The sequence below is a fragment of the Narcine bancroftii genome, chromosome 1 (assembly GCF_036971445.1).
Source record: "Narcine bancroftii isolate sNarBan1 chromosome 1, sNarBan1.hap1, whole genome shotgun sequence".
In the NCBI taxonomy this organism is placed as follows: Eukaryota; Metazoa; Chordata; class Chondrichthyes; order Torpediniformes; family Narcinidae; genus Narcine; species Narcine bancroftii.
Window position 1 is genome coordinate 323,133,680 of NC_091469.1, and position 144,179 is coordinate 323,277,858.

A 144,179-nucleotide genomic window follows, 5' to 3' on the forward strand; every position below is an offset into this window, starting at 1 on the left:
TGTTTCTAAAAGTAAACAAATAAAATTGTAATGTGATTGATGGTACTCAGAAACTTGTGTGGAGCACAAACGTGCTTTTATTAGCTTACAATTAACAGTCGGTATCTACAATGGTCTTCAGGTAAATTGGAGGTAAGACAGGAGAACAGGGTTTATATTGGGACCTATGGGGGCGGAGCCAAGAGGAGGAGCCGGTCGTCTCATCTACCATAGACTGAGAATTCCAGTTTACTGCACCTTGATGCCTTCCACCAGCTATTCTCCACCTGTTTTTTTGTGTATGGCCCCCTGAGGACATTGCTCATACTTTATGAACCCCCCGCCCCCCCACTTCCCTTTGAAGCAATCAAGTCAAGGGCAGCACGGTTGATGTAGCAGTTAGTGCCATGCCTTTACACCGGGGTTCAAATCCCGCGCCGACTGCAAGGAGTTTGTACGTTCTCCCTGTGTCTGCGTGGGTTTTCCCCTGGGCTCTGGTTTCCTCCCGCCGTTCTTCCATACTTCTCTGTTAGCAACTAAATAAAAACAAATTGTGATTTCAGTCCGTGCCCCTCCCCCTTAAATGTAATCTGGCTCTCAGGGGTGGGGTGCTGTATGACCCCCCCACTGAGAATGGCTGTCTTAGCAAATTTATTTTTTAAAATTTTGAGCACAAGTACAAAATTTATGGAATAAAATAATGCTAGACCATTTCTCCTCTAGGTGGAGTCAACAGCCTACCTTTCAAGAAGCATGGCTTCCAAAGAAGGGTTTCCTGAATGAGAATTCTTAGAATGGTCAGCAATATTGCTGCACAAAAGGAGAAGAGGCCCACTCAAAACTGTTGTTCCAAACTAAATTAGGTAAAATCAGATGGTTCCAGCAAGTTGACCCAAAGCTATGATCCTATTCCCCTCTGCCACTTCTTTGCCGGGACTTGTTCTGCTCCCTTTCTATCCTCAAATGTGTGGTTTATTCAAGGTAACTGGTTAAAAACAACATTAAAAATTAATTGATAAAATGGTCTAAAAATTGTGTTCTGGCATGCCTTGAGGTAAACATCGGTGAATATGTTTTTCTGCAGGAAAGCATGAATAAGGAAATAATGCTTTTGACAAATATGGAAAAAAAGTTTGAAAAAAATATTTGTAAATAGCAGAACCGAGAAGAGAATCTTTTCCATATATAATGCTACATATTTAGTGGTGCCACCAAATGATTATGAAGTAAATTGGTGCATGACCATTTCTGCTTGGGTGGAACACATGCCACATCACCTCCACAATTTGGAACTGCTTCATCTGTTGTCTATGTCAGTCATTTGACCCATGATCAAGGCTAGTGCCTTCCCAGTTTTGTCATCCATCATCATGTTTGCTTTGTAACTTCTGACTGCTTTGTCAACTTGACCTTTGTTTCCTTTTTGCACTCTCCACTCAATGTTTAATATATTCAGGGGGCCTTTTTTGTAAACTCTGCTTTTCCAATTTTCAGGTCATCTTCCTTCTCTGATGGTCATTTCATACATTTCATAATGTGATTGACTTCAGACTGCTATGTAGGTTCCAAAAGTGTCTGCTGTCTATGTGTTCACTGTTACGTTTCCATTTTATGTAGGGAATATTGATAAAATAGATGCCAAAAGGCATCAATTTCTAATTCATAAGAGTGAAAAAAATTCTGATATTTCATTGTTCATTAGTTACCAGTAATTGAGACTCATACAATTGCCATGATATTCACTTCATAATGTGCCTAATAAAGTAATACAAGATTCAAGATTATTTTTATTTTCATGTAATAAAACAGATGTAATATTACACAAAATTGTATTTAGTCTGCCATAAGGCAGACAAAGATTTGCCAACAGCAGAAATCGGCCGTGCCCTTAGAGTATGAGAGAAAGAGAAGCAAAAGAGACTCCCTTCAGTGTCTTGAGAGTCCGTGGATTTGCCTCTAGTTCCCCCGTGGTCTTCTGCAGCCCAAAACATCAGCAATGAAATCCAAACTCCTGGCATGATCAGGAAGCCTTCAGGGCCCAAGGCCCCACAGGAACCACTTCCCTTCTCACACCTTGGTTCCGAAAGCTGGTACCCCTTCAGCCAGACTCCAGCAGTCCACAGCCTGATGCAACCTCTGACTGCAAGCCGCCAACCGCCTGCGTGGGGTCCTTGCCTCAAGTTGCCCAATAGCCCACCGCCTCTTGTGTTCTTCAGCCGCAGAGCCCCCTCCCTCACTGGTCCGCCGCAGTGGTCATCATCCTTAACTTCACCTCTTCTGCTTCTCCTTCTCAACAGGGGTGTTCTCCTCATTACTGGTGCCCTGCACCAGTCCTCTACTTACAAGAGTCTGTAACCGTCGAGGCCACTGTCAGAAAAGGCATAGCCATCTTGGGCCCAGACCCTATGATCTCAAGATTTTAAATACAACACTGTCAACTCCTTTAACTGGCAGTTTAAAAGCTGTATGGAGTCGTCAGTAGTAGGACTGGTGGTAGAACCCTGTAGAGGAGGGCTGTGTCTCCCCACTCTCCCTGAGTCTACATCAGCAGAAACTCCAGCAGCGCTGCCAGTGGGAAAGCAATGCTGATTATAGTTCCATGTAATAAACCAATTCATATCACCCAAGATCACTTAATTTTAACATCTATTGTTCTGATGAGTTCCCTCTTTTTCCAGGAACATGCAAAGATTGGGAATAAACTTCTGTTTTACAAGGTCTTCATAACTGGAATAATGATAATAATGATTTACTTTTTCAGACATAAAAGTGACTCCAATGGGCTGAAATCACTTGATACAGTTTTAGTAACAAATGAGACAACATTGGTAGAAAACTTTATGTGTACCATAGTAAAGTAATTTAGAATTTAAAATAATTTCTCCAGAGCATAAACTGAAACGCAGAGCTACAAATAGAGCTACAAATTGGAAAGACAACAGTACCAACCTGGGTAAGATGCTAGAATTACAACAAGACACTTCATTTCTCATTGGAACTGTTACCTGTGGATTGTGGAGGGACACGTGGCCTTCCTGGCTGATTGGAATATGTGTATTGTGGGTGGTCACGTGTCCTCCCTGTCTTAAACTTATGCGGAAGTCACATCACCTGTCAATCAAGGTTGGACTCTGGCCACCCATTAGTACACACATTGCTGTTGGCTTGTTTAAATTATTGGCTAGGCACATTATTGGCTAGGCACCCAGATTCGAACTGTTATATAGCATCAACACATAGCACATTCTTTCTCTGCCTTGTGGTCTAAGCCCCAACTGTGAACATTGCTGGAAGTGTCGTGGTTAAGGTGTACACTACACTGAAGCTGAGCCGTAGAACAGTGATAGATCAGTGCTTGCAGAGAGCTGCACCCCCATTGGTACAGGGAGCTGGGTGTGTGTGTGTGTGTGTGTGTGTGTGTGTGTGTGTGTGTGTGTGTGTGTGTGTGTGTGTGTGTGTGTGTGTGTGTGTGTGTGAAAGACCCTGTCTGTAGAGTGTGTACACGTGTGTGAGTGTGTAGTGTATAGAAAGCCACTGGTATCAGAGTCCAATCTGGGTCCGATGTGAATGTCTATATAGCTGTTTAGTAACATAGTAATTGAGTATCTTTTGACATTCTCTCCTGTGTGTTCATTAAAGTTACCTGTGATTGTAACACTTGTGTCCAGACTTGTCTCCCTGTGAACCCACTGAATCTGATACTCTTTCAAACACAACAGGAACTTAAAACAAAAATGTACTGTGCTTGTTTTTGTGTTGCTAAACTCAAAGATAATCCACAAATTATAGTTACTTACAATAATACTGTGAGAAAATACTGTAATTTATAGTTACATACTTGTTCATATAAATATTTTGCAGAGCTATAGTTATTTGTAATTCTATAGTAGTTCCAGATGAGATATATTTGCAGTTCTTCAGCAGGTCATAATTATCATTGTTGTTCACTTGCAGGTTCACTGCTACAGACAAGTAGTTGTACTGTTAGCTGCGGTCACTTGTATGATTACTGTTTACAATAATGAATTAGTTATTTATAATTCTGACCATTAACACAGTTTTTCATTGTTTTTTAGTTGTGTTGCATCCAAATTCAAAAGGGCCTGATAAATATTTCACAGGTATCATAAAATAGCCGAGTTTCTACACTTGATAATCACTGGTAATTATACTTTTAAGCCTGCATAATCAAAGAAATTTTTTTATTATTGTAGATATACAGTACGGTAACAGGCCCTTCTGGCTCTCAACTCCACACTGTTATGTCTCTTGAGTTACTTGGGAGACCTCTTAAATAACTTAGAGATGCAAGATTTCAGTAACAGAAAAGACTTTACTTACTGATGCCTTCCACCATCTCAGGAAACTGTTCACACACACTCTTATACATATACAGAGGTGCACTACAGTTACTAGAGTGAGAAGGGTGTATTCTTACGTGGTTACAAAATAGTTCATATTATCCCGACTATATAACACACATTGCCTAAATACATCCATGTGTCCAATTTACCTACTAACCCTGCATGTCTTTGGAACATGGGAGGAAACCACAGCACCTGGAGGAAACCCACATGGTCAAGAGGAGAATGTACACTCTTAACAGACAGCACTGGATTTGAGCAGAGGTCACTAGTGCTGTAATAGTGTTGCACTAACCGCTTTACTGCTCTGAATAGAAACAGTGAATGGAAAACATGCCAAGATTAAATAAAAAGAAAAACTAGCTCATAAATAGGATCTTTCTCAGCAACAGTAGACCAACAACAGCTTTAAATCCAATGAATTTCTGTTGAAATTCATCCACACTTTCTAATGGTTGAAAAGAGAGATCCAATTCACATGTAGACACCCTTCTGCCATTTTAATTTAAACTTAATTTAGAGATACAGCACAGTAACAGGCCCTTGTAGCCCACGAGCTGGTGTCACCCAAATCCACTCATGTGACCAATTAGCCTTTAACCCCATATATTGTTGGAATATGAAGGAAACTGAAGCACCAGACAGACACACGGATAATGTACAAACTCTTTACAGATGGCGCCAATTTGAACCGCTGCACTAATCATGTCACCGACAAATAACAAGGTTTCTCAGGGAATATTTAAAGGTTGCATGCCAGGGCAAACAAGTGGTCAGTGGTCATGGTAGGATAGAACAATTATATTGGAAATGAAATATTTTAAAAATAACTTACATGATTCAAACTTGCAGAAAAATCCAATTTTTGTGAACAAGTCTTTCTTCAGCATGTCTTTGTTTGAAGATGCTGAGGGAATTCACACCCCACATTCCTCTGCCTGAATTCTTAGCATAACCCATTCCAAACCTCACATTTATTGGTCAATGACAACACCAGTGCTGGTCAAGAAGCTCCAAACCCTGGGATTCTGCAACCCTCTCTGCAACTGGATCCTTGACTTCTTCATTGAAACAACACAGACAGTATGAATTGGAAGCAATGTCTCCTCACTGACTATCGACACAGGCACACCTCAAGGATGTGTGCTTAGCCCACTGCTCTACTCACTCTACACCCTACACTCTACACCTATGATTGTGTGGCCAATGCTATCCACAAATTTGTCAATGACACCAAGGTTGTCGACAGAATCACAAACGGCAATGAGGAAGCGTACAGGAGGGAGGTAGATCAGCTCATTGAGTGTTGTTGCACCAACAACCTTGTACTCAATGTTAGCAACACCAAGGAGATGATGATAGACTTCAGGAGGAAATCAGGAGAAGACAAACCAGTCCTTATCGAATGCTCAGTAGTGGAGAGGATCAAGTACTTCAAATTCGAGGGTGTAAACATCTCCTAGGATCTGTCCTGGAGCCTCTATGTTGATGCAATCACAAAGAAGGCTCACCAACTGCTATACTTTGTGAGGTGTATGAGGAGATTCGATACGTCACCGAAGACTCTCGAAAACTTAGACAGGTGTACCATGTAGCATATTCTGACTGGTTGCATCACTGACTTGTACAAAGGTGCCAATGCTCAGGATGAAAAAAAACTCCAGAGGGTTGTTTACTTGGCCTGTGACATTATGGGCACCAGACTTCACTTCCATCGAGGACATCTACAAGAGGAAGTGTCTTAAGAATGCAGCTTCTATCCTCAAGGACCCCCACCACCCAGGCCATGCCCCCTTCACTCTGTTACCATCGGGGGAAAAGGGTACAGGAGCCTAAAGACGAGCATTCAGCGGCACAAGGACAGCTTCTTCCCCGCTGCCATCAGATTCCTGAATAATCATGAACCAAAGATGCTGCCTGACTTTGACTTTTTATGCACTAATTTTATATTTTTTGGCATCGAGATTTATATGAATATTTGCACCGTGATGCTACTGCAAAACAACAAATTTTGTGACTTGTTCATAACAAATGATTCTGATTCTGGCATCCTGTTTGCAAATTACAAAATTTTCTCCTATGTAAAACCACTGAAAGTCATTTGTGCCTTTCCTGGTGCATGATTTGCAATATTATCCTTGTCCCAACACTCTTCCTGCCTCAAACACAATGCCACCACATTTTCAAAGGTCAAATAATTGAAGTCTCATAAACAGATTGATCGGGATGAAAACATTCGCAGTCTAATTTCATGGAGTCTGAGCTGTAAGAGTGCTGAAAGGTAAACTAACAAATGCTGTTTGGCAAGTGAAGGAGACATTAATAATTTACAGGACCTGTAGGTGTGAACCACTGATCCCCTGAATGATATGGCTTTTAGACTGAGCCTAGGGCAGCAAGCAAGAGAGGGAAAATCTATTTAGTTTCACTCCTTAGCAATCTATAGCAATTCTGGCAGATTGTTGCTCGACCATCTACAGAACAGCTCTTAGAGTTTCACCAAAAGCACAATTTCTTTGAAATCAATGCCAAGCAATGGGTTTCTTCAACAAAAGACCCTAATTACCTGAATCCATATCTAAACATTCTATAGCTGACCACAAATCAGATATTTAACTGAACTAATCACATCACAGGGGTCTCCCTTCTTTTAATCAACAATAACTACAGGGGGATATATATATAAAACAAACACACACTGTGGTGATACGACCACCAGCCTACTGCATGGGGCGATTTCTGTACCTGCAGGAAGACCACCTGTCAATCAACTGACCCAAATATAGACCTGAACCGGTCCCTCCTGAGCCAGTCACGTGGGAGCCACCGAAGCATTGACTGGTGTTCAGACGTTTGCCTGAATAAAGCCTGTTGTATAGTCTTTTGAGTTTTGTGCTTACTCGCTAAGGGTGTACTGTGTATCTGTGTGTGTTCTATGGTCTGGAGATACACAGCTTCATCAATACATATTTGTACAATTAGATGACAATAAACTTAAACAATAGGTATTACAGTTTGATGAGCAGGCCATAGGCTGTAAATTTTACAGTAAATGATTCACCAAAGGATTTCTACCATCTTTAAGTTAGTTGACTGGAAGAAGCAGAGCATCGGAGAGGTTAAGGAAGCTCAGATGATCGTCACCCTGCCTTAAGGATTCATTCCCCATTAATGGATATTTACTGGGAATCACCAGGAGATAATGAATCCTTTGGCATAAACACCTTACCAAGAGTCCCCTCGTTCTGTATGAGGAACTGGATGAGGTTTGCAAGATCAGCCCTAGCCACTTCAGGGTAGTGGAACGGTGGACAAGGAGACCAGGTTTCAGGAAGTTCCAGAGATCTTTGACTCAGGGAAAGAAGAATGCCAACAGGACTGTGTTGCCTCAAGATCACAGCAGCATGTTACACCTGTAAATAGCACAGAAAACAGGCCCTTCTACCATGTGCCTGTAGTGCGCATCGAAAGAGCCAAAGACTTGTTGCTCCAAACCAAGGCTTTTATTAACTAAAAGACTGGAGCATATCACAAGTAGGTCGACCAGTCCAGAATGACCTGGTCTGCCTAGGAGCAATCCTTTAAGACCTGCCAGTAGGTGTGGCTACACTCTCAGCCAATTACAGTCATCCTAAACGACCATCTGTACATATGTCTTCTTTGGCTTGGCTTCGTGGACGAAGATTTATGGAGGGGTAATGTCCACGTCAGCTGCAGGCTCGTTTGTGGCTGACAAGTCCAATGCAGGACAGGCAGACAGGGTTGCAGTGGTTGCAAGGGAAAATTGGTTTGTTGGGGTTGGGTGTTGGGTTTTTCCTCCTTTGTCTTTTGTCAGTGAGGTGGGCTCTGCGGTCTTCTTCAAAAGAGGTTGCTGCCCGCCAAACGGTGAGGTGCCAAGATGCACGGTTTGAGGCGATATCAGCCCACTGGCGGTGGTCAATGTGGCAGGCACCAAGAGATTTCTTTAGGCAGTCCTTGTACCTCTTCTTTGGTGCACCTCTGACACGATGGCCAGTGGAGAGCTCGCCATATAACACGATCTTGGGAAGGCAATGGTCCTCCATTCTGGAGATGTGACCTACCCAGAGCAGTTGGATCTTCAACAGCGTGGATTCGATGCTGTCGGCCTATGCCATCTCGAGTACTTTGATGTTAGGGATGAAGTCGCTCCAATGAATGTTGAGGATGGAGTGGAGACAACGCTGGTGGAAGCGTTCTAGGAGCCGTAGGTGATGCCGGTAGAGGACCCATGATTCGGAGCCGAAAAGGAGTGTGGGTATGACAACGGCTCTGTATACGCTTATCTTTGTGAGGTTTTTCAGTTGGTTGTTTTTCCAGACTCTTTTGTGTAGTCTTCCAAAGGCGCTATTTGCCTTGGCGAGTCTGTTGTCTATCTCATTGTCGATCCTTGCATCTGATGAAATGGTGCAGCCGAGATAGGTAAACTGGTTGACCATTTTGAGTTTTGTGTGCCCGATGGAGATGTGGGGGGGGCTGGTCATCATGGTGGGGAGCTGGCTGATGGTGGACCTCAGTTTTCTTCAGGCTGACTTCCAGGCCAAACATTTTGGCAGTTTCCGCAAAACAGGACGTCAAGCGCTGAAGTGCTGGCTCTGAATGGGCAACTAAAGTGGCATCGTCTGCGAAGAGTAGTTCACGGACAATTTGCTCTTGTGTCTTGGTGTGAGCTTGCAGGCGCCTCAGATTGAAGAGACTGCCATCCGTGCGGTACCGGATGTAAACTGCATCTTCATTGTTGAGGCTCTAAAGACTGTGTATGGCCCCTCACCCCAAGTCCAAAGCCCGCTGCGCAGCTCAGACGGCAAAGTCCTCCTCAGCGACAAGATCTCCATCCTCAACCGATGGTCAGAACACTTCCAATCTCTTTTCAGTGCCAACCGCTCAGTCCAAGATTCCGCCCTGCTCCAGCTCCCTCAACAGCCCCTAAGGCTAGAGCTGGATGAGGTCCTCACCGGGAAGAGACATATAAGGCAATTGAACAACTGAAAAGTGGCAAAGCAGCAGGTATGGATGGAATCCCCCCAGAGGTCTGGAAGGCTGGCAGCAAAACTCTGCATGCCAAACTGCATGAGTTTTTCAAGCTTTGTTGGGACCAAGGAAAACTGCCTCAGGACCTTCGTGATGCCATCATCATCACCCTGTACAAAAACAAAAGCGAGAAATCAGACTGCTCAAACTACAGGGGAATCACGCTGCTCTCCATTGCAGGCAAAATCTTCGCTAGGATTCTCCTAAATAGAATAATACCTAGTGTCGCCGAGAATGTTCTCCCAGAATCACAGTGCGGCTTTCGCGCAAACAGAGGAACTACTGATATGGTCTTTGCCCTCAGACAGCTCCAAGAAAAGTGCAGAGAACAAAACAAAGGACTCTACATCACCTTTCTTGACCTCACCAAAGCCTTCGACACCGTGAGCAGGAAAGGGCTTTGGCAAATACTAGAGCGCCTCGGATGCCCCCCAAAGTTCCTCAACGTGGTTATCCAACTGCACGAAAACCAACAAGGTCAGGTCAGATACAGCAATGAGCTCTCTGAACCCTTCTCCATTGACAATGGCGTGAAGCAAGGCTGCGTTCTCGCACCAACCCTCTTTTCAATCTTCTTCAGCATGATGCTGAACCAAGCCATGAAAGATATACACATATACATATGTACATATATACATTAATGATAGAATCTGTACTATCACAGTTGGTGAATCATTTTTCTACCTTGACCCACTGACTTGCATCTAGTCCATAACCCTCCATAGCCGTCCCATCCATGTACCTGTCAACATTTTTTTTAAATGTTAAAATTAAGCCCGCATTCACCACTTCAGCGGGCAGCACATTTCACACTCCCACCACTCTCTGTGTGAAGAAGTTCCCTTTCATATTCCCTCTAATCCTTTCCCCTTTCACCCATAGCCCACAACCTCTGGTTTGTATCTCATTTACTCTCAATGGATCCAAGTTGCATTTACTCTGATTCTACCCCACATAATTTTGTACACCTCCATCAAATCTCTCCTCATTATTCTACCCTCCAGGGAATAAAGTCCTAACCCATTTAATCTTTCCCTGTAACTCCATTCCTGAAGTCCTGGCATCATCTTAGTAAATATTCTCTGCACTCTTTCTATCTTATTGATATCTATCCTGTAATTAGGTGACCAAAACTGCACACAATACTCCAAATTTTGCCTCACTAATGTCTTATACAACTTTACCATAACATCCCAACTCCTTCACTCCATGACCCACCTGGAGTACAACGCCTCATATGCCAGGCTGCTGTTCATTGACTTCAGCTCGGCATTTAATACAGTCATTGGCTAGAGGGTGGTGGAGAAGCTGTCCTGGCTGGGACTCAACACCCCTCTCTGCAATTGGATCCTGGACTTCCAAACAGAAAGAGCACAGTCTGTCCGGGGCAACAGCAAATATCGAGCACTTTGACGCTGAGCACTGGCACATCACACAGCTCAGCCCACTCCTGTTCATGCTGCAAACCCCCGGATGCATCACCAGCTCCAGCTCCACCAGTGTCACCAAGTTTGTAGATGACGCAACAGGAGTTGGCTACATCAACCAGAATGATCAGTCACGCTACAGAGAAGAGGTGGAAAATCTGGTGGAATAGTGAGAGAGTAAAGACCTGAGTCCCAACGTGGACAAGATGAAGGAGATGACCATGGGCTTCAGGAGGACGCCTCATCGATGTTGCTGATGAGGCCAACTACTGTGCATTCTGAAGAAGGACAATATCTCATTCCCTAATGAAAAAGAAGATCGAGGAAGAGAAGATCAAGGCAGAGAAGTATGGTACATAGAGCAATTTACAGTGTACACATGCACTTGGAGCACTTCACTGAAGCTTCAAAATGTTCAGGGAAAAAATGACCTATTGTATGAATAAAATGCTTTCCTACATCTACTACAATAAGGAGGAATACAAAATCATAAAGGACATGAATAGGGAAAATGGTTATAGTCTTTTTCACAGGCTATGGAGCAGGGGTGGCAGCCTTTTAATTTTTAATATAGACATGCACCACAGTAACAGGCTTTTGGCCTACAAGTAGGTACCAGGGGTGGATGTTAATTGGGCGGCACGGACTCGTGGTCCAAAATGGCCTGTTTCGCTGCTGCATATGTGACAGATTATGTGGTGTTTGAATTATATATAGATATGTTTTTGGGTGATAAATTGGGGCAGCTTTTTTTAGTGTAGGTCGCATACAAACACTTCAAAACAGATATCATTTAAAATACTGGAGCTCTGCTAATGCTAGACATATTGGCTCAACAGCTTTTGCAAGAGCTTTGGAGAGTACCAAAGAGACTTCACTAATGGATTATTTTACAAAAAGGCAACAGATGAAAGAACTCCTCTGATCTAAAGACTGTGGAGTGGAGGTTGCTGTTCTAAGAGGATCATGTGGTTTTGCAAGCAGATAAAGTAAAACAGGCTTTCTCTCTGTTTTCCTATGTATATTTGTGAAAAAAAATAACATATATTTGTTAAAAGGGCATTCTGAAAGCTACACGGATAGGAAAGGTTTAGAGAGATACAGGGCAAAATAGGCAAATGAGACTCGCTTAGCTGGACAACTTGGCTGGCATGGACAAATTGGACTGTGGGGCCTGCTGTAAAACTCTATGCCTCTAAATGCCTGCCATCCAGAGCTCCATAGGAGAAAAGGCAGTGGAGGCAAGGAACAGAGTAGGCGAGAGGAACGGAATAGATGAGGAGTCAAGGTGGGAGTCTCAGCAAGTAGCGGCGGGGAGTCCAAGCCTGGTGAGGTCTGGTTGAAGCAGCAGTAGGGGCAGCGCAGAGCCAGGATTGACAAGGCCCAGTTGGAGCAACAGAGAAGGGAGTATCAATTAATTATAAATAATCAGGATAATTAAGTATATTAAGATAAGTAATTAATGAAGGTCTTATATAACAAGTTACAATTATCTCTTGAGATTTTTGATTGCTTTCAGTTAGTCAGGGAGGAATTTTCCAAGTTTTTCCTATATTGGCTAAAGGTTTTTCTTAATTTTTCGCCTCCCCAGGATATACACTACCAATATAACTAGGATGAAAGCATTGTGATATAAAAACATAAATAGATAAATATATAAATAGCTGGAAAGGGGTAGGGAGATTTCTTTAATTTTTTTTTAAGTTAATATAATGTTTTAAGGAGTGAAAGAAGGTTAGTGAGATTAAGAGGGTAAAAGAGAAGGTGACAGGTGAGTAAGAATGAGATTTAAAAAAAGAGAGAGAGGATGGGATTTTAAAAGATTTAGGGTAGGAAGTTGATTGAGTTAGGAAGAAAAGTTTAGTTACAGAGTCACGTTGTGAGAGAGTTGAGTTAGAGAAGAATTTAAGATTTTCCACTAATTAAAAAAGAAAAGAAATAGGATTAGAGTGAGCTGTTAGTGTTTGGGGAGTTACTGAAGTAGATAGAGTTGAGTGAGAGTGAGAAAAACAGCTAAAGTTAAGAGGGGCTAGTGGAATAATTAGTTAGGCAGTAAGAGAGTAGATTTAGGGAATGAGAGCAAATGGAAGCCAAGGCGAGGAAATACTCCTCTTGTATGATGTGGGAGATTGGGAAACTTGCAGTGACCCCACAGACTTCATAAGCTCCCGAATGCTCCTAAGCCCATCCAGCTTCAGCTCCTAAATGAATGGGCTGCGGAATCGGAGCTGGAGCTGGATGGGCTTAGGAGCATTCGGGAGCCCAAGAAGGTAATAAAAATAGGGATAATATCATACATAAGATTCGGGAGGAGGGTTGTTGGATTACACTTAGGAGGAAAGGTAATAGATGGGAAGAGGAGGATTCTACGGTGGGTGTCCCCCTGAAGAACAAGTATACCACTTTTGCTACTGTTGATGGGGTCGATATACCAGGGATTAGTTGTAGTGATCAGGTCTCTGGCACGGAGTCTGGTCCTATGACTAAAAAGGGAAGGGATAAGAGGAGGTATGGGATTGTGATAGGGGATTCTACAGTTAGGGCTACAGATAGAAGGTTCTGTGGAAGAGATCAGATATCTTGTGTGGTTTGTTGCCTCCTTGGTGCAAGGGTACGGGATATTACAGATCAAGCCCATGGTATACTGAGGGGGGAGGGAGAACAGCCAGATGTCATAGTCCATGTGGGGATCAATAATGTGGGGAGGAAGGTCATGCAGGATGAGTTTAGGGAGCTAAGAGCTAGGTTAAAGGACAGGACCTCCAAGATAGCAATCTTAGGTTTGCTACCAGTTCCACGTGTAGGTGAGGTAAGAAATAGAATGATAATGCCGTTAAACATGTGGCTGAAAACACGGTGCAGGAGGGAGGGCTTTAGATTTGTAGATAATTGGGCAGCATTCCAGGGAAGGTGAGAACTGTTCTGGCAGGATGGTTTACATCTTAACTGGAAAGGGACAAATATTCTTGCAGGTAGGTTTGCTCTGGTGGGTTTAAACTAGATGTGAAGGGGGAGGGGAACCAGATTGAAAGAATAGATGTAGGGGAGAAGGATGAAATTGAAGACAGAGAAGTTGTGTGCATCATTAGTCATCAACAGAGAGCAAGAGAAGGACATTTTCTTCAATGTATTTACTTCAATGCTAGGAGCATTGCGAGAAAAATAGATGAGCTTAGAGTATGGATAGATACTTGGAATTATGAAACATGGCTGCAGGAGGGGTGTGATTGGCAACTAAGCATACCAGGATTTCATTGCTTCAGTGTGATAGAATAGGGGGAACAAGAGGGGGAGAGATTGGATTGCTTGATGAGAAAGTATTACAGCGGTTGTCTGGAAGGATAGGGCTCATCTAAAGAAGCATTATGGGTGGAATTGAGGAGTGGGAAAGAAATGGTAGCACTTAAGGAGGTGTATTATAGACCACCTAATGTGAAGAGGGAAACTGAAGGAACAAATTTATAAGGAAATAGCAGATATTTATAGTAAGCACTGGGATTGTGATTGTGGAAAATTTTAACTTCCCACACATTGACTGGGATGCCTATACTGTAAATGGGCTGGATGGTTTGGAGTTTGTAAAATGTGTGGAGGATAGTTTTCTACATCGATATGTAGAGGTACCAACCAGAGAAGGGGCTGTATTGGATCTGCTATTAGGAAGTGAGGTGTGTGTCGGGGAGCACTTTGGATCCAGTGATCACAATACTATTGGTTTCAAAATAATTATGGAGAAAGATAGGTCTGGATCCAGGGTTGAGATTTTTGATTGGTGAAAGGCTAATTTTGAGGAGTTGAGAAGGGATTTGGAAGGTGTGGACTGGGATAATTTTTTTTAATGGGAAGGATGTAGAAGGAAAATGGAGGGCATTCAAACGTGAAATTTTAAGGGTACAGAGACAGTATGTTCCTGTTAGGATGAAAGGAAAGGTTAAAAGTTTTAGGGAGCCTTGGTTTTCAAGGGTTATTAAAAATATGGTTCAGAAAAAGAGAGAGGTGTACAAAAAGTTTAGATAGCATGAAGTAAATGAGGTGTTAGAGGAATATAAAGAATCAAGAAGGAAATTAGAAAGGCTGAGATATGAGGTTGCTTTGTCAAGTAAGGCGAAAATAAATCCGAAGGGTTTCTACAGATATATTAGGAGCAAAAGGATAGTGAGGGATAAAATTGGTCCCCTGTGTGGAGCCAAAGGAGATGGGGGAGATTTGGAACAGGGTTTTTTTCAGTATTTACTAAGGAGAAGGATATTGATCTGTGGAAAATAAGTAGGGAAATTATGGAAATGATGATGATTAAAGGAGAGGAAGTTCTGGCCCTTTAAGGAAAACAAAGATGGATGAGTCTCCAGGTCCTGACAAGATATTCCCTGTGGCCTTGAGGGAGGTTAGTGTAGAAATAGTAGGGGCTTAGATGGAAATATTTGAAATGTCTTTAGTAACGAGAATGGTGCCGGAGGATTGGAGGGTAGCTCATTTAGTTCCATTGTTTAAAAAAGGTTCTAGAAGTAAAACTAATAATTACAGGCCTGTAAGTTTGACATCAGTGGTAGGTAAGTTAATGGAAAGTGTTTTGTCCTCATTTGTACCATCGGAGGTTTTAATAAACACTCAGAGAAGCTTGTAAGTTTACAGCACAAACTTTACTCACATCTCAGCCTGCCGGTCATGTATGAATATCCTGTTGCACTGAGCATGCTCACCACTCAGTGTGATGTGGCTCTTACAATGTGTCTCACTGAGCATGCTCGCCACTCAAGTGTGATGTGGCTCTTGCAGTCTTGCAGTCCTCCTGCTCCAGCATAAAATAGTCCCAAGTTTCCACTGTATATAACAGAAAGTATTCTTAGAGATGGTATATATAAACATTTGGATAGGCAGGGTTTGATTAGGAACAGTCAGCATGGATTTGTGAGGGGAAGATCATGTTTGACAAACCTTATTGAATTTTTTGATTAGGTTACTAGGAAAGTTGATGAGGGTAAAACAGTGGATGCTATATATATGGACTTAAGTAAGGCCTTTGATAAGTTTCTTCAGGGATGGTTAGTTAGTTAGGTTCAATCATTAGGTATTAACAATGAAGTAGTAAAATGAATTCAACAATAGTTGAATGGGAGATGCTAGACAGTAGTGGTAGATAACTGTTTGTCAAATTGGAAGCCGTGACTAGTGTTGTGCCTCAGGATTCAGTACTGGGTCCATTACTGTTTGTCATATATATTACTGATCTGGATGATAGGGTGGTAAATTGGATTAGTAAGTATACAGATGATACTAAGATAGGCGGAGCTGTGGATAGTGAAGAAGGGTTTCAAAGCTTGCAGAGGGATTTCGGCCAGTTAGAAAAGTGGGCTGAAAGATGGCACATGGTGTTTAATGCAGATAAGTGTGAGATATTACATTTTGGTAGGGCTAATCAAAATAGGACAAACATAGTGAATGGTAGGGCATTGAAGAGTGCAGTGGAACAGTGGGATCTAGGAATAATGGTACATAGTCCCCTGAAGGTGAGTCACAGGAGGATAGGGTGGTGAAGAAATCTTATGGTATGTTGGCCTTTATAAATCAGAGTATAGGAGCAGGGATGTTGTGTTAAAATTGTACAAGTCATTGGTGAGGGCAAATTTGGAGTACTGTGTACAGTTTTGATCACCAAGGTGTAGGAAATATATCAACAATTTGGAGAGAGTGCAGAGAAGATTTACTAGAATGTTGCCGGGGTTACACAGTCTTAGTTATAGGGAAAGGTTAAATGTTAGGTCTTTATTCTTTGGAGCATAGAAGGTTGAAAGGGGATTTGATTGAAGTACTTAAAATTATTAAGGGTATAGATAGAGTTGACATGGAGAGACTTTTTCCTTTAAGAAAGGGGAGATACAAATGAGAGGACACGAGTTGAGAGTTAGGGGGCAAAGGTTTAGAGGAAACATGAGGGGGACTTCTTTACTCAGAGAGTGGTGGGTGTGTGGAATGAGCTTCCAGATGAGTGGCGGAGGCAGGCTTGATATTAGCATTTAAGGAGAAGTTGGATATGTATATGGAGGGGAAAGGAATGGAGGGTTATGGGTTGAGTGTAGGTCAATGGGGTTATGTGGGGCAAAGTGTTCGGCATGGACTAGAAGGGCCAAGTTAGCCTGTTTCTATGCTGTAATTGTTATATGATAATATGCTTATTTATAACGAGATGGTCAACTACTTCACAAATCTTTGAATGGCATCTTAAGGTGGGTGACAAAAGATATTTCATCTACCATGCCTCTTGGCACCCTTGGCATTTCACCAGGCTGACCAGAAATGCATTCTGTGACCAAGGCTCTGCACAGCCTTGTGAAGCTTCCATGCTTCAATTGAGTGCAATGAAGCTCGGTCACCAGGAATGTCATTCAGCAGGCAATTAGAATTCTCATGCTGGTGGTGGGATTAGATCGCTTAATCAGTCTGAAAGAACCCTATTGTTCTTGAAGATAGTACTAAGATGCATGAAGATCTGCTAAATGCTCCACAACCTGAGAACCACGAGAGACAAGTTGATACTATCAGTAATTGTGTCAGACACCAAACTAAAAGAGTATTTAAGGTTGAGAAAAGTGAAGAAAAGTAGCAGGAAGCTTTCAGATCAATGTCCCACAGCTGCAAAGAACATTTACCATCATCTAATTGAACAGTGTTTTGAAAGATCTCCATGATTTAGGAACCATCAAGTAATCCATCATGTGCACTCAATTTTTTTTAACCCCTTTTTGAAAAAAATGTTAGATAAAAAAGTCAAGCTATCATTATTGATATCAAATACAAACTTGAAAAATATAAGACAAATATTGGCTGGTACACCATTGGTCCTCTCTAGATGCTGAAGCTGGTATAAGGTTGAGTGGCAAAACATGAAGTATATCTGGGATTTCAGCTTAGTGGGAAACACTTTAGACTTTAGGGTGGCATGGTTGGCATAGCGGTTAGTGCAATGAATTTACAGCACCAGTGATCGGAACTGGGGCTCAAATCCCACGCTGCCTGTAAGGAGTTTGTACATTCTTCCTGTGTCTGTGGTGGTTTACCACGGAGGCTCTGGTTTCCTCCCGCCATTCGAAAGGTACCAGGAATTAGAGGCTAATCGGGGGGTGAATTGCTGTATGGCTATTTAAAAAAAAATGAAATCATGGCCAGTCCTCGGACAGAACACGAAGTCAAATTATGCAAACACCAGGTCCAATAAGCAACAAGGCCACAACGCATGGAAGATCATACTAAAAGCTGGAAAGTTCTTCAAACAGAACTGCTGGCCGACTGTCAACATAATCTTATCCAGTAATCTTCCATAGTATAGATTAGAAAAGTGAAATTTATCCAAGAAGACCAAGTGATAAAGGTCAGGAAATGGAAGATGAGCATTGTTGGGTAGATTGGGTAGATGCCGGTACTTACTGATGTTTAGAAGAATGAAAGATGGTTTTGAAACAATACTCTATCAGGACTTTAGAAAGTGGATGCTACCAGAATGTTTCCAATGAATGTCAAACTAGGATAAAGACCCATTTAAAACAGAGATAGAGAACATATTGTCTTTCTCTCTGAGAATTGTGAACTTTTAGAATTCTCCACCCCAGAAACATGAATGCGGAGTCATCCAGAATATTGAAGGCTGAGATTAATGTATTTTTATAACTTTAGGGGAATCAAGGATTATGTAAATCTGGCAGGGAAATGGGGTAGAAGCTAATGATCAGATCAACGATCTTATTGATTTGGGAAGAGGCTCAAAAGCTCCATATTGCTTTGAATTTGAATCATTAACCAGAGGAAAGCTGGAATAATCAATGAACCTGTTTAAAAAAATATTTTATTTAATGTTTTCAACCATGTAATTATACAATTTATATAAACAATGCTTAAACAAACTTAAGATGCAGTAATTACATGGTGTTTAAGCCCCTCCCCATCCCCCTCTCCTACTATATTAACTGAGAAAATACAAAAGGAAAACCAAAAATAGAAAAAGCAAAGTGTTATTCTAGATTGCACAGAGGGTTGGATTGCACATTGGAATCTTACAGCATTTATATGTATATGACTTTTAGGGAAGAAGATGAATACAGAACTTAGAGAGCTGGAAATACATTTTTTTACATAATTATTCCATTCCTATACAGGCTCCAAATCTGCGCAAAAAAATGAATATTTGTTTCTTAAATTGTAAGTAATTTTTTTCTAAGGGAATCCAAATGCCATCTTTCCATACCTAAATACACATTCGATTTCCAAGTCCCTGCGATATACTTTCTTTGCCACCGCTAAAGCCATTTTAACAAATTTAATTTGATAAATTAATAAATTTAGTTTAGGTATAGTTCCTTCAATTTTCCACAACAAAAAATAAATCTGGATTTTGTGGAAAAACAATACAAGTAATTTGTCCCAAAAAACCTCCCCAGATCCTCCCCAAAAATTCTAACCTTAGAGCATTACCAAGTAGAGAGCTAAAATAAAGTGCCTATTTCAACACCACATCTGATAGATCTGATTTAATTTTATGCCGTTTTTGAGGTGTTAAATATAATTGAGGTAAATAATTATATTGAATTAAGGTATATCTAACATTTATAATATTGGTCATACAGTTATGGGAAAGTTCTGCCCATCTTTTCTCACCTATCGCAATATTCAAATCAACCTTCCATTTCTGTCATGAGTTATGAGCTCCCTTTTTAATGGAGCCTGCTAGCTGTAAGTGGTACATTACAGAAGTAAATTTCTTAGTATAACCTTTCCTGATAAGAGCCTCCACTCATTACAAGCATAATTGAACCTAACTTTTCTCAGCTGTAAATAGCAGAAAAGTGTAATTTGCAAAATTCCATACTTCTTTCTTAAGTGTTGAAATGACATCAGCTGATCTTGCTCAAAACAATCCTCCACAATTTTAATTCCATTATGAAACCAAACATTCATAAGTTGAATGTCTTTAATAAAAGGTATACGATTATTTTGAAACAAAGGTGGTTTGGGTGAAATACTCCCTTTTGATCCAATTTCATTATTCAACTTGTTCAAAATATCAATTGAATGTTTAAGCAAGGTTGCGTCCCTCGCACCAGTTATTAATTTTGAATCCTATTTATAAATAAATTCTTCGGCTAGGTTTTCTCCAATTTTATCCAAGCCGGTTTTCTCAATCCCTCAAACAGGGAAGTAAGAAATCTCAATAGAGTCATCTGGTAATAATATTTGAAATCGGGAAGTTGCAAACCTCCCAGTTCATATTTCCATGTTATGGACTCAGTGTTCAACAGAAATAAGGGCAAACTAGAGAAAAGTCAAATGGAAGCAGTTGAATAAAAAAACAAGCAGTTGAGCACAGACAGTATGAAAATACAAGGACATTTTTAACTGTCCTTAGCAGGCTAACCGTAAATGTTCCAGACACTGTTGACTCATGGACCATTCAGCAATGCCATTCAACATATTGTTTTGAGCGAGGCTTCACTTTGAATGTCAGTTTTGGATCAAGATTAATGGATGAAACAAAATAAAAGCACTCACATTTCTTTAACATGAGCATCCTGAGTAGCACCCTGAGAGGCTGAGCTTTTATATAGATTACTGATGTCCATCATACTATGCAAATCTGATGAGCAGAGCAGCATGGAGCATGGAGATTGCTATCTTTTGATATACAGTATACACATGTAGTAGTTGAAACCATGGAAAAGTCAACCCACCCCCTTATTTTTGGCCCCGGCTGCCCACCCTCTGGAGCTCCCGACTCCTTAACCACAGACTCTTGCCTAAGCCCTGGCTACCCACCCATCGGAGCTCCCGTCATCCCAAACGTGGATTTACCACACATTCCCGGCCACCCATCCAAGCTCCTGACACCCTAAATGCAGACTTACCATCTGGTCCAGGCCACCCACCCATCCAAGCTCCCGACACCTCTAACAATGCAGGCCAAAAGTAGTATGCGTCTAATAGTCAACCCTTTAAATTTTACCCTATAATTTTGCCCACAAAGATTTCTCGAATGTAATTTCAAAGAGACTCTCATGTACAAGTTGACTTCATGGATAGGGGCTGTGGCACATTATTAGGGTACAACAAAGGGAGATTAATATTTTAACAGACCGAATATTGTTGGAACAAATTCTTATTAATATCTTGAAATAAAAAGATAACGCTCATCTATCTCAGAAAAACAGTCAGTATTAGCACTTTGAAATCAGAAAATTCTAACTTCACACAAATTAATATTTTATATCTAGACATACAGCACGGTAACAGGTTATTTCAACCCACAACTCCATGCTGCCCAATTACACCCAATTAACCTACAATCCCCGGTACATCTCGAATGGTGGGAGAAAACCGGAGCCCCTGGGAAAAACCCATGCAGACACAAGGAGAGCGTACAAACTCCTTACAGATGGCGCGGGATTCGGACCCTGGTCCTGATCGCTGGCACTGTAACAGCACGTTGGGCTAATAGAAGGAGCATTCATTTCCTGACATGTTCATCAACGTATTTTATATTTTTTTTGTAACAGATCTATCTCGTCTCCTTAGTGGGACTTTAACCTCCAAGTCAAAGAAAATTAAATGAGTTATATCCCACTCCAGAGCAGTGCACATAATCTATCTCGTCTTTCAGTTTTGATGGATTGCTGCAAGATCTCATTTTCCATACACACACACAAAAAGTGTTTCTCCTGGGCAAAGGCTGCAGATTGCTGCCCTGTAGTTGAATTGCATTATGCACTTGATTTCTTAAATTGTCAGCACTGCCTTTTGTGAGAAAGGACAGGCAGTGGAAGGATAAGTGTAGTCAGTTGGAGGGATTGAAATGTGTTTCTCTCAATGCAAGAAGTATTAGGAATAAGGGAGATAAACTAAAGAGCATGGATCAGTACGTGCAAGGACAGGATTGGCTGATCCAGGTACCAAGCTCTAGATCTTTTAAAAGGGAGAGGAAGGAAGGTAAATGAGGGAGAGAAGTAGCATTCCTTTGGCTTGGCTTCGCGGACAAAGATTTATGGAGGGGTAATGTTTGGAAGGCTGGCGGCAAAACTCTGCATGCCAAACTGCATGAGTTTTTCAAGCTCTGCTGGGACCAAGGAAAGCTCCCTCAGGACCTTCATGATGCCATCATCATCACCCTGTACAAAAACAAAGGCAAGAAATCAGACTGCTCAAAATACAGGGGAATCACGCTGCTCTCCATTGCAGGCAAAATCTTCGCTAGGATTCTCCTAAATAGAATAATACCTAGTGTCGCCGAAAATGTTCTCCCAGAATCACAGTGCGGCTTTCGCGCAAACAGAGGAACTACTGACATGGTCTTTGCCCTCAGACAGCTCCAAGAGTAGCATTACTAACCAGGAATAGTATCACAGCTGGAGAAAGGGAGGACATTGTGGAGGGATTGACCACTGAGCCAGTGTGGGTGGAAGTCAGAAGCAGGAAGGGAGTGAAAACTCTATTGGGAGTTGTCAACACGCCACCAAATAGCCGTTGCGGGACTGAGGAGCAGTTAAGTACGCAGGTTTTGGAATGGTGCAAAGATGACAGGATTGGTATTGTTGGAGTTGTAGCGGCAGCTACATTGCTACTGAAAGAACACACAACCAGATGGGTTGAGCTCAGTGAGCAGAAAACTGGTTTATTGCTGGCTGCTGGGCTGGACTTATACTCCCAGCCTGGACCTGGCTGAGAACCGTGCTGGGGGGTGCCGACGTCACTCGGGCATCACGTGGTCCCCCAGTGCATGCTTCTGAGCCCGGTGCTGATAAGAAAGGGAAACCTCCGACAGCACCATTTTGGCCGGCTGCCCCGCCGCGTAGATTACAAGCGGAGCCGGTTCGCCTACCTAGTGGCATTCCGCCATATAGCCCCCCCCCCACCAGAACCGGCATCCATGTTCTTTTTAGCTGGGTGGCCTCGCTTCTAGGGTTGGGCCACAATCACTGGTTCGGTGGGATCGAGGTGAGCTGGCTTCAGCCTGTCCACAGTAAACAGATCCAGCCCGCCACCGATGTCCAGCATAAACGTAGACCCTGAACGCTGGATAACCCTGTATGGGCCCCTTGTAAGGTCTCTGCAGAGGTGTCGCGGGCAGGCCCCGCCAAATAAAAGCGTACTCTGTGGAGTGCAGCTCGCTGGGGACGTAAGATGGCCGTGTGCCGTGTTTGGGTGGCTGTGGGGGTGTGAAGAAGTCCAAGTGGGCCCGGAGGTGGGGAAGTAACTCATTCAGCGACCGCTGGGGGTAGTGAGGTGCGTTGATGAACTCACCGGACAGAGCCAGCAGTGCGCCGTAGACCAGCTCAGCTGATGACGCCTGCAGATCCTCCTTGGGCGTGGAGCGGATGCCTAGAAGCACCCAAGGCAGTTCGTCCACCCAGTCAGGACCAGTGAGTCAGGCCATAAGTGCCGACGTAAGGTGGTGGTGCAGACACTCGACTAGCCCATTAGCCTGCCATGGTGCAGTGTAGCTCTATCCCCAACCTGTTGGCGAGCTGTGCCCAGAGCGCAGAGGTGATCACCCGATCACTGGTGAGGTGATTTGGAATGCCGAACCAGACAACCCAACCATGCAACAGCACTCGGGAGCAGGAGTCTGTGGAGGCGTCCGGCATCGGGATCGCCTCAGGCCAACGAGTGGTGCGGACTACCATTTGAACAGGTAATGGTTGCCCCAGGAAACTGGTAAGGGCCCGACTATGCCCACATGAATGTGGCTGAACCGTTCCCGGACATGCTCGAACTCTTGCACGGGTGCCCTGGTTTGCCTGTGCACTTTGGACATCTGAGAATGGGTGCATGTTCTGGCCCAGCCTGCGATCTGCATCTGCAGTCCATGCCAGACAAACCGCTCTCCCACCATACGGACCATGGACTTGATGGAGGGGTGCGAAAGGTCGTGGATGTGATGGAAGATTTTCCTGCGCCACTGCTGGGGAACCACTGGCCGTGGGGTGCCCATGGAGACATCACACAGGATGGTTGGTGCCTTTGCTGCTAGGAGTCGGGAGGTCTCAGAACCGCAGGTCCGTGATGGCAGTCCTGAAGGCTCGCGTCTCCTCGTCGGACTTCTGGTTCCAGGCAAGCTGGTCCAAGTCGATGCCAGGTGTCAGCGTGCAGATGGCTGGTCATGAGAGTGCATCGGCAACCACGTTGTCCTTCCCCGCCTTGTGTCGAATGTCGGTGGTAAACTCCGACACGAAGGAGAGGTGATGCTGTTGGCAGGCCAACCAGGGATCCTTTGCCATCAGTGAGGATTTTGTGCTTGGCTGTGATGAGGGCGAATTGCGGCTGCATGATGCGCGTGGCTCCTGGGATGAATCGGTAATAGAAGTTGACCATACCTGTAAACTCCTGCATCCCCTTGAGGTTGTCCAGGCATAGGAACTCCTTGATAGTGGCGACCTTCGTAGCGGCGGGAGTGGCTCCTTTGACATGATGGTATGGCCCAGGTACTTCATGGACTCTCCCGAACTGGCACTTGGCTGGATTGATGGTGAGGCCAAAGTCGGCCAGCCAGGAGAAGAGGGTGCGCAGGTGGGCCTTGTGTTGCGCCCGATCCCTGCTGGCAATGAGGATGTCATCCAAATAAATGAAGATGAAATCCAGGTCCCTGCCCACTGAGTCCATGAGCCACTGGAAGGTCTGAGTGGCGTTCTTTAGCCCGAACGGCAAGTGAAGGAATTCGAACAGGCCAAAGGGGGTGATGATGGCTCTCTTGGTTATGTCCTCAGGGTGCACCGGGATTTGGTGATATCCGCGCAACAGATCAACCTTCGAGAAATCCCTCGCACAATGCAGTTTGGCCATAAAGTCTTGGATGTGAGGGATGGGGTAATGGTCAGGAACTGTCGCCTCGTTGAGCTGTCGATAGTCTCCGCAGGGGCGGCAGGCACCAGAGGCTTTCGGGACCAGGTGGAACAGCGAGGCCCACGGGCTGTCAGAGTGCCGAATGATTCCCCAGCTCCAGCAGATGCATAAACTCTTCCTTCGCCACCTAGAGCTTGTCAGGCGTGAACCGGTGGACCCTGGGTGGGGATGTGGTGGAACACCCCATGGCGCGGTGATGCAGCGGAGAACTGTGGCCTGACGAGAGTTGGGAACTCGTCCAGGATTCGGTGGAACTCGTCTCTGGGCATGCTGATCGTGGCCATCTGCGACTTCTCTGTGCGTGAGGCATTGAGGTGAATGGCATGGAAAGTCCAGGCATCTACCAGGTGCCTACCTCGAATGTCCACCAGGAGGCTGTGAGTGAGGAGGAAGTCAGCACCCAGGATGGCGTTTGGAAGGGATGAGACGATGAACCTCCACGAGAACGTTTGCCAGCCAATCTGGAAGTAGACTGTCTTGTTCCCATACGTCCAGATCTCTGTTGCATTGGCCACACGGAGGGGAGGTTCTCGAGGTCAGTTCCTGGACTCAATGGCTGTGCCCGGGATGACGCTGATCTGGGCCCCAGTGTTTATGAGGAAGCGCCAGCCACTGACTGAGTTGCGCAGGTAGAGGAGCTGTGTCCTTGGCCAACCGCCATAGCCGTTAACAGCGGCTGGCCTGCTCGTTTCTCTGGAATGAGCAGGGCTGATGACACTTCCGAGCTTTGGCTCCCCAGCGCTGGTGGTAGAAGCAGAGGCCCGGAGTGGATGTCATGCCTCTGGTTATGCTCTTGGTGGCCCCTACAGGGGCCGGGTGTACTTCTGCAGTGCTAGGGGCAGGCTTGGCATCGTCATGCCCGTGCCTTGTGACCTGCTTGACTGCCAAGCCTCCGGGAATCACTCGAGCCATAGCACTTGGGCCTTCTGAGCAACCTTCCTCAGGTCAGTAAAGCTCTCTTGGGCCAGTAATGGCCGGATGTTGTCAGGCAGATGGTCGAAGAAAATTACCTCAAAGAGTGGGCAGTTGGTGTGATCACCCATGAGGATGAGCATCTCATCCATCAGCTCCACCGGGGGCCTGTCCCCCAAGGCGTCAAGGTGCAGCATCTGAGCGGCACACTGACGCCTGGATACTCCGAGGGATCCGGTGACCACTCGCTTGATGGTCCCATATTTGTTTTCGGTGGGCGGGTGCTAAACAAGGTGCAGCACATGTTTGGCAGTGGCCTGGTCCAGGGCGGCGACCACATGGTGGAATTTGGTCGTGTCGGACGAAATCTGGCAGAGGTGAAACTGGAGCTCCATGTGGCCAAACCTGGTCTCTGGCTCCTGAACGCAGAAGTCAGGCAGCTTGATGGCTATAGCACTGATCCCAGGTTCGCTCATGTTGGGTTCAAAGACGTTTCAACCACTTGGGGTCACCAATTGTAGCAGCAGCTACACTGCTACTGAAAGAACATGCAACCAGACAGGTTGAGCTCAGTGAGCAGAACACTGGTTTATTGCTGGATGCTGGGCTGGACTTATACTCTCAGCCCGGACCTGGCTGAGAACCACGCTGTGGGGTGCTGACGTCACTCGGGTGTCATGTGGTCCCCCAGCGCAGGCTTCAGGGCCCGGTGTTGAGAAGAAGGGGAAACCCTGACGGCGACATTTTGGCTGGCTGCCCCGTTGCGTGGATTACAAGCGGGGCCGGTTCGCCTGCTGAGTGGCATGCCGCCACAGAGTCATCAATTTGTATAATATTTCCTGGCAGAATTTGTCAGGTGTTTCCAAAAAGGATCCAGAAACAGTATGTGGACAAGCCAGCTGGAGGAGAGGCCACACTGGATCTAGTGCATCTGATCAGGAGACAGACCTCTTGGAGGGGGATCATTATGGTTACAGTAATCACAACTTCCTGAGCTTTAGCATAGCTATAGACAAGGACAGGGGTAGACAAAATGGTAAAGTGTTTAATTGGGGAAGGACTAATTACAATGGGGTTAGGTAGAAACTTGGGAGAGTAAATGGGAAACAGGTGTTCTCAGGGAAAAGTAATGTGGAGGGTGTTTGGGGACCACTTGCGTAGGATTCTGGATAGGTTTGTCCCACTGAGAGACAGAAAAAGTGGTAGTATAAGGGAACTGTGGTTGACAAAAGAGGTGAGGCAGCTGGTTAGAGGAAGAAGAAAACATTCATAAGATTTAGGAAGCAAAAGGACAACAAAGGCTCACAAGAATATTATGTAGTAGCCAGGAAGGAACTTAGGAGAAGTAGAAGGGGGCATGAGAAGGTATTGGCAAGTCAGGTTAAGGTAAAACAGAAGGCATACTATGCATACGTGAAGAACAGAGGGAATGACAAGAGTGCAGGTAAGGCTGCTAAAAGATAAAGAAGGCAACATGTGCCTGAAGGCAGAGGAGGTAAGAGAGGTCCTAAATGAATATTTTACTGCAGTGTACACCAGATAAAAGTACCTTGGTCAATATGAGGTCTGCATGCAACAAGCTGGAGCATATTGAGGCTAAGAGGAAGTGCTGATCTTCTTAAAATCAATAAGATTGATATGTCCCCGGGACTGGACGCAGTATACCCTAGGTTGCTAAAGGAGGGGAGGGAGGAGACTGCTGGGGTACAGGCAATGATCTTTGTATCCTCTCTGGCCATAGGGTGGGTACTGGAGAATTGGAGCATGGAAAATGCAGTTCTCTTGCTTTTAAAAGGTAATAAGGAGAATCCTGGGATTATAGACCTGTGAATCCAATGCCAGTGGTGGACAAACAAATGGAGTTCTGCAGAGATCTGTTCTGGGACCCCTGTTCTTTGTGAATTTTATTAATGTCCTGATGAAGAATAATCTGAAGGGATGGGTCAGTAAGTTTGCAGATGACACAAAGTTTGGAGGTGCTGTAGATAATGTAGTTTACCGCAGAATATAGACAATGCAGTATTTGGTGGAAAAGTTGCAGATGGAGTTCAGTCCAGATAAATGTGCAGTGATACCTTTTGGAAGGTCAAACTTAAAGACAGATATACTCAAAATGTCCTTAGCCAAAGGAGAGGTGCCGGAGGATTGGAGAGTAGTTCATATTATCCCGCTATTTAAAAAAGGCGCCAAAAGTAAACCAGGCAACTATATGCCAGCGAGCCTAACGTCAGTAGTAGGTAAGTAATTGGGAGGAGCACTGAGAGATAGTATATATAGGTATTTGGACAGCCATGGTCTGATTAAGGACAGTCAGCATGGCTTTGTTTGTGATAGGTCATGTTTAACAAACTTGTAGAGTTTTTCAAGGAAGTTACCAAGAAGGTAGAAGGGATCTGTGTTGGGACCATTGTTGCTTGTTGTCTATATCAATGATCTGGATGATAACGTGGTAAATTGGATCAGCAAGTTTACTGATGACACAAAGATAGGAGCCGTAGTGGACAATGAGGAAGATTTTCAAAGCTGGCAGAGGGATCTGGACCAACTGGGAGAATGGGCCAGTAAATGCAGACAAGTATGAGGTTCTGCTTTTTGAAAGGGCAAATCAAGGAAGGATGTACAATGTAAATGGTAGGGCACTGAGGAGTGCAGAGGATACAGGTACACTGTTCCCTGAAGATGGTGTCACAGGTGGACAGAGTTGTAAAGAAAGCTTTTGGCATCTTGGCCTTTATAAATAAAAGTATTGAGTATAGGAGTTGGGATGTTATTCTAGTTATTTAAGACAATGGTGAGGACAAATTTGGAATCTTGTTCTGGTCGCCTAACTACAGGAAAGATATTAATAAGATTGAAAGAGTGCTGAAAAGATTTACCAGGATGTTGCAGGGCCTTTAGGAGTTGAGTTAGAGAGAAAGATTAAACAGGTTAGGATTTTATTCCTTGGAATGAAGAAGAATAAAGGGAGATTTGATAGAGGTTCATAAAATTATGAGGGGTATAGACAGAGAAAATTCGAGTAGGCTCTTTCCACTGAGATTAGGAGAGATAAATATGAGAAGACACGGCTTTAGGGTGAAAGGGGATGGGGGAACATTAGGGAAAACATCTTCACTCAGAGAGTGGGGGGAGTGTGAAATAAGCTACCTTCCGATGTGGTGGGTGCAGACTCAATCTTGGGTTTTAAGAATAAATTGGATAGATTCATGGATGGGAGAGGTCTGGAGGATATTGGAATGGGAGAAGGTTATTGGGACTTGCTGAACAATGGTCAGCACAGACTAGAAGGGCCAAATGTCCTGTTTTCTGTGCTGTAGCATTCTGTGGTTCGATGGTTCTGTGATTAATGGAAAAGATTCTTAACAGTGTGGATGAACAGAGATCTCTTAAGGTTCCCACTGCTGGGCTTCATTAGTCGGGGGAATGAGTTCAAGAGTCATGAAGTAATGTTCCAGCTCTATAAAACTCTTGTTAGACCACACTTGGAATATTGTGTTCAGTCCTCATTACAGGAAGGATGTGGAAGCTATGTTGAGGGTGCAAAGGAGATTTATCAGGATGATGCCTGGATTGGAGAATGTGTCTTATGAGGCAAGGTTAACAGAGTTAGGGCTTTTCTTTTTGGAGTGAAGAAGGATGAGAGTTGACTTAATAGAGGTCTATAAGATTATGAGAGGCGTAGATAGGGTGAATAACCAGCACCTTCTTCCCAGTGTGACAGTAGCAAAAAGCAGGGGATATCTGTTATAAGGTGAGGGGAGGAAGATTTGGGGAGACTTCAGGGGTTGGTTTTTTTTATGCAGCAAGCAGTGGGTGTCTGGGATGCATTTCCTGGGGTGATGGTGGAGACTGGTACAATAGGGTCATTTAAAAGACCTGGACAGGCACATTGATTCCAGAAAAATAGAGAGTTACAGATGTGAGGTAGGGAACATTTAATTTGTTGAGTAGGTTTACATAGGTCAGCACAATATCGTGGGATGAAGGGCCTGAACTGTACTGTAATATTCTATGTTCACTGAATTTAATCAAAACAAAGTATGAACCTTCTGTCAAATAGTGCCAAAGCTCTACCACACAGCATTAGAATGTCAGAGCAAAAGGATGGGATCACTCACCATTTTCCAGTGCATCATGAATAATTCATTGAAGTTTAATCCAACACAATTGGGCATATTTAACATTTATTTTTAACTTTCTGCAACACCAACATACTTCCAATTAAATTATGTAAAACTATCGGTGGAGAAAGGAACATTATTTTTTAAAAAAGAACCTGATATTTGGCATTATATAAGACAATCCAGCCCAGCAGAACAGCAATGACTTGTCAGAGAAGATCTCTATTTATATTATAAGCAAAATTTATTTATTTATTTATTGTTATAGATAAAATCCTTATCCTGCTTATGGATTATTTGTTTGTATGTGTGTTATGTCTTGTTGTGTGTCTGCATACTTTTGCACAGAGGACCAGAGAACACTGTTATATTGGGTTGTACTTGTACAATCAGATGACAATAAACTTGACTTGACTCTCAAACAAAGGGTGCACCATTGTAAAGCTCATACATCACCCTCAATTCCATCTGTTAAAGTCAAATACACATCAGTAGTCCGTGAACTACTCTTGGCAGACGATGCCGCTTTAGTTGCCCATTCAGAGCCAGCTCTCCAGCGCATGACATCCTGTTTTGCGTAAACTGCCAAAATGTTTGGCCTGGAAGTCAGCCTGAAGAAAACTGAGGTCTTCCATCAGCCATTTCCCCACCATGACCACCAGCACCCCCATATCTCCATCGGGCACACAGAACTCAAAACGGTCAACCAGTTTACCTACCTCGGCTGCACCATTTCATCTGATGCAAGGATCGTCAAAGAGATAGACAACAGACTCGCCAAGGCAAATAGCGCCTTTGGAAGACTACACAAAAGAGTTTGGAAAACAACCACCTGAAGAAACACACAAAAATCAGCGTGTACAGAGCCATTGTCATACCCACGCTTCTGTTTGGCTCCGAATCATGGGTCCTCTACCGGCATCACCTACGGCTCCTAGAACGCTTCCATCAGCGCTGTCACCGCTCCATCCTCAACATTAATTGGAATGACTTCATCACCAACATCGAAGTACTCGAGCTGGCAGAGCCCGCAAGCATCGAATCCATGCTGCTGAAGACCCATCTGCGCTGGGTGGGTCACATCTCCAGAATGGAGGACCATCACCTTCCCAAGATCGTGTTCTATGGCGAGCTCTCCACTGGCCACTGAGACAGAGGTGCACCAAAGAAGAGGTACAAGGACTGCTTAAAGAAATCTCTTGGTGTCTGCCACATTGACCACCGCCAGTGGGCTGATATCGCCTCCAACCGTGCATCTTGGCGCCTCACAGTTCGGCGGGCAGCAACCTCCTTTGAAGAAGACCGCAGAGCCCACCTCACTGACAAAAGACAAAGGAGGATAAACCCAACACCCAACCCCAACCAACCAATTTTCCCTTGCAACCGCTGCAACCATGCCTGCCTGTCCCGCATCGGACTTGTCAGTCACCAACGAGCCTGCAGCAGACGTGGACATACCCCTCCTTAAATCTTCGTTCGTGAAGCCAAGCCAAAGAAGAAACACATCCATTAGTTCTTTTTATCTATTCTGGTTATCACATTCTCAAAAAATTCCAGTAGATAGTGGAACATTTAAGCAGTTTCATGTTAAAAACCCAGATTCAATCTGACCTCGAGTCTGTGTGCACATTCTTCTTGGTTTTTTTTTCACACCCCAAGGTTGTGTGGTTTGGTTGGTTAATTAGCCATTGTGTGTCTCCCTGGCATGTAGGTGAGTGGTAAAATCAGAATCAGATTTATTTTCATGAAGAAGTCACAAAATTTGATGTTTGATGTTTTGTGGAAGCATATCATAGTACAAACATTCATATAAACCATTTTTACAACAATAAATTTTTAAAAAATCAATAGTACACAAAAAGTAAAGCAGTGTCTTTGGTTCATTGATTATTCAGGAATCTGATGGCACTGAGTGCTCGCCTTTAGGCTCCTGTACCTTTTTCCTGATGGCAGCAGAGTGGAGAGGGCATGGCCTGGGTGGTGGGGGTCTTTAAGAATTGAGGCTGCTTTTGTAAGACACTGCCTCATGTAGGTCTCCTGTGATTTCACAGGTTGAGTTAACAATCCTCTGGAGTTTATTCTTGTCCTGAGAGTTGACGTCTCCACACCTGACAGTGATGCAACCATCCAGAATGCTCTCCATGGTACATCTGTAGAAATTTACGAGAGTCTTCGGTGACGTACCGAATCTCTTCAAGCATCTCACAAAGTATAGCCATTGGTGAGCCTTCTTTGTGTTTGCATCAACATGGAGGCTCCAGGACAGATCCTCAGAGATGTTCACACCCAGGAATTTGGAGTTCTTGACACTCTCCACTACTGAGCCCTCAATGAGGTCATGTTCCCCTGACTTCCTCCTGAAGTCCATAATCATTTCCTTCATTTTGCTAATGTTGAGCGCAAAATTATTGGCGTGACACCGACTCAATGAGCTGATCTATCTCCCTCCTGTTCACTTCCTCATTGCCATTTGTGATTCTGTCAACAACTGTGGTGTCAACACCAAATTTGTAGATAGCATTGGAATTGTACCTGGCCACACAGTCAATCATGAGTGTATAACGAGTAGAGTAGTGGGCTAAGCACATACCCTTGAGGTGCACCTGCGCTGATGATCAGTGAGGAGATGTTGTTACCAATTTGTAATGAGTGTGCACTTCAGATGAGGAAGTCAAGGATCCAGTTGTGGAGGGGGGGGGGTGGGTGCAGAGTGCAGAGACCCAGGGTTTCTTGACCAGCACTGAGGGAATAATGGTGTTGAAAGCTGAGCTGCAGTTGATGAAGATCAGCTGTATGTATGAGTTGCTGTTTTCGAGGTGATCCAGAACATGTGGGGAGAATGAAAATGAGTTGAATGTAGGATCAGATGGAACACCAGGGTCCGTGCCAAGGAGGGGCATCCACAGGCATTGCCCCCCAAAGTGAGTGGCTGTGCCCCCCTCTACAGTCGTGGCCATCACTTGCCATCACACCCATCCCCACCTCCTCCCGCATCACTAGCTTGCGTCACGCTGGTGACTCTCCACCTGGCTCTAGCCACATCACTAGCATGCGTCAAGCATCGTAGAGTCTGGTGATGCCTGACGCAATAAAAGCAGCACTTTCTCAACACCTACATCGGAGGGCTCAATGAGCCAAAGAGCCTGCTTCTTAGGCTTGTCTATGACTAAGATTCCATGCATTCTTGGAAGCCCACAATTCATTGGGTCTACAAGGCAGGTGTATGAACATTTCCATGGCAATCCACCCCATGCAGAGAGCAGAGCACCACAGTGCAAACCAGATGTACAAACATCAAATGTTTGTCCAAGAGACCTTTGAGCAAAAAGCTCTTAAAAAAGTCTAACAGTAAATCCAGAGACCAATTTTAAGTCAACCGCATTCATTGATTTTTTTTTCTCTCTGTCATTTCTTTAATCCCTTAATTGGCATGCTTTCAGTGATAATTCCAGGTTTGCCAGGGAACCTGTGAGCCCACAATTAAATTGCAAATATCACATAATAATACTGCAATTGAATTATTGAGATAGTGAAATTGTTTTCTTGCTCATTGGGTTAATATGCTTAGGGAGGTGGGGTGGGTGGAGGAGGAGAAAGTGAGGGTGAAGATTTTCAGAATCAGAACCCCTGTTCAGTGAAGTACAAAACCCCAGATTTGAAGGAGGTAGAAGAGGGATGAGATGAGATGTATTTTAAAAGTATTATCTGATCATACATAGATAGGTAGAAACATTCGATAGAAATGTGTACATTTGTGACAGGCAGCATTGGCCTTCTGCTTTATTTATACAGGTAACTTAAACTTTCAAAGTTGAAGTTTGACCTTCTCCCCTCTCTGAGACCCTGACAACATTCCCCGCACAATTATTTGTCCAAATGATTTAATTTTATTACTACCAATTGTACAGAAAAGAACCACTTTCAGTTCATCAATGAATGTTTCTCTCAACCATTTAAATGACTTTACACAGCCTTTGGCAATGGATGCAATTGCTTGTCCAGATTCTCCCACCTGTTCACATTCACACATAGCAAAGCAATTTCTCCAGATGAAAATTAAAGACCACAGTAATGCTCCAGAATTGTGATTGCACTGGACAATATATTTTTTTTCAAAAGGTTTGCTTCCTGGAAACAAATTCAGGATTATGATAGAGAACTTCAAGATGAACACAAAAATAATTTCAGATTTGCTGTATCATTAAGGAAGTTGGAGAATCATTAAATTAAGTTTTATTGAATTTAACATGTTTAATTGCATAATTACGCTGACACTTTGCATTAGTTCAACTGACCTAAAAATGCATCTCTGCTGATTTTCATTTGTACTCAGCATCTGATGCCTCTTGGTGTTGGTGTCCAAAAATAGGCAGCCAGTATTGATGGATTCCATTTGCCCTGATACCGCTTTTCCATTGTTACAATGTCATGTGAAACCTTGTTTGTCATTGACTGCATCAAGATCAGCAGGGAAGAAGTCCAAGTGCCAATGCAGAAAAGGAATTTTCCACAATGTTTCACTTCATGGTTTTGGATGATTGAATAGAATTAAAATATGACAGGAAATCACAAAAGTGGTTATATCTAAAAACAAAAGTGCATGATAGGAAAGTTTTAAGATAACTTTCATGATCAGCAGCCCAATATCAATAAAATACGCCCAAAGATGTTCAGGAATCAAAATCTCCGTTGTCCAGAGTAATTTCTGAAATGTAATCCAATTCACTAGAACTAAGGATGGTGCAATTGTGCAGCAAATGGTGTTGCTGCCTCACTGAATCAGCATTCTGGGATTGATCATGACCTCAGTTCCCTGTGGCGAGATGTGGTAACCATTTCAGTTTCCCTCTGTTGCTCCACTTTGTTCCCAGATCAGGGAAGGTTTATTTCCCACTATAACCTCGCCCTTACATTTAGGTTGAGACACAAGAGAGGGTGGATGCTGTAATCTGGAGCAGATAAAATACTGGGGGAGGTCACCGGGTCAAGCAGCATCCGTGGAGGCAAAGTGATAGTGGATGTTTCAGGTCGAGAGTCTGCATCAGGTCTGAACTGCTGTAAATCACTGAGATCGTTTTGTGTTTCTGATACTTGCTTTTATTGGAAAAAGTTGATGGGGGTCATTGTCATATTTTGTATTTCCTTCACTCTTTAAATAAAATTGGCTATATTTTCCATACAAGTGTAGAATTATGCCCCACTTTGCCTTGTCAATGCTCTTTAAATTACAGCCACATGAACACCAATATTTTTATCCCATCTTATTTTCCAGTACTTCTGCTAAACCTGACAACTTTTTCTCACATTGTGTCATGTTTATTCCTGGGCAAAGCCAAAGCAGATAGGATTGCCAGTCTCTTTTAGGAAACACATGTCTCCGTAAACCAACTGCAGTCAAAATTATTTCTGCTCAATTTTGAGTGCAGAATTCCTCATCCACTCTGCTATTAAGATAATGATGCTGCAGCTGGCCTGTAATTTACTTTTATTCTATTTGTTGAACTTGAATTTGAGAAACACAGAACACTCGTTAGTATTCAAGGATGTACAGGTGTAGTGAGGTCGCTACTGCTACATCTAGGTTATAGCTCTCTGATATAGCCCCGAGGCTGTAGCTCGAATCCACAGGAGAAGAAAGACACACACTAGTAGAGTGTATTTGACAATGAGTTTATTCAGTGGTAGCGCTGCCTTTTATAGTCAGCTCAGCCGCGTCACCACCGGGGCGTGGCTTGAGCGGGCCAGCTGCCGATCGGTTACCTCAGATGCCCGGGCCATGATTGGGCCCCTTGCAATCCACCGGCAGTGATTAGCCAGTTTCACTGCTCTGCCAGCGGCCTATGGAAACGGGCATTTCAGCCCACACGATGCTTTGCAGGTCTCTGCGTTCGACGACCATTTCCTGTGTCAGCCCGAGGCACGGGCCACGGGCCTTTACGCAGGAATAATTAATCTCAACATTCACATCTTTTAAATTGTAAGTCATAACTTAAACATTCATTTTGCTCAAATCCAAAGATCAAATCACCCTAATTGCAGTGTAGCTTTTTTTAGTATAAATCCTATCTTTTCAAAATCCTGTGGAATAAACTGGTAGTAAAAATGTAGTTGTATTTTAAAGAATTTCCAATTTCTTCTTGACTTGAGGTATAGCAATAAATGCCATTTCAGTGGGACACCTCCCATGCTTGTGAAAACAGTTTTATTGAAATAATACACAAATCCTCTAATACACACATCCTCAAGTTAATCCCGAACAGTTAGTCTTTCAGTTTCTCCCCATTACTCTAGTTGTTTATTTATTTATATACACCAAGATGGCGGCACACCTGTGGTCTCAGCGGCCACTCCGAACCCTGTGCCGTGCACAAACCTAGATTCGATGGTGGAATGCAGTGAGTCTGGAACTGCATCTGGGTCATCAAAAAAATAGGTGAGTCGGTGATATGAAGCTATATAAAGTTGGCAGATCGACGGTCGTGGAACTGGGTTTCTGTTGTGGCCTACCGGAGAGGTAGCATGGCGATGTGGCCTCGGGCTTCCAGAGGAAGTGTTTGCAGTACCTGTTTCGATGGCCGTGGAGATGGTACAGTGTGGCAGAAATGGAGGTGGTGTCCCGAGATGACCGGAACAGTGAAGCAGTATCTGACCCGAGTAATCTCAAAGGATATATTGGTCAGGGTCGACCTGAGGCACGAGGCCTTATGGCAGACAGATCATCCTGAATTGCGGGGGTGGGGGGGGGGCAAAGCTCTGGTGCCCCAATAACCTGTGACTTGGGTGGTAGTTTCCCCTCTGAAGCTGGCAGACTGTAACATCTAAATCTTGCCAATGTCGGTAAACCCGGCTGCGACCTCTTCAGATCCGGCAAATTGTTATCTCTACTGAGCCAGTGGACTTTTTGCAACATCCAAAATAGATTTGTGTAAACTGCTTATTCTTTGAAAAGTGTTGTTTGCTGCACAATTATTTATTTATTGTTGTGCAGTCATTTATCACTTGGGTCAAGAGGAATGGTATCTTATTTTTTATTTACTGCTGTCTAGACTTTTAAAAAAAAGTTAAGTCCCAATTAGAAATGCCTTTGTGGAGAGGCGGCCACACCGGTGTATTTTACTGACCATCGTCATTTAGGTAGTGACCAATTTCATCAGATGCAAGGATCGACAATGAGATAGACAACAGACTCGCCAAGGCAAATAGCGCCTTTGGAAGACTATACAAAAGAGTCTGGAAAAACAACCAACTGAAAAACCTCACAAAGATAAGCGTATACAGAGCCGTTGTCATACCCACACTCCTGTTCGACTCCGAATCATGGGTCCTCTACCGACATCACCTACGGCTCCTAGAATGCTTCCACCAGCATTGTCTCTGCTCCATCCTCAACATTCACTGGAGCGCTTTCATCCCTAACGTCGAAGTACTCGAGATGGCAGAGGTCGACAGCATCGAGTCCACGCTGCTGAAGATCCAGCTGCGCTGGATGGGTCACGTCTCCAGAATGGAGGACCATCGCCTTCCCAAGATCGTGTTATATGGCGAGCTCTCCACTGGCCACCAAGACAGAGGTGCACCAAAGAAGAGGTACAAGGACTGCCTAAAGAAATCTCTTGGTGCCTGCCCCATTGACCACCGCCAGTGGGCTGATATCGCCTCAAACCGTGCATCTTGGCGCCTCACAGTTCGGCGGGCAGCAACCTCCTTTGAAGAAGACCGCAGAGCCCACCTCACTGACAAAAGGCAAAGGAGGAAAAGCCCAACGCCCAACCCCAACCCACCAATTTTCCCCTGCAGCCGCTGCAACCGTGTCTGCCTGTCCCGGATCGGACTTGTCAGCCACAAACGAGCCTGCAGCTGACGTGGACTTTTACCCCCTCCATAAATCTTCGTCCGCGAAGCCAAGCCAAAGAAGACAATTAGTCCCTAGTGCAATCTGTACAGCAGTTTGTCAACGTGAGTTGTTTTAAATGTGCTATATAAATAAATAAAATAAAATAATTAATATTTTTTGATGTGCATCATTGGTCAAAGCACACAGCTTTGTCATAAGCAAAATTCACATAAGACCAGTTCACCAATTTCCTCAAATTCCTGAATTCCTAGAAGCTTCTGGAAGTAATTCATAAGCACTGCTTGCTTTACATTCTCATAATCAGCAGCTTGTTCGGTTGTAAGGGCAGAGTAAGTTAACTGGGCCTTCATTTAGTCACGCTTTGTAACATGAAGGACTAATGGTCTTGTGACCACTTTAAACTCTCAGTAACTTTCTCGAAATGCTGGAAGTATTTATCAATATCAGGCTTGTCAAAGGGAGGAACTAACTTTTACTGGTCACAAACCTCTCACTAGGACCAGAAGGTGAAATTCTATTTCTCATCTTCTCTCTCTCAAGCTGTCTTTGCTTCTCTTCTTCCTCTACCTTAAATCTACATTTTTGTAACTCTAACTCAAATACACATAGCTCAAACTGACTTTGTTCTCTTTCCGCCTCAAAACTATGTTTTTCTACCTCAATCCGTTCCCACAGTAACCACTGCTCAAGGGATTTACTCTCGGGAAACTGTTCTAACTCCAAACTTCCTCACTGTTACAAAAGTTTTTTTACTCTAATTCTCTGGAGCTCCTCCTTTTCATAGACACTTTTACTGCAACAAGTCGTCATTTTTGGGCAATAATGACCAACTCCACCTTTTTTGCCCTCTACAAACCCTCAGAGGATGGCAATTTCAAAAACTCATCAATATCCATTGTTGCTGTTTTCTTACACACCCACCACCCTTTTAATTGGCTTTCAAAAAGGAATTTAATTAATCAAATTGAAAATCAATCGATCAATAGATCCCAGACGACCCCCAATTTGTTACATCGCCAACAGCAATGGAAATTTATCAAGGTAGTGAAATATTTCAAACGTTTTTCTGTACTTTTTAAAGTTGACTTTAAGTCTAATTCTTTAACTGCCTTGTTTGGTATGGTTGGAGAGAGTGGCATAATTCTAACGGCACCTGATTTGCATGTATTAACTTTTACTTCTTTGACAGCGAGGCAGCAGTGTTGCTCAGATGGAAGGACATTGCTCCACCTACTCATGTTCAATGGCTATGTGATGTCATGTCATGTTTACATTTAGAGAAGATTAGGTGCCCAATTTCTGATTTGAATTTAAATGTTCAAACACTGTGGGGACCTTTTATCGATTATTTTCAGAATCTCTGATTTGATATGAATGCAGAAGCTTTGGCTAATAAGGTCATCTATTACTTTCATTAGGAATTCTATTTTCTTCTCCTTGCTCATTTTTGGTAATTGGTTTAGATCTTTTTATAATAAAATATTACTCTAATATAATTTTCAAGGTGGAACTTCAATTGCAATAAAAATATTGAAAAAAAGAAAACACTATTTTTTATTAGTAATTACTAATAATATAACACATTAGTCAAATCAAGAATAACTATGTACGTTAGTGTCTGTGTGTGATTGTGTGTGTGTTTGTGTGTGTGAGTGTGTGCATGAGTGTGTGTGTATGTGTGTGTGTGCATGTGTGTGTGTATGTGTGTGTGTGCATGTATGTGTGTGCATGTGTGTGTTTGTGTGTGTGTGCACGTGTGTGTGTGCATGTGTGTGTGTGAGTGTGTGTGTGCGTGTGTGAGTGTGTGTGTGCGTGTGTGTGTATGAGTGTGTGTGTGTGCGTGTGTGTGTGTGCATGTGTGTGTGCGTGTGTGTGTATGTGTATGTGTATGAGTGTGCGTGCGTGCGTGTGTGTGTGTGAGTGTGTGTGCGTGTGTGAGTGCGTGTGGGTGTGTGTATGAGTGTGTGTGTGTGTGTGTGCATGTGTGTGTGTGTGTGTGTGTGTGTCTGTGTGTGTGTGTGTGTGTGCGTGCGTGTGTGTGTGTGAGTGTGTGTGTGAGTGTGTGTGCATGTGTGAGTGCATGTGGGTGTGTGTATGAGTGTGTGTGTGTGTGTCTGTGTGTGTGTGTGTGTGTGTGTGTGTGTGTGTGTGTGTGTGTGTGTGTGTGTGTGTGTGTGTGTGTGTCTGTGCGTGTGCGCACACAATTGTGCGCAATATTTCAAGTAGTCTCTTCAACACCCTGTTCAGTTGTCATGTATGCTGTCCATGCTTCTGCCCCTCATTGTCCTGACTGATGAAAGGCAAGCATGCCAAATGCTTTCTTCACTACCCTATTTACCTGCATTGCCATTTTCATGGAACTATGTATCTGTACCCTTAAGCCACTCTGTTCTATGACACTCTCCAGGACCTATCAATTGTTGTCTAAATCCTGTCCTTGTTTAAACTACCAAAGCCTCACACTTGTCAGAGTTAAATTCCGTCTTCCATTCCTTGGCCGAGTTTTTCTAGATCATGTTGTTGATTATTATATTCCCGTGTATATCCTTGGACTTGCTTTATTTCTTTCTTCTTTTACTGTCTTAAATTATCTTAATTTTTTTTAAAATTTAAATCTATTTTAATTTAGACATACAGCATGGTAACAGGCCTCTTTGGCCCATGAGCCCGTGCCGCCCAATTGCACCCAACTAACCTACAACCCAGGGTACGTTTCAAACAGAGCCCCCGGACAAAACCCACGCAGACAAACTCCTTACAGACAGCGCATAATTTGAACCCCGGACCTGATTGCAGGAGCTGTCAAGGCTTTGCGCTAACCATTAAGCTCATAATGATATGAGCAAAAAGCACCTTGAAAAGTCTCCCCCTCTCTCTAGTTCTGCTGCACAAACCACTATTGTCAGCAGTTTCTATTTTTATTCCAAGTTTCTTTCACAACTGTATTCCCAGAGTCACATCATAACATTTTCCCTCACTGTGCAGCTCTACAGGTTTAGAGCTCAAGTTTAACACAGATCTGAGACAGCATTCTTAAATGAAAACTATTGATTTGACTTCAACATTACTTCAATTGTAAGACCTAAAAGGATTTTGGACTTTGCTCTAAGGCCAGGACACCTGATTATTTTAAAGCTTACTGATTAACTGGCAGGCTCTTTTTCAAACACTCTTGGCTTTATCAGTTGTGAACATTCTTCAATAAACACATTCCCAAGTTATCAAACCAAATGTATTTCTCTTGGTAGTGCACGCCTTTCTTTTTACATTTCAAACAAGATGCTCCCATGTGCTTTTATTTCCTTTTGCTACCAAATGTTAATTTGGCAGGACCCTTTTCCACTTCTCTTGGAGATACTATTACATTTGTTGAATTTGGTTTCAAAATGTTTCTCTGATTATGTTTAAATGAATGTCAATGGTGTAGAGTAGAAGTCTGAAAATCCAAGACCGCTTGGGGAATTGAGTCAGTCCAGATTTTCGGATTTTCTGGATTCCCAGGCTGTACTTTTAAAATTCAAATTTAAGGAGGAATAAAGTAGAGATGAACATGTACATTTTGACAGTTTGTTCATTAGCAAATGCACCATGCTTCATTTATCAAAACGAGCAATTTTAAAGAAAAATAAAGTGACCGCTTGTTGCCACAGTGCCTCTGTGGTACTAACGTATCATTGCACGCACATTAAAGCCCGCTAAATTTAAAAAGTTTGAGAGTTTTTGAAAGTTCATATTCTTGGGTGGTCTTAATTTCTGGCATCCGGATTTTGGACTTCTACCATACATTCATCATTTATTGATAGAGGTATTTAAAATTATGAGGGTTTCAGACAGAGGATTTTTCCAGGCAAATGAGGTACAAACCAAAGGACATAGGTTAAGAGTGAAAGGGAAGTCAGTTAGGGGGGATATGAAGGGGAATGTCTTCATACAGAGAGTGGCAGGGATGTGGAACAAGCTTTCCAGCTGAAGTGGTGAATGCGGGCTCAATTTTAACATTTCAGAGGAATTTGATGAGAGAGGTATGGAGAGCTATGGACTGGGTGCAGGTCAGTGGGACTAGGCAAAAAAAAGGTCCGGCATAGACTAGAAGGACTGAAGCGGTCTGTTTCTGTGCTGTAGTGTTCTGTGGTTCTATTGATCCAAAAGAAAGGAGGAGCCAAATAAATGTGATAGTAGCTTGTGTTCTGTATCCCTAAACTGAATTATGATATTCCCAATTAAAATAGTTTAAACATCTTCCAGCTGGAGAAAGGTTCACTAACATAAATTAGAGGATGACATTAAGCTCTTGCATAAATGCTACTTGGCCTGTTTGAGAAAAGGCTGAAATCTACATTAAAAATGAAATCAAATAATCGATATACTATTCAACCAAGATGGCAAAAATGATTTGGACATTCAGTCTTAGTCTCTATCCTTCAAATTGTAGCCAGTCTGGCTTGAACCTTACTCAGGATGGTCCAAACACTGCAGTATTACACAGAGTCCTAGTCAAGTTTATTATTATCATTCAATTGTAAAGTAAAACTGGACGAAACAATGCTATTCGGTCCTCGATGTAAAAACATGCAAATGCATACTGTATATTGTAATGTAAATATATTTGGGAGAAAAATTGGTAAAATTAGAGTATGTTACATATATACACACATTTTAAAACAGATCTTACTCGAAATACTAAAGAATGCATATTCATTGGATTTTACAGAAACTTGTTGTAACAAATATTTAAAATTTTGAATCATCTCTGACACATATTTACAAGCAATTTTTATATATATATATATATATATATATATATATATATAGATATTGTTACATAAATAGTGGATTCTCGGAGGGATTGCATGAGCAGTTCATCAGTCATTCAGCAGTCTTCCTGCCCATGGGAAGAAGCTGTTCCTCAGCTCTGGTTCTGGCTCTGCTACTCCAGTATCTCTTTCCCAATGGGAGTAGCTGGAAGATGCTGTGTGTGAGGTTGTAGGGGTCCTCAACAATTCTGTGAGCTTTCTTCAGACAATGATCCCAGTAGATCACTTCGATGGGAGGAGGGAGAACCCAGTGATCCACTCTTTGCTGCTCATGGTCCTGCGAATTGACCTCCGATCCAATGCTCTACAGTAAGCGTACCAACACTATGATGCAGCCAGCCAGAACTATCTCAATAGAGCTTGTATAGAAAGTTGACAGGATGGTGGCCAGTAGCCTTCCTGCCTCAGTCTTCTCAGGTCGTGCAGTCCCTGTTGCACCTTCTAGACAAATGAGGAAATGTTGTGTGTCCAAGATAGATCACTACTTCAGTGGACTCCAAGAAATTTGGTGTTCTCTACTCTCTCCACTGCAGAGTTGTTGATGTGTAGTGGAGGGTGATCATTCCTGGTTCTCTGAAGTCCACGATCATCTCCTTCATCTTGTCCACGTTGAAACTCAGGTGGTCACTCTCGCATCATTTCACAAGATTCTCCACCTTTTCTCTGCTATGTGATGAGGTCAAATACTGTTGTATCAGCTGCAAACTTGATGACCCTGTCGGAGCAGTATCTGGCGATGCAGTTGAGGGTCAATAGAGTGAATAGGAGCAGGCTGAGCACATAGCCCTGAGATGTGCCAGTGCTCAGTGTGACGGTGCTCGACATTTTGCTATTGAGACAGATAGAGTGTTGTCTTCCTGTTATGAAGTCCAAGAGATGTTCAGACTGTAAGATGTGTTTAGATGTTAAGTCTGGAATTCCAAATTAACAGCATCAGTTAAGAGCATTTGCTTAATCTATTCAGACACTATTTATTGTCAAATAATTTAACAGAACTGTAATATGACACAAAATTGCACTAAGTCTATCATAAAGCAAAAATTCACCATTAGCATTGCCTGGCTCTCCTTACAGTCAGAGAAAGAGAAGCAAAAGAGAGCTTCCACACCTCCCCCCCCCCCCCCCCCCCCCACCCCCGGCTCTGAATTACCAAGTGTTCATGGATTTGCCTCCAGTGTTCCCACAGCCTCTATAGCCGCACAAGACTTCAGATCAGTTAAAACCATCGGAAGCCTAACTTCCGACACAATGAGGAAGACTTCAGTGCCCAGGGTCCTTTAGGCAGGATCTTTCCCTTCTTTTAGCTAATCTATTAGGCTATTACTGATCATGTAATCATGCTGTTTATTTTAAAAATCTATCTGCAAAACAAGACATGCAGACTCTCAGTGTTATAATTAATTTTAAAAACCTGCAGTTTGTGCTCTTACCCCACACATTCACAAGTATTCTATGTCAAAGATTGACTTCAAATCCCTCCATGATTTTTGCCACAACCAAACTTAATAATATCCTCTGTTGATGTGTCTATGAGCGTAACTTCATTAGTATTAGAGTAATCCTTGTCCCAAGCATCAACATTTATCCATGAGAGAGAGAGAGAGAGAGAGAGAGAGAGAGAGAGAGAGAGAGACACGCAGTAGACTGCAAATGGTCGAATCTGGGGCAAAAAAAATCTGCTGGAGGAAGGTTGAGTAGCATGAGTGGGAGAAAAAAAAAAATATCGGAATCCTTCATCAAGACTTTTACCCATGATTTGTCCACTATCTTCAAAATCTTCCTGTTTTTCCCACATCCACCAATTTCTTTATAAAATATTCCTACAGGGCAAATTTGACAATTTACTTCTTCTTCTAGAGTTACTGTTTCCTTCTTTATTATTTTTAATCTGCTTACGGAATATGGATGTGTGATAGTACAGATCTATCACCAATGTACATAGTGTATATAGTTACTGTATCTAGACTGTGCTTACAGCGATTGGCTGAGAGCTAAGCCACACCTATTGTTTGGGCCTTAAAGGGTTGTGTCCCTAGCCAGGTCGGATCATTCCGGACTGGTCGGCCACCTGTGAAGAGCTCCGGTCTTTTGCTAATAAAAGCCTTGGTTTGGATCAACAAGTCTTTGGTTCTTTCGACGAGCTCTACAGGATGTCAATAGCTAGGCATGCCTTTATTGCCCATTCTTAATTGACTGAAATGAATGCCTTGCTGAACCTTTCAGAAAAAATCCACCATATCGGTGGGCTTGGAATTACACAAATAGCCTGGACACCAGTGATCCATTGAAGTTTTTAGAGCAATTTAACAGTTTTATAGATACCATTACCGAGACTAATTTTTATATTAGATCAAATTAATTATTTGAATTTAAATTCTGAACCGGCATTATGATGTTTAAACCTCTTTAAATTAAATGTCAGCATCGTCTAATAACCCTATCCACAATACTTGGGAGTGACGCAGCATCAAAATATCTTTCTGCTTTATATGACGTGTATGTTTGGAATAGCAAAAGAACACCGAGATTGGAAAGCCAATTCTGAGGTACTTTCCACCTCCCTCGCACCCCATCCCTGCTTTCAGAAGGAATGGCCTGTTTCAGTACATCATGGGAAAGATCGTAGTTTCGGTTTAGAATCACCATCTGTTGCCTACATTACCATGTTCTGATGCAGAGAGCCTATTTCAACTGCTCCTTTTCTTGCCAGGGTACAACTGCAGGGTCTGGCTAATGTTAGATTCTTGTCATGAGATGCCTCACCTAAATAACCCCTCCTAAAGTTGAGGTTTGGGTTTTAACTTGTTGTAGCAGAAATTTAAAATTTTGAATCATCTCTGACATTTAAAAAAATCATTTAATTTTAGTAGTTTTTAAATTTGATTTTAAATTTTAATTCCAAGAAAAATGTGTGCACACAATTAAAATTAAAGTAAGGAAAAACATTTAAAATAACATTTTCTTTGCTCTACAATCCCCTTTTTAATCAATGGGGTCTTTGAATCTAGATTAGCACTGGAGAAGTCTCAGCAGGACTGGGCTCTGCCATTGCAGTCCATGCCAGATCCATCACTTGAATAAAGTGGCAGATTCATCCTTGGTATTCTCATGTGATAGTGCACGGGTGGACATTTGGAAGTTACTTCTGAGAACCAATAGCTCCATTTGGAACCACCATCTTTGCCAGCATGATCTGCTCCACGACGTAAATCAGCATTCCACGATAAGGGCCAAAGATCCTCTACCTGTACAGTGTTGTAAAAATAGACTATCATTTGGGGCAGCAAGATTAAATTGGATATCCTTTATTGTTGTTTGGCTTTTCTTTTCTTACACAAGTGGGATTCCCTTTCAGCACCTTTTCTTGAAAGATAAATTAAAAGCTTATAGGAAAGCTACCGAATTATAAAAGTTAGAAAAAAGTTTTCATACGATCTTGAGACAATTATTTGACACATGGGGTCCAATGAAATATCACGGGGTCAATTAATAAGTCCCAGCACTTTTTAAGCAGTGAGAGTGATCAACCTGGCTACAATCAGCCTCAAAGAGCAGTTCATGGATCAATTCTTCATGGACTTAGTTCCTAATCTTCTAAGACTTAAAATCTTTTGCCATTCACAAAGCTATTAATTCTTTGAAGATTATAAATCAAGAATAAATTCCTTGAGAAAATGGTCAACGAACCGCCATTTTCAGCTGTTTTTAGCCTTCTAATCCATATGCAGGAAGACATAGATCACTTTACTAGAGCAACTTTTGATTAGGAACTCAATGCCACCTGAAGGAAAACAGAAATGATCTTCTAACCAGCTCCAACAGAACCGCATGACCTGTACTTTATATTCACTGGGGACTATTACACAGCACAGTATGGTTCTATGAACAGGGCAGCATGGTTGGTGCAACAGTTAGCGCAACGCCTTTACAGCACCAGCGGTCATGACTGGGGTTCGAATACCACACCGTCAGTTAGGAGTTTGTGTGCTCTCCCCTTGTCTGCATGGGTTTTCCCCGGGGACTCTGGTTTCCTCCCACCATTCAAAAATGTACCAAAAGTGTAAGTTAATTGGTTGGCACAGGGTGGTGGGCTGAAATGGCCTGTTACCGTGCTGAATGTCTAAATTTTACAACTTTTAAAAATACATAAATTCAGCACAGGATTTCCAAATCAAATTAAAAATCTGCAGCTTTCACCTCATATATATCCTATCATCCCCTTCACTTTCATGTACCTATACAAAAGCCTCTGAAATGCTACTATTGTATCTGCTTCCACCAGACAGCCCGTTCCAGACATCTACCACTCTCTGTGCAAAATATTTGCCCTGCTCATCTCCCTTAAATTTTTTCACCCCCTTATCTTAAACTCAATCAGGAACATACTTAAGGACTCTTATTTGTGCACTTTATTGATTTTTTAATTCTCTCTGTATTGTACAGTCAGTTTGTTTACATTCATTACCTGTTTACAGTTGTTGATTTGTTCACATGTGTACAGCTTCTTTGGGACTACTAATAATTCTGCCGCGCCCGCAGGAAAAAGAATCTCAGGGTTATATGTGATGTCATGTATGTACTCTGACAATAAATCTGAAATCTGAAAAACCTTCAAAAATAATTTTGTCAAGAATTCATGAAAGCCTTGAGGTCAAGAAGTGAAATGTACAAAAAGCATGAAGAAAACTGGGAACTGGTTGCTCAAGGTTTAGAATATTTGGTACAACCAACTGAGCGTTTATATGACCTCACAAAGAAATTCACCTGAGATGCCTCATAATGATCAGAAATCTGCATGATAAGTCCAACATTCACCTCCTTCAAATCCTGGGCTTAATGTGAAAGATTGCACACCTAAATTGAACCTGCTCATCATAAACAGGTCCACCAAAAAATTCATTTTGCTCTTTATTTGTAAAGTATATTTTTTAAAGACAAAAATATACATACATTACTAATAAAGAATGATGTGCATTTATATAGCACCGCTTATGACCTCAAGAACATTCCAATTTGGTATTTGTGGAGTGCAGACACTGCTGCAAAGCAGATAGAAAGATGATTTCCCAGAATGTTAGACCAATCCAATCACCATCTGCATGTGGCTGCCACAGTAAAGGTCTATTACAAAACTAAACAGCATTTTAAATAGGATGATTCAGATGAACATTAACCCCATCAGAAAATCCTGACCATGATCCACACATTCCCACAAGTTACCAGTTCCAGGATCGTTATGTCTGGGAGAAGTAGCTCAGTGAAAATCTACTCATAAATTAAGTAATGAATATTGTTTTGATCATTGGGGTGTTAATACAGGTTGAATACTCTTTAGCTGAATATCCAAAATGATCCAAAATCTGAAATTTTTTTTGTTCCTGGTCCCTTAAGGTAATACGTAATAGAGTTCAGAAATCCTGATTGGAGAATGGAACATAGCGGACGTAAGTAGTGCATTACTGGGTGTAGATATTTTAATATATGTCTATCTCAGTTAATTTGTGCATATGTAGATATTTGTATTGCAATGTGAATGCATGTATCTTTTTCTTTTTTTTTTTTTTTTTTTTAAATTTTTTATTTTTCACACCATAAATCACAATAGCCATGATATACACTTTTTCTTTTCCACACATTTACAGTGACTTTTTCTCCCTCCCCCCTCCCTCCTCCCAAGCCGCCCCCCCATCCCCCCCCCCTCTCATCCATTTTAGTTATACAATCTAGGTTGCATTAATTCAGTTAGACAATGTTGTCATTCAACAAAAATACACCAGAAATTCTACTGAGTCCATTCTTTTCTTCTCTTCTCCTTCCATCAACTTAGGTAATGTTTGTTCCCGGTAGGTTTTCGCTATTGTATTTAATGTAAGGCTCCCATACTTGTTCGAATATTTCAATATTATTTCTTAAACTATATGTTATTTTTTCTAATGGAATACATTTATTCATTTCTATATACCATTGTTGTATTTTCAAATTATCTTCCAATTTCCAGGTTGACATAATACATTTTTTTGCTACAGCTAGGGCTATCTTAACAAATCTTTTTTGTGCATCCTCCAAGTCAATTCCAAATTCTTTATTTTTTATGTTACTTAGGAGAAAGATCTCTGGATTCTTTGGTATATTGTTTTCTGTTATTTTATTTAATATCTGATTGAGATCATCCCAAAATTTTTCTACTCTCTCACATGTCCAGATTGCATGAATTGTTGTTCCCCTTTCTTTTTTACATCGAAAACATCTATCCGATACTGTTGGGTCCCATTTATTTAACTTTTGCGGTGTAATGTATAGTCTTTGTAACCAATTATATTGTATCATACGCAGCCTCGTATTTATTGTATTTCTCATCGTTCCAGAGCATAACTTCTCCCATGTTTCCTTTTTTATCTTTATATTTAAATCTTGTTCCCATTTTTGTTTAGTTTTACCATTTGTTTCCTCATTTTCCTTTTCTTGCAGTTTAATATACATATTTTTTATAAATCTTTTGATTAACATTGTATCTGTAATCACATATTCAAGGTTACTTCCCTCTGGTAAACTCAAGTTGCTTCCTAATTTATCTTTCAAGTAGGATCTCAGTTGGTAATATGCCAGCGCTGTATCTCCCGTTATATTGTACTTATCTCTCATTTGTTCAAAGGATAAGAATCTACTTCCTGAAAAACAATTTTCTATTCTTTTAATCCCTTTTTTTTCCCATTTTCTAAAGGCAAGGTTGTCTATTGTAAAAGGGAGTAGCTTATTTTGCGTCAATATTAGTTTTGGTATTTGGTAATTTATTTTATTTCTTTCTACATGAATCTTCTTCCATATATTGAGGAGATGGTGTAATACTGGAGAAGTTCTATGTTGTACCAATTTTTCGTCCCATTTATATAATATGTGTTCAGGTATCTTTTCCCCTATTTTATCTAATTCTAGTCTCGTCCAGTCTGGTTTTTCCCTTGTTTGATAAAAATCTGATAGGTACCTTAATTGTGCGGCTCTATAATAATTTTTGAAGTTTGGCAATTGTAAGCCTCCTTGTTTATACCATTCTGTTAATTTGTCTAGTGCTATCCTCGGTTTCCCCCCTCTCCATAAAAATCTCCTTATTATTTTCTTTAACTCTTTGAAGAATTTTTCTGTCAGTTGTATTGGCAATGCCTGAAATAAGTATAGTATCCTTGGAAAAATGTTCATTTTAATACAGTTTATCCTTCCTATCAGTGTTAGTGGTAGCTCTTTCCAATGCTCTAAATCGTCCTGTAATTTTTTCATTAGTGGATTGTAATTGAGTTTATATAATTGGCCTAGATTTTTGTTTATTTGCACACCTAGGTATCTTATTGCCTGCGTTTGCCATCTGAATGGGGATTCCTCCTTAAATTTTGAGAAATCCGCGTTGTTCATAGGCATTGCTTCACTTTTATTTACGTTTATCTTGTATCCCGACACTTCTCCATATTCCTTCAATTTCTTATATAGTTCTTTTATTGCTAGTTCTGGTTCTGTTAAGTACACTATCACATCGTCCGCAAACAGACTGATTTTATATTCCCTGTCTTTTATTTTTATTCCTTTTATATTATTATCTCTTCTTATCGATTCTGCTAGTGGTTCTATAGCTAGCGCAAACAATAATGGTGATAGTGGGCATCCCTGCCGCGTTGACCTGCTTAAGTTAAATTGCTTTGATACATGTCCATTTACTGTCACTTTCGCTAACGGTCCCTTATATAATGCTTTAATCCAATTAATATACTTCTCTGGTAAACTGAATTTTTGCAATACTTTGAACAAGTAATTCCATTCTACTCTGTCGAAGGCCTTCTCTGCGTCTAAAGCAACTGCTACTGCCGGTGCTTTATTTCCTTCTACTGCATGAATTAAGTTAATAAATTTACAAATATTGTCTGTTGTGCGTCTTTTTTTGATAAATCCAGTTTGGTCTAAATTTACCATTTTCGGTACCTGTTCTGCTAATCTGTTCGCTAATAGTTTAGCTATTATCTTATAATCTGTGTTTAGCAAAGATATTGGTCTATATGACGCTGGTGAGAGTGGATCTTTCCCTTGTTTTAGTATCACTGTAATTATTGCTGTTTTACATGAATCTGGTAAGTTTTGTGTCTCATCAATCTGGTTGATTACATCCAGGAGGGGCGGTATTATTAGGTCTTTAAATGTTTTGTAGAATTCTATTGGGAGTCCATCCTCTCCTGGTGTCTTATTATTTGGTAAATTTTTTATTATCTCTTGTATTTCTACTGTTCCAAATGGTTCTGTTAATTTATTTTGTTCCTCTATTTGTAGTTTTGGTAGTTCAATTTTAGTCAGAAATTCATCTATTTTCCCTTCTTTCCCTTCGTTTTCGGTTCGGTATAATTGTTCATAGAATTCTCTAAAGTTTTCCTTAATTTCTTTTGGATTATATGTAATTTGTTTGTCTTTTTTCCTTGTTGCCAAGACCATTTTCTTAGTTTGCTCTGTCTTAAGCTGCCATGCTAGGATTTTGTGTGTTTTTTCCCCTAGTTCATAATATTTCTGTTTTGTCTTCATTATATTCTTCTCCACCTTATATGTTTGTAATGTTTCATATTTTATTTTTTTATCCGCCAATTCTCTTCTTTTGGTTGTATCTTCCTTTATTGCTAATTTTTTTTCTATGTTTATTATTTCCCTTTCCAACTGCTCTGTTTCCTGATTATAGTCCTTCTTCATCTTGGTTGCATAACTTATTATTTGCCCTCTAATGAATGCTTTCATTGCGTCCCATAGTATAAACTTATCTTCCACTGATTCCGTATTTACTTCAAAGTACATTTTTAATTGTTTTTCAATAAATTCTCTAAAATCCTGTCTTTTAAGTAGCATGGGGTTTAATCTCCATCTATACATTCTTGGAGGGATGTCTTCTAGCTCTATTGCCAATAACAGGGGTGAGTGGTCCGATAATAGTCTAGCTTTATATTCCGTTTTCCTAACTCTCCCTTGTATGTGGGCTGATAACAGGAATAGGTCTATCCTTGAGTATGTTTTATGTCTAGTCGAGTAGTATGAGTATTCCTTTTCTTTTGGGTTTTGTTTCCTCCATATGTCCACAAGTTTCATTTCTTGCATTGATTTATTTATAAATTTGGTTACTTTGTTCTTCCTGTTAATTTTTTTCCCCGTTTTATCCATATTTGGATCCAAATTCAGATTGAAATCCCCTCCTATTAGTATGTTCCCTTGCGTATTAGCTACCTTCAAAAAGATATCTTGCATAAACTTTTGATCTTCTTCGTTAGGTGAATATATATTAAGTAGATTCCAAAGCTCTGAATATATCTGACATTTTATCATAACATATCTCCCTGCTGGATCTATTATTTCCTCTTCTATTTTAAATGGCACATTTTTGCTAATTAATATAGCCACTCCTCTTGCTTTTGAATTATACGATGCTGCTGTTACATGTCCTACCCAATCTCTCTTTAATTTCTTGTGCTCCAATTCAGTTAAATGTGTTTCTTGGACAAATGCTATATCTATTTTTTCCTTTTTCAGTAAATTTAGTAGTTTCTTCCTTTTAATTTGGTTATGTATTCCATTAATATTTAGAGTCATATAGTTCAGCGTAGCCATTTTATATTTTGTTTATCTTCTCTTTCCGTTTTTCCATCATTACCTTTCCTCCTTTTCCTTTTCTGTTTTCTTATTTTCAACTCTTTACCAGACAACATTCCTACAACATCCAACATTTTCCTTATTCTCCTATTTCTATCTTCTTTATCCCCAATCTCCCCTTCCCCTCCTGAGTTGCCCTTTATCCCTTGTCGGACAACCACATCTCCCCTCTCCATTTGGATTTGCGAATCCACTCGCAAGCGTCAACTGATTTTGCAGTGACCGCTCTTTTCCCCCCACCCAGCCCCCCCCAGAAAAGATTTCGTTTTTTATATGTCACAAAGGTCACTCTTTTAGTTCCCTCCTTATTCTCTCTATTCCATTACCTTCCCTTGTTAATTCTTGTCTATACTTTCTATGTTTTCCTCTAATTACAGATATTTTCACATATGCCCATTGTCTCTATTCACTCTTATACCTCTTTACCCGCATACATATCAATCGTGGTCATTTTTACCCTCCCTACCCGTCTTCATCCCTCAGTCTATTTTTGTCTTTACCCACATACATATCAATCGTGATAATTTTTGCTCTCATTACCCGTCTTCATCCCTCAGTCTATTTTTGTAATTGTTCTGCAAATTTTCGTGCTTCTTCTGGATCCGAGAATAGTCTGTTTTGTTGTCCTGGGATAAATATTTTCAATACCGCAGGATGCTTCAGTGTAAATTTATATCCTTTCTTCCATAAAATCGCTTTTGCTGCATTGAACTCTTTTCTCTTCTTTAGGAGTTCAAAGCTTATATCTGGATAAATGAAGATTTTTTGCCCTTTATACTCCAGTGGTTTGTTGCCCTCTCTTACTTTTTCCATTGTCTTCTCCAGTACCTTTTCTCTTGTAGTATATCTTAGGAATTTTACTACAATAGATCTTGGTTTTTGTTGTGGTTGTGGTTTAGGGGCCAATGCTCTATGTGCCCTTTCTATTTCCATTTCTTGCTGTAGTTCTGGACATCCTAGGGCCTTAGGGATCCATTCTTTTATAAACTCCCTCATATTCTTGCCTTCTACATCTTCCTTGAGGCCCACTATCTTTATGTTATTTCTTCTGTTATAATTTTCCATTATATCTATTTTTTGGGCTAGTAATTCTTGTGTCTCTTTAGTTTTTTTATTAGATTCCTCCAATTTCTTTTTTAAGTCTTCTACCTCCATTTCTGCTGCTATTGCCCGTTCTTCCATCTTGTCCATTTTTTTCCCCATTTCTGTTAAGGTCATATCCATTTTATTTATTTTCTTTTCTGTGTTGTTTATTCTTCTTCTTAAATCATTGAATTCCTGTGTTTGCCATTCTTTAAATGACTCCATGTATCCTCTAACAAGAGCAAGTACCTCCTTTACCTTGCCTATCTTTTCTTCTTCTATTTCTCTGTACTCTTCCTCTTCCTCTTCTTCTTCCTCTAGGTTGACCATCTGTTGTTTCTTTGCTGCCCTTTCCTCCTCTTCTTTCTTGTTTCTATTGTCTTCTGTGGTCTCTTCTTGCTGCAGGTGTTCTGCAGCTGTCGTTGCCGGCTGTGGAGATCGACTCCCCAGCTGGTCCCCCCTCCCGTCGGTGTGTTTTTTTGTATGCGCATCGCGCATGCGCGAGGAGTCGCGCATGCGCGGTTGCGCATTTTTACTCGGCTCTGTGAGCCATTGTTGTAGTTCTCTTTCTACCGACCTGAGGTAGTGGGGTCTTCTCTCCACAGCGGGCTTCTTCGGACAGGTAAGGCCTTCACCTTTTTCCTCCGTTGTCTTCTCTTCCTCTCTTCTTTCCGTTGATTTTGATTTTTCTCCTTTTGTCTCCATCTTCTTTCCACCTTTATACTCACTTTTCTTTAACTTGTATTTCTGTGCCTTTGTATTTTTTCTTGTTTTTCCCGACTTTTCTGGAGAGGGCTGGAGTTCACCGTCCGGCCACTACTCCATCACGTGACTCCTCCCTGAATGCATGTATCTTTAAGTCTAAGTGAATGTGTGCATTTTTAAATGGTGTTACAAAATCCAAAAAAAATCCAAAATCCGAAACAATCTGGTCCCAGGCATTTCGGATAAGTGGTACTCGGCCTGACAGACAATGATATTGATGAGTCTCTTTCCTTTCAATAATGTACCACTAGGGAAATATGCTTTAGAGCAGCCATCCTGAACAAGGGCTGCAGCACATTTAAGGGGGAGCCATGGACAGTAATCCTAAAATATTTTAAATTTTTTTTTTGCAGTCAGTAGGAGAGGTACAGAAAAAAACAACTAAACTTTGCTTCACAGGGAAGAGGGCTCATAAACTCTGACGAGGTCAGAGCCAAGAAAAAAGGTTGAGAATGACTGCTTTAGAAGCAAAGAAACATCAAAGAGAAATGCATAAAACTACTGCAATTTTCAGGTATTTAATGCCTCACCTTGTAGGATCAAAATCTGTTAAGCACAGTTCATTTGCATAAATTTTCAAAAATCTCTAGCAATACTCACATCCTGGGCTGATTGTTTTTTTTAGATTTAAAAAAATTGTGAAATCTGGATGAATTCAACCTGGCATTACTTTAGATTTTTAAAAAAACAACTAAAAATCACATTCATCAGAATGAAATGGCTGTGACTTGTTTTGCTTTTTCATATTTTGCAGGATCTTTGTTATATAATTCTGAACAACTCCATAAACTGACTTAAAGATGTTTTCCCTGCATACCAAATGATAGACGAAGGTGGCTGGCACCACACATATTCCCCACGGAATAATCTGGTGTCACGATATAAAAAGCAGCCATGGCCAGTTTGACCAAGTATGTTGCCATAACCAGCATCCTGCTGTGAATGCAAAGCAAGCAGTTAGAATGAAGAAAATAGGTCAGAGGAAATAATGATTCTCCTTAGAAAATTCCTTACAGGTAAAGTGTTCAACAATGGCAAAAATAAAATAGTGCTATTCAAAGCCAAATATTCCAGTAAAATTTCCAGGACATCAACTCTCAGAACCAAAATAGGATATCTTATATCTCCCTTCTACCCAATCAGCCTCTTGCAATCAGCAGACTTGTCTCTAATTTTCACCGCCATTTTGAATGTGCTGTTAACTCCAAATAATACTTTTCCATCTTCCCTGACATCCAGAGCACCGTTTACAATAATTGCAGATTTCACAACTCCCTTTCACCTCTTCCAATTGAAGTGGCAATTCACTTACTTTCACTTTAGTTGATGCATCCTTTGCTTATTGTGGCTTCTCTTACCTTGGGGAAGCTAGATGCAGACACAATGACAGATTGGTGAATATTAGTTCGCCAAACCATTCCCATTCAAGGGTGAATATAAGCTTGAGGAACAATATCTCATCTTTTAACCAGTGTTCAACAAATTAGAGGTAATCATGTTTCCAGAATCAGTTCCCAAACTGTACTTTTGTTACTCACTGACCTCTTTTCATCTTGAAGTCATCTTTTCCTTATTTAATCTCTTCTGCTTTCTATAGCAGCCATTCTCAACCTTTTTTCCCCCCTTTGGCTACGGCGCCCTTAAGACATTGCTCAAATTTTATAGCTCCCTTTCCCTGTGAAGCGGTCAAGTTTTGGTTTCTTCTGCTCTTCTCAACTACTGACTATATTTAAAAAAAAACATTTATGTTACACAAGGTGAAAAGAAATCAAGACTTTCACCTAAATGTGCCGTGGCCTCTGGGGAGGGTGGAATGACTGCTCAAGAAGGATGAGGTGGTGGAAGGAGACTCTCTACTTCCCAGAAGCACTAACTTCTACTGTGAGTAAATGGTTTAAGAGGCTGGCCATGGCCAGAATTAACACATACCTGTTGGGCACTATTAGTTGCCCCAATAATTACAAGGACAAAGACTGGGAGGAACAATAGGCTCTATTGTACATAAGACTTGAGCTGGCCCAGATCCAAGCAAGGGAAGTGCAGGGAAGGGAGAGGTGGCTCGACCTTTATGGCCTAGACCACAGGGGAGGAGTCCAGGGTCGAGTGTCATCAGGGGGTGGGCCAGCCCGTGCCTTTACCGGCCAATGACTATATACTAGGGGTGGCCAAAACTTGCTTAATGTAAGAGCCACAAACGATAAAGCTCAGATGCTTGAGAGCTGCAGGACAAGAACAAAATTCACACATACATTTTTATTGTACATACACATTTTGTAACAAAAAAATTATATAAATTTAAAGAAATGCATATTAAATGCAATAATATTTATTCATGCCTGCAGTTTTTAACTGATAATTTGTATTACTTTCAGTCATCACAAAGACACAAATATGTCAAAAAAAGTAAAGCAAAAAAAGAGATATCTTAATCGGATTTCCGACTTACTAACTGCGCACAATAAGGAAAAGGAAAACACCAACAGGAGGGGGGCCCAGCTGTGGAGTGAACTTACACAGCGCGACCAGCTGAGAGATGCCCGACAGCAGGGCTCTCAGCTGGAAGAAGAGGAAAGCAACGGGAAAGGGAGTAATAAGAAAGAAAAACAGCAACAGGAAGCCCAACAGATAACTAGCCCAGAAGAAAGAGGACCAACAACAAGAAGCCATGCAAAAAAACACCCAACAAACTGAGGCAAGGAGCTCAACAAGAAAGTCAGAAGAAACACAGATACAAGGAAAAGAAATAGAAGACACAAACCCAAGAGCAGACACAGAAGAAGAAGAAGACCAAGCTCTGCACAGGGGAATAGAAGGTAAAATAGATGGACAGTACATAGATTAAAATATTTCAAGAACAAAGGAAAGCATTAAAAGAATGGTTGACATTAGAATTTAGTGAAATGAAAAGAAAAATGAAAAGTACAGAAGAAAAAATGAGTAGAATAGAGCTGGTCATGACAGAAATAGGGAAAAGATTAGAAAATGTGGAAGAACAAGAAATGCCTGTAGAAATAGAAGTGAATGACAAGAAGAAAATTGGAAGAAAGTGACAAAAAAGTTAAAGAGTCACAGGAGTTGTTAGCTCAGAAGATGGATATAATGGAAAACTATAGTAGGCGAAACAATATTAAGATAGTGGGCTTAAAGGAAGATGACGAAGGCAAAAATATGAAAAAAATTATAAAAGAATGGATCCCAAAAGTCCTGGGAATGCCAGAAATACAGGAAGGAATGGAAATAGAAAGGGCACACAGAACACTAACCCCCGAAACCACAGTCACAATAAAAACCAAGATCCGTTTTAGTAGAATTTCTGAGATACTCGACAAGAGAAAATATATTGAAGGCAAGGGATAAAATTAGAGAGGACAAAAAACCATTGGAGTACAAGGGTCAAAAACTTTTTTTTACCCAGATATAAGTTTTGAACTCCTAAAGAAGAGGAAGAAGTTTAACACAGCAAAATCGATCTTATAGAAAAAAGGCTATAAATTTATGTTAAGATATCCAGCTGTGCTTAAAATAGTTATCCCGGGGGAGCAAAACAGACTGTTCTCGGATCCGGAGAAAGCACGAGAATTTACAGTATGCTTGCAGGACAGAAAGAGAGATGAAGAGATGTAACAAGAATGAAGAATGACGACAAACTACATATAAAGATGTAAAAATAATGTATAAGTAAGAACTAAAGAAGGGAAAGAAAAGGGAAGTAAGGGAGAGGGAAAAAAAGGAGGGGGAAAAAAGAGAAGAAAAGAGGATGAGCTTTGTTTTAATGTGAAGATAAAAGTCTTTTCTGGAGGGGGTTGGGTGGGAGAGAATAACGGTCACTGCAAAATTAGTTGACACTTGCGACTGGGTTCGCAATCCGAATGGAGAGGGGAGTTGTGGTTGCCCGGCAAGGGACAAGGGGTGACTCAGAGAGGGGGGGATACTTGGGATTAAGGTAATTATAGATGTGGGAGTGGTTGAATTATTTTATGTTTTAGAAGTGTTTTCATACATTGAGTTCAAAAAAGGAAAACTGAGAGATGAAAATGGAGAAAAGAGGAAAGGTGGTGGTGAGGAAGCGGAAATGAGGTGTAAACAGTATATGAGATGGCCATATTGAACTATATGACTATAAATATTAATGGAATACATAACCAAATCAAAAGGAAGAGGCTATAAAATTTACTGAAAAAAGAAAAAATAGATATAGCATTCGTGCAGGAAATGCATCTAACTGAAGTGGAACATAATAAATTGAGGAGAGAATGGGTAGGGCACATAATGGCAGCGTCATATAATTCAAAAGCGAGAGGTGTAGCTAAATTAATCAATAAAAATATACCAATCAAAATAGAGGAGGAAATAATAAATCCAGCAGGGAGGTATGTAATGATAAAGTGTCAGATATATTCAGAATTCTGGAATTTGGTCGTTATATATGCACCTAATGAAGAGGATCAAAAGTTTATGCAAGATTATAGATACGCAGGGGAATATATTGATAGGAGGGGACTTTAACCTTAATTTGGACCCAAAGGTGGATAAAACTGGACAAAAGACTCGCAAAAAGAACAAAGTAGCCAAATTTATGGTTAAATCAATGCAGGAAATGTAACGTTTGGATATATGGCGGAGGCAACACCCAAAGAAGAAGGAATGCACATATTATTCGAGTAGATATAAAACATCCTCAAGGATTGACCTGTTCCTGTTGTCAGCCCATATCCAAGGGAGAGTTAGGAAAATGGAATATAAAGCTAGATTGTTATCTGATCATTCACCCCTGTTATTAGCAATAGAACTGGAGGACATCCCACCAAGAACATATAGATGGAGATTAAACTCCATGCTACTTAAAAGACAAGAATTTAGAGAATTTATTGAACGCCAAATTAAAATGTACTTTGAAATAAATACGGTATCAGTGAAAGACAAATTTATATTATGGGATGCAATGAAAGCCTTCATTAGAGGGCAGATAATAAGTTATGTAACTAAGATGAAAAAGGACTACAATTGGAAAATAGAACAGTTGGAAAGGGAAATAGTAAGTACAGAAAAAGAACTAGCAACAAGGAAAGATACAACAAAAAGAAAAGAACTGGGGGACAAAAAAAAATATAAAACATTACAAACGTATAAGGTGGAGAAGAACATAATGAAAATAAAGCAGAAGTATTACGAGCTAGGAGAAAAAACACACAAAATACTAGCCTGGCAACTTAAAACAGAACAAGCTAAAAAGAACTGTATTGGCATCAAGGAAAAAGGACAAACAAATTACATATAACCCAACAGAGATCAATGAAAACTTTAAGGAATTCTACAAACAATTATACTGAACTGAGAATGAAGGGAAAGAAGACAAAATAGATGAGTTTTTAGCTAAAATTGAACTACCGAAATTGCAAGAAGAGGAACAAAACAAATTGATAAAACCATTTGAAATAGAGGAAATACAGGATATATTAAAAAAGCTACCGAACAATAAAACGCCTGGAGAGGACGGACTCCCAATAGAATTCTAGAAAACATTTAAAAGTTATTAATTCCTCCTCTCCTGGAAGTAATGAACCAGATAGAAGAAACACAAAACTTGCCAGATTCATGTAAAACAGCAATAATTACAGTAACACCAAAGATGTGGAAAGATCCACTAACACCAGCATCATATAGACCAATATCTCTACTTAATTCAGATTATAAGATAATAGCAAAACTATTAGCAAACAGATTGGCCGACTGTGTACCAAAAATAGTAAAACGAGATCAAACTGGATTTATTAAGAAAAGATGAACAACGGACAATGTCTGTAAATTCATTAACTTAATCCAAGCAGTACAAGAAAATAAGATACCAACAGTGGCTGTTGCTTTAGACGCAAAGAAAGCCTTTGACAGGGTAGAATGGAATTATTTATTCAAAGTATTACAGAGGTTCAACCTACCAGAAAAATATATTAATTGGATTAAAGCATTATATAAGGGACCATTAGCAAAGGTGACAGTAAATGGATACGTGTTCAACCAATTTAAATTAAGTAGGTCAACTAGGCATGGATTTCCACTATCTCCCTCACTGTTCGCTTTAGCAATAGAACCATTGGCAGAACTGATAAGAATAGAAAATAAAAGGGATAAAAATAAAGGAAAAGAAATATAAAATCAGTTTATTTGCAGATGATTAACAGAACCAGAAATATCATTAAAAGAACTACATAAGAAATTGAAGAAATACGGAGAAATATCGGGATACAAGATCAATGCAAATAAAAGTGAAACAATGCCAATGAATAATGCGGATTACACAGAGTTTAAAAAAGAATCACCATTTAAATGGCAAACACAGGCAATCCAATAACTAGGTATTAGATTAGATAATAATTTAGGCCACCTATACAAATTAAATTATCAGCCATTAATGAAGAAATTACAGGATGACAGGACATTGGAAAGAATTGCCACTAACACTGATAAGGAGGGTAAATTGCATTAAAATGAATGTCTTCCCAAGGATACAATACCTATTTCAATCGTTACCATTTCCCTTAACAGAGAAATTCTTCAATGAACTAAAGAGAATAATAAGGAAATTCTTATGGAAAGGGGGGGAACTGAGGATAGCACAGGATAAATTAACAGAATGGTACAAACAAGGTGGTTTGCAGCTACCAAACTTTAAAAATTATTATAGAGCAGCAAAATTAAGGTATCTATCAGATTTTTATCAAACAAGGGAAAAACCAGATTGGACCAGGTTAGAGCTAGATAAAATAGGGGAGAAGGTACCAGAACATATACTTTATAAGTGGGATGAAAAACTGGTGCAATTTTAGGTTCACCAGTACTGCACCATTTACTCAACATATGGAAGAAGATTCACGTAGAAAGGAAAAAAAACAAATTACCAACTACCAAAATTATTATTGACGCAAAATCAACTAATCCCTTTCACAATAGATAAGCTTTTCTTTAGAGAATGGGAGAGAAAAGGAATTAAAAGAATAGAAAATTGTTTTTTGGGAAATAATTTATTATCATTTGAACAAATTAAGTACAAATATGGAATAACTCATGGTACAATGTTTGCATACCACCAACTGAAAACCTACTTAAAGGACAAATTGGGAAGCAGACTGAGATTACCAGAAGGAAGCAGCTTTGAATATGTGATTACAGAAACAATGATAATAAAAAGATTTATAACAAACATGTACATCAAGCTGCAAGAGAAAGAAAATGATGAAATAAGCTGAAAACCCAAACAAAAGTGGGAACAAGATCTAAACATAAAGATAAAAAATGAAATATGGGAAAAGCTATGCTCCGGAACTATGAGAAATACAATAAACACGATGTTACACATAATATAATATAATTGGTTACACAGGCTATATATCACGCCCAAAAAGTTAAATACATGGATTCCAACATTATCAGATAGATGTTTTCGCTGTAAGAAGGAAACGGGAACAACAGTACATGCAATTTGGGCATGTGAGAAAGTGAAAAAGTTTTGGGAAGATCTAAATCAGGTATTAAATAAAATCACAAAAAGCAACATACCAAAAAACCCAGAGATCTTTCTTCTAAGTAATATAAGATGTAAAGAATTAGGCTTCAAACTGGATGAAGCGCAAAAAAGATTTATTAGCTGCAGCAAAAAAATGTATAATGTCAACCTGGAAATCAGAAGAGAGCCTGAGAGTACAGCAATGGTACATAGAAATGAATAAATGCATTCCATTGGAAAAAATAACATATCATTTAAAAAATAAAGTCACATTATTTGAACAAATTTGGGAACCGTACATGGAACACAACAGAGAGGGCTTGCCTCAGACCTCCACCCCCTAAAATGACAGAATGAGAAGAAGACAAAATGACCTGATCCAGTGTGTAAAAGTAGATGACACAATTTTCTTGTTTATTTTCATTTTGTGATGATATTGTTTAATGGGTTTATGGTATTGTATATGTTGAAAGTTTAATGGGTTTGGAGGGGGGTGGGAAGGAGGGAGGGAAGGGAGGAGGGAAAAAAGGGGAGAAAATGCCACTGTGTATATTCAAGAGGGATTAATATGATTAATATAGTTCATAGTGTGAAAAATTTAAAATTTTATAAAATGATTTCCACCTTACAAAATTAGTCTTATTATAATCATATTTTTTTAAACTAAAATACAATGCTACAAATATCAGGCTATGAAAGACGCGAGTTTGGCGGGCGAGGGGGAGAGACTGGCAGCGTGAGTCGGGTGGGGGAGAAGCTGGCAGCACAAGTCGGGCGGGCAAGGGGGGGACCCGCAGTGCGAGTCGGGCAGGCAAGGGGGGGTGACCGGCAGTGCAAGTCGGGCGGGCGAGGGGGAAACTAGCAGCGTGAGTCAGGCGGGTGAGGGGGGAGACCCGCAGCGAGCCTCATATTAAAGGTCAAAGAGCCGCATGTGGCTCGCAAGCCGTGGTTTGGCCACCTCTTCTATATACAATCCATATACAATCCATATAATTACAGTATCTAGGTAAAGATTTGGACCCACTGCAATTTACCTATTGTTGCAATCGCTCCACAGCAGATGCAATATCGCTGGCACTCCACTCTGCTCTGGATCACCTAGAAAACAGCAATTCATACATACAGCTGCTCTTCATCGACAATAGCTCGGTCTTCAATACCATTATTCCCTCAGTGCTAGTCAAGAAGTTACAAACTCTAGGCCTCTGTACCCACCTCTGCAACTGGATCCTTGACTTTGTCACCTGAAGACCACAGTCAGTACAAATTGGAAACAACATCTCCTCCCCAAGGATGTGTGCTTAGCCCACTGCTCTACTCATTATACCCCCATAACTGTGTGGCCAGGCACAATTCCAATGCCATCTACAAGTTTACCAATGACACCACAATTGTTGACAGAATCACAAACAGCAATGAGGAAGCTTCCAGAAGGGACATAGATCAGCTCGTTGAATGGTGTCATGACAACAACCTTGCGCTCAACGTCAGCAAAACCAAGGAGGAAGTCAGGGGAACACAACCCAGTCCGAATCAAGGGCTTAGTAGTGGAAGGGGTCAAGAACATCAAATTCCTGGGTGTCAACTTCTCCAAGGATCTGTCCTGAAGTCTCCACACTGAGGCAATCACAAAGAAGGCTCACCAGTGGCTATACTTGTGAGGTGTCTGAGGAGATTTGGTATGTCACCGAAGACTCTCATAAACTTCTACAGACGTACCGTGGTGAATACTTTGGCTGGTTGCATCACTGCCTTGTATGGAGGCACCAACGCTCAGGACAAGAATAAACTCGAGGGTTGTTAACTCAGCCTGCGACATCACTGGCACCAAACTTCACTCCATCGAGGAGATCTCCATGAGGTGGTGACTTAGAAAAGCAGCCTCTATCCTCAAAGACCCCCACCACCCAGGCCATGTCCTCTTCACTCCGCTACCATCGGGGAAAAGGGACAGGAGCCTAAAAATGAGCATTTAGTGGCACAGGGTCAACTTCTTCCCCGCTCTCATCAGATTCCTGATAATCAACAAACCAAAGACACAGCCTTACTTTTCGTTCGCTATTATTTAATTTTTTATAGTAATTGTCATAAGATGGTCATAATATGAATGTTCGCTCGATGACGCTGCTGATAAAATTCAAATTTCATGATAGGTTCATATTAATAAATTCTAATTCTTTTCTTACAGATATGTATCAAGACAAGCACTGCTCAGTTGTCTCAATATTCTAATAAAGTTTGGCACATTTGAGTAAATTGAAAACCTGACAATTAAAACAATGGTTTACAAGTACAATTGTCCCATATATTTTCTCTTTCCATGGCTATTAGTCCATTCCATTTAAATATGCACATAGTTAACCATATTAGAATTATAGCATAGAAACAGGCCAACTTGGCCCTTCTAGTCCATGCCGAACATTTACTCCCACATAAACCCACTGACCTACACTCAAGCTGCAATCCTCCATTCCTTTCCCCTCCACATACATATCCAGCTTCTCCTTAATGCTAATATTGAGCCTGGCTCTGCCACTTCATCTGGAAGCTTATTCCACACACCCACCACTCTCTAAGCCAAGAAGACCTCCCCTCATGTTTCTTCTAAACTTTTGCCCCCTAACTCTGACTCATGTCCTCTCATTTGTATCTCTCCCTTTCTTAAAGGAAAAAGCCTCTCCACATTAATTCTATCTATACGCCTAGTGATTTTAAATACCTTAATCAAATCCCCTCTCAACCTTCTACGCTCCAAAGAATAAAGACCTAACTTATTTAACCTTTCCCTATAACTAAGACTGTGTAACCCTGGCAACATTCTAGTAAATCTTCTCTGCACTCTCTCCAATTTGTTGATATCTTTCCTATACTTTGGTGACCAAAACTGTACACAATACTCCAAGTTTGGCCTCACCAATGCCTTGTACAATTTTAACATAACATCCCAGCTCCTATACTCTGATTTATAAAGGCCAACATACCATAAGCTTTCTTCACTACCCTATCCACATGTAATTCACCTTCAGGGGACTATGTACCATTATTCCTAGATCCCTCTGTTCTACTACACTCTTCAATGCCCCACCATTCACCACATATGTCCTATTTTGATTAGCCCTGCCAAAAAGTAACATCCCACACTTATCTGCATTAAACTCCACCTGCCAGCTTTGAAACCCTTCTTCACTATCCACAGCTCCACCTATCTTAGTATCATCCACATATTTACTAATCTGATTTACCACCCCATCATCCAGATCATTAATGTATATGACAAGTAGTAATGGACCCAATACTGAACCTTGACAAAACAGTTATCTACCACTACTTCTCTGGCATCTCCCATTCAACTATTTACTACTTCAATGTTAATACCTAATGATTGAACCTTCCTAAATAACCTTCCCTGAGGAACCTTATCAAAGGCCTTACTGAAGTCCATTACTACAACATCCACTGTTTTATCCTCATCAACTTTCTTAGTAACCTCCTCAAAAAATTCAATAAGGTTTGTCAAACATGATCTTCTCCTCACAAATCCATGTTGACTGTTACTAATCAAACATAGTTCATTATGTTCCAAGCACAGTCCACACTAACAAATTTGATTACGGCGACTTTCATACTGCTTCATAACTCTACATAACTCTCAAAAGTTGATAAGCATGTTCAGATATTCCATCTCAAAAGATTACAGCATGAAATAAATTCTGTTCATTTCAAAAAATATAATTGTTCTCATTATAAACCTTGGTATCAGTAAACCAGTTGATGGAAAGTTACCTTCTTCCATCTGGTCTCTGAAATGCACCCAAAACTATTAACGTTCAACAGCTGACTTCAGTGTCACAAATTATTCAACATTCATTTTGTTGCAGGAACAGACATTATTCTTTTGTCATCTGATGGTAGCATCTATACATAAGAGCATAGAACAAGCCCTTTGCCCGATTCACCCAAGTTGGCAACCCATTTGTTTAAAGAATAGTTTGAAGATGGCACAGTGGTGCAACTAGTAAAGCCACTGCCACAAGGCGCCAGACATACCGATTCAGTCCCAACTTGGGTGTGTGGAGTTGGCATATTCTCCCTGATATCACATGGGTTTCCTCTCACATCCTAAAGGCATGCCTGTTGGTGGGTTAGTTGGCCATTGTAAATTGCTCCTGGTATGTAGGTGTGTGGTAGAAGCTTAGGGGAGTTGATGAGAATGTGGAGAAAATTTAAAAATAGATTAATGTAGGATTAGTGAGAATGTGTGATTGATGGTCAACATAAACTCGCTGGGCTTTTTGGACTTCTTTTCATACTATCTCTCTCTGAATCTATGTCCTGCATCATCAGACTCTTCAACAACAAACTCAATCAGGGACTTATTTAAGGGGGGGGGGGGGGGAATGTGCCACGTGGTGACATGACTCTCCCTGAAAAAGTTTTTAAAAAGAGTTAAAAAAAGTATAGAAAAGTTCAAAAGGGAGTGAAATAAGCTGTTGGAAGAGCTGAAAAAAAGAACAGAATGCCACTAAAGAAGGAAAAACCTGTCACTACAGCATTGGAACTGGAAAAGGGACAAAGAGAGAGAGATAAGAACTTTGCCCAAGGTCTCCCCCGACAATGGCCACTGCTCACAGAGGAAGAATACTTACTGCACAGGCGCTTTAAAAAAAAATCCAGAAGCTGACAGCTCCGGGGGTGAACCTAGTGAAGAATTTAGAGGTCGAAACTGAATGAGACAAAAATCAAGGATACAGAGAAGTTGGTAAGGAAACTTTACTACTGGCTTCGGAGGTTAAAATCTATATGGGCGATTTGCAACAGACTTTGGAACAATCACAGCAACAGACTCTTAAAGCTATATCTGATAAAGTAACAGAAACTAGAGATGTAACTGGTCAAGTACAGAGTATTTTAAAGCAAATGGATAAGAAATTGTAAGTTATGGAAGAAAGAATAAAAGGAAATGAATTTGAAGTAGAGCAATCAAGTAAAAAATTTGCAAGTCAAAAGTATTGAAGGAACAATTTAGTCAGAAGGTGGATACTTAGGAAAATTACAGTAGAAGAAGCAACATTAAAATTATGGGGTTGAGAGAAGGTGATTGAAGTGCCAGTTGATGAAGTAAACAAAGACGATGTGGTCAAACATGGCTTTTATTAGTAAAAACTCATGGTACAATAATGAAAGACAATAGATGCATATACAGTTCTTTGGCTTGGCTTTGCGTACGAAGATTTATGGAGGGGTAATGTCCACGTCGGCTGCAGGCTTGTTTGTGGCTGACAATTCCGATGCGGGACAGGCAGGCATGGTTGCAGCGGTTGCAAGGGAAAATTGGTTGGTTGGGGTTGGGTGTTGGGTTTTTCCTCCTTTGTCTTTTGTCAGTGAGGTGGTCTCTGCGGTCTTCTTCAAAGGAGGTTGCTGCTGCCGAACTGTGAGGCGCCAAGATGCACGTTTGGAGGAGATATCAGCCCACTGGCAGTGGTCAATGTGGCAGGCACCAAGAGATTTCTTTAGGCAGTCCTTGTACCTCTTCTTTGGTGCACCTCTGTCTTGGTGGCCAGTGGAGAGCTCGCCATATAACGCGATCTTGGGAAGGCGATGATCCTCCATTCTGGAGACGTGACCTACCCAGCGCAGTTCAATCTTCAGCAGCGTGGATTCGATGCTGTCGGCCACTGCCATCTCGAGTACTTCGATGTTGGAGATGAAGTCGCTCCAATGAATGTTGAGGATGGAGCGGAGTCAGCGCTGAAGGAAGCGTTCTAGGAGCCGTAGGTGATGCCGGTTGAGGACCCATGATTCGGAGCCGAACAGGAGTGTGGGTATGACAACGGCTCTGTATACGCTAATCTTTGTGAGGTTTTTCAGTTGGTTGTTTTTCCAGACTCTTTTGTGTAGTCTTCCAAAGGCGCTATTTGCCTTGGCGAGTCTGTTGTCTATCTCGTTGTCGATCCTTGCATCTGATGAAATGGTGCAGCCGAGATAGGTAAACTGGTTGACTGTTTTGAGTTTTGTGTGCCCGATGGAGATGTGGGGAGGGGCTGGTAGTCATGGTGGGGAGCTGGCTGATGGAGGACCTCAGTTTTCTTCAGGCTGACTTCCAGGCCAAACATTTTGGCAGTTTCCGCAAAACAGGACGTCAAGCGCTGAAGAGCTGTCTCTGAATGGGCAACTAAAGCGGCATCGTCTGCAAAGAGTAGTTCACGGACAAGTTGCTCTTGTGTCTTGATGTGAGATTGCAGGCGCCTCAGATTGAAGAGACTGCCATCCGTGCGGTACCGGATGTAAACAGCGTCTTCATTGTTGAGGTCTTTCATGGCTTGGTCCAGCATCATGCTGAAGAAGATTGAAAAGAGGGTTGGTGTGAGAACGCAGCCTTGCTTCACGCCATTGTTAATGGAGAAGGGTTCAGAGAGCTCATTGCTGTATCTGACCCGACCTTGTTGGTATATACAGTTATACTCAAGGGGAGTGTCCTGAAGAGAAGAGATAATGCACAACCAATGTTAGTACAGCAAGGCTCACCAGAGGGGAGACAGGCAGCTTGACAGACATTCACCACAGTCTCCCCCCAGCAGAAGGGTTAAAATTAAAAGGACTGCTGCTAGGAAAGACTGAAGCAAGCGATACATGTTTGGCCTTGAGATACTCTAACAGCCAAAATACACCAGTATTATCTAGCAAGCAATCGAAATATAATGAGATGTTTTATGAATATGTCAGCCTATCAGGTTGTTTACGAATTCTGGTGCTTCTTCTCAAAACAGGTGGCTCCTTTGCAACCTTGGGAACTGGTACAGGCCCTGGGTCTGTCGTGTGGGAAGAACTGAGTTCTGGACCTGCTCCAGAATTGTCAGCGTGAGGCAGTGGAGCCTCAGAATGGCTATCTGAAAGCTTACTAGGGGTCACAGGCTGGGGGAGGGGGGGTGAGTCCAACTTCTCAGGCTCACTCTGAGTAAGGGTGCGAGAAAGGGGCGAACCAGGCAAGGCCAGATCTCTTAGGGGTACAGTGTCAGTTCTCCTGTCTGGAAATTTAACATGAGCGTAGTTGGGGTTAGTATGCAGTAGCTGAACTGGTTGGACTAGGGGGTCTGTTATACACGCCCGAGCGTGGCTCTTCAGCACTATGGTTCCAGGCTCAGATAAACAGGCTGGCCAGTCCATCAGAGTTCCTGATTTCCTAGGAAAGGCAAACATATGTTGATGAGGTGTTTGATTTGTTGCAGTACACAATAAAGATCTAATAGAATGTAGTGCCTCAGGCAGCACCTTCTGCCACTGGGTAACAGGGTAACCATGTGTTTTTAAAGCAAGATTAACAGTCTTCCAGGCTGTAGCATTAGCCCTTTCATCCTGCCCATTGCCCTGCGGGTTGTAGCTCATGGTACGGCTGGTGGCGATCCCCTTTCGTACCAGGGCTCGCCACAGTTCAGCGCTCATGAATGCTGAGCCTCTATCGGTATGAATGTAATTGGGAAAACCAAAAATACTGAAAATTCTGTCAAGCGACTTAATGTCAGACACTGACGAGACGTCAGGGCAGGGTATCGCAAAGGGAAACCTGAAATATTTGTCAATTACAGTAAGGAAATATACATTTTTGTTGTTGGAAGGTAACGGCCCTTTAAAATCTAAGCTAATCCTCTCAAAGGGTTGGGTTGCCTTGATGAGAGTGGCCTCCGGAGATTTGAAGTATTGCCGTTTGCATTCTGCGCAAACAGGACAGCTTTTAGTCAGTTTTCTGACTTTTTCCAGAGAGTAAGGAAGGTTGTTAGCCCTTATGTAGTGGAAGAATCTCGTGACTCCTGGGTGGCACAGTCTGCTATGGATCTCTTTTAGCCCCTCCAGCTGAGCACCAGCAGCAGATCATGACAATGTGTCAGAGGGATCATTTAACTTGCCCGGTCTGTACTGGATCTTATAACTATAAGTTGAGAGTTCTATTCGCCAGCGTGCCATCTTATCGTTCTTGATTTTACTTTTGTATTTAGTACTGAACATGTAGGCTACAGATTTCTGATCAGTGACAAGAGTAAATTTTCTGCCAGCTAGTAAGTGTCTTCAGTAGTGAACAGCTTCAAAAATAGCCTGGGCTTCTTTTGCAATGGCAGGATGTTTAAGTTCAGGTCCGCGTAACATGCGGGAGAAGAATGCCACAGGTCTGCCCTTTTGAGTAAGGGCTCCTGCCAAGGCACAATCTGAGGCATCAGTTTCCACTTGGAATGGGACATCCTCATCAATGGTCGAGAGTGCAGCTTTGGCAATATCAGCTTTAATTCTCTCGAAAGCTTTCAAGGCTATTGGAAAGAGAGTAAAAGATTTAGTGTCAAACAGAGGCCATGCCTTCGTGGTGTAGTCCTGAACCCATTTGCAGTAGTAGGAAAATAATCCCATACACCTTTTATGGGCTTTTGCTGAGTTTGGGGGTGGTAACTTCTTAAGGGGGGGCCATTCTTTCCGGGTCAGGGAGGATTTCCCCCTTGCGGACAATATAGCCCAGAATGGGTAGCTCCGTCGCGTTGAACACACATTTGCCCTTGTTAAATGTAAGGTTGAGTTCTTTAGCTGTTGCTAAAAATTTCTTTAAGTTGTTGTCATGCTCAGCCTGTGTTTTCCCACAGATAGTGACATTATCCAGATAGGGAAACGTACCCTGTAACTCATATGTCCTAACAATCTTATCCATTTCCCTCTGAAACACTGACACACCATTAGTGACTCCAAAGGTACCCTTTTAAACTGGTATAACCCCCCATTTGATGGTAAGCTGCTTTGAGGTCGATAGTGGAGTACACTTTGTATTGCGTTATCTGATTAATCATTTCATTGATGCGTCGCAAGGGGTAGGCATCCAGGTTAGTGTCATGGATGATTGTCTGGCTGTAGTCAAAAGCCAGTCATTTCTTAGTGTGATTTTTCACAACTACCACCTGGGCTCGCCACGGACTCTTACTGGGTTCAAATACTCCCTCTTTAAGCAATCTCTGGGTCTCAGCTTTGATAAACTCACGATCCTCTTTGCTGTAAGAACTGCTCTTAGTGGCAATCGGCCGACACTCAGGGGATAAATCACTGAAAAGGGAGTGTTAGGAATTAAAGTACCTTTAAAGAAATTGCTCGAGACAAAAATTGAGAACAAAGAACATTTATTACTACAACAATGCAAAGTTGGGTGCTTCCCCTTACCCTGGGAATACACACACATACTGGGGCTCACCCAACTTTTATACAGTCAATTTCAGTATCAGAATGCCCTCCCCCTTACATTCTTCTGCCCCCTGGATGGGTTTGGCATAGGTAATTCTTCCTACGTGCAGTTTCAGTACGTGCAGTTTCAGTACACTTGGAGGACCAGGGGGTATCCTGTGGGTGCCCCATCATGTCATTGTCCTTATTCACACCTTCCTGATTCTCTGGGCTACAGTCTCTTGATATGCAGAGTTGACTCATTCTATCTAGGGTTGGCTAATTTCATATGTATAAATCTGTGTATGGTTAGCTAATTAGAAATGTATGACTTGGTACTTCTGTCCAGGGCTAGGAGACCCTTATCTGATCCAGACTACCTCACTTCCTACATTCTATTGTACCTTACCATTCCTTATCTTAGTCCTATGGTCTTGTCACAAAGGCTAGAAGATTCTTATGTTAATCGTGCTGACTCTGCTTTCCTGCATCCTAAGCCCCAAACTTATCCTGTTTGAACTGGTTTCAGCCATTTTACTGACGAACTTTAGTTTCTTCCATGTTCATAATTTTAGATCAATTTTCCCATCTCTCACAATCCTCACTTTTCTTTTAGATCAGTAATACTGATCTTTCACCATGATCAGTGTTACTGATCTTTGGTTACTAGTGTCAGTGTGACTGATCCCCCCCCCCCCTCTCCTCACTTTTCTTTTAGATCAGTAACACTGATCTTTCAAGTGTAAGGTGTAGTTTTACCCAGCTGGTCAATAACCGAATTGTAATGTCTGTGTAAAGTCTTTAGGTAGGGGAGCACCATGAAGGTCAGGGTAGTGAGTCCAGCTGCTTATTAGGGTTTGGAGTATCAGGCTCCAGTTCTCAGTAAAGAGTCTAGTCCATCCCATACGTTGAAATATTGAAGCAGTGTCTTTGAAGCACACGACCTTTGTAAGTGTTGTCCCGACGCTGTGAGAGACGCTGCCTTCAGCAGCGAACGAGTAGCAGTCTATGAGAAGCGCTGCCTTCAGCAGCGAACGAGTAGCAGTAGTCAGGCGGTTCCGTTGAATTGTGGCTAGTATCTGATGTCCTCTTCAGCCCCGAACCCTAGGGCCAGCGATCTCTGAAGGTTGTCTGGAGCCTGATATTAAAGTGTCAAGCAGCTCACATTGTTGGTAACTGGTGCTCCCCTTCACGGGGTGATGAAAAGTGACCAAGCTGGGGGGGGATTGTTTCTTGTGATTTAACTGTGTGTTGCAGCTTGTCTGCTAACATTAGCATATGTATCATTGAACTTGTGAGTTGCTGCCTGTCTGTGTACATTAGCATATGTATTAACTCTCTCTCTCTGCTACATGTACAATCCTGACTGCCATTCTGTCTGTCTTTGTCCCACCATGTCTCTTGTGCTATCGCCTCAAAACTCTTGACTTTAATACCTGTGTAGGCTAAGATACAAATTAAATGTACTCCACTAAAGCTGTTCAGTTCCCCTGGTCCGTATTGGAATCCCTTGTTAACCCATATCCCACTATGACTATACATTAAATCTATGCCCTGTCTACATTCTAAAGGAGCACAATTGTAACCTCTGCTGCCCCTATTCCAGGGGGACTTAAAACATTAACGAACAATATTCCAAAAATTAAGTAAACAACAATGAACAATACATGTAAAGCTCATTAAAAAAAAACAGCAATAAAAGACAACAAGAACTGAATTAACCACAATAAATGTAAAGCTCATTCTTTGGCTTGGCTTCGCGGACGAAGATTTATGGAGGGGGTAAAAAGTCCACGAGAAGAAACAAGCCTTCCGTCGCGCATGCAGCCATCTTCAGCGCAAACTCCGGGAGATCCAAAATGAGTGGTGGACTAGCCTCGCCAAACGAACACAGCTCAGCGCGGACATTGGCGACTTCAGGGGTTTCTACGAGGCTCTAAAGGCTGTGTACGGCCCCTCACCCCAAGTCCAAAGCCCGCTGCGCAGCTCAGACGGCAAAGTCCTCCTCAGCGACAAGATCTCCATCCTCAACCGATGGTCAGAACACTTCCAATCTCTTTTCAGTACCAACCGCTCAGTCCAAGATTCCGCCCTGCTCCAGCTCCCTCAACAGCCCCTAAGGCTAGAGCTGGATGAGGTTCCCACCCTGGATGAGACATATAAGGCAATCGAACAACTGAAAAGTGGCAAAGCAGCAGGTATGGATGGAATCCCCCCAGAAGTCTGGAAGGCTGGCGGCAAAACTCTGCATGCCAAACTGCATGAGTTTTTCAAGCTTTGTTGGGACCAAGGTAAACTGCCTCAGGATCTTCGTGATGCCACCATCATCACCCTGTACAAAAACAAAGGCGAGAAATCAGACTGCTCAAACTACAGGGGAATCACGTTGCTCTCCATTGCAGGCAAAATCTTCGCTAGGATTCTACTAAATAGAATAATACCTAGTGTCACTGAGAATATTCTCCCAGAATCACAGTGCGGCTTTCGCGCTAACAGAGGAACCACTGACATGGTCTTTGCCCTCAGACAGCTCCAAGAAAAGTGTAGAGAACAAAACAAAGGACTCTACATCACCTTTGTTGACCTCACCAAAGCCTTCGACACCGTGAGCAGGAAAGGGCTTTGGCAAATACTAGAGCGCATCGGATGTCCCCCAAAGTTCCTCAACATGATTATCCAACTGCACGAAAACCAACAAGGTCGGGTCAGATACAGCAATGAGCTCTCTGAACCCTTCTCCATTAACAATGGCGTGAAGCAAGGCTGTGTTCTCGCACCAACCCTCTTTTCAATCTTCTTCAGCATGATGCTGAACCAAGCCATGAAAGACCCCAACAATGAAGACGCTGTTTACATCCGGTACCGCACGGATGGCAGTCTCTTCAATCTGAGGCGCCTGCAAGCTCACACCAAGACACAAGAGAAACTTGTCCGTGAACTACTCTTTGCAGATGATGCCGCTTTAGTTGCCCATTCAGAGCCAGCTCTTCAGCGCTTGACGTCCTGCTTTGCGGAAACTGCCAAAATGTTTGGCCTGGAAGTCAGCCTGAAGAAAACTGAGGTCCTCCATCAGCCAGCTCCCCACCATGACTACCAGCCCCCCCACATCTCCATCGGGCACACAAAACTCAAAACGGTCAACCAGTTTACCTATCTCGGCTGCACCATTTCATCAGATGCAAGGATCGACAATGAGATAGACAACAGACTCGCCAAGGCAAATAGCGCCTTTGGAAGACTACACAAAAGAGTCTGGAAAAACAACCAACTGAAAAACCTCACAAAGATAAGCGTATACAGAGCCGTTGTCATACCCACACTCCTGTTCGGCTCCGAATCATGGGTCCTCTACCGGCACCACCTACGGCTCCTAGAACGCTTCCACCAGCGTTGTCTCCGCTCCATCCTCAACATCCATTGGAGCGCTCACACCCCTAACGTCGAGGTACTCGAGATGGCAGAGGTCGACAGCATCGAGTCCACGCTGCTGAAGATCCAGCTGCGCTGGATGGGTCACGTCTCCAGAATGGAGGACCATCGCCTTCCCAAGATCGTATTATATGGCGAGCTCTCCACTGGCCACCGTGACAGAGGTGCACCAAAGAAAAGGTACAAGGACTGCCTAAAGAAATCTCTTGGTGCCTGCCACATTGACCACCGCCAGTGGGCTGATAACGCCTCAAACCGTGCATCTTGGCGCCTCACAGTTTGGCGGGCAGCAGCCTCCTTTGAAGAAGACCGCAGAGCCCACCTCACTGACAAAAGGCAAAGGAGGAAAAACCCAACACCCAACCCCAACCAACCAATTTTCCCTTGCAACCGCTGCAATCGTGTCTGCCTGTCCCGCATCGGACTGGTCAAAGCTCATTAAAAACAGCATTAAAATACAATAAGAACTGAATAAAGCACAATAAATGTAAAGCTCATTGAAAACAGCATTAAAATACAATAAGAACTGAATAAAACCACAATAAATGTCAAGCTCATTGAAAACTGCAATAAAATACAACAATAACTGAATAATCAAAAAACAAGTAAAATACAACAATAACTGAATAATCATAAAAAAACAAGTAACATTACGGCACTTTGTCACGGCGCAGTGTAAGTTTCAGGTCTGATGGATGAGGAACTGCACGCCAGGTTGGGGTTTGAATCTGTGTGTCGTGGTGTTGTGGTTCAGAAGCTGGTTTAACCCTTTGAATGTGGGTCCAGCCTTTTTCTCTTGTTCTTACTGCGGTGTCTGTAATTAAAAGTACACAGAAGGGACCATCCCAGGCAGGTTTTAGTTGATCTTCTTGCCATGCTTTTACATAAACCCAATCACCAGGTTTAATAGAATGTATAGGAAAGTCTAAGGGTGGTGTTTGGGCTAAGAGTCCTTTTTGCTTTAAATCTTGGATGGAAGTAGAAAGTCCTCGTAAAAATTTAGAAATGTATTGGTCATTAGCTTCAGGAATGGGAGAATCAGTGTGATATCCCATAAATGGGAGTCCAAACATCATCTCATACGGTGAGACTGCGAGGTCTTTACGAGGTGCTGTCCTAATTCTAATCAGCGCTAACGGCAATGATTTAATCCAGGACAGACCAGTTTCTTCATGAAGTCGAGTGAGTTGGAGTTTCAATGTTTGATTCATACGCTCGACTCGCCCCGAACTTTGGGGATGCCATGGGGTATGTAGTTGCCATTCTATTCCTAAGCTCTTGCAGACACCCTGTAGAATCTTAGAGGTGAAATGCGTACCTCTATCTGAATCAATGGTCTGCATCATACCGTATCGTGGAATGATACATTCAATAAGTATTCGGATGACAGTGTTGGCACGATCATTCGGGGTAGGAAAAGCTTCAACCCATCTTGTGAAATGATCAACCATGACAAGGAGAAATTTGTAAATGCCAATCTTAGGAAGTTCAGTAAAGTCTATTTGTATGCGCTGGAACGGGCGAACGGCAATGTCGCGACCGCCAGGTATTACTTGGCGCATCGATTTCTTATTAACCCTTTGACAAATGGGACAAGATCGAGTAGCAGATTTAGTAATATTGTATATGCCAAGGCAGTGAAGGGAACGTGTAAAAGCATCTATAAGGGACTGGGTTCCCCAATGTGTTTGTTGATGTAACTGATCTATGATTTGGCGGGCTATGGCTTTGTTAATAACTTGCCGTCCACCACAACCCGTCGGCAGTCTGGCAAAATCCCTGATCTCTCATTGCAACCTCTTCTTCCCGTGTAAAGATGGGATTCTTTTTAATCTCTATTGGCGTGGGTAGTAGCTGGTATAAATGAATCTTTTCTGCTAATGCCGCCTGTTTGGCAGCTGCATCAGCCTGCCTGTTTCCTCTAGCTTCAGGACTGTTACCAGTCTGATGTCCACGCACATGTACAATGGCAATATCGGACGGGAGTGCTAAAGCCTCCAGGGATTGGGTGATTAACTGTTCGTGAGCTAACTTTTGTCCTTTGCCAGTTATCATCCCTCTTTCCTTCCATATCTTACCGAAGGTGTGGACTACCCCAAAAGCATATTTAGAATCAGTGTAGATCGTTCCTACCTTGTTTTCTAGTTCGTGGAGTGCTCTACAGAGGGCATATAACTCACAGGATTGTGCTGACCAATGGCCGGGGAGGCGACCAGCTTCGATCACAAGTTCCTGTTTACCGTCCACTACGCTATACCCGCTATAGCGGGTACCTGCAATACAACGTGAAGAACCATCAATAAACAGTTTTTCCCCTTCAGTTAAAGGGACATCGGTTAGGTCTTCCCTAATTTTTGTTTGTAAGTCGATAACCTCTGAGCACGAATGTTCTAAACTGTCCAAAGGCTGGTCACTAGCTGGGGAGATGAGGAAGGCTGCTGGGTTGAGAGTTTTGGTTGTAATTAAGGTCAAATCATTGCTGTCCATTAATATCGTTTCGTATTTTAGGATTCTCGAATCCGTGAGCCACCTTCCAGCCCGCTGTAATAGAATATTGCGGACTGTATGAGGGGTATGCACTGTCATAGGGGCACCGAAAGTAATCTTTCGTCCTTCCTCTACCAAAATTGCAGTGGCTGCGACGGCTTGTATACATTCTGGCCAGCCGCGACAAACGGGGTCTAAAAGCTTTGACAGGAAAGCCACTGGTTGTCTATAGCCAGCCTTGCTCTGTGTGAGCACGCCGGTGGCTGTTCCAGCTTTGGTATTAGTGTACAAATCAAAGGTTTTGTTTAGATCTGGCAACGCTAAAACTGGGGCACTCGTTAGGCATCGTTTAACAAAGTTGAATTTTTCAATCTCTTCATCCGTCCAGTCAAGGGTTTGGGATGTTATACTGGAAATCTTATCATAAAGAAATTTGACCAGAATCGAATAATTCTCTATCCATATTCTACAGAATCCCACTAACCCAAGGAATTTCCTGAGTTCTTGAGTATTTTTGGGAGGGGGGATCTGTATAATACCAGTTATTCTTTCTGGGCTAATTTTCCTGGTTCCTTGACTAACTAGATGACCTAAGTATTTGACCTCAGTTTGCACAAATTGTAATTTAGACTCACTGACTCTCAGACCTTTCTTCTCCAGAAAGTTTAAAAGTGCCACTGTAAAATCTTTAGCTAATTCCTGTGTTCTTGCAGTAATTAGCAAGTCATCCACATACTGTATGAGTTGGCAATTTTCTATCTTAGGAGCTTCATCTAATACCCGCTCTAAGACTTGACCAAATAAATTGGGCGATTCGGTAAAGCCTTGGGGAAGGACTGTCCACCGGTATTGGTTTTTACGGCCAGTAAAGGGGTTCTCCCATTCAAAGGCGAACATGTCTCTGCTTTCTGTGGCCAATGGACAAGTCCAGAATGCATCCTTTAAATCAATGACACTAAACCATTGATTATGGGGGTCAATTTTACTCATGATGGTATACGGGTTGGGTACAACCGGGTGACGGGCAAGAATGAATTTGTTAAGCTCCCTCATGTCCTGTACTAGGCGGTAAGTGCCGTCTGGCTTTTGAACAGGTAAAATCGGGGTATTAAAGGGAGACATACAGGGTTCAAGTATACCGTCTTGAATCAACTGGTCAATTACGGGCTGTAAGCCTTTCCGGCCAGCCATCGGAATTGGGTACTGTTTCTGTCTAACAATTCGTTGAGGATCTTTTAGCGTGACTTGTAGCGGAGGAATATCAAGGATTCCTCTATTTCCCTTCCCTGCCCATACTCTTGGATTTATTAGTTTGCGATCTTCTTCGTTTAAAACATAGAATTGAACTCCAATGCCTGATTGTAGAGGTCGAGTACCGATAGCCAATTGGTCCTGTAGATCCCTCCCTAGCAAGCATACTCCGGCTTGGGGAAGTAATAGAAGATCCTCAGTTATGATCTTATCTCCCATTTGAATACTGACTTCTCGCAATACTGGGACTGGAAAGTCTCTACCTCCTACCCCAGAAACTGTGACTGTCCCTTCTATTTTCACCCCCTTCGGTTGGTATAGAACGCTAGATCGGGCAGCTCCAGAATCGACCAGAAATGTCATCTTATCCCTGTGAGGTCCTATGCATAAATTAACTAACGGTTCTCCTTGCAGCCCCACGGTATGTATTAATTGAGAACCGTGACCCCCCTATTCGTGATCAGCTTCCATCAAGGCATAGGAACGTGTGTCCATTGCTCGCAGTGGGCATTCCTTTTTAAAGTGCCCTTCCTTTTTACAATGAAAACAAATGAGGGGTCCCGTTTCCCAATCTTTCCCAAAATTTCTAGGGGGTATACGTCGTCCCCGGAATCCTCCTCTACTCCTCCATCTGCTGGGGTCTCCACCTCCCCACCCTTGGCTCCCCTCTTTTTGGTGGTGGTCAGCTACTATTCCTTTAACTGTCTGTAATAGAATTTTAGCTTTCCCTTTTTGTTTATCCTCTGCCCTCTGTACAAATGCTCTCTGAGCAATCTGTAGTAACTGAGTAATTCCTTGCTCATGCCAATTTTCTGTCTTTTGTAACTTTCTTCGGATGTCTGGGGCTGAGTTGGTAACGAAACCCGTTAGAACCAATTGTTCCCCTGCTGGGGATTCTATGTCGAGACCCCCGTATTGTTGAATTGCCGTGCGCAGTCGATTGAGAAATGCAGAGGGGGTCTCCTCAGGACCTTGGGGAACCTCAAAGGCTTTTTTAAAGTTTTGTCCTTTGGGGACAGAATCCTTGATTCCTCTGATCAAATTTATCCTATACTCCTCCATCAGTGTGCGGCCAGCACTGGTATTTTTGTCCCAATTAGGTTTTGTGAGAGGGAATTTGGCTTCTCCAGGGATCGCCTCGTGTCCCCCTTGGTGTTCCTTATCCCATGCTTTAATGCCTGCCTGTCGGATCATTCCCCGCTCATCTAAGGTAAACAAGGTTTTAAAAATGGCTGTTAATTCCTCCCAAGTATACAAATTTGGTCCCAAAAATTGGTCTAACTGTTCGGCACATCCCTGGGGATCTTCTATCAGGGAGATTAATTCTTTCTTAAAATTACGTACTTCAGTGCTGGTCAGGGGCACATTTACGAACCCAAGACCTTCTCCTACGGGAACCTCCCGTAGGGGTCGCATCCAGCTAATTTCTGGTTTCTTTGATTTGTTTTCCTGTTCCCTGAGGAATACATCACAAGGTTCTGCCACTTCTTCCTGAGGGGTCTCACGCTGTTCGGAGTAACAATGCTCTACCTCTACTGTTAACGGGGGTGGTAATCGAGCGCTTTGTGAGCGAGTCACCATACCACTCCGGTTCTCCTCTCTCTTCTCTAGTGGTATGGGAGGAGGAGGGGGAGGTGCAGAAGGGTAGGCAATAGGAGGGGAAGGAAAGATAGGAGCCGGCATAGGAGGAACATAAGGTGGAGGGAGGGAATGTAACACATCCCAACCCTGTGGTTCAGGGACAAGAGGTTCCTCCTCTCTCTTATTCCTGAATTCTTTCTCATTCAAAACCAGCTGTTCAATGGATCCCTTGAGCCAGCAGGCTGCATATTCCCTGCTCTCAACATTGTCTGGCTGGTTTTGATAGAGCCATAAGTTCAAAGCTTCACACATCCATTCATCCTCGGATCCGAATTTTGGCCAGTACACGGAGCTCCCTTTAACCGGGTATCTCACCCATTCATTACAACAATACCTGACCATCGTCAGTTTGTCTTTACCGCGGGTCTTTCCTGTGCCCCACTCAGATAACATCAACCCAAGCGGGCTGTACGTAGCTATCTGGTGGTCACGTCCTGTGTCAGGACTCTCATCTCTACTGCCCGCTATTCCCATGCTTAGGAACAAGTAAAATACTCTTACCGAGTTCTGGCAGTACTGCTCTAGCGCGCGTCCTTCCGCCGTTTGTTCTCAATGCCTCTTCTCGGATATCACTCGCTTCTTCCACTGACCAGCCACCCGTCGCCCGTGAGTCCAGCTGAATCAGCCGGGGTGCACCTACTCTCGTCGTCGGGGCACTCTGTCAGTGGAGGGAGTGTGATCCCGGACGAGCCCCCATTTGTTAGGAATTAAAGTACCTTTAAAGAAATTGCTCGAGACAAAAATTGAGAACAAAGAACATTTATTACTACAACAATGCAAAGTTGGGTGCTTCCCCTTACCCTGGGAATACACACACATACTGGGGCTCACCCAACTTTTATACAGTCAATTTCAGTATCAGAATGCCCTCCCCCTTACATTCTTCTGCCCCCTGGATGGGTTTGGCATAGGTAATTCTTCCTGCCTACGTGCAGTTTCAGTACACTTGGAGGACCAGGGGGTATCCTGTGGGTGCCCCATCATGTCATTGTCCTTATTCACACCTTCCTGATTCTCTGGGCTACAGTCTCTTGATATGCAGAGTTGACTCATTCTATCTAGGGTTGGCTAATTTCATATGTATAAATCTGTGTATGGTTAGCTAATTAGAAATGTATGACTTGGTACTTCTGTCCAGGGCTAGGAGACCCTTATCTGATCCAGACTACCTCACTTCCTACATTCTATTGTACCTTACCATTCCTTATCTTAGTCCTATGGTCTTGTCACAAAGGCTAGAAGATTCTTATGTTAATCGTGCTGACTCTGCTTTCCTGCATCCTAAGCCCCAAACTTATCCTGTTTGAACTGGTTTCAGCCATTTTACTGATGAACTTTAGTTTCTTCCATGTTCATAATTTTAGATCAATTTTCCCATCTCTCACAGGAGGGAGCTTTGATCTTTAATGTGGACAGACCGCAGTAACTAGCGCGGGGGATGGTAAGCCCATCGAAATTTAACACTACTCTGTTCATCTGAGATTGAATATCTAACCCCAGTAACACAGGAGCGCAGAGCTCAGGCATTCCAAAAAGCCAAACATCAGTAAGGCAATGTCCCTGCAAATTTAAAGTAACTTTACACTTGTCTGTACAGTTTTTGTAAGTTCACAACAAGCCATCAATACCTTTCGGTTCACTGGATATCTCTACAAATTTAAGGCTCTGGCAACTCTCTCGTGGATGTAGCTGTCAGTACTCCCCAAGTCTATTAGACAATCAAAAGTCTCACCATTCAACCCCTCCCCCCTTCATAGTCAACCGTTCCAGTCAGTCACATCCCCCAAGCTTTGGAGTCAATTGAGCTATCACAGGGGAACTCACCTCACCATCACTTGAAGTCAATTCAGCCTGCTCATCTGAAGATTCCCCCTTTTCACAGTTGTCTTCGATTCCTGCAGCTCCAGGATGCATTTTCTTGGTGCTTCTCTTCTTCTTCTTATCAGTGGGAGTACTTTTCGCCTTACACGCTGAGTTTCCCATAATAGCTGCAGGTAGCAAATCGAGCCAGGCACTTCTGTCTGGAAGTAGCATTTTTCAGGAGTTCGCCTTTTTCTTTCCTTCGGGGTTCCAGCACTCCTGGATGTTTCCTTTTCGGTTTCTAGCATTTCACTGGACCGCATGGCACTTCTCAGTGTTTTGGCTAGAGTGACTGCCCAGTCGTAGGTTAAGGGCTCCATCTCTAGCAGCCTCTGTCGGATGTAACTGGAGTCAATCCCGTTGACTAAAGCATCCAGCTTCAAGGCATTGCGGTGTTGTTGCACATTGACTGCCCTGACATTACATTCATTTGCCAGTGAGTCGAGAGCCAGTGCATAGGCAGCATCACTTTCCCCGGATTTCTGGCGTCTAGTCAGCAACTGGTGTCAAGCAAGCACCACATTTCGTGGTGCTGCACAGTAAGCAGTCAGACGTTCCCGGGCTATAGCCAGAGTGGTAGGTCCTTGCGTTACGGCGAAAGGGACCTCACCCAGCAGAGACTGGCAGTGTGAAAGGTGGCCTGAAAGAAAGAGGATCATCTGGAGAACCCTGAAGGGGGCAAGTTTCGTCAGCAAGACTGATTGAGAAAGAATCAGTTGTGGATGTCCTGGAAAAGGAATCTCTCTCTGAAAACCAGCAAGAACCCTCCTGAATGGTAACCATTTGCCTGTTAAACACTAAAGATTGGTGAACTTTGTTAATGCTAACTTCTGTAACTTGGTTGCCTGCAACCAGTGAGATTGGACTGTGATCCAAAGAACTTTTCTAATCTTAAATATACATTACTCACACCTGCACTTAGTATTAGAGGGGGGGGGGGGGAATTAAGTAGGTTAGGTAGGTTAAGTAAGTTAATAGTAATAAGTTAAAGTTTAATTCTGTTTTCTTGTTCAAATATAATTAAAAACTACTTTTGTTTAAGTCACCCTCTGTTGTGGTGAATATCTATTGCTGTTGGTTTTGGGGTCCTCTGAAAGAGAAGTAAGGGGTAAAGAGGTTTGCTGATTGATCCGATGGTAAGGCTGAAAGATAAATACAATGAAAGACAAAGATGGTCATATGGTATAATAATCGAAGAAATAAATGAACATTTTGGAAAGTTTTATGAGAAATTACATGTCTGAGTTAAAACAAGACTTTTCTTAAGACTATAAGGGTAGGGAGTTAAGACAAGACAATAATAGATAGTTGGGTAAATGACAAGATACATGTCAAGACTCGTGAGCACAAGTACCGGGGATGGGGTGGCAAAGGGAATGTTTGCTGGCTGCCACTTATTCATGTGTGTGGATGTAGGATTGGCTACCAATCCAACAAATAAGGGAGGTAAAAAGGGTACGTTAATAGTATGCACCTTTTTGGGTGAATCCTATCTTTTATTTTCTAACTTTTCTAATTTATTTGTATATTAGATCTAATTAACTATAATACCTTTGTTTTGTTAGAAGGGCATTTGGAAGATGAAGGCTGGATGAGTCGTGGTTAATTTTATTAAAAATGATTGGGAAGATTAACTTTATGAGCTTTAATGTCAATGGGATACAAAATAAAATAAAACATAAAAAATGGTATTTATGAAAAAAGAATATAGTTTAGCTTTTTTTACAGGAAACACATCTCTTTCTCTTTGGCTTGGCTTCGCGGACGAAGATTTATGGAGGGGGTAAAAAGTCCACGTCAGCTGCAGGCTCGTTTGTGGCTGACCAGTCCGATGCGGGACAGGCAGACACGATTGCAGCGGTTGCAAGGGAAAATTGGTTGGTTGGGGTTGGGTGTTGGGTTTTTCCTCCTTTGCCTTTTGTCAGTGAGGTGGGCTCTGCGGTCTTCTTCAAAGGAGGCTGCTGCCCGCCAAACTGTGAGGCGCCAAGATGCACGGTTTGAGGCGTTATCAGCCCACTGGCGGTGGTCAATGTGGCAGGCACCAAGAGATTTCTTTAGGCAGTCCTTGTACCTTTTCTTTGGTGCACCTCTGTCACGGTGGCCAGTGGAGAGCTCGCCATATAATACGATCTTGGGAAGGCGATGGTCCTCCATTCTGGAGACGTGACCCATCCAGCGCAGCTGGATCTTCAGCAGCGTGGACTCGATGCTGTCGACCTCTGCCATCTCGAGTACCTCGACGTTAGGGGTGTGAGCGCTCCAATGGATGTTGAGGATGGAGCGGAGACAACGCTGGTGGAAGCGTTCTAGGAGCCGTAGGTGGTGCCGGTAGAGGACCCATGATTCGGAGCCGAACAGGAGTGTGGGAAACACATCTAGTGAAGAAGGAATTGGATAAATTAAAAAGAAACTGGGTAGGTGAAGTAGTGGCATCTTCATTTAACTCAAAGGCTCGAGGAGCAGCAATATTGATAAATAAAAATCTAGAAATAAAAATGTTAAATGTAGAAAAAGACCCAGAAGGAAGGTAGGTTTTGGTAGAATGTCAAATTTATTCAGAAAATTAGACCTTTTTGAATCTATATGCCCCAAATGTAGAAGATAGTAAATTTATGCAAGATTTTTTAATGAAACTGTCAAATGCCAATTGTAAGATTTTGATGGGAGGAGATTTTATTTTGACATTAAATTTGAAAATGGACAGATCAGGAAGATATGCAGGAGATAGTAAAGTGTGTAAGGAAGTAAAAGAATTAATGATAGATATGGGAGTGATAGATATATGGAGAAAAATGCATATGAATTACTCCTTTCGCCATAAGACATATTCATGAATTGACATGTTTTTACTGGCAGCTCAAGTTCAACCTGGAGTTCAACAGGTGGAATATCTGGCACATACTATCTCAGACCATTCCCCTTTGTTATTGTCAATAGTATCTGAGGAAGATAAAAATTAGTGGATATAGATGGAGATTAAATAAGGTATTGTTGAAAAGGAAAGATTTTTGTGATTTTGTAAGAAAAATTAATTTTTTAATGGAAAATAATAGATTCAGTAAAGAATAAATTTGTTATATGGGACATTTTAAAGGCATATTTAAGAGGACAAATAATTAGTTATATGGTAAAAAAAATTTTTAATGACTATTTAAAAGTAGATCAATTAGATAAAGAAATAAGTGATTTAGAGGAAACAATGCAAATTAGTCCAAACAAGGAAAAGAGGAAATTAATGGAAACAAAAAAGGTCAAGCTTAATATGATACGAATATATAGAGTTGAGAAAGATATTATGTGAGCTAAACAAAGATACTATGAGAGGAGAAAGAATTCATAAGGTGTTGGCATGGCAGTTAAAGAATGAACAGGTATCAGGGACTATAATACAATGAAAGACAAAAATGGTCAGATGGTATAAAAATCGAAGAAATAAAAGAAAATTTTGGAGAGTTTTATGAGAAATTACATGTCTGAGTTAAAACAAGATGAAATTAAAATTTTGTCAAAATGAATATTTTTCCTAGAATACAATACTTTTTTCAAACATTACCAATTCAAGTGCCTGAAATGTTCTTTTAGACGATTAAATAAGAGTATTAGGGAGTTTTTAAGGGAGAATGAAATCAGCAAGGATAAGTATGGAAAAATTAACATGGAAAAAAGATCGAAGTTTGAGACTACCAAATTTTACAAATTACTATAATGCAGCTCAATTGGGATTTTGTCCTCCTGGTATCAAAGAGGGGAAAAAATACCTTGGGTATACATTGAGATGAATAATGTAGGTGAAGAAATTCCAGAGCAAATACTGTATAAATGGAATTATGAAATTTTTAAAGGCAAGAAAGAAATACCAATTTTAAAACATTTGTTTTGAATATATGTTGAAAGAGGTATAAGAAATTATCAGTTGGCTCAATCAACTTTAAGACAAAATCAATTTCTTCCACTTGCAATGAATAATTCTTTATTCGACATTTGGTATGAAAAAGTATACCGAAAAATCGAAATTGTTTTAGAGGTACAATTTTCATGACATTTGATCAATTAAAGGAGAAATATGGGATACCACAAAATACAATATTTGCATATTATCAATTAAGATCATATTTGAAGAGGAAAATAGGAACAGATTTGAGACTCCAGGAGCAGAGTCGATTTGAACATGTCATTACAGGTACCTTTATTATTAGAAGGTTTATAACTACCATGTCTAATAAACTACAAGACATATATACGATAAAGATATTAAGTTGGAGTTAGACAAATATGAAAAAAGATTTTTGACTGTAGCAAGAGCAGTAGCGGGAAAGTGTGTAGCTAAAATGTGGAAAATGGAAAGTAATGTAAAAATAGAAGGGTGGTTTAATGAAATAAAACATTGTCTCCTATTAGAAAAAAATACTTATAATATGAATATGACAGTTTATGAGGTTTATGGATATAGATTAATCCAGACTTTTTAATCCAACTCCCCCCCTTGAAAATATGGTATTTACATCAAGAAATATACATATGGTATTATTAATCTAATTACAAGTATTACTATGAATATTTCTTTTTCTTTTTCTATCTGTAAGGGTTAGGGAAGGTGGGGAGGGGGGAGGAAATTGAAAATTATTTAGTATCTATTGTGTAATGACAATGCAAACTAATTTGGAATGTATGTATGATATTAATAAATAAAATGTTCAAAAAAAGGGACTCAATTAAGGACACTTCTGCACTTTTTTGATTATTTTTATTCTCTCTGTATTGCACGGTCAAGTTTGTTTACATGTGTTTTCTGTTTACAGTTCTTTATTTGTTTACATGTATCTTTGCACGACCAATAAATGGTCATTGCACTGTGTCCGCAGAAAAAAAAGAATCTCAGGGTTAAATGTGATGTCCTGTATGTACTTTGAGAATAAATCTGAAATCTATGATTCCACCCCACACCAAAATTGGTGACAGATATGTCCAATGCAAGTTTTTTCAACACTGAATAATGTGCTTTTGTAAATGAAGCAATCAATATATTCATGCAAGGTGCTGTAGGAAATATTTTCTGTTTATAAATAAGCATTTCTGTGTTAAGATAAGCTTTCTGAGAGGTGGCAAGGAGCAGCAGGGCATTTTTTTTATCATTGTTGTCCTCATTGGGTCTTGCAGTTATCCGTATAGAGAGTTGCAATTGTAACAGCAGATGAGATCCAAGGTTATTGAAAATACAGACAATTTACAATTTGACAGCATGATTAAAGTAACAGGATATGGTAGAATTCAGGGCTATCAATTTAAACATAAAAAAGCAATGAGCGCACAGAGATGTTTGTTTTATTTCTTGCGCTTGATCAAACTAGGGAACATGGTTCATACATAAAACAAAAGGCAGTAAGAACAAACACTTCATTGCATCCAAACACACAATTTTTCTTAATTTTTCATCACCTACCTCACTGTGTGATTGGATCCTGGATTTCCTCACCTCCAGATCACGATCAGTGAGGATTGGTAAGAACATCTCCTCCCAAATCCCCATCAGTACTGGAGCATTACAGGGCTGTGTCCTTGGCCCTTTGCTCCACTCGTTTTACACTTATGAGTGTGTGGCTTGCTACATCAGAGCACCATCTACAAATTTGCTGACGATACCACGGTAGTGGTCTGCGTAAAAAGAAGCGATGAGACAGCCAACAGAAGGGAGTTTGAAAGCTTGGCTGAGTGGTCCACTAACAGCAACCTTGTATTCCAATGTCACCAAAACCAAGGAGCTGATTGTGGACTTTAGGAAGGAAAACCAGAGGTGTACGATCCAGTGATTATTTGGGAAATCAGATGTGGAGAGGGTGAGCAAATTTAAATTCCTGGGTGTTACTATCTCGGAGGACTTTTCCTGGATACTAATGTCATCATGAGGAAAGCATGTCAATGCCTCTACTATCTCAGGGGTTTGCAGAGGCTCAGTATGTCATTCGAAACCTTGGCAAACTTCTACAGAGGTTTGTGTAGTGGACATTGTGCTGCATCATGGTGTAATAGGGGGCCTCTGAGCAGAAATCCCTGCAAAAGGTAATGTCATAGCATTATCTTCTTTCTTTGGCTTGGCTTCGCGGACGAAGATTTATAGAGGGGGTAAAAAAGTCCACGTCAGCTGCAGGCTCGTTTGTGGCTGACAAGCATTATAGTGAATAGCATTATAGTGCATAGAAAAAGGCCCTTCAGTTCAATTTGTCCATGCTGAACAAAATATTCCATCCATGCTGGACACACCTTCCTACCCCTGGCCCATAACCTTCTAAACCCAACCATGTATCTATCCAAATTTTCTTTAAACATTGCAATTGAACCTGCCTCAACCACCTCTGCAGCCTGTTCCATACACCCACCTCCTCTGTGTGAAAAGAACATTTTCCAACAACTTCCCTACTACTAATGCAAGACCTGGGCTCAAGCACCATCTGTATATTTCTGCATGACTAACTTGAAGTCACTGTTTCCACAGTGTAGTGTGGATTGTGGAGGGTCATGGGGCCTCAACGTCTGGAACCTGACGGGAGTGTGAATTGAAGAGGGTAATGTGGCCTGTCTGGAATTTAGTGGGAAAGTGGATTGCGGACTCTCCGGCTGGAGCCGAGTCAGAAGTCACCTCACCTGCCAATCAAAGGTTAGATCTGCCCACCTGTGAGGCTGATGCATGATTGGTCCTGGCAGTTGACTCACGATTGGTCCTCGCAGGTCACATGGACAGGTCCTGCATTGAAAAAGCCAAGCATGTGCAGTGTCTGTTCCTCTCTCTCTCTTTGTTTGCTGCTGCCTTCAAATATAACCTGAAGTTTATGCTGCAGGCAACTCTGGAGGGCCAAATGCAGTGGGCCTGTCCCGGATCCTGAGCTGTGGTCAATGCTGGAAACAAGGTTTATATACACTGTATGTACTTGTGACCTATAATTAATTTACTGTTTCTTAATGGGCTGTGCCTTCTGGAGACAGAGCTAGGTGGAACGTACTGTTTGTTTAACCCTTGTATTCCCAATCGGGAGTTGAGAATGTTTAGCAGTGATTTATTCACACCCAATGTGTAGTTATTTGTTTATTATTGCTGTATATGTCTTTGTTAGTTGTAACCATTGCTGAACTCCAGTCTGTGAGCCACAGGAGTCCTGGAGGGTTGACTGCAATAGGCCCATTCCAGATCCAATACTGGAGATCAGTTTCATGTGTATACCGTGCCTGTGGGTGGTGGGTGCTGAAGAATTTAAACCCTTGTTTCTCAGTGTACTATACATGTGGGTGGTGAGTGCTGAACATGTTAAACCCTCGTATACCATACCTGTGTGAGGTGTACATTGTGTGCCCTCTTTAGTGAATTACCCCATGTATTAAAAAAAAACAGTTTGTTCATAGCACATGTCCAGCCTTCATTCTCTTTATACATATTGAACCTATTCTGAACACAATATTTGGGGCAGTGAGCAGGGTTCAAGGCGTTTCCATGAGACCTGTGTGGACACAATGTTTATACACAATACACAGAGAATGAGTTTCCTTCATTCACAGGTCAACTCATCTGCAGGCGCTGGAAGAGGTGATGGTGGCACTGAGAGGTGGTTGGACGCATGGGTGATGAATATGTCAACAGAGCTAACAGCTTGAATGCCATGGAAGGACTGCCGTAAGCACTGTTCCCTGCTGACACAAAAAACAGACTCTGGAATGGGAGGAAACTGTCCATCTCCATGGGTTTTGATATTCTTGTGTTGGGAAAATAATGATCGGCAACCAGATTTTCCCCACACCAGTAACAGCCACACATTCGGCAAACCTTGGTGGGGTGGGTAGCTCAAGGGCGGGTCCTTCCCCATGCACAATCTGGCCAATACAAAGTCTTGACTCTCAAACAGTGAGCAGGTCTTGTGAATGTTTGTGCAGACAGTACAACCAGCACAGATCCGAACAATCAGTGGGAGCGCATGCAGGAATAGTATCCGGGGACAAGAGGGTTTGCAGCTGACAGCCCACCAAAGGTGGGTGCTCCTTGGGGGATAAATGGAATGTCCTGGATGCGTGGCTGTCAGGTTTACCCCTGGTTACCCAAAGGATAGTTCGACAGTGGCTATCTTGGATGTGTGCCACCATGTGTCTCTTAAATCTGAAGGAGCATCTGGATGAATGGCCACCATAGTAGAGATGCTGGTCAATGAGGTGGCTGTAGCACTTTGGCATAAGGAGGAGTCAGGATGGTCTTGGACAACCTACACGCAGACAGATATGGTACCGCTACTGTGATCAGTAAGAAGCACTGCACTTGCATTCCGGACCAGTCAGGTAATACCACTTACTTGTCACACATCACAGTCAGTAAACAAATTAAACGAGCCAGGGACCAGTCCCTTGGACACAATTCCCCATAGGAAGCTGGTGGACCTGCGGGACTGGGGGGAAGTTGCTGGGGGATCAGTGGACATGGACTGTGTGTAATGAAGATATGTCCACGGGTTACTAGCCTGTAAATGGATTGGCATGGTGTGATAACTTCCAAGGGTGGGATGTAGTGTGGATTGTGGAGGGTAATGTGGCCTCTCTGAAATCTGGTGGGAGTGTGAGCTTGATGAGTGATTGGCCCTGGCAGGTGACACACGATTGGTCTCAGTAAGTCTCGCATGGTCGACGCAGGTTTATATGTATATACAGCCATACATCGACTTGCGCCCGGGTTACGTTCTGGAAGTGGGGACACAAATCGATTCGGGCATAAGTTGATCGTTATAGGTGAAGTATACTGTACAACATAAGATACCATGACACACATACATAAATCTCTACATTGTACATACATATCCAAATACCATAGTTAATAACATGTAATTACTGCACAGTATCTATAAATAGATACATAAACAGGTAATAATAATAATAAGACTCTATTGCACTTCACTTACCGTGACTGATGCTGAAGTGTTGTACGACTTGAAGGCAGCTGCAGAGTGTAGGGACTGTCCGGTACTCTTCCATCTACAGTACAGGGTGGAGAATTATCTTCACCAAAATCAATAAAAACAAAAGAATTCACTGTTTTGTTTACTTTCCAACAGCACCCTCACTGAATACCTGCATCATTTCAACTGAAGGACCTGGCTTGGACTCTTAGGTGGAAGATGTTTTTTTTCAAGATGATGTTTAGCGTGGTTTGCCTCTTTTTTCATCATAAATTTGCCTATAGCAAGCAATTGCTTCATTCATTTTCCTGTCTACTAAAAGGTAATGTTCTGCAATTTTTATTAAACCCTTATGGTGACCTCGAACGTATCTGCAATCAGACATTACTTGATTGGTCATAAGTCGAGGTAAGGCTGTACTTGTGAACTGTATTTAATTTACTGTTTCTTATGTGCTGTGCCTGTTTAACCCTTGCATTCCCAATTGGGAGTTGAGAATGTTTAGCAGTGATTTATTTACACCCGATGTGTAGTTATTTGTGTATTATAGCTGTGTATGCGTTCGTTAGTTGTGACTATTACTGAACTCCAGTCTGTGAGCCACAGGCAGCCCCAGAGGGTTGATTGCAATAGGCCTGTTCTGGACCCTGAGCAGGGATGATACTGGAGATCATTTTCATGTACACCATGCCTGTGGGTGGTGGATGCTGAAGAAGTTAAACCCTTGTTTCTTGATATAACATGCCTGTGAGTGGTCGGTGCTAAATAAGCTAAACCATCATTTTTTGATATACCGTGCCTGTTGGTGGTAGGTGCTGAGCAAGTTAAACTTTCATTTGTCAATACACCATGCCTGTGGGTTGAAGAGGATAAACCCTCGTTTCTCTGTATACCATGCTTGTTGGTGGTGGGTGCTGAACAGTTAAACCTGCATTTATCGGTATACTGTGCTTGTGGGTGGTGGGTGCTTAAGAAGTTAAACTTTTGTTTATCAGAATACCATGGCTGTGGGTGGTGGGTGCTAAAGAAGTTAAACCCTCGTTTATGGGTATACTATGCCTGTGTGATGTGTTTGTTAGTCCGTCAGTGTGTATCCTCCTTTGTGAATTCCCTTTGTGTAAAAGAAGACCACTATTTAGCATGTGTCCATCCCTCATTCTCTTTGAACCCATCGAACCTGTTCTGAACACAACATTTGGCGCAGTGAGCAGGGTTCAAGAAATTTCTACTAGACCCATGCAGTCACAATGTTTTTGCACAATACTAATCTGAAGAGAGTGAGTATCCTTCATTCACAGGGCAACTCGTCCACAGGCATTGAAAGTGGTGATGACTGCACTGAGCAGTGGTTGGACACATGGTTGATGAATATGCCAACAGGGCCAACAGCTTGAATGCTACCGAAGGACTACTGTGAACACTAATCCCTGCTGACACCAAAAACAGAGACTATGGAAATGGAGAAATTGTCTACTTCCACAGTTTTGAAATTTCTCTGTTGGGAAAGGAATGCTCATTAACCAGATTTTCCCCACACTAGTAACAGCCATGTGATGGGGTGGGTGGCACAAGGGCAAGTTTCTTCCCTGTGCGCAATCTGGCCAATACAAAGTCCTGACTCTCAGGCTGTGTCCCCAAATGGTGAGCCGGTCTTGTGAATGTTTTTGCAGACAGTACAACCAGCACAGGTGTGAGCAATCGGTGGGAGTGAGAGCAGGAACAGTATCCAGGTATGAGAGGGTCCACAGCTGACAGCCCAGCAAACCTGGATCCTCCCTGGGGGCTAAATGATATGCTCTGGATGCATGGCTGCCAGGGCAACCTCTGGTTACCCTTGGGACAATACGGAGGCTGTAATCTGGGACGTATGCCACCCTTGAATCTGAAGGAGCACCCAGATGAATGGCCACCATGGTGGAGACGTTGTCCAATGAGATGGCTGCAGCACTTCAACATAAGGAAGGGTCAGGATGGCCTTGGACTACCTGCTTGCGGATGGAGGTGGTACCGGTGCTCTTGTCAGTAAGACAACACTTGCATTCTGGGCCAGTCAGGGAATACCACTCACTTGCCACACATCAGAGTTGGTAAACAAATTAAACGAGACAGGGACCGGTCCCTTGGTCACAATTCCCCATAGGGAAGCTGATCGACCTATGGGGCTGGTGAGGGAAGTTGGTGGGCCACCAATAGGTATGGGCTGTGTGTAATGTGGATACGTCCATGGGTTACAAGCCTGTAAATAGATTGGCATGGTGTGATGATTTACGAGGGTTGGAATGCAGTGTGGATTGTGGAAGATCTTGTGTCCTCTCTGTCTGGAACCTAGCGGAGGTGTGGGGTTGTGGAAGGTCATGTGGCCTCTCTGTCTGGAATCTGGTGGGAGTATGGACTGCGGAGGGTCATGTAACATCTCTGGCCTAATTGGAAGTCACCTCACCTGCCAATCAAGGGTTAGATCTGCCCACCCGTGAGGCTGATGCGTGATTGGCCCTGGGAGCTGAAGCACGATTGGTCCTTGCAGGTCTCGCTGTGGTCGATGCTGTAAACCATATTTAAAAGTATATACTTGTGAGTTGTAATCAATTTACTGTTTCCTAGTGTGCTCTGCCTGGTCGAGATAGAGAGAGTTGGTGGGTAACATGTGTTTAACCCTCGTGTTTTCAATCAGGAGTTGAGATTGCTTACACACATTGCATCTGATGTGTGTAAGTTCTTTTGTGAATTCCCCTGCATGTAAATAAAGACCACTATTTGTTCATAATATGTGTCCAGCCTTCGTTCTCTATTAACCCGTTGAACCTATTCTGAACACTACACACAGCCCAGTACATCACAGGCAAAACTCTCACAACCACTGAGAAAATTGACATGGAATGCTGACATTGCAGAGCAGCAGTGATCATCAAGGATCCACACCATTCAGCACATGCTCTGTTCTTTCTGCTACCATCAGGAGAGAGGTATAGGTGCCACAAGACTTGCACCACCAGGTTCAGGAACAGTTATCACCCCTCCACCATCAGACTCACAAAGAACAAACTTAATCAGAAACTCATTTAAGGACTCTTGCACATTATTTATCACTGAATATTTATTTTATTCTGTATTGCACGGTTTGTTTACATTTCTATTTTTTTGTTTACATTTCTCTCATTTGCTTATGTATCTTTTTTCTTGATACAGTTTACAGTTACTGATAAGTAGAAATTCTGCCTAGCCCAAAGTAAAAAAAATCTGAGGGTTATATGTTATGTCCTATATGTACTTTGACAATAAATCTGAACTTTGATCTATCACAAATTTTTTAAAAAATCATGTGAAGCAGCAGGTGTATCCAGCAAGTACCAATGATGTGACAGAAGAAAGATCCCAGGATTAATCTAACCTAGCCAAAGTTAGTAAGGTCAACCATTGGGGGTACTACATTGATCTCAAAGCCCCTGGATATTAAAGATGGGAAAACAACCTGGGATTCATGACTACACATTATTGTATTGAGTTGTGATGAAGATGCAGATTTGCCTTTCACCCCTTCCAGTCAAATAACTGCCAAGAAGGATTGCACAGAAAGAATGGCTGTGGGAGAAAGTACTTGAGTGTTATTAATAGCAGTGGCATTGTACTTGGTATATTTTTCTTAATGACTAGCTTTTATATAGAATCTTTCATGACCCAAAATCATCTCAAAGCTCTTCAGCGACTTTGTAGTGACTATATTTAATGAAGGATCTGACAAAAGTGAGACTACGCAGAAAATCTATTTCAATAATGTTGATTAAGGGATCAATATTGGCCATGCTACCGGGGAGAGTTCCCCTTCTTGACTATGGATAGAGTCATGGAATCTTATTACGATTTCCAGGCCACGGTTAATTGTCATATGAGAAGGAACAGTGTAGCATTCCCTTGATACTGTTAATCTGTGATTAAGTCTGATCCCACAACATTTGACACAAGAATCTCTGCAATAAGTCATGGCTGACAACTTTGGTGCTCAATCTTTAATGCAGATGAGTGTTGAAAATCAAAAAGCAATAATACACAAGGATTGCTGAATAAATGGATACATGTGAACATTTGGAAACCTTGCATTTAGACCAGATTTTAACATCACAATAAAAAGCCATTCTGTTCACTAATTTCTTCCTACCATGAACCATGACATTAAACTTTTAAGATTTTGGGCTCAACTGAAATACCTTTTAAGATTAGGAACATCACCATGAGGGCTTCCTATTCAATTCCATCATAACCTTAACTTCACTTCCAACACCTATTCCTTAACCAACTAAATTAGATCATCTGGTCATTATGACATTGTTATTCTAGGAATTGTAACGGATCTGTGTTAATATTAATCCTTAGTTTAATGTTAAAACTATGTTTTGTCTAGATATGGGTTAATAAGTTAGTTTGGGAGGACAGGGCTCATTTACATTCTACAGAGACGGTTCTTTGCAGATGTTAGCTCTCATCAGCACAAAGACAACCTATTAGCATTTTAAACACACCTGGTTCTTTGAGATAGAAGGCAGAAGCCAGTTTGAGATGAAAATGGCTACTGATTGAAGTTGGAGCCAGAAGATGAAATGATTTATGATGGTTTTTGAGATATTGAAAACAATAGGTGTTATTTCAGAAGCACCTGTATAAATGAAAAGCTATTTTAGCCCTGAGGTGAGCAGACTTCACGGAGGCATATGTGGACTTAAATGCTTTGTGGTGAATAAATTTGTATATATGTAAATGTCATGACCTTTTCTGGTTGATCCTGCTCTCACTGGCTGGTTTGTGACTCCTCCCCCTTCCCCATGCCACAAGCATATCCCCCAGTTCAAGTCCGGGTCAGTGTGAGCAACCAACACCGGGAGACCGTCCATCTCTTGTAAACAAAAGCCTTCAGTCTTGGCAACTTCAGTCCTTGTTAATTTGTCATGTATCATGCTTTTAGCACATCAGTGCTTACTTCAAAGACTGAAATTATGTTGCATACAATGCGACATGAGAATTTTGGCAACAATATTATTGAAATGGGAGACAAGGAGGTCAGTTTAAGGAAACTCATCGTTCTGTTAAGATTAAGAACTGAGCAGCAGCACTATTTCATGAAAAAAGGAAAAGGTGCCTATGTGTTATTCATAACAAAAGGGAAACACAGAATAAGTAGATTTCAAAAGAGAAGCCTACTTCTGACTGTCTCTTTAAGATAAAGAGGACAGTTTCATCATTTGGAAACACAGATTCCAAAGTCTTCATTCAAGAGAAGAAAAAAATAAACAGCCTGGAAAGACAGGACTTGTATTCTCTTTTTCTCAGGAGATATATATGTGGCCAGAAGATGGTCACCTGCCTGAAGAATATCTCTCAAGACATCCTGGAAAGACAGGATTTATATTCTCCTTTTCACAGGAGAGATATTTGTGGCTTAGAAGATGGTCACTTTGGTTGAAGAATATATCTCAAGAACAATTAATTGAAAGAATTGTGAGTTTAAAGAGACCTGAAAAGATGTGATGTTTAAAAGTGATTTATAATTATTTCTGAACTGAAAATTTAAGACCTTCAAGCAAGTCTAAAATGATGCTCAAGTTTTAAAATTTGACTTTTCAGAGTGAGACTTTATTACACACACACATTTACATTTGCACATAGTGGGGTTAAATTTAGAGTTAAGTTTAGAGATAAGTAAGAAATGTTATTTTATCAATAGTTTAATAAAAAACTATTATTTTGAATTTACCAATGCCTAGTGAATGTTCCTTTGTTAGTGCTAACGAAGTCCCTTTAGTCCAAAACAAAATCAAAAGGGTTGTTAGTTCTTAACAGAATCGAGAGGTGAGAAAATTAGCTGCTGGATATCCTACAATAAGATTTTGTAACTTTTAATACCTTTACCTAAGATTAAAAAAAAAATAGAGACACAAGAAACTGCAGGTGCTGGGATACGAAGCAAAAAAATCAAACTGTTGGAGGAATTCAGCAGGCCAGGCAACATCCATGGAAGAAAATAGACAGTTGAGATTTCCGGTCGAAGCCCTGCTTCAATGATAAATCTGAGTTTCCAAATTGATGTTGTCCCAACATCTTTGTGGGTGGTTCCAAATTTTCACTACTGTTTGGAGCAGCATTTCCTGACCATACTTGTAAAAGCCTAGCTTCAATGTTAACATCATGCCTCCTTTTGGTCTCCCCACAGATAAAATTAATCTTTCCACGTGCAAACAATAATTTAAATTTAAAAGAAAATATGTTTTTTACATTTAGATATACAACACATAACAGGCCATTTTAACCCACAAGCCCTTGCCACCCAATTACACACAATTAACCTATAATCCCCGGTCCATTTCCAACGGTGGAAGGAAACCATAGCCCTGGGGGAAGACCACACAGACATGGGGAGAACAGACCAACTCCTTACAGACAGCACGGGATTCGAGCCACAGTCCCAATCACTGGCACTGTAAAGGTGTTGTGCTAACTGTTATGCCAACCGAGCCACCCCACATTTCACTTATTTCAGGTATTAAACTTCAATTTCCACTGAAAGCTAATTTATTTAACCTTCCCTTATCAAAATAGAAAGATAGAGAGCAACTTTGGTCAGTTCAGAAGGTCCCAAGTGATATAAGGATTTATATCCAGATTCCAAAATATGATGATTTGATAACTATATAACAAGAGTGCTATCAATGAAGACACAATGACACTATTACACCATTTAACTCGCTGACCATTCTGGTGAACCTGTGACCCATCAAGTCTTCCAAGTGAATGAGCTGTCCCGAGCACTGCAAACACTATTATCCATCAGCATTGAAACAGAGAGCCTGTTATAGCATTCAAGGCAGAAGCAGAATTTCAACAGACTTTAGTTGACTTTGGCATTTGAAAATACAAATATGAAATATCAATGGAGCATAATTTACTTTTTCAATCTTTTTATTGAACTTTATAAACAAACACACATTGTGTAGAGAACACAAGGTTATCAAATACGAAGAATATAAGTACATTTCCAAAAATAAAACAATAGTGATATACCCTTCCCCAGACAAGATTGTTTGTCAGTTATGACAAAAAATGGAAAAAAAGAACTCTCACTGAAATAAAATTCATAGAAATATTAACAAATCTCCAGTGAAATTAACTAAATATTTGAATACTTGAGAACTAAAATATTTAAGTGTGTTTATATATGAAATGCCTTTCATATATATCATTCAAGACAGATTTTGTCAAGCTTCTTCTGACTCCAATAAAATGAATTCCACCAAACTCGAGAATACTAGACTACCAAGCAAATACTGAGATTGCTTTCACAATCCACCTTTAAGTGAAAAAATTGCCCAATTCTCAGCCCACGCCTTGGTTAACATTTCAGTGAGTCCTGAGGGAACTACGCATTGTTAGATCTAAATCTGTCTTTTGACTAAATTATTAATCAGACACCCATTCTGCTAAATGAGAGTAAAGGATCCTGTGACATCATTCAACATTGAGCAGACATGGAGTGGGGCACGGAATTGAAATGAGTGGTCATTGGGAGGTCCCTATTAGTGCAGCGGACAAGAGTGAAGGTACTCAACAAAATAATCTCCCAAACTGCGACCAGCCTCTCCAATGCAGAGGAGACGGCCACAACAGGTGTGTACCTGTTGCATATGAGGCCTGCAAATTCACAAGTGAAATGTTTTCTTGAATTGGAAGGATTCCCCACTCCCACACTGACATAGCCTCTTGCACTGCCGAAACAAAGCCACCCACAACTTGGAGGAACAACAACCAATGTTCCATCTGGGCACTCTCTGACCAGATGGCATTAACACTGACTTCCCTGGTTTCGGTGAGACCCCTCTCTCTCTCTTCCTATCCCTTTGTCTCCTTTCCTCCAGCTTCCCACCCCCTTCCCTCTCCATGCAGAGAGTTATCTCCACCCATTACTTCCCAGCTTTTTTCTCTTCTGCCTCCCACCCATATCCACCAATGACTTCTTTCCTACGGACCAGTGTTCCTCCTCCTGCCCCTCCCCACACCATTTTATTAAGGCACCTAGCTGCTTTTTGTTTATACCTTGACGAAGGCCTCAGGCCCAAAACGTTGGGTTACACAAGGAATGCTGCGTGACCTGCCAAGTTTCTCCAGTACTTTTGTGTAATGAACTACAATCACAGCGTCTGCAGACTTTCTTGTTTAACTCCTTTAATTCATGTACTTTGCAGTATTTACATGTCTCTAATTTTGAACTTTAAAAGATTTTCATACTTCAACAGCATGTACTGTTTGTCCTGGTACTTTCTGCATATTAATTCACCTACCATTTTTATAACTCCCTTTTCCTGTATCGTAAATTTCCTCCCTGAATCTCTCAGGTCCTAAAAAAACATTACCAAACTAATTCAAACTATCCCTTCCCCCTCCCCCATCCAAAATGATATGTTATTAGACCCGAGTCTGCTGAAGAGTAATCCTTTTGATTTATAAACATCCCATCTGCCCCAAAAATGGACCCAACGTCACAGAACCATCAAGTTCTCCAGCCACATATAAATTTGCTGTCTTTCAATTTCCTTTAATATTTTAACATGCAGGAAATTGCAGATTGCAGTAAGCTCCAAAACATTAACATAATATGTAATAACCTGCAGTCAATCCTGGTGACTATCTGTAAAACTGCTGACTCTTGTACAAGTGTCACAGCAGTACAGACTCTACCTTTTACTGACATTCGTATGTGACCTCGGGATGATTACCAGGATAAGAATTTATTGTCATGAACATGTCAGAAAATTCATTGTGTTGCACCAGCATCACAGTGCAAACATTTTTATAAATCAATTCCAAAATAAATAAAATAAAGCAAGAAAAAGAAAAAGTCTACTTGAAGATGGTTCTTTGTTCATTTCGGAATCTGATGCCAGAGGGGAAGAAGCTATCCTTGTGCCACTGAGTGATTATCTTCAGGCTCCTGTTCCTTTTTCCCTGATGGTGGCAGAGTGAAATGGCCTGGGTGGTGGGGGTCCTTTAGGATATAGGCTGCTTTCTTAAAGACTTTGCCTCTTGCGGAGGTCCTCGATGGAGTGAAGATTGGTGCCATTGGTTTCACTGGCTGAGTCAACAACCCTCAGTAATGCAACCAATAAGAATGCTCTCCACAGTACACCTATAGACACCTATAAATTCCTCACAAAGCATAGCCATTGGTGAGCTTTCTTCGTGATTGCATCAACATGGAGGACAGATCCTCAGAGATGTTGATACCCATGAATTTGAAGTCCTTGACCCTCTCCACAATCTATGTTGCAAGATCCACTCATCTCTTAGCAGTATTACAAGCTTCCGTTTCATTTAGTGTAAGGATCACTTTAAGGGCTAGTACAGGCTGCAACCATACACAGCTTTGGTGAGACTGGGAGGAATCAACTAGTATAGGTTGCACCAAATTTGCTACTTTAGAGGAGAAAGGACATTGGGTGGTTTTTTTTTTCAGAGACATGGGTGGTGAGAGAGTCCTGTGTATGCAACACTGAAGAAACACCACTTTATGACCAATGGCCATTTCATCCAACACTGAGTGGGAATTACTCTGTGTGATAATGGACAATTTGGCTGACTCTCCCTATCAGGGGAATTATTGAATCCCCACTGTGACTAAAGGAAAAGGAGAATTGCTGTATCGGATCGTAACCAAAGTAATGGTCATTTGGCAGGAAGCAGCTAAATTAGCAGATGAGCATGCTTTAACCCACAAGGTTAATGACCCATACTTGGGTTTTGGAAGCATCATGGAAGTCACTTGTTTCATTTCCCCCATGCAAGGAAAAGGGGAGTTGTTACAACCATTCGTATGAAAGGATATAAATGGTTAAATGGTTATATGATATTTCTATGGAAGCAACTTGGTAAGGATTCATGAGTTTCGACAGTCTATTCACTCAGTTTCTCCCATCTTCATGATTACTTCTGTGCATCAGTTAAAAGTCTGCATTTCAACAATGGATTTCTCAGACTGAATTTTGGAATGACTTTCCAGAATTGTGCCTAAGCTGTAATGGTTTGGGTATCACACACACCCACACATGAGAAAATTTGCACATAGTTGGGTTTGATTTGACTAATGTTTTACCCTGCTAGAAATTATTAAGTTAGGATTTTAAAAGAAAATAACAACACTGCCTTGATGGATTTCCATTGTTTCTGGTCTGCAATGTAACAAATTGGGGGTTGGTCTGGGATCTGACCAAAATTGGAGCTTATTGATCAATTGATTTTCAATTTGATTGATTAAATTCCTTTTTGAAAGCCAATTAAAAGGCTTCTGGGTGTGTGGGAAAACAGCAGCAATGGATATTGATGAGTTTTTGAAATCGCCATCCTCTGTGAGTTTGCAGTGAGTGAAAAAGGATGAGTTGGTGGTTACTGTCCAAAAGTTTGGATTTGTTGCAATAGAACCATCTACAAAAAAGGTGGAGATGTGGAGAATTATAGTTGAAAACTTCATAACAGTGGGGAAGTTTGGAGAGGAGGAGTTAGAACAGTTTCCTGGGAGCAGAGGTTACCGTTGGAAGAGTTTGAATTAGAAAAACATAGATTTGAGTGGAGGAAGCAGAGAAGCAAAGGCAGCTTGAGAGAGATGAAAAATGGAGTTCCACCTTCTGTTCCTAGTAAGAGTTTGTTACCAGTAGGGAGATTAACTTAGTTCCTCCATTTGATGAGGCTGATATTGATAAATACTTCCAGCATTTCGAGAAAGTTATTGAGAGTTTGAAGTGGCCACAGGACCATTTGACCCTCATATTGCAATGTGGGATTAAAATGAAGGTCCAGCAGGCTTACTCTGCCCTTACAACTGAACAAGTTGCTGATTAGGAGACTGTAAGGCAAGCCATTCTTAAAGCTTATAAATTAATTCCAGAATCTTATCGGCAAAAATTCAGGAATTTGAGGAAATTAGTGAACCAGACTTATAAGGATTTTGTGTATAACAAAGCTATGTGCTTTGACCGACGGTGCAAATAAAAACAATATATAAATGATAATTATAACAGACTGAGAGAGCTTGTATCAGTTAAGGAAATTAAAAGGTGCATTCCTAATGACATAAAAGCATATTTAGATGAAAAGGGAGAGGAAATTTGGCAGGAAGCAGCTAAATTAACAGATGAGCTTGATTTAACCCACAAGGTTAAGTTTGTACCAAGTAGAACCTTCCAAAATGGTAAAATGGACTATCCAAGTAAGTTAGAAAATAAATAGGAAAGTGAAGATGAAGGGAAGCAAGTAAAGGAAAAACCTTCAGGTCCCTTTTGCCACCATAGAAACCTGGTCACATGATAACAAATTGTTCTGAACTAGATGCATGTATTCAAAGAGATGAAAAACATAGAAATAAAAAATGTTCCAAACCTGCTGATAACATTGGGGATGAATTCAAAAACTTTGTGTCAGAAGGTTTGGTTTCAGTAAAGGAAAGGTCACCACAAGTACCAGTGAAAATCCTTCACGATATGGGATCACCCAGTCATTCAGTTAGACAGTGTTTTGGAGTTTAGCAATGAGACTACCATGGGTGAAATAAATTTGATTTGAGGTCTGGGGGGGGGGGGGGGGGGGTGATCCAGAATCGATACCTCTGCACAAGACAGTGTCGAAATCAGCATTAGTTTAAAAAATATATATTATTTTAAAATGTTTCCGTACATGTAATCAATAAATCATTATATGTGTTTAAATTGAATAAATTTTCATTCGTTACATGATGGTTATAACTCCTCCCCTTCCCTTGTTCTGCCAACCCCTCACCCCCCCCCCCAAAGAGTATATGTAAATGAAGAATTATATATAGTATAAAAATAAGGAAAAGAGAAATAAATAATGTAGTATTGTGGATTGACTGGAGCAACACACTGGAACTCAAAAGATTTTATATGATCACTTTCATTTTAAAGAAAGTTAACATAGGTCTTTAGAGACTGGAAGAACATTTTACAGATTTATACCTAAAAACTGTATATTCGGACTCCAAATTTGCAAAAAATATAGGATATTTATTTCCCAAATTATATGTAATTTTCTCTAAAGGAATACAGCTTTGAATTTCTGCATTTCATCTTCCCATATCTAAGTATGAGTCTGATTTCCAAGTCACTGAAATATATTTCCTTGCTTCTGCCAATGCTATTTTAACAAATTTAATTTGATATATTGAAGATTTTAATTTGGGTCTTGTTCCTTCTATATTCTCCAGTAGAAATAAATCTGGGTTTAATAGAAATACTGTACCAGTAACTTGTTCTAAGAAGCTTCACAGATTCATCCCAAAAGGTTTTACCTTAGAACATGACCAAGTTGAATGTAAGAGCCTATCTCTTCATTGCACCTAAAACATTGATCTCATATATCTGATTTAATTTTATTCAATTTTTGTGATGTTAAATATAGCTGATATAAAAAAATTATACTGAACTAATCTATATCATACATTAATAGTATCTTCACTCATCAATTGTAATATTCAGATCCAACTCCCATTTCTGTCTAGATTTTTGCACTCCTTGTTTAGTAGTTCATTTTTACAAGATATATTGCAAAAGTGATATTTTTATATATTTTCTCTCCTAATGAGTTTCCAGCTCACTACATAGAGTTAACTGCATTTCTAAACCTAATTTTCCCCTTAAATTTGCTCTGAATTGGAAATAACAGAACAAAGTGTTACACGGTATTCCATATTTATTCGTCAATTGTTCAAATGACATCAATTGACTTTGCTCATAACAATCGTCAGTATACCAAACCAAATAATTTGAAATCAGTTCTTCTTTGATAAAGGTAAAAGCTGATTTTGAATCGAGGGCATCTTAGACGATATATTCCAATTCCAAACAGTAATCAAGTATTTCAACAATGGTGTCTCTTTAACCCCAATTAATAATTTTGAATCCCATTTGTATATAAATTCCTCTGCTAATCTCTCTCCTACTTTATCTAACTCTATTTTGACCTATGCCGGTTTTTCTACTACTTCAAAGAGAGAGGTAAGGAATCTCATTTGAGCCACTTAGCAAGTTGTAGGCCACCCAATTCATATTTTCACATTATCTTTCTATAGAAGCTCTTGACATTTTACATTTCCAAATAAATTTCCTTATTTATTTAATTACTAAAAAAAAACTTGTGTAACACTAATATAGGTGAGGTTTGAAAAAGATACTGAATTCTGAAATATATTCATATTTATACAATTAACCCATCCTATTAATGTTATAGGTAGAGTCATCAATTTTTTAAAAACTTTCAACTTTTTTTAAAAATCACAAATAATTCAATTTGTATAGATTTTTTAAAATTATTGTCTACGCGAATCCCTAAATATTTAATTCCAATTTTTGGCCATTTAAATTGAGTATTTCTTTGACAATGACTATAATCTACTTCTGTAAGTGGCATAGTTTCACTTTTATCTCAATTTATTTTGTACCCAGAAATCTTACCATATTCCTCCATATGGTATAATTTTTACAGGGAAGTCTCAGGTTCGGTCAAGCATATTAAAACCTCATCTGCAAAAATTTTGTGCTCTTCTTGACCAACCTTAATTTCCAAATCGCTCCTAATTACTTTTGCTAGTGGGTCTATAACTAATATAAACATATCCTTGTCTGCTTGATCTTGTCAATTGGAATGAAGTAGATAATTGTCCATGAATTACTACTTTAGCTTTGGGATCATTATATAAGGCTTTAATCCAATTTATAAAAGTATGACCAAATCCAAATTTGTCCAAAATCCTGTCAGGGGAATTATTGAATACCCACTGTGACTAAAGGAAAAGGAGAAGTGCTGCATCAGATAATGATCAAAGCAATGGACATTCCGATTGACCCATACCTGGGTTTTGAAAGCATCGTGGAAGTTACATGTTTCATTTTCCCTAAACAAGGAAAAGGGGATTTGTGACAACAGTTCATATGAAGTATATTTCTCTGAAAGCAACTCGATGGGGATTTATGAGTTTTCAGCAGTCCGGTCACTCAGTCTTTCCCATCTCTTTGTTATTACTTCTGTGCATCAGTTAAAAGTCTGTGTTTCAACAATGGATTTCTAACACGGTATTTTGGAATGACTTTTCAGAATTACACACACACAAAATGTTGGATTTCATTTGACTAATGTGTTATGTTATTAGTAGTTGTTAATAAATATAGTGTTTAAAAAAACAATAACTGTCTTGGTGAATTTCTTTTGCTACTGCTCTGCAATGTAACAACAGTTTCTATCATTAGATGTGGAAGCGATCGAGCCATTGAGGAACTGAAACTCTCTTTCAGATTTTATTTTTTTAAAAACAAAAAAAAAGCTTAAAGGCAGCCCATCCAACCTCCCTTACGTAAGGGAGACATACTGGAATCAGATGCTGGAATTTGAAGCAAATGTCATGATGCAGGGTTTCAACTTGAAAGGTGGACAATTCCTTGCCCCTACCTGCCTACCGGACACTACTTTTTATTTATTTTTTTTATTTTTCACACCATAAACCACATTAACGATGATACATACTTTTTCCTTTTCAAATATATACAGTGCCATTTTCTTCCCCCCCCCCCCCTCCCATCCCACCCTCCCTACCTCCCCCCTCCCGTCCATTTAAAGTACAAAATCTAGGATACATTAAACCAGTCAAATAATGTTGTCATTCAATAAAAATAAACAAGAAATTCCACTGAGTCAATTCTTTTCATTTCCTTCTCCTTTCGTTAATTTAGTTAGTGAATGTCCCCGGTAGGTTTTCACTATTGTGTTTCATGTAAGGCTCCCATATTTGTTCAAATATTTCAATATTATTTCTTAAACTATATGTTATTTTTTCTAATGGAATACATTTATTCATTTCTATATACCATTGTTGTATTTTCAAATTATCTTCTGATTTCCAGGTTGACATAATACATTTTTTTGCTACGGCTAGAGCTATCTTAACAAATCTTTTTTGTGCATCCTCCAAATCAATTCCAAATTCTTTGTTTTTTATGTTACTTAGGAGGAAGATCTCTGGATTCTTTGGTATATTGTTTTCTGTAATTTTATTTAATATTTGGTTTAGATCTTCCCAAAATTTTTCTACTTTCTCACATGTCCAGATTGCATGAATTGTTGTTCCCATTTCTTTTTTACATCAAAAACATCTATCAGATACTGTTGGGTCCCATTTATTTAACTTTTGAGGTGTAATGTATAGCCTGTGTATCCAGTTATATTGTATCATACGTAACCTCGTATTTATTGTATTTCTCATCGTTCCAGAACATAACTTCTCCCATGTTTCCTTTTTTATCTTTATATTTAAATCTTGTTCCCATTTTTGTTTAGTTTTACCATTTGTTTCCTCATTCTCCTTTTCTTGCAGTTTAATATACATATTTGTTATAAATCTTTTGATTATCATTGTATCTGTAATCACATATTCAAAGTTACTTCCCTCTGGTAAACTCAGACTGCTTCCTAATTTGTCCTTCAAGTAGGATCTCAATTGGTAATATGCCAGCACTGTATCTTGAGTTATATTGTATTTATCTTTCATTTGTTCAAAGGATAATAATCTATTTCCTGAAAAAACAATTTTCTATTCTTTTGATCCCTTTTTTCTCCCATTCTCTAAAGGAAAGGTTATCTATTGTAAAAGGGAGTATCTTGTTTTGCGTCAATATTAGTTTTGGTAATTGATAATTTGTTTTATTTCTTTCTACATGAATCTTCTTCCAAATATTGAGTAGATGATGTAATACTGGAGAACTTCTATGTTGTACCAATTTTTCATCCCATTTATATAATATGTGTTCAGGTATCTTTTCCCCTATTTTACCTAATTCTAATCTAGTCCAATCTGGCTTTTCCCTTGTTTGATAAAAATCTGATAGGTATCTTAATTGTGCGGCTCTATAATAATTTTTAAAGTTTGGCAGTTGTAAGCCTCCTTGTTTATACCATTCTGTTAATTTATCTCGTGCTATCCTCGGTTTCCCCCCTTTCCATAAAAATTTCCTTATTATTTTCTTTAACTCCTTGAAGAATTTCTCTGTCAGGTGTATTGGCAATGCCTGAAATAGGTATAATATCCTTGGAACAATGTTCATTTTAATACAGTTTATCCTTCCTATTAGTGTTAGTGGTAAATCTTTCCAATGCTCTAAATCGTCCTGTAATTTTTTTCATTAGTGAATAATAATTGAGTTTATATAGTTGGCCGAGATTTTTATTTATTTGTATACCTAAGTATCTTATTGCTTGCATTTGCCATCTGAATGGTGATTCCTTCTTAAATTTTGAGAAATCCGCATTATTCATAGGCATTGCTTCACTTTTATTTACGTTAATCTTGTAACCCGACACTTCTCCATATTCCTTCAATTTCTTATATAATTCTTTTATTGATAGTTCTGGTTCTGTTAAGTATACTATAACATCATCCGCAAATAAACTGATTTTATATTCCTTGTCTTTTATTTTTATCCCTTTTATATTATTTTCTGTTCTTATCAATTCTGCTAGTGGTTCTATAGCTAACGCGAACAATAAAGGTGATAGTGGGCATCCCTGCCGTGTTGACCTGCTTAAGTTAAATTGCTTCGATACATATCCATTTACTGTCACTTTCGCCAATGGCCCCTTATATAATGCTTTAATCCAATTAATATACTTCTCTGGTAAACTGAATTTTTGCAATACTTTGAATAAATAATTCCATTCTACTCTGTCAAAGGCCTTCTCTGTGTCTAAAGCAACTGCTACAGTTGGCGCTTTACTCCCTTCTACTGCATGAATTAAGTTAATAAATTTACAAATATTGTGTGTTGTGCGTCTTTTTTTAATAAATCCAGTTTGGTCTAGATTTACCATTTTCGGTACATACTCTGCTAATCTGTTTGCTAATAGTTTAGCTATTATCTTATAATCTGTGTTAAGTAAAGATATTGGTCTATATGACGCTGGTGCGAGTGGATCTTTCCCTTGCTTTAGTATTACTGTAATTATTGCTGTTTTACATGAATCTGGTAAGCTTTGTGTTTTATCAATCTGGTTGATTACTTCCAGGAGGGGAGGAATTAATAAATCTTTAAATGTTTTATAGAATTCTATTGGGAATCCATCCTCTCCTGGTGTCTTATTATTTGGTAATTTTTTTATTATCTCTTGTATTTCTACTATTCCAAATGGTTCTGTTAATTTATTTTGTTCCTCTATTTGTAGTTTTGGTAGTTCAATTTTAGTTAGAAATTCATCTATTTTCCCTTCTTTCCCTTCGTTTTCAGTTTGGTATAATTGTTCATAGAATTCTCTAGTTTTCCTTGATCTCCTTTGGATTATATGTGATTTGTTTGTCTTTTTTCCTTGATACCAATACCATTTTCTTAGCTTGTTCTGTCTTAAGCTGCCATGCTAGAATTTTGTGCGTTTTTTCCCCTAGTTCATAATATTTCTGTTTTGTCTTCATTATATTCTTCTCCACCTTATGTTTGTAGTGTTTCATATTTTATTTTTTTATCTGCCAATTCTCTTCTTTTAGTTGTATCTTCCTTCATTGCTAATTCTTTTTCTATATTTACTATTTCCCTTTCCAACTGCTCTGTTTCCGGATTATAGTCCTTCTTCATCTTGGTTACATAACTTATTATTTGCCCTCTAATGAACGCTTTCATTGCATCCCATAGTATAAACTTATCTTTCACTGATTCCGTGTTTATTTCAAAATACATTTTAATTTGTCTTTCAATGAATTCTCTAAAATCCTGCCTTTTGAGTAACATGGAGTTTAATCTCCACCTATACATTCTTGGAGGGATGTCCTCTAACTTTACCGTCAATATTAAGGGTGAATGGTCCGATAATATTCTAGCTTTATATTCTGTTTTTCTTACTCTATCTTGCATACGAGCTGATAACAAAAATAGGTCTATCCTTGAGTATGTTTTATGTCTAGCTGAGTAATATGAATATTCCTTTTCCTTTGGGTGTTGTTTCCTCCATATATCCAAAAGTTGCATTTCTTCCATCGATTTAATTATAAATTTGGTTACTTTGTTCTTTCTGTTAATTTTTTTCCCAGTTTTGTCCATATTTGAATTCAAATTCAGGTTGAAATCCCTCCTATTAATATGTTCCCTTGCGTATCTGCTATCATCAGAAAAATATCTTGTATAAACTTTTGATCTTCTTCGTTAGGTGAATATACATTGAGTAGATTCCAAAACTCCGAATATATCTGACATTTTATCATTACATATCTCCCTGCTGGATCTATTATTTCCTCTTCTATTTTAATTGGCACATTTTTACTAATTAATATAGCTACTCCTCTTGCTTTTGAATTATACGACGCTGCTGTTATGTGTCCTACCCAATCTCTCTTTAATTTCTTGTGCTCCAATTCAGTTAAATATGTTTCTTGCACAAATGCTATATCAATTTTTTCTTTTTTCAGTAAATTTAGCAGTTTCTTCCTTTTAATTTGGTTATGTATTCCGTTAATATTTAAAGTCATATAGTTCAGCGTAGCCATTTTATACTTTGTTTATCTTCCCTTTCTATTTCTCCATCATTACCTTTCCTTCTTATCCATTTCTGCTTTCTTGTTTTGAATACTTTATAAGACAACATTTCTAAAACATCAAACATTTTCCCTATTCTCCTATTTAAAACTTCTTTAACCCCAATCTCCCCTCCCCCTCCTGAGTTGTCCTTTATCCCTTGTCGGACAACCACATCTCCCCTCTCCATTTGGATTTGCGAATTCACTCGCAAACGTCAGCTGATTTTGCAGTGACCGTAACTTAGGCAATTCCTGGTGGCGAATCTGCCTGCCTTGCAGCAGGCAAAAATAAATTTCATGTAATATGACACTGTTTTATTACTATGATAATAAATTTGAATCTTGAATCTTTTGAATGTTGAAATATTTGTTTTAATGTCTTAAATTACAACCAATTAACCCACAATCCCTGAAGGTTTGTGAATGATGGGAGGAAACGGAGCACCCACAGGAAACCCACACAGGCACCAGAGCACGTACAAACTTCTTACACACAGCGGAGGATTTGAGTCTAGGTTGAGGCGCTGTAACAGCATTGAGGTAACTGCTACGCTAACCATTACTTGACTCCTTCCTCACTGGGCATTGACGGGAGTCTGAGGTCTGCTGCACTTCTGCTTGGAGATAGCAGTGAGACTGATGGGCCCCAATCCGAGCTCCTGAACGTGGAAATCATTCAAAAATGCATTATAAAAATGAAAAAATGTGAAGAAACGTGGAAAATTCACATGCTGGTAGGTGCTGATCGGCTACATCAGCTTCTGGTATAGAGACATCAATTCTTCTTCCTTTGGCTTGGCTTTGCGGATGAAGATTTATGGAGGGGGTAAATGTCCACGTCAGCTTCAGGCTCGTTTGTGGCTGGCAAGTCCGATGCGGGACAGGCAGACACGGTTGCAGCGGTTCCAAGGGAAAATTGGTTGGTTGGGGTTGAGTGTTTCCTCCTTTGTCTTTTGTCAGTGAGGTGGGCTCTGCGGTCTTCTTCAAAGGTGGTTGCTACCCGCCGAACTGTGAGGCGCCAAGATGCAATACCCCTGAGTGAAAAGCCCTGCAACAGGTGGTGGACACAGTCCAGGACATCACAGGCATACTCCTTCCCATCTCTGAGAACATCTACAGGGAACATTGCAGTTGGAGAGCAGCAGCAATCATCAAAGAGAGATCCATACCACCCAGTACACACTCTGTTCTTGCTGCTACCGTCACGAAAGAAGTATTGGGGTGGCACAATTGACATAGCGGTTAGCGCAACACCATTACAGCACCAGCGATCGGGACCAGGGTCCTAATCCCACGCTGTTGGTACATTCTCTCCGTGTCTGCATGTTTTCCCCGGGAGACTCTGGCTTCCTCCCTCTGTTCGAAAAGTAGGTTAATTGGGTGGCCCGGACTTGTGTTCCAAAATGGCTTGTTACCATGCTGTATGTCTAAATTTTAAGACTCAGACCACCACCTCTATCTTATTCGGGATCAGGCCCGAAACCACGGCAATATTATCTTTGCCTCCTATGGGCCAGCTGAGTTCCTCCAGCATTTCGCTGTGTTTTTACTGCAACCGCACCATCTGCAGATTTTCGTGGAACAGCTGCTACACCTCCTCCCCCGATCAGACTTCTCAACAGCAAACTCAACCAGGTTCTGGCCTCAGAAGGTGGGGGTGGAAAATGCTTTGAAAGGTCAAATCTAAAGTCAACAACTGATCAGCGAAGAGGGGCTAACGAAGTGAAAAATGGAAGGATTACACCCACCAGCAAAACTTCAGCTGTCTGGCAACGTGGCTGAAAATTGGAGCAGATTTCAACAGCGTTTTAGTGGCTGTCGGAGCTGAGGAGAAAAGCGATGAAGTGAACGCATCAGTTTTCTTCATGTCGTTAGTGGTGAGGGAGATAATGCGGCTTTACACTGGGGTGTTCAGACCACCTGAAAGGGCCTGGGGGCTCTTTGTAGTTCCTCTGCATTGTTTCCATGTGCACAGGGGTTTTTTCTGGCATTGCCAGTAGGTGGGAACTTTGCCTGGGCTGCAGGGTAAAAGAATCTCAGGGTTGTATGGGATGCCATACACAGACCCTGACCACAGATCTGCTCTCACTGGCTCACACGTGCTCGCCCCTTCCACAGGCTCTTCCCCCGCCGAATTGCGGCTCCAATGATGAGGCACCACGCCGTCTTCCCAACGCCGCCTCCCATTGGATGCGCCGGGAGACACCCCAACGCCGCCTCCCATTGGATGCGCCGGGAGATACCCCAACGCCGCCTCCCATTGGATGCGCCGGGAGATACCCCAACGCCGCCTCCCATTGGATGCGCCGGGAGATACCCCAACACCGCCTCCCATTGGATACGCCGGGAGACACCCCACGCCCCCCTCCGCAGCCGGCGGCGGCCGAGTAAACCTCCTGCCGATTGGTCGACAGGCCGACCACCCTTCGTACCTCGAGCCCCCCCCTCCACGAAACGGCGGGTTGTGCACTTTAAAGGCTGCATTTGAGCTTCCGAGTTTCTCCGGCGTCGCCTTTCTTTTCCGAGGAGGGGGAAAGGGAAGGCGGTCGAACCGGCCCCGCTTCGGCGTGTCACCGACGCGTTCCGGCCCCATCCCGCTCCCCCCTTCTCTTAGTTCCACCACCGAAGGTTCCCCGCCGCGAGGAGGGAAGGGGTTTGGCGCGGGACCCGCGGCCTCCCCCTCCTGGACTCGGCGTCAGCGATGTCCGCGCGGGGCTGAGGCGTCCCACCCCTTCCCGCTGTCACCCCCCCACCCCCTTCCCACCCCCGCCACCTGAGGTACAACTGAGCGATCGCAGACGCTGCAGCCTCTTCCCTCCCTCCCTCGTCTCTTCCGCTGGCCGTGGTAAGATGGCGGAGCGATCTGCGCTGGAGGCGAGGAGCCTGGTTTCCCACCCGGCCGGCTGGCAGTCCCTCCTGTCCTTCACCGTCCTCTTCCTGGCCTGGCTGGCTGGCTTCAGCTCCCGCCTCTTCGCTGTCATCCGTTTCGAGAGCATCATCCACGAGTTCGACCCGTGGTGAGTGGGCAAGGGGGGGGGGGGCGGCGAGGCAGCCAGGACGGTGGTGTGGGGAGGGGGGAAGGGAGGTTTGGTGGGGAGGGGGGGGAAAGGGAGGTTTGGAGGGGAGGGGGGGAAAGGGAGGTTTGGAGGGGAGGGGGGGGAAAGGGAGGTTTGGAGGGGAGGGGGGGGAAAGGGAGGTTTGGAGGGGAGGGGGGAAAAGGGAGGTTTGGAGGGGAGGGGGGAAAAGGGAGGTTTGGAGGGGAGGGGGGAAAAGGGAGGTTTGGAGGGGAGGGGGGAAAAGGGAGGTTTGGAGGGGAGGGGGGAAAAGGGAGGTTTGGAGGGGAGGGGGGAAAAGGGAGGTTTGGAGGGGAGGGGGGAAAAGGGAGGTTTGGAGGGGAGGGGGGAAAAGGGAGGTTTGGAGGGGAGGGGGGAAAAGGGAGGTTTGGAGGGGAGGGGGGAAAAGGGAGGTTTGGAGGGGAGGGGGGAAAAGGGAGGTTTGGAGGGGGGGAAGGGAGGTTTGGTGGGGGGAAGGGAGGTTTGGTGGGGGGGAAGGGAGGTTTGGTGGGGGGGAAGGGAGGTTTGGTGGGGGGGAAGGGAGGTTTGGTGGGGGGGAAGGGAGGTTTGGAGGGGGGGAAGGGAGGTTTGGAGGGGGGGAAGGGAGGTTTGGAGGGGGGAAAGGAGGTTTGGAGGGGGGAAGGGAGGTTTGGAGGGGGGGAAGGGAGGTTTGGAGGGGGGAAGGGAGGTTTGGAGGGGGGGAAGGGAGGTTTGGAGGGGGGGAAGGGAGGTTTGGAGGGGGGAAGGGAGGTTTGGAGGGGGGAAGGGAGGTTTGGAGGGGGGGAAGGGAGGTTTGGAGGGGGGAAGGGAGGTTTGGAGGGGGGAAGGGAGGTTTGGAGGGGGGGAAGGGAGGTTTGGAGGGGGGGGAGGGAGGTTTGGAGGGGGGGAAGGGAGGTTTGGAGGGGGGAAGGGAGGTTTGGAGGGGGGGAAGGGAGGTTTGGAGGGGGGGAAGGGAGGTTTGGAGGGGGGGAAGGGAGGTTTGGAGGGGGGAAGGGAGGTTTGGAGGGGGGAAGGGAGGTTTGGAGGGGGGAAGGGAGGTTTGGAGGGGGGGAAGGGAGGTTTGGAGGGGGAAGGGAGGTTTGGAGGGGGGGAAGGGAGGTTTGGAGGGGGGGAAGGGAGGTTTGGAGGGGGGAAGGGAGGTTTGGAGGGGGGGAAGGGAGGTTTGGAGGGGGGGAAGGGAGGTTTGGAGGGGGGGAGGGAGGTTTGGAGGGGGGGGAGGGAGGTTTGGAGGGGGGGGAGGGAGGTTTGGAGGGGGGGGAGGGAGGTTTGGAGGGGGGGGAGGGAGGTTTGGAGGGGGGGGAGGGAGGTTTGGAGGGGGGGGAGGGAGGTTTGGAGGGGGGGGAGGGAGGTTTGGAGGGGGGGGAGGGAGGTTTGGAGGGGGGGGAGGGAGGTTTGGAGGGGGGGAGGGAGGTTTGGAGGGGGGGGAGGGAGGTTTGGAGGGGGGGAGGGAGGTTTGGAGGGGGGGAGGGAGGTTTGGAGGGGGGGAGGGAGGTTTGGAGGGGGGGAAGGGAGGTTTGGAGGGGAGGGGAATCGTGTCGAGGAAGTGGGGGTGGGGGGGGTTGACTGGAATCTCTTATTAGAGAACTAGAGGTGAACATTTTGGGTCCAGTGACCATAATGCCATTAGTTGCAAGTTAATTATTGAGAAGGATATGCCTGGGCTTTGGGCTGAGATTCTAAATTGGAGAAAGACTAATTTTGAGCAAATGAGAAAGGATCTAGAATGAGTGGATTGGGATAGGTTGTCATCCGGCAAGGGTGTGGGAGGTAAGTGTAGGACCTTCAAAAGTGAATTTTTGGGAGTACGGTGTCTTTATGCTCCTGTTAGGATCAAAGACAAGGTTAGAAGGTATAGGGAACCTTGGTTTGCGAGGGATATTGGGGGTGTGATTCAGAAGAAGAAAGAGGCATAAAACAGGTATAGGCAACATGGAGCAAATAAGGTACTTGAGGGGAATTTTTAAAAAAAACAAAAAATATCGGGAAGGTTAAAGGAAGGCATGAGGTTGCTTTGGCAGACAATGTGAAGGAAAATCCTAAGGGTTTCTACAGGTACACTATATTAAGAGCAAAAGGATACTAAGGGACAAAATTGGTCCACTTGGAGATCAGAGTGGTCGGCTTTGTAAGGAGCCAAAATAAATGGGGGAGATTTGCATTTTCTTTTAAATCAGTATTCACTCAGGAAACTGGCATAGAGTTGTGGGAAGTAAAGAAAACAAGCAATGAGGTCTTACAGATTAAAAAGGAGGAAATGCTTGCTGTTTCAAAGCATATAAGGGTGGATAAATCCCCAGGGCCCAACAAGATATTCCCTTGGACCTTGAGGGAGGCTAGTGCAGAAATGAGTGTTCCTGGCAGAAATATTTAAAACTTCCTTAGCCACGGGGATGTGGTGCCAGACGATTGGAGGGTAGCTCACGTTGTTCTGCCTTTTTAAAAAAAGGCTCCAAAAGTAACCTTGGAAATTATAGGCCGATGAGTCTGATATCAGTAGTAGGTAAATGATTGGAAGGTGTTCTCAGAGATCAGATATACAATTATTTGGATGGTTAGGGACCTATTAAGGCTAATCAATATGGCTTTGTGCGTGCCAGACCGTGTTTAACCAATCTTAGAGTTTTTCAAGGAGGTTACTAGGAAAGTTGACAAAGGAAAGGCTGTAGATTTTGTTTACATGGACTTCAGTAAGGCCTTTGACAAGGTCCCCACATGGGAGGCTAGTCAGGTAGGTTTAGGTACTAGTTATTCATGGTGAAGTAGTGAACTGGATTCGACAATGGCTGGACGGGAAAAGCCAGAGCATAGTGGTGAAGATTGCTTCTCAGGTTGGAGGCCTGTGACTAGTATTGGGACCATTGTTTGTCAGCTGTATGATCTGGATGATAATGTGAGAAATTGGTTCATCAAGTTTGGAGGTGACACTAGGATTGGAGATGTGGTTAGCGAAGAAAGTTTTCAAAGCTTGCAGAGTGATCTGAAGCAGCTGAGAATGGCGGATGGAGTTTAATGCAGACAAGTGTGAGGTGTTGTAGTTTGGAAGGACAAACTAAGAAAGGATCTACACTGTAAATGGTAGGGCACTGAGAAACACAGTAAAACAGATTGATCTGGGAATGCAGATAGATAATTCCCTGAAAGTTGCATCACAGATGGTTAGGGTTGAAAAGAGAGCTTTTGGCATATTGGCCTTCATAAATCAAAGTATTGAGTATATGAGTTGGGATTTTTATATTAAAGTTGTATAAGACATTGATGAGGCCAATTTTGGAGTATTTTATGTGCAATTTTGTTCACCTAACTACAGTAAAGATATCAATAAGATGGAAAGCGTGCAGAGAAGATTTACTAGGATTTTGCCCTGACTTCAGGAACTGAGATACAGGGAAAGGTTAAACAGGTTAGGACTTTATTCCCTGGTGCTCAGAAGAATGAGAGAAGATTTGAGGGAGATAGACAGAGAAAATGTTTGTTGGCTTTTTCCACTGAGGGTAGGTGAGATACAAACCATAGAACATGCGTTAAGAGTGAGGGGAAAAACTTTAGGGGGAACTTCTTCGCACATAGTGGTAGGAGTGTGGAACGTGTTTCCAGCTGAAGTGGTAAATGTGGACTCAATTTTAACATTTAAGAAGAATTTGGAGAGTAACATGGATGGGAGATGAATGGAGGGCTATGGACAGGGTGTAGGTCAGTGCAGGTTAGGCAAAAAAAAGGTTTCGGCACAGACTAGCGGGGCTGAGGTGGCCTGTTTCTGTGCTGCCATTGTTCTATGGTTCTTTGATACTATGGAAAGGTCGGGGAGTTTTGGAAAGTTTGGGAATTGGGCAGGGGATGGAGGAGAGACTGGAATGGGGTTATGGTGGGGTGGAGGGCCTGGGATGAAGCTGGGAATGTTGGATGGTCTGGGGCTGTGGGGAGGGGGGCAGGTAAGAGGGTCTGGATGGAACTGTGGTGGGGGGGGTGAAGCATCTGGTACAGGACTCTGGTGGGGTAGAGGGTATGGATAGGGCTGTGGGGGGGTAGGTGGAGCATATGGAAGGGGATGTGGAGGGTCTGGACAAGGCTGTGGGCATGGGGGGGTAGGACAAGGAAGAAGTGTGGGAGGGAGAAGAGGATAATGTAGGTTAGAGTATGTGTTGAGGAGGGAGGATCTGGAAGAGGCTTTGGTGACGGAGAAATGTCTTGAAGTGGTTGTGAGTGGAGGAAGGAGGATCTGGAAGGGGCTGTGGGGGGATGGAATTTGGAGGGTGCTGTGGGTGGTGAGGAAGGAGATTTTGGGGGAGGAAGAGCAGGATCTGGCAGGAGGAAGAAGGAAGGGTAATGGAAAATCCAGAAGGGGCTGGTTTGGGGGAAGCAAAGATGCCAAGCAGGAGTTGGGGAAAAGAACGGAATAGTGGCTGTCACGGGGGTGTCGGAAGTAGATGAGTTTGAAATAGGAAGCACGAGTGGTCCTGGGAATGAATGGATTGGGAAGAGCATGATTAGGCAGCTGGGGCAGCTGGGAATGGATCCTATGCAGTGGTGAAAAGATGATAAGCAGAAGAGGAGGCCAAAAGTTAGTTGAGAGCTTGTGGGCTTAGAAGTTAAATATTATGGATTTTATAGGGAATAAAGTTAATGAAAAATGAATGTAAATACAGGAAGTTGGGAAAGGAGTAACTGAAGAGATGGGCAGTTTTAGCATGAATAGGTCATGGAGAAAAGAAATATTGGAGGTGAGAGGCATGCAGAATGCTTTGTGAACCCAGGAGCATTTTCCTTTACCTCCTGTGCCCAATGAAGCCACCTGCTGTGAATCTGCATAATATCATTGTTCCTGCATGAGTGGACTTAAGGTTTTTTTTACTCAAAATTCTTTTGGGATTCTTGTGAACGAGAACATTGCTTCAAAGAAGCATGGAAGAGCTTTAACTGTTGCAGTCGTGTTGATTTTCAAGTCTTCTTGTATAACAGTTTGGTGGAATAAAAGTTTAGTTGGCAAGTTTGAAAAAAGTTCATGGTCTGTTGTCTATATATAACATTGGAACATTGATTTGCAAATGAAGCATATTAATAATCAAAGGAGCTTAAAAATTGAGGAAAAAGTTGGGATAAGAATGCCTATATTTAGTAGTGATAAGCTCAATGACTTCTTAAGGGTCAGACTGACAGCTTCGAGAAGATCCAAGATATCTCATGTGAATGATCTGTGAAAGATAAGTGGATAAATCACTAAAACGTAATTAAATCAAATGCATAAACAGTGACGATCATTGTCAGATGTTAAGAAAACATGATAGTTGGACCAGCAGTGTTTCACCAATTTTTCCCCACCAATGTTTGAAAATTGAAGACAAGATTCTAAAATGATAATGCTTTAAGTGCAATGCCTGAAAAAAAATACTGCACAAGTATGGCTGCTGTCATATAGATAAGTACAGTGTAGAAATGCACTCAATTCTTACTTGCTGCCACCACATAGGTATGCAAAATACACCAACAGTATACATTAAATTATCACACTATGCATGAACAGTGAAGGAGATAATAAAATATAAAAGGATAGATAAACATTCATTGTTACATTTTGCAAAATATGTTATTCAATAGGGCAGACAGATTTTTCTGTGGTCCTGGTGTAGTTTATGGATAGGGTAGAAGAGGGAGGTTCAAGCACCTGACAGATGTTGGAAAACAATCTTGTTGAACCAAGAGGTGCTAGACTTTAGGCTCCTGTACCTTCTTCCTGAAGGTAGCAGCATAAAGAGATTATGACCAGTGGTAGGAATTCTTTATGATGTTGTTCCCTTCTTGAGACAGCATCACACATATGTCTTGAATGTATGTAAGGTCAGCATCTCTGATGAACTTGACTAGGCTTGGCACTTCCTGCAGCATCAGAGCACTTGAGTTTCCAAACTAGGCCATGATGCCATCAGTACACCTGTGTAAGTTTGATGGAGTATTTGATGACATGGCCAAATCTCCTCAGACCTCTTTTAAAAAGTAGAGCCATGACTTGCAGTGGTTCTTTGAAATTCATAGAAAAATTTCAATGTATTGTAACCAAAATAGTAACAGGTTATTAATCCACTTTTTGAGTTTTCTGAAGTTTTGATAATTTAATAAAAATGGTGGAATGGTATGATTGCAGCTCTAATAATTTTTTAAATGTGAGAATTAATTATAGAACATGATATGATGAGAGGCATATCTATTTTCAGATATTGCCCATTTTACATTACCATTAAAAGTATAAGTATACTATTACACAATCAGATGTTCATGCTTATTTGTTTTGCATCTCAATATGAATCCTTCCTCTACCTCTAGCAGAGCAATATATGGGAAACCTACAGGTTTAAGTTCCAATATTTTGTTTTTTGATTTGAATAGATGCAATCACTGAAGAGAATGTTTAGAGACGTATCAGATTCAGCCTCCAACTTCTCTGTTGGTGTTGTAAACCTCTAGTTTTCTTGTGGTTTGTGATATTTCAACCATTTCACTGAATTATACTTTGGGATTTTTTTAATAGCATTCCCCTTCGCACAGGGACATAATTCTCACTCATTTCAGAAATGCCTGCATTTAAAGTTATTGGTTGTGGATCTATTTATCTGGAGGCCCATTTCAGTTGTTAGGTATAAAATGTTCTTTATTCCAAGTTGCATTTTGTTCAAATCTCTTTATTTCTTTTTGTGTATTAAGAGTTTCTTATTTTAAGATGGCTGTATTTCATTCAGTTATTTTTATGATTTATTGCTTCGTTTTCCTATACAAACTTGACCAACTTGCATTCACTCCATCATTCCTGTGTTTAAAACTTGAATTATTTCATTAGGAAGGCACTGTGGAATAATCATATTATTGCCTCATGGTTGCGGGTGCCAAATTAGTTATCTCTGTGTGATGTGTTGTAAATAACTAGCTGTCTTTGCTTACCATTTTTAATGTAACTAGATTGCTAGGCAAGTTGCAAATTTCAAAATCGGGTAGCAGGAGCTTTTGAAGTTATCTATCTCTTGGTCTGTGGATGCTTTCCACATATCAGGATATGACTTAGCCAGGAAGCATTCTGTGTAAAACAATGTTTGTGTTACCCAAATACCATTTTGGTGTAGAAAAAATAATCAATTTTGTCAGATGTGTGTGTGTGTGTGTGTGTGTGGTACTGATGTTTAAAATGAATTATCAATAGCACTTCATTGCTTATATTTAATAGAGAACAACTACTGGGTATGCAATTATGCAAGGTACAGGTTAGTTCTGTTAGCCATTTTAAATAGTTGCTTGCAATTGTGTAACTGTTATCAGTGTGAAACTGGTCAAGATTGTTTAGTCAATCCCAAGATGATCACTGAAAACACAAAAAGCAGCTATTTATGGTAGTGGTAGTGTTTTATTAGGCGGTTTTATTTATGGTAGTGGTAGTGTTTTATTAGGCGGTTTTATTTATGGTAGTGTTTTATTAGGCGGTTTTATTTATGGTAGTGTTTTATTAGGCGGTTTTATTTATGGTAGTGTTTTATTAGGCGGTTTTATTTATGGTAGTGTTTTATTAGGCGGTTTTATTTATGGTAGTGTTTTATTAGGCGGTTTTATTTATGGTTCTGGTAGTGTTTTATTAGGCGGTTTTATTTATGGTTCTGGTAGTGTTTTATTAGGCGGTTTTATTTACGGTAGTGTTTTATTAGGCGGTTTTATTTACGGTTGTGTTTTGTTAGGCGGTTTTATTTACGGTAGTGTTTTGTTAGGCGGTTTTATTTACGGTAGTGTTTTATTAGGCGGTTTTATTTACGGTAGTGTTTTATTAGGCGGTTTTATTTACGGTAGTGTTTTATTAGGCGGTTTCATTTACGGTAGTGTTTTATTAGGCGGTTTTATTTACGGTTGTGTTTTATTAGGCGGTTTTATTTACGGTTGTGTTTTATTAGGCGGTTTTATTTACGGTTGTGTTTTATTAGGCGGTTTTATTTACGGTTGTGTTTTATTAGGCGGTTTTATTTACGGTTGTGTTTTATTAGGCGGTTTTATTTACGGTTGTGTTTTATTAGGCGGTTTTATTTACGGTTGTGTTTTATTAGGCGGTTTTATTTACGGTTGTGTTTTATTAGGCGGTTTTATTTACGGTTGTGTTTTATTAGGCGGTTTTATTTACGGTTGTGTTTTATTAGGCGGTTTTATTTACGGTTGTGTTTTATTAGGCGGTTTTATTTACGGTTGTGTTTTATTAGGCGGTTTTATTTATGGTAGTGGTAGTGTTTTATTAGGCGGTTTTATTTATGGTAGTGGTAGTGTTTTATTAGGCGGTTTTATTTATGGTAGTGGTAGTGTTTTATTAGGCGGTTTTATTTATGGTATTGGTAGTGTTTTATTAGGCGGTTTTACTTATGGTTGTGGTAGTGTTTTATTAGGCGGTTTTATTTATGGTTGTGGTAGTGTTTTATTAGGCGGTTTTATTTATGGTTGTGGTAGTGTTTTATTAGGCGATTTACTTATGGTTGTGGTAGTGTTTTATTAGGCGGTTTTACTTATGGTTGTGGTAGTGTTTTATTAGGCGGTTTTACTTATGGTTGTGGTAGTGTTTTATTAGGTGGTTTTATTTATGGTAGTGGTAGTGTTTTATTAGGCGGTTTTACTTATGGTTGTGGTAGTGTTTTATTAGGCGGTTTTATTTATGGTAGTGGTAGTGTTTTATTAGGCGGTTTTATTTATGGTAGTGGTAGTGTTTTATTAGGCGGTTTTATTTATGGTAGTGGTAGTCTTTTATTAGGCGGTTTTATTTATGGTAGTGGTAGTGTTTTATTAGGCGGTTTTACTTATGGTTGTGGTAGTGTTTTATTAGGCGGTTTTACTTATGGTTGTGGTAGTGTTTTATTAGGCGGTTTTACTTATGGTAGTGGTAGTGTTTTATTAGGCGGTTTTATTTATGGTAGTGGTAGTGTTTTATTAGGCGGTTTTACTTATGGTTGTGGTAGTGTTTTATTAGGCGGTTTTACTTATGGTAGTGGTAGTGTTTTATTAGGCGGTTTTACTTATGGTTGTGGTAGTGTTTTATTAGGCGGTTTTACTTATGGTTGTGGTAGTGTTTTATTAGGCGGTTTTACTTATGGTTGTGGTAGTGTTTTATTAGGCGGTTTTACTTATGGTTGTGGTAGTGTTTTATTAGGCGGTTTTACTTATGGTTGTGGTAGTGTTTTATTAGGCGGTTTTACTTATGGTTGTGGTAGTGTTTTATTAGGCGGTTTTACTTATGGTTGTGGTAGTGTTTTATTAGGCGGTTTTACTTATGGTTGTGGTAGTGTTTTATTAGGCGGTTTTACTTATGGTAGTGGTAGTGTTTTATTAGGCGGTTTTATTTATGGTTGTGTTTTATTAGGCGGCTTTATTTGTGGTTGTGGTAGTGTTTTATTAGGCGGTTTTACTTGTGGTTGTGGTAGTGTTTTATTAGGCGGTTTTATTTATGGTAATGTTGTATTATGCGGTTTTATTTATGGTTGTGGTAGTGTTTTATTAGGCGGTTTTATTTATGGTAGTGGTAGTGTTTTATTAGGCGGTTTTATTTATGGTAGTGGTAGTGTTTTATTAGGCGGTTTTATTTATGGTAATGTTGTATTACGCGGTTTTATTTATGGTTGTGGTAGTGTTTTATTAGGCGGTTTTATTTATGGTAGTGGTAATGTTTTATTAGGCGGTTTTATTTATGGTAGTGGTAGTGTTTTATTAGGCGGTTTTATTTATGGTAGTGGTAGTGTTTTATTACGCGGTTTTATTTAAGGTAATGTTGCATTACGCGGTTTTATTTAAGGTAATGTTTTATTAGGCGGTTTTATTTATGGTAGTGGTAGTGTTTTATTAGGCGGTTTTACTTATGGTTGTGGTAGTGTTTTATTAGGCGGTTTTATTTATGGTAGTGGTAGTGTTTTATTAGGCGGTTTTATTTATGGTAGTGGTAGTGTTTTATTAGGCGGTTTTATTTATGGTAGTGGTAGTGTTTTATTAGGCGGTTTTATTTATGGTTGTGGTAGTGTTTTATTAGGCGGTTTTATTTATGGTAGTGGTAGTGTTTTATTAGGCGGTTTTATTTATGGTAGTGGTAGTGTTTTATTAGGCGGTTTTACTTATGGTAGTGGTAGTGTTTTATTAGGCGGTTTTATTTATGGTAGTGGTAGTGTTTTATTAGGCGGTTTTATTTATGGTAGTGGTAGTGTTTTATTAGGAGGTTTTACTTATGGTTGTGGTAGTGTTTTATTAGGCGGTTTCACTTATGGTTGTGGTAGTGTTTTATTAGGCGGTTTTACTTATGGTAGTGGTAGTGTTTTATTAGGCGTTTTTATTTATGGTAGTGGTAGTGTTTTATTAGGCGGTTTTATTTATGGTTGTGTTTTATTAGGCGGCTTTATTTGTGGTTGTGGTAGTGTTTTATTAGGCGGTTTTATTTATGGTAATGTTGTATTACGCGGTTTTATTTATGGTTGTGGTAGTGTTTTATTAGGCGGTTTTATTTATGGTAGTGGTAGTGTTTTATTAGGCAGTTTTATTTATGGTAATGTTGTATTACGCGGTTTTATTTATGGTTGTGGTAGTGTTTTATTAGGCGGTTTTATTTATGGTAGTGGTAGTGTTTTATTAGGCAGTTTTATTTATGGTAATGTTGTATTACGCGGTTTTATTTATGGTTGTGGTAGTGTTTTATTAGGCGGTTTTATTTATGGTAATGTTGTATTACGCGGTTTTATTTATGGTTGTGGTAGTGTTTTATTAGGCGGTTTTATTTATGGTAGTGGTAGTGTTTTATTAGGCAGTTTTATTTATGGTTGTGGTAGTGTTTTATTAGGAGGTTTTATTTATGGTGGTGCTTTATTAGGAGGTTTTATTTATGGTGGTGCTTTATTAGGAGGTTTTATTTATGGTGGTGCTTTATTAGGAGGTTTTATTTATGGTGGTGCTTTATTAGGAGGTTTTATTGATGGTGGTGCTTTATTAGGTGGTTTTATTTATGGTTGTGTTTTATTAGGCAGTTTTATTTATGGTTGTAGTAATGTTTTATTAGGCGGTTTTATTTATGGTTGTGGTAGTGTTTTATTAGGCGGTTTTATTTATGGTGGTGCTTTATTAGGAGATTTTATTTATGGTGGTGCTTTATTAGGCGGTTTTATTTATGGTGGTGTTTTATTAGGCGGTTTTATTTATGGTGGTGCTTTATTAGGAGGTTTTATTTATGGTGGTGCTTTATTAGGAGGTTTTATTTATGGTGGTGCTTTATTAGGAGGTTTTATTTATGGTGGTGCTTTATTAGGAGGTTTTATTTATGGTGGTGCTTTATTAGGTGGTTTTATTTATGGTTGTGTTTTATTAGGCAGTTTTATTTATGGTTGTAGTAATGTTTTATTAGGCGGTTTTATTTATGGTTGTGGTAGTGTTTTATTAGGCGGTTTTATTTATGGTTGTGGTAGTGTTTTTATTAGGCGGTTTTAATTTTCTTTAAAAATACAGACATGCTGGAGGAATTCTGCTGATCTTGCAGTGTCCACAGGAGGTAGAGATCTATTATCGAAGTTTTGGGCCAAGTTATAAGCAAAGATCAGGAAGGCATCAAAATAAAGACTGAAGACTGGCAGGGGGATGAATTCAGACCAACAAAAGGTCTTAATTGCATCTGATAAGAGGAGAGGTGAAAAGTGATTTTGTCTCTGTGAAAGGAGACAGGGAAAAGGGAAGAGCCAGAGCCGGGGGGGGGGGGGGGGGAGGAGAGGGGGAAGGAGAAGAATGGGATGGCTTTAATGGAATCCAGAGAAATCGATGTGAATGCAATCCAGTTGGAAGGTGCTCAGACAGAAGATGAGGTGTTGTTCCTCCAATTTGTGGGGGTGGTCTCCATCTGGCAGTGCATGAGATCATGGACAGACATATCAGCAAGGGAATGGAATGGGGAATTGAAATGGGTGATCACTTGGAAATGCACACTATTGCAGCAGACTCAGCTGAGGTGCTCAATGAAACAAGCTCCCAGTCTCTCCACTGTAGAAGAGACCACAACGGGAGCACCAGATCCAGTAGATGACCCTTACAGATTCACAAGTGAAATGTTACTTTTGGAAGTAAAATGTTAAATTTTGGAAGGACTGTTTGAGGTTCTGAATGGTGGTGAGGAAGAATTCCCCCACCCTTCTACTCCCTGACCTCTCCTTTTCCCTCTGTCTCCTTCACAGAACCAAAATCAATTTTCACCTCTCATTTTATCATATCCAATTAACACCTATTGTGGGACTGGACTCCTCCCTTGGACAGTATTCTTTCTTTATTCTGACGCCTTTCTGTTCTTTGCTCATACTGTACTTGAAAAAGGGCTCAGGCCTGAAACATCTGTAATATATCGTTACCTCTTATGGACGCTGTGAGACCGGCTGAGTTCCTCCAGCATTTCTGTGTTTTTACTACAATCACAGCATCTGCAGACTTTTGTGTTTCACTCTCCTTAATGTTCTTTACCCTGGTGTGATGTGGAATTATTGTATAGGACTTTTTTTGTTATTCATCCTCTTCTGTTATCCTACCTCTGCAATTAGATAATAATTTACTGTTGTTTTTACCCTACTTTCTGGATTGCTCCTCATGAACAATCGCCTTTATCTTCGATTGGAGTATATTATTGATAAAATGCTGCTTTTATATACTCATGAATGCTGGAGAAACTCATGGTATTCAATTTAAGACATTTAAAATCTGATTATGCTGTTGAGATCCATGCTGTCTGGATGACTTTCAGTGAAAGATTTATTTCTGTTCATTGTAGTGGTGTCGCATGTAAAATTAGGATTATAATCATTGCATTCAAACAGTCATATTTTGTTATGTACCATACTTTAAGTATAAACCAATTTGTACAGAAAGCTTAAATGCAATTGAGGCTGGTAATATTTTGCAACAAAGACAGGGAAAAGAAAATTATGGTAATGTACAGCAAAAATTCAGGGAGGGACTGATGAGGGAGAAAATCAAATTAAACCCTTTTCAGAAACATTAACAACGACATGCATTTGGATAAAGCGTTTAAGAAGTAACATTTGCATTCTCTATAAGGAGCAGAAGGAGGGAATTCCAGTAGTTGTGGCTTTCTCAAGGCATAGCCTCAATATAGGACAATGGGAATCAGTGAGTTCCTTCAAGAGCATATAAGAGCAACATGAACTTGTAATATATTCAAATCATTGACAAAGGTTATTAATGAGTGTTTTTAGAAGAACTTGCATTTTGTTTTTTCATATTGTATGGTAAAGTTTGAGTTTTTCTGAATTGTCTGGCTTTCAATTGGATGCATCCAAATTTTATTGAAGATTCTTTTTCTCAGGAGTATTGATGATCCAAATAAATGCACTGGGGAATAAAGCTCCATTCATGCGTATTCATGGTTATTTCAGGAACCACACAGTTTGCATCTGCTGTGCCTTTTTGCTTCAAGTCCTTGTGTGACAATGTGGCACGGTTTGCATCATGGTTAGTGCAACACTCTACTAGACTGGGTTTGAATCCCGCACTGTCTGTAAAGAGTTTGTATGTGCGTGGGTTTTCCGGTTTCCTTCCACTCTCCAAAATATACAGGGTTATAGGTTAATTTGGGTGTAATCAGATGGCATTTGAAAGACTGGAATTGGCTTCTACTGTGCTATTAATAAAATTTAAATACTAGATATTACTATCACTCCTCTCTGTGAGAGCTTTGAATTGTATTTTCATGCAGCATTAAGTGGTAATATGTAAAAATAGATAACAATCAAAATGTATCTCCTAATGAAAAAAATAATGTACTGATGCTTTCCCTGAATAACTTGAAAGTAGCCCCAGTAATTTTAATATAAGCCCCTGTAGTTCCTAGGTATTCTGAACATTTATGACAGCCCACATTTTCTATTGTCAGTTCAAAAATTACATTGATATTTTTCATGCACTTTGGTCAACTTTTCACCTATTGCTAATGGATTGGAGACTTTCATCTGTAGTTCTTCGGAGAGAATATGTCAACACCTTCAAGAACTATTTATGAGCTGTGTTATTGAGGAAATTTGGAGCAATGGTTTTCAAACTTGGTTCTGGGGTTTCCAATGAAAATAATATACTGTATATTTCAGTGGATAAGGGGACTTTCAGATAAGACAGGACCCCAATTTCAGTCTGAATTTCATGGTTTTAGCTCATATCGGTGGTATCAGATGACCCTCCCACCCCATTCCCCCCCCCCCCAAACATACCGATGCCATACGTGTGTTGACTGAGTTGGTGGGCATGGCCGGTAGGTTGGTGAAGCACCGTCACAAAGTGATTCACAGTTTAGTCTGTTGCTAGCTTCTGTCTTTCAAAAAGTGCAGTATCAATGGATGGTACAGAGGATGATTTATTGTGAGACACTGACACCAAAACCGACTCACCAGATTCAGACTGGAACCCATATGATGACAATGTAAACAGTAGGCTCTTTCATGCAAAGAGAAAGCCCAACTGTAAAGGCATAGCTGCCCTTGTGTTGAGAGACTTACCTCTATGAATGCACTGTGGCTGGCTCCAAGGCGCCGACTGCAATCCCTCTCAGGGAAGGATAATTGGCAGAGCACAGCACTCCGCCACCTCACATGAATGTACAGCGGTTGGTTAGGAGCAGGTTGATGACTCCGTCAGCCTGTAACCCGTCTCCCCACTCACCCCTCTCCCTCCATAACCCCTTCAAGGTAGGGCAGCTGGCAGGGGCCGTCGGGGCAGGAGTGGCTGGTGGGGTCCTCGGGGCAGAGGGTGGCCAGTACAGGCTGTGATGCTACGGGACCAGTCTTCGGAGGGCGCTATGATGCGCTCCTCGACGTGAATGCTGCGCAGGAGCAGCCTTTTAGGGCTTCTCCATGAAAGGTGAGTTTTATGTTTCCTTCTGTGCTTGTAGCCAATCTCCAGGTGGAGGCCTGGCATGAAAGGGTCTGGTGAGACTATGGATGTGCTTGTCGAGTTCTTTTCCTTAGATGAAGCTAGTGATTTTTCAAGGATTTTAAATGTGTGAATTTTTTTTTTTGGTATTTCACAATTCTTTTATTGGTTTAACACCACATTGGTAATGGATTTTAGTGCAAAATAAAAATTGCGTACACTACAGCAGCTTTTTTTGTAAAATATAGCATAAAATTGTGTTGTAGGGTGAGGTCTGGGTAGCTTATGGAGCCAATGATGTGGTATTTTGAGTAGAATTTAAGGACACATTTTTTGTATCTGGCCTATAGGACAACCTTTTTTTGGGGAGGGTGGGTTTTTTTTAGGTACTTCAAGTATCGTCTTATTTGTGGAAATATATGGTATTAGTAGGTTGAATGTGAATTATTTCCATTTTTAGCTGAGTTGGACTGAAATTTGATTCACTTAGCAGTCTTGTTTTTATGAAGTGGTGCTTAAATGAGCTTCTTAAAATTGAAGTTTTAAAAATCCCCTTTAAATAGCCCTCTCCTTGTTGAATGTTGCCAGCTGGGTTTTCCTTTTCATTCTGTATCTTTAAAAAAACAGTAATGTTGATTACTTTATTGGGGGATTTGCATGAGCAGTCGTAGGAGGGACTGACAACTTGAATCAAACTCCAGAAGTCAAAAGTGTATTTCTATTCCAGAATCAAGTTCACAGAGGGAGGGAGTTCATTAGGGAAGTATAATAGTTTCTTGAAAGGTCACAGTTTCAGGATGTTTAATTCAGCTGTTTAGAACTGAATAGTGGATTTTTTAAAAAAAAATCATTGAGGGTTGTCATTCTTCAGAGTTTTCTGACCTAAATTGCTGAATGCTTAGTTGGTAAGGATAATGAATGATTTCAAAACTTGATAGATTTTTGTGTGGAAAGGAATATAGGATAAGCAGCAAAAAGGAGCTGAGGTAGGAAGTCAGCCTTGATACTATTGAATGATGTGTTTATTCACAGACCAACGAGAAGACATGATGACTTGTAGTGAGAATATTTTTAAATTGAATAAAGTGTTTCCTGAGAGAAGAGTAATGAAGTGGTGAAGGGTGTGAATTGAGGGGGGAGGGGTGGGTGGGTGGGTGTGTGTGTGTGTGTAAACATACATACATACAAACATACAGATATACACACAGCTTATGGAAGCATCATCTTGGTGATGACAGAAATTATAAAGTGGAGGCTGATGAGTGAGATGCAAAGCAAAAATTTGTGTATAACATGGAATGGACAGCACTGCAGACCCCATTGATAAGTGAAGAGGGGAGTCTAGTTTCGAACTGGATCAGGTGCAATTGGAATTTCATTTCTGGAAGTAGGGTGGAAGGGATTTTGGTCAAGTGGCTATTAGACCAGAAGATAAATAAAGTCAACATTTTCAAGCCTATTCATAATGTTTATTGTCATATTCATAGTACAGTGTGCACATGCATTGACATTCCTTTTGCAACCAAACAGGTACTTTAAAAAAAAAACTTCAATGCATTAAATTAAAAACCAATATGTTCAAGGTTTCTTTATTACCATGTAACTATACAAAAAATGTAATATACACGATATATGTCAACTTCTCCCTAAAGAGTTACTATTAGCTTTGCCTGGTGCCCTAACAATAAGAGAAACTTCAGCGAGATTAGGCCCTTTTATGAAGCAAAAAAATCAGAATGTAAAGGGAGAGATCCTCCATCCTTGCATGGCAAACCATATATGGCCCATGAGTGGCTCCAAGGTGCCAGCTCCGATCCTTTTGTAGGCTTGTGTCAGAAGTGGAGTGGAGTGCTCCACCTCGCTCCATAAATGTCCAGCCACTGCAAGCGGCTGGCTAGGGTCAGGCTGATGACATAGTGATGGCACCATCAACCCGCGACCCAGGACTGTTCAGGGAACATGTTATGCCATAGCACCGCAGAAATAGTCATTATCAGTGTGACCGCCACCACTACCTGTCGCCAAACCTTTGGGGCCAAGGATTGCACAAAAAAGTGCCGTGGTATAGCTAGGTCTTTTTTTGTGTGGTATCTGAGTACTTTATGATTAATGTATTAAGAGAGATTCAAGAGCCTGATAGCCATTGGCAGGGGAAAAAAACTTCCTGAACCTAGAGGTCCTGATCTTCAGGCTTCTGTACCTTCTTTCCAAAACAGCAGTGAGAAGAGGTATGACAAGGTGATGGCGCTCCTTTATGGGGGCCCTGGCTGCCTTCTTGAGGAGGCTCCTCACATAGATGTGATGGACCCCAGGCTATGTTTACTGCCTTCTGCAGCCTTTTGAGTTCAGGGCACTTGAATACTAAACCAGGCTGTGCTGCAACCAGTCAGTTTTTTTTTCCAAAGAACACACGTAAAGTTTCGATAAAGTATTTGACTCAGACTTATAAAGTAGAGGCATGGTGTTTCTTTTTCACATCTGTTCAGTGCTGGTTCAAGGGGATCCCAAGAACTTGAAGATAATAGCCCTCTCTACCTCCATCCCATCAATGCAGACAGGTGTGTGGTCTCCCCTTCCTAAAATCAATAATAAGCTCCTTGGTCTTGGTGATGTTGAGAGCAAAATTATTCTGATAGATTGAAAAGAATTTGCGTTCATGCTTGATTTAAGATCATGCTGAGTGCTCTTGGTGTACAAGTTAATAAAAATATTATCTGAAAGCAAGGCAATGTAATTCAACTCTGATACATTTGATCTTGATCGTGATTTAAGGTCGCGATTTAAGGTCGCGATTTAAGGTCGCGATTTAAGGTCGCGATTTAAGGTCGCGATTTAAGGTCGCGATTTAAGGTCGCGATTTAAGGTCGCGATTTAAGGTCGCGATTTAAGGTCGCGATTTAAGGTCGCGATTTAAGGTCGCGATTTAAGGTCGCGATTTAAGGTCGCGATTTAAGGTCGCGATTTAAGGTCGCGATTTAAGGTCGCGATTTAAGGTCGCGATTTAAGGTCGCGATTTAAGGTCGCGATTTAAGGTCGCGATTTAAGGTCGCGATTTAAGGTCGCGATTTAAGGTCGCGATTTAAGGTCGCGATTTAAGGTCGCGATTTAAGGTCGCGATTTAAGGTCGCGATTTAAGGTCGCGATTTAAGGTCGCGATTTAAGGTCGCGATTTAAGGTCGCGATTTAAGGTCGCGATTTAAGGTCGCGATTTAAGGTCGCGATTTAAGGTCGCGATTTAAGGTCGCGATTTAAGGTCGCGATTTAAGGTCGCGATTTAAGGTCGCGATTTAAGGTCGCGATTTAAGGTCGCGATTTAAGGTCGCGATTTAAGGTCGCGCTGAGTGCTCTTGGTGTACAAGTTAATAAAAATATCTGAAAGCAAGGCGATGTAATTCAACTCTGGTGCATTTGATCACGGTTTAAGATCACGGTTTAAGATCACGGTTTAAGATCACGGTTTAAGATCACGGTTTAAGATCACGGTTTAAGATCACGGTTTAAGATCACGGTTTAAGATCACGGTTTAAGATCACGGTTTAAGATCACGGTTTAAGATCACGGTTTAAGATCACGGTTTAAGATCACGGTTTAAGATCACGGTTTAAGATCACGGTTTAAGATCACGGTTTAAGATCACGGTTTAAGATCACGGTTTAAGATCACGGTTTAAGATCACGGTTTAAGATCACGGTTTAAGATCACGGTTTAAGATCACGGTTTAAGATCACGGTTTAAGATCACGGTTTAAGATCACGGTTTAAGATCACGGTTTAAGATCACGGTTTAAGATCACGGTTTAAGATCACGGTTTAAGATCACGGTTTAAGATCACGGTTTAAGATCACGGTTTAAGATCACGGTTTAAGATCACGGTTTAAGATCACGGTTTAAGATCACGGTTTAAGATCACGGTTTAAGATCACGGTTTAAGATCACGGTTTAAGATCACGGTTTAAGATCACGGTTTAAGATCACGGTTTAAGATCACGGTTTAAGATCACGGTTTAAGATCACGGTTTAAGATCACGGTTTAAGATCACGGTTTAAGATCACGGTTTAAGATCACGGTTTAAGATCACGGTTTAAGATCACGGTTTAAGATCACGGTTTAAGATCACGGTTTAAGATCACGGTTTAAGATCACGGTTTAAGATCACGGTTTAAGATCACGGTTTAAGATCACGGTTTAAGATCACGGTTTAAGATCACGGTTTAAGATCACGGTTTAAGATCACGGTTTAAGATCACGGTTTAAGATCACGGTTTAAGATCACGCTGAGTGCTCTTGGTGTACAAGTTAATAAAAATATCTGAAAGCAAGGCAATGTAATTCAACTCTGATGCATTTGATAGAATTGGTCAAAGATCTTTGAGAAGTTGGGTTGAGTTTTTTTATGGTATTCATATTCTGTCGATGGCTTGGTTATTTTGGCAACCTAAGGACCATTTGTTTTATCTGGAAAGATGACAACGTAAATTTCTATCATGCACAATAAATAATTGAAATGTTTGATTTGTATGAAACCAGTTTTTGTTTTAATTATTTGAATCAGTTAATGAATACACTCCCTGGAAGATTTTTGCTCAGTGCATGTCCAGAATGTTGCCTTGAATGGATACAAGGAGAGATTGAACAGCTAAATTTATTCTCACTGGACTCCAAGGCTAATAGATGCTCTTATGAAGGTTTAGAAAATTACATGGTTAGCTAAGAGCCCTTTTTCTAGAGCAGGATCGTCTAGAACTGGAAGGCATAGTTTAAGATGAAAGGGGAGAAATTTAAAGGAGGTCTAATGGTAAGTTTTTCCATTCAGAGTGCTGAATATTTGGAACAAGCTGCAGGGCAACTACATTAAGATATTTGAATAGGAAATGAGTAGAAGGATACAGGCCTAATGCATGCAAATAGGATTAGCATTGATAGGCATCAGGGTCAGCATGGATGAAGTGGGCATAAAGGGCCCTTCACTATGATGTATGTTCTGTGATTCCACGTTGACTTGATTGTAGAGTTTGGTCGTGTTCTCAGCCAGTGTTGCGGTTTTTAAAAAAACTTGTCACTGAAGTTTAGTTTTAAAATTCTTGGATTGGATGATTACTTTATAATGAGTTCCTGTTTTCATAGTGCTTTTATTTTGTAGCCCACGTTATTATTCTTCCACTGTGTTCAAAGAAGATATCAATAGTTCCATTGTGCCAGTACCACAACAGTGCAATTCACATCATTCTTATTTGTTTTACCAGGAAGTTCTCTGCAGTCATTGTCTCAGTTGATCAGTAAATATTTTTGAAAAGGTGTTCTTTACACAATAGTTTTGTTATATTTACTGCTGTTAATAGAAGGCTATGAGTGCTTCTCAGTACTTCATCTAATGGCCTAGTAGAAAGCAGTGAAACTCACTTGGGAAAAGTGAGGGATTTGAATGCAGCCAAACCTTTGAATTTTTTTTCATTCGGTCCTCTCTGGACTGTGAGTCTATGGCTGTAATATGAGGCTCACTCTTGTTCACTTTTAAACACACTCGACTATGCAGAAAGAAGGCAGTGAAACAGAATTCTGTTAGTAGATTTTAAATTCCATAATTAACCAATCCTCCATCAACAAACAACATTAATTTTGAGCTATCCAACTAATTATGTGAATCTGAAGTAACACTAGTGATCTTTAAATGTTTGCTGTTCCACCAGACCAGGAAATATCTTTAATTGAGTTGGCAGAATGAACCTTTAGCCAAAACAGCAATTTGACGGTGTTGCAGCTATAGCTCGAGCAGTTCTAGCAAAGATCCAGCTGTACTGGTAAACAGGTTTCATGGATTTGGATGGTTTTCTTTGTCACGCTATTATTGTTAACGGTTATGGTACAGAATTTACAAATCACTAAAAAATTAGATGCAGAATAAAATAGAATTTATGAGGAAAAATAATCAATGTTGTTTTTCAGGTCTCAATTTGTGTAACATAAAACAGAGTGCAAATGCCCACCCCCTCCTCAGCATAATTTGGGGTTTGCTGCTATGCCTGGACATGCCCACGCTCAGGCATTGGGGCTTGTAATAGAAATAATGGAAAATAACATCTTGTGGAGTGGTTGAGAGAGATCAGCTGAATTTGTGTTCTCTGTCAGCACTTCACTCTGCAAAGAAATCATCATATGGTGCACAAGTTGAGTTCACACAGAAAGGACAAGTGGTGAATTGAAGCTTTTGCAGTAGACTAGACAGGGAAAAAAAAACACTTTTTTTCTGACGGCTGCAGATTTTTTTAAAATTCTGGAATTAAAGCTCTGAAATCAGCCAGGTAAATTGTTAATCAGCTTTGAATTTTCTTAAAGATGCTTTTTTGCCAGTGTAATTGGTAGAGTTTATCAAAGAGAACTTGTTATCTGCCATTGACTAATTCCTGCAACTAATTTAGATTCTTAAAAAATAGTGACTTATAAGGCTACGCAGAATCGGTTCAATAGATAAAACTGATACCCATACCACCACCATCTCATGTCATTTTCATTAACTCTCTGCCCATCAGCTTCATGGAATCTTTTGATGGAGATCTAGATTACAAGGTAGAAAACTATGCTTGAAAAGAAAATACAAAGTTAGTGTACTTGAGTGAAGCACATCATGTGATGTGAAATATTTTAATGGGTATCTCCAAAATAGCTGTTCGAATGTTCTCTCTTTTTCCCCTTACAGTTTAATTATCCCCAAGTGTAAATTATATCTTCAAGCTTAATAGGGATCAACTTTGGTTCTCCAGTAGCATTTTTATTATAATACTCTGTCTTACAGAAAATTAATTGTCAGAAATGATCCTGCACATGGCATCTAATCATTTTCGCAATCCATGGAAACATTCTGTCATATTTTTAACCTATGGGTTAGCAGTCCAGTTATCTTTCCCCTTTTTTTGAGAAAACACAGCAAGGCATTGTTTCACAATTGAAAATGGTGCCTGTGTTTGGTTGGTACAGTATTACAATTATTGATAATGTTGTTTTACACACAATTTTGGGGTTCTTTGGGTATGTTTGATGTTTTTGTGTTACATGTTTGTATCATTTGGTAAATATGCCCTGGTTCCTTGTGTCATAAATATTGAGCACAGTGTTAGATCTTAAACAGGTTGCAGTTAGGTGAGATGCCATCATTTTTAAAGCTTCAAGCCATTTTAGTCTCGTCGACTTCCAACTCTAATAGAAGTCAAGTGATCCCAGAAAGAAGGCTTACAATTTAAATAAAAGCTTGGGTTCTTCAGGAGTGTTGCATCTCTGTCCACCATCATATTCTATCCATGTCCAGTCCTGTTCTAAAATTAGCACAGTTATGGGGTTTTTGTTTGCTGCCAGAGCTGAATTGTCTGAAGAATTCTCTACTCACTGGAGTTGAGCCTATTGTTTGCTGCTGTCAGAGGTTCCCCCCTGCTTCAAAAGGACATCAATCACATAGGCACCCAAGAAGAGCAGAGTGAGCTCCCTTCATGCCTATCATCCAGTAGCACTCACATCTACTGTGATGAAATATTTTGAGAGGTAGGTCATGGCCTGAATTAACACATACCTAAGTAAAGATCTGGACTCACTGCAATTCACCTACCATTGTAATCACTCCACAGCAGATGCAATATCACAGGCACCCCACTCAGCTCTGGATCACCGAGACCACAGCAACACTTAGATTAGGCTGCCCTTCATCGACTACAGCTCAGCTTTCAATCCCGTCATACCCTCCGTGCTGGTCATCTAGCTCCAAAAGCTGTAACAGGATCCTTGATTTCCTCATTAGAAGACCATGGTCTGTATGAATTGGAAGCAGCATCTCCTCCTCATCGTCATTCAACACAGCTGCGCCTCAAGGATGTGAGCTGAACCCACTGCTCTACTTGATATGTACCCATGACCATGTGGCTTGGCACAATTCAAATTTTAATTTAAAAAAAAATGTCATTAATAAATTTGACAATTACCCCACGGTCACTGACAGAATCACAGACGGCAATGAGGAAGCGCACAGGAGGGAGATAGATAAGCTAATTGAGTGCAACAACCTTGCATTCCATATTATGAACAAGACCAAGGAGCTGATTGTGGAATTCAGGAAGGGGAAATCAGGAGAACATGAGCCTCATTAAGGGGTCAACAGTGGAAAGGGTTAAGAGCTTCAGGTTCCTGGGACCTCCATGCAGAAGCAATCACGAAGAAGGGTTGCCAGCAACTATGCTTCTTGAGGAGATTTTGTATATCACCAAACACTCTTGCAAATTTCTATGGTGTATCGCTGTCTGGTATGGAGGTGCCATTGCACAGGACAAGAAAATACTACAGAGAGTGTAGCGCCATAACAGGCATCAGTCTCCATTCAATTGAGGATATCTCCAAGAGGCGGTGTCTTCAGGAAGCAGTCTTGATCCACAAAGACCCTCACCATCATGCCTTCTTCACATTGTGAACGAGATAGAGGAACCTGAAGACAAACACCCAGCAGCACAAGTACAGCTTCTTCCCCTCTGCCATCAGATTTCTGAATGGGCAGTGAAACACAGATACTACCTCACTTTCTCTTATTTTTGGATTAATTTATTTATTATTAAATTAATTTTATAACAATATTTGCACTGTGAGGCAGCTGCAAAACAACAATTTTACGACCTGTTCTTGACGATAAATTTTGATTCTGATGTTTGTAGAAAACTTAAACTTCTGTCGTCCTGCCTGGTTTAAAAAAAAAAGCAGAACTCTTGTCACCAATCCTTTGGCTTGGCTTCGCGGACGAAGATTTATGGAGGGGGTAAATGTCCACGTCAGCTGCAGGCTCGTTTGTGGCTGACAAGTCCGATGCGGGACAGGCAGACACGATTGCAGTGATTGCAGGGGAAAATTGGTTGGTTGGGGTTGGGTGTTGGGTTTTTCCTCCTTTGTCTTTTGACAGTGAGGTGGGCTCTGTGGTCTTCTTCAAAGGAGGTTGCTGCCTGCCAAACTGTGAGGCGCCAAGATGCACGGTTTGAGGCGATATCAGCCCACTGGCGGTGGTCAATGTGGCAGGCACCAAGAGATTTCTTTAGGCAGTCCTTGTACCTTTTCTTTGGTGCACCTCTGTCACGGTGGCCAGTGGAGAGCTCGCCATATAACACAATCTTGGGAAGGCGATGGTCCTCCATTCTGGAAATGTGACCCACCCAGCGCAGCTGGATCTTCAGCAGCGTGGACTCGATGCTGTCGACCTCTGCCATCTCGAGTACTTCGACGTTAGGGATGAAAGCGCTCCAATGAATGTTGAGGATGGAGCGGAGACAACGCTGGTGGAAGTGTTATAGGAGCCGTAGGTGATGCCGGTAGAGGACCCATGATTCGGAGCCGAACAGGAGTGTGGGTATGACAATGGCTCTGTATACGCTTATCTTTGTGAGGTTTTTCAGTTGGTTGTTTTTCCAGACTCTTTTGTGTAGTCTTCCAAAGGCGCTATTTGCCTTGGCGAGTCTGTTGTCTATCTCGTTGTCGATCCTTGCATCTGATGAAATGGTGCAACCGAGATAGGTAAACTGGTTGACCGTTTTGAGTTTTGTGTGCCCGATGGACAGCTCCAAGAAAAGTGCAGAGAACAAAACAAAGGACTCTACATCACCTTTGTTGACCTCACCAAAGCCTTCGACACCGTGAGCAGGAAAGGGCTTTGGCAAATACTAGAGCGCATCAGATGCCCCCCAAAGTTCCTCAACATGGTTATCCAACTGCACGAAAACCAACAAGGTCGGGTCAGATACAGCAATGAGCTCTCTGAACCCTTCTCCATTAACAATGGCGTGAAGCAATGCTGTGTTCTCGCACCAACCCTCTTTTCAATCTTCTTCAGCATGATGCTGAACCAAGCCATGAAAGACCTCAACAATGAAGACGCTGTTTACATCCGGTACCGCACGGATGGCAGTGTCTTCAATCTGAGGCGCCTGCAAGCTCACTCCAAGACACAAGAGAAACTTGTCCGTGAACTACTCTTTGCAGACGATGCCGCTTTAGTTGCCCATTCAGAGCCAGCTCTTCAGCGCTTGACGTCCTGTTTTGCGGAAACTGCCAAAATGTTTGGCCTGGAAGTCAGCCTGAAGAAAACTGAGGTCCTCCATCAGCCAGCTTCCCACCATGACTACCAGCCCCCCCACATCTCCATCGAGCACACAAAACTCAAAACAGTCATCCAGTTGTCACCAATACAGCGATGATAAAAGTATTGTAGCATTGAGCTTCGAAATTTAAATAAAACTGCTTACTTTTTAGAACGACTAGTTAAATTTGTCTCATGAAACTTGTTCCAGTTTGATGAGCAAAGGTTATCATGACGTTGGACTCTGATTTAGTTTTATCTGCCAAGCAAATATTTTATTTAATGAGGAAAGTAGTTGCAGTAATTATTGTGCATTTTTAAGATTAAGTGGAGCTGCAGACTCTGGTGTTCTTTACTTAAATCATTTGCCTTGAGCTAACTTTTAACTTTTAACAAATTCCTTAGTCCTTGATTTTAGCAAGGTTGAGTTCATCTTGGCTTTTCTTTGTCATTGTACTATTGGGGATCTTGCTAAAATAGTTTCCATCCCCAATTTTTAGTTTCCCCCACACACTTGCCCACCCACCAAGATTTCTTCTCCCTTTGATCACTTCTCCTATGGTCTCTCTCCCAGTTGGATCTATCTGCCCATCATCCCGTCAATCTAGTTTTACCTATCACTTTCCAGCCTGAATCCCCTTTTAAGATCTCTATTCCTGCCAAAAAGTTGTCCAGTGACTGAAACATTTAACTTTATTTTTTTTTTCTCTCTCTCCAAAGGTTCGATAATCTTTTATATTTTGAAAATATTCAATGCTCATTTTTCATTAAAGCCCTTGCCAATATACTTCTTGTGATCCTTCTATGACCCCCATCTCTGATTTGTCCATTATATTTGTCCATTATATTATACCTTTTCCAAAAAACAAGTTGTATGGTTATCTTGATCCATGCAACCAGATTGGAAATTAAATGGCTGCTTCATTTCAGCCTGCAAATTATGATGGATAGACAAAGTAGATTATTAGATAAAATTACAGTCAGTAGAAGTATGCTTCCCTTGCTCTGTCCTAACTCATTTCTCTCACCGAGTCTGCACTGTTTTTATTGCTGAACTATGCAAGGGTTGACTAGCTGGATTGCATGCAAAACTGAACCTCAATAGATGTGACAACAAACTTGAATTTATGAGAAGTGTTTGCTGTTGGCAGAATGTTGAAGAACTGGAGGATGTGGAACAAAGGTAATTGACGAGTCAGAAGTACCATGGGTATTTTTTTGAATGTAACCAGTAGTTAGTGCCCTGAAAGCTGTGCCAAGTATATTAATGGAGACCAATTATAGCATTCCAAAAAGATGTGGACAGGTATATGAGAGGAAGGAACTTCCAGAATGCTGATTTTGATGGGAAGGGTTCTGGATGAAATGGGTTGTTTTTGCTCGAGTCAGTGCAGACTCTAGGCCAAATGGCTTCCTTCCATGCTGTTACCAGTCGATGACTCTAGTTTTATGGAAATGTTAATAACTACGCAGTTCCTTGAAACCTTAAATTTTTTAATTAAACTATTTCAAAGTAGTGCCTAGGAATTTTCTAATGCTGAAAATAGTTTGAAAACATTTGTTAGTGTTGCATTTTATTTTATAATTTGTTATTTTCAAATGCTGGAAGTGCTCAGCAAAAAGCATTAAAGCTCTAAATTGATTACTGCATTTGTATTATTTATTTTCCAAATGGGTATTTTTAGGTTGATTATAATTCCTGTTTTTTTTAAATATGGGTGATATACTTTTTAAAGCACAAGCTGCACAATTGCTGTATCATGACATAGGAGAAGGAAAGTCTAAAAGTTTTTAATAAAATCAAAAGGAAATGAATAAACATTAAAGCAGAAGGACAGGCTTGCATGAGGAGATTGAAAATCTAGTGTATCATTGTGAATCCTTGGTTAGATCAAACCTTATTTAGTGTGAGGTTCTCTTGGCCTGACAATTTTGGAAGGATTAACCGACTAGTGGACAACCCTATTGTGAAGTACCCCAGGGACTGGTACAGATACATAAATCTTGTCCGAAATTCTGAAAACTGAAACCTCCGAAAACCAAAAGTTTTTTCCATGGATGTTGTCTACATGCCAAAGCTCGGGTTTGGTGTCAAACATGACCCGATGCAACGCACCCCCATCCAACACCATGTCTCAGTGCTCTTACTAGTAAGATGTGCCGGGAGTCCAAGGCAACTTCTCTGATGCGGACGGCTGCTGGTCCTGACACCTCCTCACTGCTGCCATTGGTCCCCAATAATTGCCCCCGCTCCTGTCCGGGAGCCTGAGGAAAATTCTTCAATACAGATGGCCGCTGGTCCCCGACACCTCCCATCTGTCGTTGCTGGTTTATGTTTGAAGTTTTACTGTATGCTTTACTTTAAAAAAATTTTAAAGTACACTAGTGGTTTTATGGTCCATATTTATCTCAATTCATTTTCCCCTCTCACCCCCGTCCAGTGTTGCCGCCACTTCTCCCCCTGTCCAGAAACCCTTCTAGTAGGAGTGTGTCTTTGTTTTGCGCAAATCAGAAATCCGTGCAATTGCTTAACATACCGCTGTTACTATTGTAATGGAATATATATTTGGGAGATAATTAGTAAAATTAGAGTAGGTTACATATATACACACATTTTAAAACAGATCTTATTCAAAATAGTGAAGAATGCATATTCAGTGGACTTTACAGAAACTATGGAGAATGCTATGCACATTCCACAAGTAGGTGCTAATTGAAATGACATAAAATGAATAGATGTTTTGGACTGGAGACACTCTGGCTGTTTGCAAGTATCTTTAGTGCTCACAGAAAGGTCATTCCTGGGTTTTGTTTACCCAAAGCAACAGATGGAAGTTGAAGGATAACTCTTGTGGTTTGCTGAAGAAGGTGGGGGTTTTGTGGCAAGTGAGAGTCATATGGCCTTTCTAGCAGTCTCAGTTTGGGGGGGGGAAGAGAGAGAGAGAGAGAGAGAGAGAGAGAGAGAGAGAGAGATGATGTTTCTCTTGGAATAAGTGGAACAGAAAGGAACTCTGTGCTAGCCTGAAAGGAAGAGATTATCATCTGAAGAACCCTAATGGGCCAAGTTTCATCAGTGAGACATTGAGGTGACTAATGGTGATTCCTCAGTTGTGGAAATTCTGGAACAACAAATCTCTCTCTGCAAACCTTACGAGAACCTTCCTGAGTGGTGAACATTTACCTTTCGAGCACCAAAACCTTGTAAACTTTATACATGTTAAATTCTGTGCACAGTATAAGAATTGCCTACAACCAGAGAACTAGGAAGAATGAGAAGTGAGATTGTACTGTGAATCAAAAAACTTTTCATACATTTACGTACACATTACATACACGTGCACTTAGAATTAGAAGGGGGTTAAGGTTAGTTAAGTTAATAGAGATAAGTTAAAGTTTGATTCTATTTTCATGTTTAAAGATAATTAAAAGCAACTTTTGTTTAAGTAACCATTTGTCGTGGTGAATGTCTATTGCTGCTGGGTTTTGGGGTCCTCTGGGCTCAACACTATTATCTGAAAAATTCTGAAAAGTTTTTGGTTCCAAGGGTTTTGGTAAAAGATTCTGTATCCGTACCAGAATTACTACTTCACATAAAATATAATGACAACCTGAACATGTAGATAACACAAAATATGGAAGCATAATATGATGCAAGCTGGATGCTAACAGCATTCAGAAAAAAGTGGACAACTTGGTGGCACTGGCTGATGAAATTTAATGCATAAAAATAGAAGTTGCGTTTTAGTTGGAAGAATGAGAGGCAACATCAACTTATTTTATAATGGGTATGTGAACAGATCTGGATATATATGTGCATAGTTCATTAAAAGGCTTAGAAAGTGGTTTTTAAAAAATCACGTGATCCTTGATTTTATAAATTGAGGTGTGGACAAGGCGGTCGCAATGAATGTTTACAAAACACCGGTTCTGCCACAATTTCCAATTTTGGACACCATGAACAGGAAAGATGTGACAGGCTTTCAGAGGATGCAAAAGAAGTTTGTGGAAATGATTCCAGGGAGGAGGAATAAGAAGTTTTTTTTCCTTTGTTACAAGCCCAGAGGACCCCAAAACCCAGCAGCAATAGAAATTCACTAAGACAAATGGTTACTTGAATAAAAGTTGCTTTTAATTTTCTTTTAACATTAAAAAAAAAGATCAAACTTTTACATTATTATCTTCCTTCTAATTCTAAGCACATGTGTATGTAATGTGTACATGTTCAGGAAAGTTCTTTGATTCACAGTCCAATCTCACTTCTCACTCCTCCAAGTTTGCTGGTATCAAGTGATTCTTAAACTATGCACAGAATTTAACATTTATGAATTTTCACCAGGCTCTGGTGCTTAAAGATAAATGGTTACTGCTCAGGAAGGTTCTTGTTGATTTCAGAGAGATATTTGTGCTCATTGGATACACACAAACTGATTCCTTCCGATCAATTACTTCAGTGTCTTACCGAAGAAACATGCCCCATCATGGGTTTTCCAAATGATAACCTCTTCTTCCAGGTCACCACCGAGTTCCCCTTGTTTCCCTTATTTCAGGAGAAACATTCCAGCTAGCTATTTTGTCATGTAAGGACTACAATCGTTTTGAACAAGCTGAACTCAGAACTCACAACCTGTCTTCAAAATGGGGTTTTCAACAAGACTGCCAGCTTGCCATGTTGCAGCCTTAAAAGCTACTGTAGAACTTCTCTCTCTCTCTCTTCTCTCTCTCTCTCTCTCTCTCTCTCTCTCTCTCTCTCTCTCTCTCTCTCTCTCTCTCTCTCTCTCTCAGAAGAATCCTGTTTGTTTTTTATTGTAAAAAGCAGAATCCCTCCCAAGGCTCCAAACCCAATCCTTGAAAGATCTTCATTAGTTCTTGAGCCTGGACTTTTCCATTTGCTCCTGCTTTTGAAATACTTTCCAAAGCACTTACATTTTAAATGAGATGTGAGTGTAAGTATCTGTTTGTGAAGTGACCTACACTAAACCCCCACAATCTATCTCTTTTTAAAAACATATTTATATATAATTATAATATAACACTAACACCTATCTTTCCTTTTTGCCTTTTCTTAAACAATATAAAAGTGCAGAAGAGATTCACCAGGAGAGGTGGAGTTGTAGGGAGAGATTAGATAGACTGGGATTTCATTCCCTTGAGTAAAGGAGGCTGAGGGATGACTTAGTAGAGGTTTGTTAAACTTTGAAGGGCATGGATAAAGCAAATGCTTGGTCTTTTTCCCCAGGGTAGATGATCTTGGAGCTGAGGGTATAGTTCTAAGGTGAGAGGGTAGAGATTCAAGAGGGATCTAAGGGGCATCTTTTGCACTCAGATGTTAATCTGCATCTAGAATGAGCTGCCAGAAGGAAGTAGAACAGGGACAATTACAATGTTCAAAAGGCATTTGCATGGAATTATGAATAGGAAAGGGATTAGAAGATCCTTAAAGGAGCTACAAGGACCAAATGCAGGCAAATGGGACCAGCCCAGAATGCTGATTCAGTTGACATGGAAGTTTGGGCTTGAATTTCTGATGTATGACTGTTCTATTATCTGAATAAGAAACTGCATGTTATTCATCTCCCATTGTAACACATCTTCTTTTACTTATTCAAGAAACATGTTATTTCAAGTTGGAATTCACAAACTAGAAAACAATGAACATGAATCAATGATTCCAAGCAATTCCAATGTTATGGAGGCCTTACTGGAAATCAATATGAACTATACTCAGTGAAAGTATGCATCTTGTATCAATTACTGACCAAAATAGTTTATAGATTGAAAACTTTGCATATTAGCTCACGCAGTATACAATGGTTCCCAACTGTACTTACTGTTGTCTGGAATAATGAGGCAGATCCAGTGCCCTTCAGTTAACTCAGGCCAATGGTTTGTCCATTTAATGATGCAAGATGAAGTTAATTAAATAAAATCACTGGAGTTATACGAAACCCAATCAGAACTGACTAAAAAAGGTTTGAACCAATCAATCTTTGCTCCAGGCTAACCAAATGCCAAAGTTCTCAAGGTGATTGAATGTTTGAATGCCTCAGGCTGTTAAACGCACAAAAAAAAAATGCTGAAGTAATAATTTTTAAAAAATGCATACTGGTAAACATTATGGAGCAGAAAGTTGAAGATGAAGAAACTTAACATTTGGCAAAAGTCTAGCAATTTCACAATTGGAACTTGTGAACTTTAAAGCTCCTAGTATTTTGCATTCTTCAGCTTGAACAAATGGTGGGAATGTATGAAGGAGCACAGCTGAATGAATGCTTTCATTCTCCAAATTCTTCAAAGCTCTGTCTTCAGCAATCTACGTGGTGCATAATTCAGTTTTACATAATCTTTAAGATTATGAAACTAGCTCATGTTGTCAAATTCCTTTACTTTTACTTCAGTGTGTCTCTGCAAACTTCTGCTTTATGTAATATCCATATTCCATTCTGGGCTTGTGTATATTTTCCCCCCTATGCCTTTTTTCTCCCATCTTCAAAAAATCTACAAATCAATTTTGACCAAGTTTGCCATTGCTTGACATGCATTAGTTTTTGTTTTGGTCAAAAATATCTTGGAATGTTGTGTTTTGATGAATATGACCTCTGAAAGATTGGAAGAATCAGAATCCATGTGCATTTTTATAAAAGGTACTTAGATTTGAATTTGAAGAGGAATAATTTGCAAGCTGATGGGGAGAATGTTGGGGAATGGTTCAAAATCAAATGGTATTACGGGCTGAGCACATAGAACCCAGTCTACACGTGGAATGCACTACAGCACTTTCATTTGTCTGCAGTGAAGACAAATAGGAAGGAGAGCATTTGAAGACTTGAAAGCAATAACATGCAGTTTCTTATTCAGATTTTTAAAAAATTGCATGATATGCTTGGAATAATGGTAATGGAAGAGCTGTACCTAGGCTGCTGAAATACTTTTTTAAAAAAAAATATATTTTATCCTCTTGTTTGTTAAGCAAAGCCTTGGCCATCTGTGATTAAAATCTCCCTGGGCTCTTATGACATCCATTGTAGTTTACTGAATTAGGTCATTGTGATCGCATCTCCAGTTTGGGCTATTTTGGTATAATTCACTTGTTTGCCCTGATGGAACAGGCTGCAATGCAACAAAGCAAATAATCTGATTTCTTGAGTCCAATGGTTGGGCCCCTTTTTGCTTTTCTCACTCAATACAACTTGGAGCTGTGCTTTTTCATTTTTTATATGTTACAAAATAGGGGAAGGGGGAGCAGAAAATTGACCATTTGTTTAACAACTTTGAAAATGTCTTCAAGATTAAAAAAAACATTTCTTACGGTATTTCACAGGTATTGTTATTGACCAGGAGTAGGCAACCTTTTTTTAAAAAAAA

At 41.1% G+C, this 144,179-nt stretch overlaps 1 protein-coding gene and 1 long non-coding RNA gene across 2 annotated transcripts in view; both read left to right on the forward strand.

The window, feature by feature from the left end:
• The first annotated feature begins 2,889 nt into the window (after window positions 1-2,889).
• On the forward strand, window positions 2,890-56,393 carry LOC138751992 (uncharacterized). Its single transcript, XR_011350306.1, has 3 exons — window positions 2,890-2,932; window positions 47,791-47,843; window positions 56,283-56,393. It is a non-coding gene; the product is annotated as an uncharacterized lncRNA (long non-coding RNA).
• A 54,754-nt stretch (window positions 56,394-111,147) lies between these two features.
• Window positions 111,148-144,179, forward strand: part of stt3b (STT3 oligosaccharyltransferase complex catalytic subunit B) — a 108,154-nt gene continuing 75,122 nt past the window's right edge. Inside the window, exon 1 of the mRNA XM_069907339.1 lies at window positions 111,148-111,795. Coding sequence (XP_069763440.1) covers window positions 111,629-111,795 — 167 coding nt within the window. The 5' untranslated portion in view covers window positions 111,148-111,628. The remainder of the gene's footprint in view (window positions 111,796-144,179) is intronic.